The 135,516-nt window shown below is 32.4% G+C and overlaps 13 protein-coding genes, 1 long non-coding RNA gene and 1 pseudogene across 20 annotated transcripts; 6 read left to right on the top strand and 9 right to left on the bottom strand.

Moving 5' to 3' along the window:
• Positions 1 to 6,292: 6,292 nt before the first annotated feature.
• Positions 6,293 to 8,486, bottom strand: LOC100797493 (uncharacterized). Its single transcript, XM_041016592.1, is given in 9 exon segments — positions 6,293 to 6,328; positions 6,330 to 6,446; positions 6,541 to 6,677; positions 7,438 to 7,490; positions 7,580 to 7,624; positions 7,718 to 7,737; positions 7,854 to 7,916; positions 7,986 to 8,155; positions 8,264 to 8,486. Coding segments are annotated over 9 exon segments (726 nt in total). The 5' UTR covers positions 8,349 to 8,486.
• Positions 8,487 to 26,129: 17,643 nt separating this feature from the next.
• On the top strand, positions 26,130 to 31,261 carry LOC100778890 (HIPL1 protein). Of its 2 annotated transcripts, none has more exons than XM_003527001.5 (7): positions 26,130 to 26,746; positions 26,835 to 26,992; positions 27,573 to 28,373; positions 28,467 to 28,683; positions 29,041 to 29,219; positions 29,779 to 30,020; positions 30,739 to 31,261. In XM_003527001.5, the coding sequence occupies exons 1-7, from the start codon at positions 26,656 to 26,658 to the stop codon at positions 31,133 to 31,135; spliced, it is 2,085 nt and encodes a 694-aa protein (XP_003527049.1). In that variant the 5' UTR covers positions 26,130 to 26,655; the 3' UTR covers positions 31,136 to 31,261. The 2 variants fall into 2 exon arrangements, with proteins under 2 accessions (XP_003527049.1, XP_014632042.1); XM_014776556.3 differs by having other exon boundaries at positions 26,142 to 26,746; positions 27,573 to 28,391.
• A 588-nt stretch (positions 31,262 to 31,849) lies between these two features.
• Positions 31,850 to 35,633, bottom strand: LOC100796958 (mediator of RNA polymerase II transcription subunit 4). 3 transcript variants are annotated; one of them, XM_003528125.5, is made up of 3 exons: positions 35,351 to 35,633; positions 33,121 to 34,453; positions 31,850 to 32,068 (listed from the first exon to the last, which is right to left on the bottom strand). In XM_003528125.5, exon 2 carries the CDS (start codon positions 34,329 to 34,331, stop codon positions 33,165 to 33,167), a length of 1,167 nt encoding a protein of 388 aa, XP_003528173.1. In that variant the 5' UTR covers positions 34,332 to 34,453; positions 35,351 to 35,633; the 3' UTR covers positions 31,850 to 32,068; positions 33,121 to 33,164. The 3 variants fall into 3 exon arrangements, with proteins under 3 accessions (XP_003528173.1, XP_006581948.1, XP_040872525.1); XM_006581885.4 differs by having other exon boundaries at positions 31,850 to 32,065; positions 33,121 to 34,487; positions 35,351 to 35,631; XM_041016591.1 differs by having other exon boundaries at positions 31,850 to 32,065; positions 35,351 to 35,631.
• Positions 35,634 to 38,490: 2,857 nt separating this feature from the next.
• LOC100778351 (uncharacterized) lies at positions 38,491 to 39,256 on the bottom strand (annotated as a pseudogene).
• Positions 39,257 to 43,272: 4,016 nt separating this feature from the next.
• Positions 43,273 to 52,844, top strand: LOC100796430 (DDT domain-containing protein DDR4). The gene is made up of 12 exons (XM_003528124.5): positions 43,273 to 44,072; positions 44,171 to 44,281; positions 46,368 to 46,454; positions 46,563 to 46,600; positions 46,680 to 46,761; positions 47,372 to 47,478; positions 47,583 to 47,748; positions 50,147 to 50,239; positions 50,438 to 50,561; positions 51,245 to 51,287; positions 51,436 to 51,630; positions 51,714 to 52,844. Exons 1-12 carry the CDS (start codon positions 43,680 to 43,682, stop codon positions 52,486 to 52,488), a joined length of 2,214 nt encoding a protein of 737 aa, XP_003528172.1. The 5' UTR covers positions 43,273 to 43,679; the 3' UTR covers positions 52,489 to 52,844.
• A 6,039-nt stretch (positions 52,845 to 58,883) lies between these two features.
• On the bottom strand, positions 58,884 to 62,796 carry LOC100795908 (hydroxyproline O-galactosyltransferase GALT6). The gene is made up of 7 exons (XM_003528123.5): positions 61,826 to 62,796; positions 60,968 to 61,200; positions 60,581 to 60,871; positions 60,353 to 60,481; positions 60,092 to 60,265; positions 59,599 to 59,706; positions 58,884 to 59,492 (listed from the first exon to the last, which is right to left on the bottom strand). The coding sequence occupies exons 1-7, from the start codon at positions 62,640 to 62,642 to the stop codon at positions 59,283 to 59,285; spliced, it is 1,962 nt and encodes a 653-aa protein (XP_003528171.1). The 5' UTR covers positions 62,643 to 62,796; the 3' UTR covers positions 58,884 to 59,282.
• A 6,962-nt stretch (positions 62,797 to 69,758) lies between these two features.
• On the top strand, positions 69,759 to 71,835 carry LOC100795381 (transcription factor MYB35). Its single transcript, XM_041016590.1, has 3 exons — positions 69,759 to 70,135; positions 70,234 to 70,366; positions 71,010 to 71,835. The coding sequence occupies exons 1-3, from the start codon at positions 70,006 to 70,008 to the stop codon at positions 71,767 to 71,769; spliced, it is 1,023 nt and encodes a 340-aa protein (XP_040872524.1). The 5' UTR covers positions 69,759 to 70,005; the 3' UTR covers positions 71,770 to 71,835.
• Positions 71,836 to 72,446: 611 nt separating this feature from the next.
• Positions 72,447 to 75,160, top strand: LOC100794844 (uncharacterized). Its single transcript, XM_003528121.5, has 4 exons — positions 72,447 to 72,991; positions 73,107 to 73,220; positions 73,471 to 73,773; positions 74,645 to 75,160. The coding sequence occupies exons 1-4, from the start codon at positions 72,551 to 72,553 to the stop codon at positions 74,843 to 74,845; spliced, it is 1,059 nt and encodes a 352-aa protein (XP_003528169.2). The 5' UTR covers positions 72,447 to 72,550; the 3' UTR covers positions 74,846 to 75,160.
• A 10,843-nt stretch (positions 75,161 to 86,003) lies between these two features.
• LOC100777819 (transcription factor bHLH79) lies at positions 86,004 to 90,172 on the top strand. 3 transcript variants are annotated; one of them, XR_005892045.1, is made up of 7 exons: positions 86,009 to 86,441; positions 87,206 to 87,412; positions 87,594 to 87,659; positions 87,744 to 87,812; positions 87,918 to 87,995; positions 88,228 to 88,488; positions 88,615 to 89,192. XR_005892045.1 is itself a non-coding variant. In XM_003527000.5 (6 exons), exons 1-6 carry the CDS (start codon positions 86,184 to 86,186, stop codon positions 89,832 to 89,834), a joined length of 810 nt encoding a protein of 269 aa, XP_003527048.1. In that variant the 5' UTR covers positions 86,004 to 86,183; the 3' UTR covers positions 89,835 to 90,172. The 3 variants fall into 3 exon arrangements, 2 of the variants coding, with proteins under 2 accessions (XP_003527048.1, XP_040872523.1); XM_003527000.5 differs by lacking the exons at positions 88,228 to 88,488; positions 88,615 to 89,192 and adding an exon at positions 89,703 to 90,172 and having other exon boundaries at positions 86,004 to 86,441; XM_041016589.1 differs by having other exon boundaries at positions 88,228 to 89,192.
• A 1,699-nt stretch (positions 90,173 to 91,871) lies between these two features.
• Positions 91,872 to 95,689, bottom strand: LOC100527426 (putative 5-formyltetrahydrofolate cycloligase). Of its 2 annotated transcripts, none has more exons than XM_041015980.1 (8): positions 95,424 to 95,684; positions 95,149 to 95,292; positions 94,889 to 95,038; positions 93,818 to 93,859; positions 93,692 to 93,737; positions 93,325 to 93,395; positions 93,105 to 93,231; positions 91,872 to 92,281 (listed from the first exon to the last, which is right to left on the bottom strand). In XM_041015980.1, exons 1-8 carry the CDS (start codon positions 95,611 to 95,613, stop codon positions 92,254 to 92,256), a joined length of 798 nt encoding a protein of 265 aa, XP_040871914.1. In that variant the 5' UTR covers positions 95,614 to 95,684; the 3' UTR covers positions 91,872 to 92,253. The 2 variants fall into 2 exon arrangements, with proteins under 2 accessions (XP_040871914.1, NP_001235912.2); NM_001248983.2 differs by having other exon boundaries at positions 91,876 to 92,639; positions 95,424 to 95,689.
• Positions 95,690 to 97,179: 1,490 nt separating this feature from the next.
• Positions 97,180 to 101,038, bottom strand: LOC100793806 (probable myosin-binding protein 5). The gene is made up of 3 exons (XM_041016588.1): positions 99,559 to 101,038; positions 98,373 to 99,230; positions 97,180 to 97,977 (listed from the first exon to the last, which is right to left on the bottom strand). The coding sequence occupies exons 1-3, from the start codon at positions 100,298 to 100,300 to the stop codon at positions 97,769 to 97,771; spliced, it is 1,809 nt and encodes a 602-aa protein (XP_040872522.1). The 5' UTR covers positions 100,301 to 101,038; the 3' UTR covers positions 97,180 to 97,768.
• Positions 101,039 to 101,945: 907 nt separating this feature from the next.
• LOC100793271 (polynucleotide 5'-hydroxyl-kinase NOL9) lies at positions 101,946 to 105,369 on the bottom strand. Its single transcript, XM_003528119.1, has 8 exons — positions 105,108 to 105,369; positions 104,980 to 105,013; positions 104,208 to 104,380; positions 103,875 to 104,055; positions 103,584 to 103,764; positions 103,139 to 103,238; positions 102,156 to 102,283; positions 101,946 to 101,951 (listed from the first exon to the last, which is right to left on the bottom strand). Exons 1-8 carry the CDS (start codon positions 105,367 to 105,369, stop codon positions 101,946 to 101,948), a joined length of 1,065 nt encoding a protein of 354 aa, XP_003528167.1.
• Positions 105,370 to 111,020: 5,651 nt separating this feature from the next.
• On the top strand, positions 111,021 to 113,208 carry LOC102666553 (uncharacterized). Its single transcript, XR_414757.4, has 3 exons — positions 111,021 to 112,289; positions 112,380 to 112,637; positions 112,978 to 113,208. It is a non-coding gene; the product is annotated as an uncharacterized lncRNA (long non-coding RNA).
• A 1,640-nt stretch (positions 113,209 to 114,848) lies between these two features.
• On the bottom strand, positions 114,849 to 117,545 carry LOC106799015 (uncharacterized). Its single transcript, XM_014776960.1, has 3 exons — positions 117,130 to 117,545; positions 116,655 to 116,814; positions 114,849 to 115,385 (listed from the first exon to the last, which is right to left on the bottom strand). Exons 1-3 carry the CDS (start codon positions 117,543 to 117,545, stop codon positions 114,849 to 114,851), a joined length of 1,113 nt encoding a protein of 370 aa, XP_014632446.1.
• Positions 117,546 to 121,531: 3,986 nt separating this feature from the next.
• On the bottom strand, positions 121,532 to 124,269 carry MYB183 (MYB transcription factor MYB183). Its single transcript, NM_001249070.1, is given in 3 exon segments — positions 121,532 to 122,294; positions 123,108 to 123,316; positions 123,971 to 124,269. Coding segments are annotated over 3 exon segments (885 nt in total). The 5' UTR covers positions 124,206 to 124,269; the 3' UTR covers positions 121,532 to 121,853.
• Positions 124,270 to 135,516: the final 11,247 nt, after the last annotated feature.

The following is a 135,516-nucleotide window of genomic DNA, read 5'->3' as shown; positions in this document are numbered from 1 at the left end:
TTTATATATTTATCTATTACTTGATAAATACTCATTTTTATTTTTAAGCATTTTGTTTTCATTCTTTACATTTTATTATTATTTCATTTTGGTATATTAAATTTTAAACGTTCTATTATGATATTTTAAATTTTCAGAAGTTTTATTTTAATATTTTTTATTTTCCATTTAAATGGAACGGCTCCGACGATGACAAACAGCTCCTTGTTTTGGTCCAGTGGGCAGGCCTCTTACCGGAAGACACCACTTGGGAACCATGGACACTTTTGCAGACCACTTACAACCTTGAGGACAAGGTTGTTTTGCATGCGCAGGGGAATGATACAGCTGAGAATGTAATTAAGAAACAAAAAGCTGAATTAGCAGAAGCAGAACCAAAGGAAGCAGAATCACCAAACTCAGGGGCAAAGATGGAAGAACCAAGACCAAAAAGGACCATTACCAAACCTCCTTACCTGCAGGATTTCGTGGAATGAATGAACGGAATGAGGCACCTAGCAGAGGAACCACGCACCCTCAAATTCACCTTGTCGACTGAGGTGTCATAATTTCGTTAGGATTAGGATCCATTTACTTTGTCTTTTTCCTCCAAGGCTACACGCCAGCAAGAATGAATCATTAGAACTTGTATGAGCAAAATGCTATATAAACAGAACAGGATGTATCTAAGGATTCAAGGAAATAATACTCAATTTTCTCTTGTCTTTTACTTTCTGGAGACACCTAGGTCTCGAAAGCTAGGCTTCTTCCCCCTTGGTTCATAACAAGGTCACATAACTTGTTTTGCTGGAGGAAGACAACGTGATTTGGTTGGGGGTTGCAATCTAAGTCGAGGAAAATTTAATGTATTAAAATAAAATAATATTAAAATTTAATGGATAAAAAATAACGTTAACTCATATTTTTATAAGAAAAAAATAAAAAACTAAAAAATAACATGAAATAAGTTTCTCCCACAAGTTAAAATAAATTAATTTAAAGAAGTTGTCTCATTTAATTTTTTTCAAAAATTGTGTTAACTTGTATTTAAACTAATTAACGTGTTAATATTATAATAATGAGCTTTAATTTATATTGTCAAATTAAATAAATTTATCAAAGTACTAATGGATATATAGATTTAAATGAGATGTATGTTAGTATTCATCCATTAGAGAGAGAAAACCCTTTTAGTATAACACAATATAAACAGATTATTATGATTCTTATGTCTAAGTCCAAGTTACACATTAAGGATTAAAAATACTTCTGTTGAAGGGAAGAACATAAAGTCATTGGCAAGGGGAAAATGATTATTAAAAACTAAGACCAAAATTAATGGATCGGAGCGTTTATTTCAATCTTTAATAATTAAGCATGGTGTTATCTTAAGACTATTGGTGAATTAATTGGTCAGGAATATATAGACCTGCAATTTATTTGGTTTTCGCATAAAATATAAAGAATGTTAAAATAAAGATTAAACCTTAAAATTCTATCATAAAATATATGTATCGTTGCTCTGTATATCTTGTTCAAATTTCTTAATCCTTGATTTCTTCGACTCTTTAATTTTCTTATTTAAACAATTTGCCTCTCATATCCTATTTCATGGAGAGTTTATCTGATTTCTAATTGGAAATAAATTATCCTTATCTATTTCAACTTGTTTATTAATTTAAAGTCCTTTATCTAAATTACTATCTTTTACCTGATATAAACCAGCTTGCCTCTCTAATCTTCAATTGATGAATTATTTCTGAATTCTTGGGAATAATGATATATCAAATTCTTTCTCCTATCATAAAGATAACAAATTATTTACTAATGATTGTAGAAGACATTGTACATGTGAATGAGATCAGATGAGATCGACGGAGTCAAAACAAAAAACAAATTAATTAGAGAGACATAAAGTAAATTTAGAAGTATGAGAGACACAGAAAAAATAAAATAGGATTAGAATTAAATAAGAAGAGAATAAAAGAATAGAAATAAAAAATATATATATTTTTTTAGTTATTAACTATTAAATTTCTTTTTTTTAAACAAAAGTATAATATTAATAGAGAATTATTGTTCATTAATTATTACTTATAATATTTTAATTAAAATTTATTTTTAAATATAATTTTATAATAATTTTTTTAAAAGTATATTAGTACTAAAAAAAGTTTGGAGTTTTTTTTTGGACTGCTTGAGCCTTAAGTTGGCCTGCCCCCAACCCACACTTACATTAATTAAACTTCCGGATGATTAAGACACAAAGTTAGCCTGATTCCATCATTTGACCAAGTTACTATTTATAAAATTCACTCGACTTTTTTATTTGAATATAAAAAAAAATTCCAATGTATACCATTATCTGTCTATCTCCAATATTTTCCAAAGTGACACTTGTTTTTCTGGCCCATTGAGAGATAATCTGACTTCTCAATGGGTTTTCCTTTTAGGAAAAAAAATCATGTAGAGAAGTTGAATTCTACAAACTTGACGTGTTTTTTCTATTTTAAAACTATTTTAAGCGTTTTATTGATTTAAATCATTATTAAATTTAATTATTTTGTTAATTTTGTGTGTGTGATGTAGAAGAACTACTAACTTCCTGATGAGCTGTGCATTCATGTGAGGCAGATGATTACTGTATCAAGGAAGAGAGCAAAAGTAGAACAATGATGATGAGTTTTATACATTGTGAGGAAGCTGCCCCTCCCCTTCGTCTAGTTTATCATTTCCCGCCCTCAACAACAACAACGATATTTTTTTAAAGGTAAATAGTCCATTAATTCATTCCCGAATGATGCGATCATAAATTCACTCTTGAAAAATAAAAAATATAAATTAAGCCGTTAAATGTGTAAGGCTTTTAAAATTTAAGGAGCTTATAAGCTACTTTAATTAAAATAAGTTTATGTAGTACACAAACATATTTTAGTAGTGAAAAAATGAGCTAACTTATATAAGTTATTAGCTTTTTCCCACTCAATTTTATTCTCATTAATTTTAAATTCTTTTTATTCTTTTATTCAATTTAAAAATTATTTTACCTGTTTTAACATTCTTATAGACACTAGATGACATATTTATTTATTTATTTTAGTTATTATGAAATTTGGAATTCTTCTTTTTTATTATTTTTTAATGTTAAACTATATATTTTAATTAATTAATACATTGCTTATTTTTTTATTAAAAATATTTAGTCACCAAAAAAAATTGATAAAAATCAAAATTATAAAGAAAACACAATTTTTTTCTTTTAAAATAATTATTAATAAAAATTGACTTTAAACTATATAAGTTTATTTAATTTAATTCTAATTTTTTATAATAAAAAAAGGATATTTTGATTAAAACACTATCAGTTTATTAAAATTCAATTTTAAGTAATATGAGTAAAATAGCCAAATGCTTACTATTGCTTTATAGTAAAAAATTATCATCATACTTATTAAGATGATAAATTATTAGAAATAAATTCAAATATTAAAAATATTAAATATTGTTTTAGTCATTTGAAATTTATCAATTAATTTTATCCAAAAATTTTAAGTAAATTAATTAATTTAAAAGAATACAACTTTTCAGTTCCTAATTTATATAGCTTATACACTTTATTGTTATTTACACTTTAGTTTTACTTTTACGAAACGTTGCTGCGCATAGAGGGTAAAAGGTAGAAGGATCTGGATCATTGGGCTTGACCCAATAATAACTAAAGGGTACACAACCAAAAGGGTGTTGCTAGGTGCACCCAGAATTATTAATGGTGCACCTAGCATTTTTAAAAAATACCAAAACTGCCCCTGTACTTTTTTCGCATTTGTGATGAGTGTGTGTGAGGGTGGTCTATAAATCGTACAGATCAAGTTAATTCGTAAGGTTGATACGGATCAAGTTGATCCGTATTGTTCTGTATTGTTCCGTAAAAGGCTTACGGATCAAGTTGATCCATAGAAGCCTTACGGATCAACTTGATCCATAAAACACTTACGGATCAACTTAAATGACTTACAGATCAAGGATATTTTCGTCATTTCACCTTAAGTGTTGGATACACCAGCAATAATGTTGGGTGCACCTAACAACACCCCAACCAAAAACACCATTACGATGGATTATTTGGGCTGACATCTGTGGATGAAATGTGGTTTTAAAATAAGGGACATGCTAGCTGCACCCAGCAACATTGCTGGTGCACCCAGCAATTAAGTGAATGGACAAAATTGCCCTTGCGTTAAAAAAAATAATTCCTTCTTCCGGAAGAAAGTTCTTCCGGAAGAACAATTTGTGTTCTACCAGAAGAACCTTCTTCCGGAAGAACAATTTGTGTTACCGGAAGAACCTTCTTCCGGAAAGCTTTCCAGAAGAAGGTTCTTCCGGTAAAACAATTTGTTTATCCGGAAGAACCTTCTTCCGGAGAATCTACCAGAAGAACAATTTGTGTTACCGAAAGAACCTTCTTCCGGAAGAACAATTTATGTTACTAGAAGAACCTTCTTCCGGAAAGCTTTCCGGAAGAAGGTTCTTCCGGTAGAACAATTTGTTCATCCGGAAGAATCTTCTTCCGGAGAAGTTACCAAAAGAACTTCTTCGATAGCTTCTCCAAAAGAAGGTTCTTCTGGTAGAATAAATTGTTCTATCGGAAGAACCTTCTTCCAAAAGAAGGAATTATTTTTTTAACACAAGGGCAATTTTGTCCATTCACCTAATTACTGGGTGCACCAGCAATGTTATTGGGTGCACCTAGCATATCCCTTAAAATAATGGCAAGAAATTTTGTACATGTGAAGCTTCTCGCAAAGGGATCTATTTTCTACCCCATTTAAAATCTATTGATAGTGTATGATTATAACTCTATTACATTGAATATTAGGCTAAAATACAATTATAATTTTTTATTTTTCTACAATTTTAGTCCCTCAATTAAAAAATAGAGATATTTAATCTCTCAATTCTAAAAAACATAAATAAATAAAAAAATCAATCTTATCATCTAAATTAGTATATGACCGTTAAGTTTCTAACAATGATTGTGTCTTAAGTGATATGTCAATAGAATAATTTTATTTTTTGAAATTATTTATTGATGACTAGATAATTCAATTTAATAAATAATTATTTAAAAATATAAAATTTTTATTTTAAAAAAAAATATGGCCACCTAAATATAAACTAATAAAATCATAACCATTGGAAAAAATATGAATAAATAGATGGTTAGCTACCGACCAATAATATCGGTTAAATACTAATAAACAAATTGATAGTTTTTTTATCTTTCAATATGTAAATTGATGATAATTTAACCCTAAAGAACCAAAAATCTGATTTAGTCACGTTGAAGTTGGATTACTAGTTCAAAGTTCTTGATTCCCATTAATTACGGCAGGGGTAAAACCAAGAAGAAGAGGGAAACTTGACCTTATTGCCATTGTTATGGGAGAATTTAAGAGGACTCGGCAGGCAGCAGCACAACTATGGTTAAATGGATGATACAGGACGACGTCATGTAGGCTAGGTGTATCTGAAATGGTGAATAATTCCTTTTATAAATTTCTACAAATACATCATGAATCAAGAGGTATCTAAGCTCTACCTTGGAGTAGTCTGGCCAACACAAAATATTACAACATAGAAATTGCAAATTTTACCAATATTATTGGTCAGTAGCTAACACAATCTACGAGAAGCAAACATAAGAATCAGTACAATGCATTACCAAGTTGTTCTGTTTTCTATTTTCATACAAACAAGTCTTCATTTGTCTGAACTAGAATGAAAGCTCTATTCAAACTTAAACCACACAATATGAGCAAAGTTCAGTACTTCAGTATCATTACAATGAGATGATATCAACATTTTAAACGTTTGGTCGAGAAGTTGACTACTTACACAATGTAATTTCTTCAGATTTGCCAAAAGTTCACTGAAAGAATCCAAATTGTCCAGATGACAACTAGGACACACACATCTCCTTTGAAGCTCCTCACCAAGTGAACTGTATGCCGCTTCCAATTTAGATGACTGCTTGTTTCCGGTTAAGTACATAACTCAGATGCTCCAATTATGCTAATCAATTAAAATCCGTTGAGTTATTAATGATACTAAGATCACATAAACTAGAGTATCTAGTACTAAAATTTGGGAGAGGAGGGATAGAACAGTGTCTTTGGTAATAAAATTTATAAAATTAATTTTTATCTTTTTTTATTATGTTTTATGAATATAGTATATCACCTCTATATTGATGAAATCGGGACTCTTCTTTTCTCTGTTAGTGAAATAATTTTAAGATTTTTGGTTGTGTAACCTATGAAGCAGAGACTATCAAAACTATTAAAACAATTGGCACTAGTTAAATATTTGTAAGGAAATAAGATCAGATCCTGCACTTGTTTTGTTTCCATGACTATCATGCTCATTAAAGACACCTTTCTTTCACAATCAATCAATTGCTGCTGAACCTGCAGGTTCTCCTTAACTTGAGAAAGAGTAAAATATAAGAAAATAAAGAGAATGAAGGAACCTTGACATTCTAGGATTTGATTCTCAACTTACATTCTCATAAATTTTTTGTTCTGCTTGGTATTCCTGGTCCTCTTTAGCAGTTTGAGATATTACCTCTAAAAGTGTACTTTCAAGAGCCCTTAATGCAACTTCAGCATCATTCTCTTTCATTATTACTTGAGATGCATCTAAAATCAATATCAAAGTGAATCCTCAGCTTAATTGTATAAGAATACAATACGTAAAATTTTCAAGATAAAGAGAAAAGAAAGAACATTTGAATGAGGGATGTCTAACTACTACAGCAGATCCAGGAGGTGTGCATGGGGTGAACAGGATCATCTATAATAAGCAATTTTTATTATCTACACACTGTGAATATAGGTAAATAAAACAAATCAAATCCTACTTATTACTGACAAATATACAGCAACTAAATAGGGGATAGTAACTCTAAACAACAAATAATTTTCAATAGGTTCTTTATCTGCTGTTAAATTGAATCAATCCCGTTTTTCATTCTCTAATAACAATATTACCTATAAAACAACATATGTGCATAAAATTTTCAGAGTGGAATAAAAACTTATTTGATGTCTATTATATCCATATCTTGTGTAGTTGTGTATTGAGATAGTAATACAAACATGTACCAAAAGATCAGCTGAATATTTGGGCGAGCCAAGTTTTCTGAATGAAAATTATTAATAAATGAGACTAATGGTAGGAGGCCACTCAATTGAGTAGCAGAAAATACAATCTGCTTCTTGTTGTTCAAGCAAAGTGAATGCACTATGAGAAGGAACCGAATCAAAGCAAAAACTAATCACCTGAAACAAGGCTACAACACAAGAATCCTATAGTTCTGCACTTCTCATGTCCTCATATTTTTATTTTATTTTTTTACATATAAAGCAAAGACTATGACTGTGAAAAGAATAACAGAACCTATAGAAGCTGTTGAACCAATGTCGCAAGTAATAATGCTCTCTTGAAATTTCCTGCATTTATTGAGGGATCAGTAACTATAATGTACCAACTATAGTACATTTCATTAATGCATAACAATATTTTGATAAATGCGACGAACCTTATCTTGCCATTCATATGAAGAATGTTGTGGAAGAATTGCTCCCTGCAAAGTGCAAACACACATGGAAGTCTATTGAAGCAAACAAACAATTTAACTTGGGAAAATGGTGGAAACGAGTAACGAATGATGTGTTACCGCAAAGCTGCTTCTTCACTCTTTGGTCATGATAGCACAACACACAATCACAAACAAGTCTGATGATGACAAGTTATAAACAAGAGAAAAACATTTGAAATCCAACGGCGAGAGTGAGTGAGAGAGTGAGACTCACCCTGAGAGTTTCGAAATCAGATTCGACGGCAGAGATGTGGCCTTGAATTAGAGATACTCTCGCCTGTGTCGGTGTGTGTTCAATTGAATTGAATTCTATCAAAAGAAATCGATTGACTGAGTATTAAGTAACCGCTAGCGTTTGAACGGAAGATTCAGTCAACATCAATTGAACTTCGAAGCCTCTAAGATCCTGTTCGACTAGTTCTTTGTAGCGCTTCGCATTTTCGAGCTCCGCATTGGCCTCGCTCAGCTCCGATGTAAGCTTCTCGATTTGCTTTCTCAGATTCACCACTCTTCGTTCTTCAAATTTCAAATTTTTAAACAAAATAAACATCACGAAGCATCGCTCTTCCTTCTAATGGAAAATTGGAAAGGATGAAATGACAGGATTGAATATTGAATACCTACCTCCTTGAGATTTCTCCGCCGCGAAATCGCGGATGAGGCTCAACAGTTGTTTCTGCGAATCGCTTCCTCTTCCCGTTCCCGCCATATTTTACGGCTTATTCCACAAACCAACCTTATTTATATTTCGTTCTTTGCACCCAAATTCAATTTGTATGCTTTTTTTTTTTTTTACTGTACTTACATTTTATTTTATTTTATTTTAGTATTTAAATAATTTATTCCTTATTTTGTCACTAAAACAATTTTAACTTTTAAGTGTTTTATTTCTTGTTAAATTAGTGTTTTAGTCCTTTAAATCATTTCTTTAATTTAATTTCATCTTTTAATTCTTTTTAAGTTTAATTTAATTTTTTAATTTCTTAAACGATTCAATTTCATTCTTCAAAAAATCATACTTTATAGTTTAAAATTATCCATAAGTGATTTTAAAACGTCACAAAATATATATTTTTTCTAAGAAAAATAAATCAATTTGATTTAATTGAACAAAAAAAAAAGTAAGAGGATTAAAATTGAATCGATTTAAAAAATTAAAAAAATCAAATTAAACTAAAAAAATAAAGTATCAAATTGAGTGAATAGACAATTTAGTCCCTGAGATTGTACCTATTTTACATATTAGTCCCTAACTTAATATTAAATTCAAAATAGTCTCTATCTTTGCATAAGTGTTGCAAAATAGTCCTTTCGTTAAATTTTAAAGTAACGCCGTTAGTGAAGTCAATTTTAGTGCCACGTGGACTATCCAACGTGGCACTAAAGGATGACGTGGCATGACACGTGGACATGTCTCTTAAAAGATGTCACGTCATTTGATGATAATAAAACGAGTAAATAGGCAATTTAGTCCCTAACTTTGTACCCTTGTTGCATATTAGTCCCTAACTTAATGAGAAATTCAAAATAGTCCCTATCTTTTGCATAAGTATTGCAAAATAGTCCTTCCGTTAAATTTTAAAGTAACGCTGTTAGTGAGGTCAATTTTAGTGTCACGTCATTTGATGATGATAGAATGAATGGCTTCTTCAAATTTGATGGTTCTGAATCAATTGAGGCATATATACGAAAAAGAACCCACACACACTTGCACAAATAAAAAGAACCAAAAATCCACAGCAACAACCTTATCTCTGTAGCCGTCAACACCAATGGGCGAGGTATGCATAACCATTCTCTTTTCCTCTTTTTTTTCTTCAACTACCAACAATGTATCATTCCGGGTTTTGATTTTTTTTTTTTTGTGTTTTGAATAGGAAGAGAAAAAACCAGAGGACAACAAAGTGGAGAAGAAAAAAGCAGAGGAAGAAGAAAAGAAAGAAGAGAAAAAACCAGAGGAATCAAAAGATGACAAGGAATCCAAGGAGGAATTTGTGCTGCCAGAAATCATGCAAGGCACAACCTTTGCAATGCATGGACACTTTAAGCACGATTTCTAGCATCTTTTAAGTTAAGGACTATTTTGCAACACTTATGCAAAAGATAGGGACTACTTTGAATTTTTCATTAAGTTAGGGACTAATATGCAACATGGATACAAAGTCAGGGACTAAATTGCCTATTTACTCGTTTTGTTATTATCAAATGACGTGGCATCTTTTAGGAAGCACGTCCATGTGTCATGTCACGTCATCCTTTAGTGTCACGTTGGATAGTCCACGCGGCACTAAAATTGACCTCACTAACGGCGTTACTTTAAAATTTAACGGAATGACTATTTTGCAACACTTATGCAAAGATAGAGACTATTTTGAATTTAACATTAAGTTAGAGACTAATATACAAAATAGGTACAATCTCAAAGACTAAATTGTCTATTCACTCGTATAAAATTCATCTTAAATAATAAATAAAATACTAAAAAACTAGTTTAAGCTTTATTTTTTAGGAGCTGTCAAAACTAGTTTGTTTGAAATTGAATAGTGTATTTGGACACTTAAATGTTACATTTTATGAGTATTAGGTATCATAAACCTTCCTCTCTCTGTATATATTAAACCTTTTTCATTTCATTCGTTGTAGTCTTTATATATAAAATTCAAATAATTAAAGTAAGTTTTTGTAATTGTAAGATTAAAATGATTAATATCCATAATTTTAGGTTCTATTTGGTGGGTTCTAATGTGAAGCTATAAATTACTTCCTCACCGATGTGGAAGTGATTTTTACCTGTATTCATAAATAAAAATCTTAAATATAATAATTTTTTTTTTACTTCTTTTATCCTACATCTTTGATCACTCCTCTCCCATCAAGTCTTCCCTTTGTGGCTCTCTTTTCTTCCATTTTGACCTCCCCAGCAACTCCCATCACCTCAACGCATAACCTCCTTTATCCGTCGTTGATATCCAATATGAGAAGCAACTACACCACATTGGAGACCAACTTACTATCGTCGGTTTTCTTTCTCCCTTCCTTTTTCATTTTTTTCTTTGTTTTTTCCTCATATCTAAGATTTGGTCTTCCCTCCACGCCTCAACCTTGTCTGCAACTTCCGGATCCACTTCAAGATCCCTTTGTTGGAATTTTTTGGGATCCTTATAAAACACCAATAACCACCATGAACACATTACGTTAGATTATCAGGAAAAATTTTAGGAATACCTGAATCCATAATTATTGATTAAACAAATGCAGCAGAATATGAATATGCAAGTAACCAGTGACTTCATAGTTCTTCCTCAACTGGAACATCTCTTTATTCCTTAATAGGACCTTCGTAACTCTTAAGATGGGGAGAAGAGAAACTGCATATGACAGCTCGGTATATTGGGGATCATAGCTTTCTCATAGTGTGTTAACTTAATAGAGTTTCCATTATCCCCTAATGGATCAACACTGACATATGTTCATTTAAGTTCATATCATTTGTCTGATTTAGTTGTCTAACGAGCTCACTTAATTTGATCACATAAAATAAAATTCATTAATGATAAATAGCTAATATAATTGTCTTATAATATTAGCCTACATTAATTATTGGAATAGAAAATTCTAACAATCTCCCACTTAGGCTACATATTGTAACGATTATATCAAATCCTTAAGCACACATTTGTACACTATTTACCTTTAGACTTCTACCTTAACAACCTGGTCCATCTCATGTATCAATAATGAAATCACTGCGGCTCTCGTCACTACAACAAATGCAACTAGACCCCGATGACCACTACATCAATACACTAAATGACATAGGTCAATATGGATAAGCAGCATGGAAATTACATGCAATGTGATCTCAGTCATGTCTATTTTCAATTGGTCCAAACTTTATTCTTTATAGAGATCAATCAAAACACAACATAAATATTGCAAACAAAAGAAGCTCATAATGAAATGACAAACTTCAACTTTATTTCTCGAGAAAATCCAAACAAAATACTTGTAAACCATAAGATATAGAACATAAGCAAGACTCCCATTAAACTAAGGTACTGTCAAGAATTACACTCATATGAGCAGTATGCTTATGGAAAAACTTTAAGTGTCAGACCTTTAGTAAATGGATCAGCTAGCATGGAATGACTCCCTATATGTTCTATACAAATATGTATTTTTTTGAATTTTTTATTTAACAACCAAACATTTTATATCAACAAACTTTTACTTGGTTGAATCCTTAAAAAGATCACTAAGATATTATTCCAATAAACACCCGATGATTTCTTAATGTTGGCAACAACAAGCAAGCTAGTTAGAATAATTTAGCAGTCATAAATTCTAGTATGATGTCTCATAGCAAAAAAATATTAACTCCACTAATATTGTTAAATTAGGATCCTTATGTGAAGTGATTGCTATTAAGATATTCTTTTAAAATCAAAGTCAGAATACCCAATGATCTCTAAACTTTTAGACTTTCGATATGAAAACATGCAGTCTCATGTTTTCTTCAATTAACACATTATGCGCTTTCTAGTGTTGCATATCAAGATTACTCATATATCACCTTAAGACTCCCACTAAAAATTATTTCAGGACAATAAAAAATAAACTTAAGAATACATGATAAATTGCAATATAATTGGTTTGCAATAATAAACCGTATGATGCTAGTAGGATGTCACCAACATGTAATACCAAAATAATAAATTTACTCCCACTAAACTTTTAGTATATGCAATCATCAACCAAATTTACCTCAACACCATAAGAAATAATCTTGATGAATTTTGTAATACCATAGATGATAGACTTGTTTGAAAGCATAAATAGATTTCTTTAGTTTGCATACCATAGTCTTTATATCATCTTAAACAAGATTTTCTAGTTGCACTGTATAAATTTTTTCATCAATATTTCCATTTAGAAACGCAATCTTTACATCCATCTATGCAAAAAAAATTATCAAAATGATCAACGGTGTCATTATAGTCCTAAGAAAGTCTTTCTAAGAAATCAAAGACAAAGTCTCTTTGTAATCAATGCCTGTCTTCTTCTTGTAAAAATTTTGACCACAAGACAAACTTTATATATTTCAATATTACCCATTGAATCCCTTTCGACTATAGATATTTATCTATAACTTATGGGTTTCACACTTTCAAGCAATTTAACGATATCCCAAATATCATGTTCAACTATCGGTTTTATTACATCATTAATGACATCAATTCACTTAAGAGTTAGCACACAACATGACTTCACTAAAGTCAATTAGACCTTCTCAGTCAACCTAATGTCATATTCATGTTATTAAAGAAATATGACATAATCATATCAAATTACATTTTTTTTTCTCTAGTGGATCTTCTTAATGATACTTCTTAAGGTTATTGAGTTTGAACTTTAAGTGGTGCTTGAGAGAGAATCTCAGTGTTGTCTTATTTTTTAAAAATGTTAGGAGTAACATCATTATTTAATTACCATATTTGTTTCTTAAACAATGGTAAGTACAAAGACTTATTTATTGTCAATAACAGGCTATTCTTTAAAGACAACACTTTTTTTGTTTCCTTCCCCTCTTAACTCAATTTCCTCAAGGAGTTTTGCATTCTTGTCTCAAGCATGATCTTAGAGTGAGATGGTAAAACTTATAAATGTGAGAACTTTAAATGTAACAAAAAAAATTGTAACTAATTATCTTTAAGTCTAACTTATCTTCATGTAACCTATAAGGCATTGTTATGGCTGGACATCCCCAAATGTGCATATGCCTAATGTTGGGATTTCCTTGGCTCACACCTATAGGGGTTCTTAGTGACTACTTTAATTGGTACCCTAAAAAGATATAAATTGCATTCTTTAATGTATTTCCCCAAAGTGACTTTGGTATAGAAGAATCAAATTTCTTACCATATTTGTACAAGTCTAGTTTCATCATTCTGCAACTTTGTTCATCGTAGGTTTACCTAACATTATATGTTGTAGAACAATTTCACAATTATTGAAGAAAAACACATTGGAGACTCCAAACATTGCATCTTATGTCATATCTACTATAGTATTCCTCATGGTCACATTTGACAACCTTAATTTTCTTTCTTTTTCTTAGTTGAAGTTTAACTTCAACTTTGAAAAACTAAATGTCTAGAGGTCAAAACTTCTCATAATTTAAACAAAAAGGAATCATATATGAATATAATAAAATACTTTTGTTCATTCCATGAATCTATAAGGAATAGAATACAAATATATTTATGTATTAGTTCTAAAACATCCTTAGTTCTTTCATCACTTGAATTCCTTTTTGTTTGTTTATTTTTTCATTATATACTCAATATAGACTATAAGGTCCAACCAATATAAAGGATCCAAAATTACCTATAACATAAGCATCCAAATTATCTATTAAGAGATATGACTTAAGCGCTTATGTTCTAAAGTGACGAAATTCTCATTTAATTTTATGTTTTGTGCCACCCAAAATTGTTTGCAATAGGAACACTCAAATATCTATAAAAGAACTCATAACTTGCAACAGTTTAATCACACGGGATACTAACTTTATTATTTCTAATTTAAAAAAATAATTAAAATTGTCCAAATTAGAAATAAAATTTGGTTCAATAAACAACTCAATATATGTCTCAACCAAATTAAAATGAAATTGAGTCTTTTAAAACAACATAAAAGTTCTCAGAGCTTCAATTGCAACTTTATGTTATCGCCCACATAGATGAATTTTTCATTAACACTTGGTGGATGATTCCATAGGTAGCATCGCATAGACATGCTTATGTGAGTAGTAGAACCAAAATCTACTCACTAACATCTTTCAGTACAAAATTAAATTAACTTTAAAACAAACAAAAATAAGAAGTTTATCATTTTTCACACACTAAATAGTGTAAATGGGACTTCCCTTTTTTTTTATATGTCTCATCCTACAAAAGCAACAAAGAAATTCCTTATCTTGTTTTCTTGTTTCTTCTCTAGAAAAAAAAATTATGCAATATCCTCAACTGTCAATTAACTCCTTTCAAAATCTAAATTTTATGTTGAGACTCAAATAATATGAGTATTTTAAATCGTAGTAGTAGTAGCAACAACAACAATTGGATTAAAAAGACTAATTGCAAGTGATATTCTCAATGCATTGGTCAAACATTAGTGATAAGTCCTATCAAACAAAGGTTGTCTTTGGATACTCCATTACTCTCATGGAAAACTTATATGATGATTACTTCAGTTAAATAATGATTATCTTTAAACATTTCATTATTCACATGGAAAATCACACAATTTATAATCATCACATGTTTACCATCGCAAACATGTAATTATTCAACCAAATTGTGTCTTTTTTTGTACCAAGCACAATTCACATGAATAATTCCATGTAATATCTATATAAATTCAATCAAATCAACTTACGCAATAGAGATTACTTTGGCAACATGTTGTTTCAATCAATTTAACCAAAACATACAAAAAACTAAAATTTGATTTGGCAATATAATTTGGCAACATGTTGTTTCATGAAACAATTTCGCGAATCTTTAATTGTACTCAGAATGCGCGGCAAACAATTCAAGATCGTTGGGATACACCACAGGTACTTACAAACATAATTGGGAAATCCAGGCAAAGCAGGCTTTGGTTGAGTTGTTAGGGGCGTTCATGGCAGATGGATCATGGATTACACTGGTCATTGTGGGGTTACAACAATCACAAATGCTGAACTTCAAGCAATATTCAATGGGCTGAGTATCACGTGGCTAGAAGGGATCAAACATTTGAGGGACATGCTAGGTGCATCGAAGAAGGAATTATTTTTTAAAAAATTAGTTTTATTTTCAAACTTTGGCATAAGGGCAATTTTGCCCATTCACCTAATTGTTGGGTGCACCTAGCATGTCCCGATATGTGAAACTATTTCAAAAAGTGTCTTGAAGCTAATCCAAGAAGACAATAATCCATCTCATTTCTTCTACCCAATAGTGACAAAGATCATAAATTTTGTTAACCTTGATTGACAACTATGTTTTCAACATACTTCCATAGAGGACAACCAAGTGGCAGATTGGCTTGCAAAGAAAGGAGCAAGACAAAACATTCAAGTGCAAGTGTTGGATTTGTGTTCTCAGGTTCTTACTCACAAGCTTTTTGGAGATTCCTTAGGGACCTTGTTTGCTAGGCACGGGTAGTTTTTTTTTCTCATGTTTATATTCTAACTATTCGGTTGAGTTGCCTTGAGCTGATTCATAGACATCTATTATCTCAGTATATCCATTATGCTTTTTGAGCCTCCCCAGGGTATTAAGCATCTTTGAATAACTTCGACTCAAGATTTCTATAGACCATAGAGATAACCCCCATTTGATATCAATATTCGACGTTTTGATACATAAGATCCTCAAAAGAAGCGAGTGTAGAGCATACTAGCTGGTAAGAGTTTCAGATGATAAACATTATATAACTCAGAGTTTCAGATAAAAGGGAGTTTAGAGAAGAGACACTTTAATAAAAAAAGAGTGTTATTGAATTCAGTGTGCCTAAACATACAAACTAGTCCCCTTTATGTAGGAAGAGGACGTACACTAACACACAAAGTCTTATCACGAGAAGGATAAAATTATTACAAAATAAGATAACATAGAATCTACTTTTCTAAAAGCACGATAATGCTGAGTCATAAAGCAGACTCAAGATAAGATTGAGACATAAAGCAGATTCTAACAGTAGACATGTGGCACACGATGAGAAGGATAGGATTTCGTTCATCCTTATCCTAAAAGTCACTCTCTTACTACACACCTTTATTCAAGATTTCTTTAACAGACCATTAGTCTAATCTGGTAGATAATGACAAGTCGTAATGTTGCACTTCTAACTGAGTGAGACTTCTATACACTAGATGATAATAAGGATATCGTTTTTTGTGTAACAACTCCATCAATTGAGCATTGTAGTTCTCCAAGTCTTATTCTAGAGTATAATTGTCATTAGCTAAATCTTCTACCTTTTGAAACACAAGATCTGAAACATAAATCTCTGTGCGAATTTGACTATCACTAGCATTCTGAAGTATTATCCTATTAGTAGGATAACAATCCTTTGGCCTTTGGGATGAACTTGGTAGGTTTGGGTCCAAAGGTCTGCATGAATAATTGTTAATTTCACAGAGACATCTTGCCAGCCGGATCCGATAGCTTTCTTCTAAGGGATATGCTTCAAACGTTCCCCAAATTTGAGCTTCATTTCTAGACCAAAGTTGTCCTTGTTCCATAAAATAAGGACGGTGAATAATCACAATAGAAACCAGATTTCCTATGTGATCTTCTGGGATTCCTCTTTGTCTTTCAATGTCTAGAATCCGTTTCAACTTCATACGCCACCAAGCTAAAGGAGAAAACCATTCTAACATCGTTCATAAAAAATATTCATCTTTATATGGATCTGTCAAGATGTGGTATGTCATCAGAGGCTTTAGGGCGATGGGAATAGAGTATTGAACTGTATTACACCAAATAGCCCATATGGTTAGTTTACACAAATCCCATCCGATCTCACAAAAGAGTTCAAATATAACTCCAAAGGGTATCTTAGGGTCAAATATTTGAGCAGGAGTGTATTAAATCTCATGGTTTCGTGAAGGAAATGGAAGTAATGGGACTTAGCATATTGAAGAATTTCTACTGGCATATGGATAACCAACCGTAGAGGGAAATCCTTAATGGTTTTGGCTGTTTTAGCTAGGGAAAAAGTGAGTAGAAGTTATCACCTTAATAGTCTTGCTTAGTCTGGATAAAAAATCAGGAATCAAATTATTCTTTCCTTTTATCTGTTTAACAGAAAAATCATATATGGAGAACCAATCCTTGAGCCTTAAAATTTGAGGATCTAGAGGCATCTAGTTTTTGAATTCCAAAATTTTTGGAAATGAAGAATTATCCATGTGTACCTGAAACTGATGTCCTCTCAGATGAAAATCAAAGTTGTTGATTCCATTTTTTATCGTCAATGCCTCTTTAAATGTAGTATGATAATGCTTCTCAACTTCCTTGAATTGTCCACTAGCATGACCATAGTAATAATTCTTCTCCCTTTCTTGGTCCATCATAATAGCTCCCCAGTAATGGTCACTCTCATCAATCTGTAATATCCTCTAACCTGTCCTAGGAATCTTCAAGGCAAGGATTTTGAGCAATCTTCTTGAGCTCCTTAACTGTTATTGTCTGCTCTTCTGACCAAGGAGAAGAATTTTTCTTTAAGAGTTTTGACAATGAGCTAGTATATTGAGCTGCTATGGGATAAAATCTCTTATATAATTTACAATTCCCAAGAATTGTTGGATTTGTTTGACTATGAGGAATTCATCTGGAAAATTTAACAGCTCTTGAGCTATGTGAGGCTGAGGCTGATAGGTACCTCGGAAAAGATGCATCCCTAAGAAATCAATTTGGGATCGAGCTAGCTAGATCTTTTTTTTTTCTGAGAGCATGATCCTATACTGATTGGCTATCTCAAAAAATTGATTCAACAAGTTTTTATGAGAGACAATATCTTTTGAGAAGAGAAGGATATCATTTATGTATACAAGGGTGTTTTCCAAAATAGGCTAAAAAATCTTGGTCATGGCTTTTTGGAAAAGAGAGGGTGCTACTTTTAGACCAAACAAAAGGACTGTCCATTGGCACTGAGCATTTGGAATACAAAAGGCTGTCTTATACCGATCTTCTGGTTTTAGGCCAAGTTTCCATAAACCTGATTTTAAATCAAACTTTGAAAATAAGTTTGATTCTCTGATCAAGGTTGGGAGTGAAGAAGCCTTTGGGGTTGGAAACTTATCATCTTTGAGCAAATGATTGAGAGGCTTATAGTCAATAACTAACCTTTTCTTTCCTTTCAATTTTCAGCTCTTTTTTCTACATAAAAAGCTTAGCATGCCCAACTTGATTGGGTTGGCTCAATCAATCCTTATCTTAGCAAATCTTGACATTCTTGTCTGGCTGCTTGCCTGTAGATCTGAAGGTGACATCCCTAGATGGGTTGCCTTTTTTGGATTGATATCTTCATTTAATCTAAATGGCAGACCACCAAAGTATTCGTTATTTTTCCATAAAGGATATGGATGCTTGAAATTTTCATGACTGTCTGCACACAGGGAAGAAATCTTTCGTCTAAACTCTCCAACTTCTGGTGGAGCTTCTGCTAAAGAGAAAAGCCTCGTAATTTTTTAAAAAGGCTTGAAATCTCTTTTGAATTTGATCCCAGTAGAATGTATTTGGAGTTTACTGGAAGTAGTATAGACATCCATTCCTAGGAGCATATCTCTGTCAGGCAATTTACTACTAATGACTTTGGTCCAAATGATACAATCAGGGAAAAATTTGATGCCTATTGGAGCATAAGTTACTAGGTCGGTTCTAAAGATTTTCCCATCAGTTTCTACAAATTAAGCTACTTCTTTTTCCAATATTCTTTAGGAAGAATATCCAGATCCATCATCATTTTTTGAGCTTTAGTATCTATGAAAGCAATAACCTTGATAGGTTTTTCAAACTTTTTTTTTCTAGCACTTGAATTTTAACGCATGATTGAGGAATTACAGGTCTTATAAACTGTTCTTCTTGGATAGAGAAGATGGAGATCGGAGAGGTTGAAGACTCTTCAGTAGAAGAATCTGTCTTATTTAAGGCAAATTCAGTTTCTTCATCTAGATCGCTCTGGTCTGAATACAAAGATTCTATATCATCATATTCTCCAATCTGAAGATGAGAAATTAGTCTGATGGCCTTTTTCGATTTCTTGGGACAATTTTTTGCAAAATGCCCTGACTGATTGCAAACAAAACATCTTTGTTCCCTAGATTTTCCTTTCCTCTGACTTTTCCTAAAAAACTTCAATGGCCTCCTTTTCCACTTAGTGTCACTTGGCAGGACCTTTCTTTTTCTTTGGTGAGCAGTGGCAAGCCTTCTCTTTACATTTAATCTCCAAGAAAGGATTTTTGCATGCTTTGCTATACTTGATTTTTCTATTCATGATATCAGAGAAATATTGGTATTGTCTACATAGTTTGGTAACGACCTCCAGAGTGAATTGATGGATTTGTCCCATGGACATGGTAGAAAAATCCATTTGGGAAGTTGTTACCATCTTATTTAACTCTGGTAATGAAGCCATATAAGTATTCTTCAGACTAGGATCATTGAGTCCATTGAGAAGATAAAATCTTTGATTCATATCTTTTAGTCCATATAGTTTGAAAGTGGTTTTTTAGTTCTTATAGTCTACATTTTAATTCTCTTTTAGTCTCTAAAGTTTAAAAGTGATTTTTTTTAGTTCTTATAGTTTGTATTTTAATTCTCTTTTGGTTCTTATAGTTTGGAAATGATCTTTAGTTCCTATAATTTGTATTTTAATTACTTTTTAGTCCTTAGTACAAAAAAAATATAAAAAATAATTAGCTACAAATTAGTTATAAATTATCAACTATTTTTTATTACAAATTATTTTGCGATAAATTAATTACGAATTACTATCTAATATTTTTGTAGTTAATTGTAATTGATGATATTACTCATATGTTAATGGTAAAGACTAAAAGGAAATTAAAATATAAAGTATAGAGACTAAAAAGACCATTTTCAAACTATATGGACTAAAAGAAAGTTAAAATGAAAACTATAAAGACTAAAAACACTACTTTCAAACTACAATGACTAAAAGAGAATTAAAATATAAATTATAAAAACTAAAAAAATCACTTTAAAACTATAAGGATTAAAAAGTAAAAATGATCAAACCATATAGATCAAATGAGTAATTAAACCTATTTTTTTTATAACTATTTACATTCATCTTATTAATAAAATTATCTTAGAGACAAGATTTATATTTTTATGGAGAGAAAAAAAATTATTCAATATATTCAAGTAAAAAACTTTAGTTTGGGGATAATTACCCCCATACTCCAATGAGTGAATCCTTCACTGTCTATGTCTATGAGTATATATTAGGTATCATATACCTTTTGCATTTCATTCCTTATATTTTTGTGTATAATTTTTTGCATATAGTTTTTCATATACTAACAAAAATTAATAAAATAATAATTTAAAAATATATATAATTCAAAAATATAAGTAAATTTTTGTAATTTTAAGATTAAAATGATTGATATCCATAATTTTATATAGCAATTTGAGATATTATTCTTTGTTTAGGTTTTTTATTGGTTAATGTGTTTATTGTTATAAAATAGATTAAATAAATAACTTGCATTACTCTATCTTAAATTTTGAAAATAAAATAAAAATTTATCAGAGAAAAATTCATAAGAATATAGATCCACACACATCTAATATCATTTTTTTTTACATTTCAAGAGTATTTTTATAAAAAAAATGAATTGGTGAATTCTTAAAAAGAGAAAAAAGAATATACATTAACAATGTTATGATATATTTGTTAAATTTTACAAAATTATTTTATAAGTAATATTAATGGTAATCATTTGTGATTGATGATAATCAGACCGTGAAACTCTTTTAAAAATTACATAAATGGATAAGCCATGTTGTTCAAGTTCCAACTATGGCAATGAAAGTTGTTGTAGTGATTCTAGAAGAAAAAAAAGTAACATGAAAGTTGTTGCATTGATTCTAGAAAAAAAAAGTAGCATAATATTCACCTATCATTATGAAACAATAAAATAAAATAAAGCTTTTTATACTTTTGCCTTAGTTCTAATTAACTAAGCAAGGTAACAATAAGTTATTGATTTGAGAAGTATTGAAATTAATTTTCTTAAATAAGACATTATGTTCGAACCTTAAAAATAAAAAAATGAAAAAAATGATTAAAAATAGTCAATTAGATTTTTCAATAAAAATTAATAATGAGTAAAACTATTGAGTACTTTGCACCAATTTCATGGTAAAAAAAATAACTCCTCAAATTTAATGTTGTTTTTGTTCACTAAGATTTAAATATGTGTTTTTTAGTAATGTATTTTGAGAATTATTTAATCCTTTTCCATAGCTATAATTTTCCATATGGAATAAGAAGTATTGAATTCAATTTTTTTTCAGCTTTTGACCTATCCAATTGACAATAAGCAAATGGATGGGCTTTTTTTTTTAAGTTTGGATGTCTTACCTATTCAAACTTCAATTTCAATTTTTTTTTTTTGGTGAGAAAGAAGATAATTTCAATTTTGTTGAAAAAATAAAGGAAGGAGGAAATCTTTAATAATTAATAGATGTCTATTCCCTATATTAAAACGAAGAAATCTTTTTCTCAAATTGTCCGATTTGAAAAAATCAAGATTCAGTGAATGGTATCTTTTAACATTTTTTTTTACTGTGCTTCTTTCCTTAGTTTTGAATGCTTTTAAAAACATGTTTAAAGTGACTTTTTGAAGTTATTATGAACCAAGAAATACAAAACACGTAAAATGATGACTTTATTGCGTGAAATATAAACCCTATCTTTAAATTTGATAATACTTACCTTTTAAAATTATTTCTTTGAAATCTCAAGTCGTGTGGTTTAATAAAAAAAAAAGTAATCGTCACAGCTTTTGACTTATATATTTAATCGACGTGACATTCATAGTCATTCTTATTACATTTGACATTCGTAGTTTTATACCATATTATCAATTTATCATTAGAAAGTCAAGATTCTTCTGTCATAATGTATCTTTATAGTGATTTAATTTTTAAATTAAATATACAAGAATAAATTTATTATTAATTTAATTTAACATACATTGCATCTTTATTTAATTTATTGAAATTGAAGAAGGTAAATATATTTGTGTAATTTTAGTCTCATTAATTTAAAAAAAAATCAAAATTTTCTTCAAATCTTAAAATTTACAAATAATCATATATATATATATATATATATATATATATATATATATATATATATATATATATATATATATATATTAGTTAATTAAAAATTTAATTATTAAATATTAATTTTCACCTCATCACAATACAAACACATCTTAATCAATCATAAAACACTTTATGTAAAATTAAGGATTGAGCCAAAATTATAAATATTTTTAATATTTGAGAACTAAAATTGTTAAAAAAAATAGAAAGATCAAAATCATAATTTAAGAATTAAGTAGAGACCAAAATTGTAATTAAGACTATTTGTATTTTATGATTAAAAAATCAAATTTATTTGGTGGGATATTAAAATTCCTGTTTTTCTTATCAATAAGTCATTCATTTGAGTTATATTTGATTTAATTCTTTTAAGTAAAATTTTAAGTTTTATGAATGAAAAAAATGTGATTGATAAGGGAAATCCCATTATAAGTGGTTAGTCAAATTTTTCATTGGAAATTAATTATCACAAAGCTGGTGGATACTTTGCAATAATGTGAAAAAATTATTGTTTTGCATACATATTATCTAATAAGAAAAAAATAATGAAAGATTGAGTTCAAATTTTATAAATAAAAAAGAATAAATAGTCATTTTTGTTCCTGAATGTGTAAATCATTAACAAATTTGTCCATGAAAGATTAAAATTCAAAATTTAGTCCCCAGAAATATAAAAAAGTGCGATAAATTTATCCCGTCGTGAACTTTCGTCTCTTACCATTAATAAAATAGCCTAAATAGTATAAAGAGAAAAATTTATCACAAAATTGATTGTCAACAAGGTCATGCTGAACAGATTGGACAAAAATATCAATAAATTATCATTATTGGGAATAAATGTCAATAATTTTTTGTTGAAGAAAAATGTCAGTAATATTTTTTTTGGAGGAACATGTTAGTAATTTTTATTTTGGACCAAAATATTAGTACGTTTCCATTGGACAAAAATGTTAATAAATTATTATTATTGGACCAAAATATTAGTAATTTCATATTGTTTCAAAATGTTAATAATTTTTATTGGACGCAAATGTCAATATTTTTTTGTTGAACTTAAACATTAGTATGTTTATATTAGACTAATTTATTAGACTCCAAATACTTGTTAGTAAAACAAATATATTGATATAATTATATAAAACATTAAAAAAAATTAACCCAAAACTAAAAATATGATACAATATTAAACATTAAATAAAAGACTTCTTCTATTAAAATTCCAATTAACGTCAACGACCACTTTTCTTCAAGTATTTTATATTGATGTAAATTTTGAAACAAACTAAATAATATATAAGCAAATATTAAAAGTAAATATCTAAAAAAACACTATTTTTAATAAATCAATATATATATATATATATATATATATTATATTCCAAATGAAAGTATAACACACTTAAGATGAAATAAATTCATAAAGTAATTGTATATTAAATTCATCTTTAAATTTTATAATTTTTAACTATCATTTTAGTTTTTCTGAAATAAATGAGTACATTTATATTCTAAATGATAATAAATGTAAATTTGTTAAAATTATTTACTTTTTTCTATTTTGTGGACAATTTTTTTAAGCAAATGTATATTTTTTTTCCTTAAAAAATAACCTTACAATCTTGTTTAAAATATAGTCAAAAAAATTTCATTCCTTCCCAAGTTTGTTTAGTGTATATCATATTAGTTCCACAAATTCAAGCTGAATAAGTCACACCTTTTAAGTTATCATTAAAAAAAGATAAATGGTCATTTTCGTCCTTGAAAGATTAAAATTCAAAATTTGGAAAAAATTTATCCTAAAATTATATTTTACCCTTAAATGAAACAAAATTTAGGGTCTAACAAATTAGTTTAATAGAAACATACTCATATTTAGGTTCAACAAAAAATTATTGATATTTACGTCTAATAAAAAATTAGTGATATTTTGATGCAATGGAAAATTACAAACATTTTAGTCTAATAATAGTAACTTATTGACATTTTTGTCTAATGGAAACATACTGACATTTTGGTCTAATGGAAACATACTAATATTTTGGTCCAAAATAAAAATTACTGATATTTTTGTACAAAAAAAATTATTGACATTTTTGTACAAAAAAATACTAACATTTTCATTCAAAAAAATTATTAACATTTTCGTCTAACAAGAAATTATTGATATTTTCGTCTAATAATAATAACTTACTGACATTTTTGTCCAATCTATTCAGCATGAACATGTTGACAATTAATTTTGTGAAAAAATTCATCCTTTTATGCTAAGTAGGTTATTTTATTAATGATAACGGATAGAAGTTAGCGGTCAAATAAATTTGTTACACTTTTTATACTTTGAGGGACTAAATTTAAAATTTTAATCTTTCGAAAACAAATTTACTAGTAATTTACACATTCAGAGGGAAAGTAAATATTTATCCTAAAATTTTCTTATTAAAAATCAAGTTGGGAATTCAATGAAAATCACAGTAAATATATATTAGTAATATTTTAATAAAAAGATCAATTTATCTATTTAACCCATGTCAAAACAACAATGCTTAATGGTCCAGATTTAGTTAAATTAATCTGATCAGTATAATTTTTCAGTATGAAATGTCCAAAAAAAAAGAAGTTCTTACGGAACATGGAACACGATTAAGAGTGTGCTTAGTAACATTTTTTTTATTATCCTGATATAAAGACATATATCGGATTCAAACTCAGTCTCTTATAGTCATTGCCCATATGACAATTATTATAGAAACCGAAGACTTCAATTTTAGTAATGTGTTTAGTAACACGTTTTAATTAATTAGCTGAAAGCTTATTTTAGTAAGTGAAAAACATATCTAGTTAATTAACTTTTTACTACTAATTAATTTTTCAACTTTTAACCAATCGTATCCCTTAATCCTTAATTTTTCCAAGTAGGCAATTATATACTTTGTGGTCCTCTCCTGATACCGGCCACTACTTTCCAACTTTCTCTGCTGTTATTAATTTATTATCCCATAAATGAAAATTATTTGCTGATACTTCACCATGTACCACTCCCAAACGTGGCCACGCTTGATCAAACACTTTGCTATTATTATTCTTAAGAAAAAGCACATTGTATTGTGTCATGGGTAACATCAATAATGTCCATGTGCTATGACATATGGTCTTTATCCATATTTGGATTAAACCTTACTTCTCACTCTCCATCTTTGTTTTTTCCATTACCATACCATTATAGTGGGATGGCCACAGTTGAATGCCAACTCTTTCTCTCTCTCAGCTTTTTTTATTTTTTATGGATTATTTGGTGAGTGATAATTCCAAGTGGCTTCCATTTTTGTCTTTACTAAGATGTGAATATAAAATGTGAACATGAATAAAAGAGATGCTTTTTCCGCTTCTTTTTTTGGTTAGAACACTGCAATAAATAAATGCCCTGAAATTTTGACTTTGAACACGACAAAAGTGAATGAAGTAATCAACTAAGTCAGCATGATTTGCTAGGTGCTCTTCGTTTCTCCATAGGCTAAACCACATCAATACTTAATTTAAGAGAATTGCTGAAAAGTCAACTACGGCGAGAAGAAAACATGTACAACTTGATCTCCCTGTCCTTTTCCAACCGTGAAAAAATCATGGCTTGTGAACAAGGGCAAGAGAGAAACTAAAAGGGTCTTTTTTTACTCAGGTAGTTGAGGGAGTTTCTTTTCTTATATTGAGAGGTTTGAATGAAACAATGGGAGAGTTGACTATGTAGGAGTTGAAGACAATGGTTGAATATTAAAGGAAATGATGGAAAAGGATAGAAAGTGATTGTGTACTTTAAAAATGAAGGTGCGTGTGTGGGTGCGAGATAGATAGAGAGAGACAGACAGAGAGAGAGAGAGAGAGAAAGAGGGGGGCATGACACACAAAGCAGTTGGCACAAATTAGCAGAAAGTTCAACACCCCATAGAGCTGTTTTCAAATAAATTCTGTTCCTTTTTGTCCCATCAAGTCAACTTAAGACAAAAGTTTGCGTCTTTGGAATTGAGGTTCTGGGATTTTGCTATATATGAATTGAAGTGGAGATGATATTGGTGTAGTGGGCTTTTCAACTGGTTTGGTGAGATGAAGGGTGTTCTTTCCATCAGCTTCTTGTTTTGTTGCTTGCTGCTACTTTTGGATTCTTCAGTTTCACTTCCTCTATGCGTTGATTCAAGTGAGTTTCTCTCCCTCTCTCTCTCTCTCTCTCCTTGTTTTAGCCTTTGTTGTGATGTTTTATGCATAGTTTTTTGTCTATGGTGTAGGGGCACCCTTTACCTTGAACAAGACACTTGGGTTTTGTCCTTACAATGGAAGCACGTGTTGCAACTCCACACAAGATGCACAGATTGAGAAGCAATTCCGAGCAAGCAACGTTTCAGATCCTGGCTGTGCCTTGGTTTTGAAATCAATACTTTGTGCGGTAAGGTTTCTGTTTTTATTCTTCCCAAAAGCATGGATTTAGATCAGGACCACGAAAAATGTCTTTTTTCTCTGCCCCTTTAATTGGGGTATACTAACAAGTTCTTCATGTTTATGGCGTGGCATTAAGTAGCAATCAAGAATTAATGAATACATTATTGAGTCTTAATGGGTGGAAAATTTGGGTTCAAATAAATGATTTTGGCAGAATTTTTGGTTGGGTAGAAACAAAAATAAACCATCACAATTCATCCCAAAACACCCCTATTTAATGTTATGAATATCTGGTTTATATACTGATATTTGAGGGTCAAGACTCAAGAGCCTACTTATCAATTTCTCATGGATGGGTAGTGGCACTTAACAGGCTTCAAAATCTAAACTTCTTTGTAATAAAATTTTCATGTATGGAAAGGGGATAGTCATGGCTATAGTTTTCATGAAACTTTTCTTTTTTTAATAGGTTGACATAGGAACTACTGTTATACTTTCTCTATCCATAATAATTTCTAAAAGCAAGAATGAATCAAAGACAAAAATATCCATGATAACTTCTGCCTTGGATTAATTTCTTTTTGTAGAGGTGCGACCCATTTTCAGGGGAGCTATTTACTATTCAATCCTCGCCTAGATCAGTTCCTGTGCTTTGCAATTCCACCATACCAGCAAATTCTTCTCAATCAAAGACAGAAGTGGAAGATTTTTGCTCTCAAGTATGGGACACATGCAATGATGTATCTATAGTGAATTCTCCATTTGCCCCTTCATTACAAGGTCAAGCAGGAGCACCAGCTCACAGCAATGCTACCAAACTCTCTGATTTATGGCAGTCCAAAACAGACTTTTGCACTGCATTTGGTGGAGCATCTGATAATTCATCAGTGTGCTTTGAAGGGGAACCTGTTTCACTGAATAAAACTGGGACCTCTATTAGTCCTCCTCACGGCTTGTGCCTTGAGAGAATTGGTAATGGATCTTATCTCAACATGGTGGCTCATCCGGATGGCTCTAACCGTGCATTCTTCTCTAACCAAATGGGAAAGGTTTTTCTGGCAACACTTCCGGATGAGGGATCAGGAGGAACATTGAAGCTTGATGAATCAAGTCCTTTTGTTGATCTGACTGATCAAGTTTATTTTGATACTCAATTTGGAATGATGGGCATGGCATTTCATCCAGATTTTGCTAAAAATGGACGATTCTTTGCTTCATTTACATGTGATAAGTCCAAGTGGTCTGGATGTACTGGAAGATGTTCATGTAATTCAGATGTTAACTGTGATCCATCAAAGTTAGGTACTGATCATGGCGCCCAACCATGCCAATATCAAACTGTTATAGCAGAATATTCTGCTAATAGCTCTGGATCCCAGCCTTCCTCGGTACACACCTCTTCACATGTAAAAAAGTAGTTTGACTTGTTTGCATAATGCGTTTAAGTCAATGAATATACACTAAGTCATATATTTTTGCAGGTGGAAAGTGCTAAACCAACTGAAGTGAGAAGAATATTTACCATGGGGCTCCCATTTACATCTCAACATGGAGGTCAAATACTCTTTGGACCCGATGATGGGTATTTATACTTAATGATGGGATATGGAGGAGGTGCTGGTGATCCTTACAATTTTGCACAAAACAAGAAATCCTTGCTTGGAAAGATTATGAGACTTGATGTAGACAACATCCCAAGTGAGTAATGCACATACATATAAAAGATGTATTTAGTGACACAAGAAGATTTAATTTTAGCAATACCCCATTGCCCAGAGGGCGAGCCCTGGTGCAGCGGTAAAGTTGTGCCTTGGTGACTTGTTGGTCATGGGTTCGAATCCGGAAACAGTCTCTTTGCATATGCAAGGATAAGGCTGCGTACAATATCCCTCCCCCATACCTTCGCATAGCGAAGAGCCTCTGGGCAATGGGGTACGAAGTTTTTAATACAACCATGCATGAATGGTCAAGATAAACTCTTCACATCTCTTGTAATGTGTGTATTTTTATCTTACTCTCGGAATTGACATCTATACATCTATATTTAATCTTCAGGTGCAGCAGATATTAGTAAACTCAGCCTTTGGGGTAACTACTCCATTCCAAAGGACAATCCTTTTAGTGAAGATAAAGATCTGCAGCCTGAAATATGGGCATTGGGACTAAGGAATCCTTGGCGCTGCAGTTTTGATGCAGAAAGACCTTCCTACTTTTTGTGTGCAGATGTTGGACAGGTTTGTAAATATTTATCCGAAAACAATTTGGTGATGTATTCAATTCATACAACAACTTTCACAATCAACATTTGTGCATTATAACTTTCCAAAAGACCAAAATGTGCATTTCAAAGTGAAACATTACTGTCAGTTTCCTTAATAGAGAAACATTTCTTCTTTAAATTTTGACTCCTTATCATCTTGATTCTTGAAAACTGTAAAAATACAAGTAACAAGCACCCATTTGACTTATAGTATCCTTTAACCATCTAGCATAGCGCTATAAAACAGGTTCCTTATCAATAGACCTTTCTTTACTGCAATTGCAGAACTGTTACCATTCCAACATAGAGCTATTGACCCATTTGTATAGGATAATAACATTACTGTTAAATCCCGAGATAGGTTGGAGTTTGTTGTGCTTCAAGAGGAAGAACTTTTAAAAATACATGACTAAAAAAACATATAACTAAAGACTTTAACTTTTCTATTCTTAACATTCTATGCTTCCTATAAAGTGTTACCTAATTTTGTGAGAGTTTAGTGGAACATTCTCAGTTACTTAATTGATTTTCAGGATGTTTATGAGGAGGTGGATCTCATCACGAAGGGTGGAAACTATGGCTGGCGTGTTTACGAGGGCCCCTATCCATTCCAGCCGACACAATCACCTGGAGGAAATACTTCGGTAAATTCCATAAATCCAATTTTCCCAATAATGGGTTACAACCATTCTGAATTAAACAAGAACGAAGGATCAGCATCCATCACCGGAGGATATGTCTATCGATCTACCACTGATCCTTGCATGTATGGAAGGTAAATAATCTTCTTCCACACAATAAAGTTTGTCAAATTTAACAACAAATTCTAATTTTATTGGTGGTTTTAAAAGAAGGTGAGTGAAGGAGACTTCAGTTGCAACATCAAGGTTGTGAGATTTTCTACAACTGCATTGTGACCGTACTAGCTGCATTTATCTACAATTTCTTGCAATGTCATGGATTGCATTAAAACCATGACTGCGGCTGCAATTTAAAACTTTGATTTTGATATGCAAAATATTTCTTTTGCACTGAACATTCCCACCATGATGTGAATACACCTAGAGCCAATTCACATAAACCTCTTGACAAATATTTACATGAAAAGGAATCAAATATAAAATGAATCATATTTTTCTCATAAGTAAAATATCAACTCATGTACCTCAAATTATAAAGAAGTTAGATGAGAAGATTTTCTAAATAGTTAAAGGGCACAAGTCAACCTTAACTTTCCAGCAAAAAATAAATTATTTTTCTTTTTAATTCTTTAATTTATTTTCCATAAGTGTCTCTTTTGACAAGTTTATTGAAACTAGTTCCTAGACTATATTTGAACAAACTATGCCAAGTGGACAAGTACTAGGAGGAAGGGTGTTCCTCAGTGCGCCTCAATCTTTTGTACTGATATAATTTTATATGTTAAATTTGGTTTCTTTCCAATTTATGCAACATCACCATTGCTTATTGTTAAGAAAATCACTGAATTTCAGATACTTGTATGGAGATCTATACGCGGGTGCAATATGGGCAGCCACCGAGGACCCGCAAAACAGTGGAAATTTCAGCACCAGCAGAATTCCCTTCAGCTGTGCGCGTGATTCTCCTATACAGTGTGACTCTGCACCTGGAAACCTTCTTGCGTTAGGCTATATCTTCTCATTTGGCGAAGACAACAACAAAGACGTTTACATCCTTGCAAGCACCGGTGTTTATCGAGTTGTTCGTCCAAGTCGCTGCAGTTATGCTTGCTCTCAGGAAAAGGCAACTACTACTACAACTTCAGCTCCCTCTCCTTCTCCTTCTCATGCTACACGTTGGAGTGTCCTTTCTGGATATTTGTTTTTGCAGTGTTCATTTTTGTTGCTGCTTTTGTTGGGTTCTATGTAGAGTGATATGATCTTTGTACATTATGTAGAAGAGATCGTAAGAGGAGAATGCTTACCCTTTCTTCTGGGTTTTCTACATTTTGGTTTCCTTATGCTTGATTAATAAAAGATGAGTTGTGTTGCTGAATCAATGTGCTTTTGATTTTAAACCCAAATTAGTTCATGCGCACCAATTAAGCTAGCGTATGTTTTGTTTTTGTCAACAATAAGCAAGGCTAATGTATAAAGATTTGCATTGGTGAAGTGATTAAATGCACCAACATATATATGTTCTCATATATATGCACCAACATATAGATGCATCTTATTATATGACCAAACACATTCGAGATCACTGAAAAGATCCTCACCCTTAAGTCTAAGCCAACGATCACCGATGCAAACTCACCAACCAACTCTAAGGGTTGTTTGGCTTAGAGGATGGAAATAAAAGATAATTTTCTGAATTAAAGTATAAACGGTGTGGATCTCACAAAAAAAAATACAAAATTTCTCTCTAATATTATTTTTCTCCTTTCTACCAAACACACCATAAAATGAGGATCGTAATTACATATACATCATTATGCTGTAATTACAAATAATTTCAAAACTAACAGCATAAAATAGAAAAACCACGAACCTATTTTTCCTTTAATTCAGAGGTTTCAAATCAAAACATTGAACTCAATAGCTACCTCTACAAAATGCAGTAATAATAAGTGAGAACAATATATACACAAAAATATCAGAATCAAACTTGTTAAAAATTTAGCTTCTACAGGCTGAGTTTGGACAAAAAAGTAAATGACGAAAGAAATGAAATCTTGGGTGGGTTTCGATGGGCAATGGATTATTTTCTCAAATTGATTGTTGTAGCCAGATGTCTAGGGATGCTTCAATTCCAACCCCAACTGCTCATCCTTCTTAGTCCTTTTCTCTCTCTATAGCCCTACTGTGTGTAGTATCAAAGCATCAATGAGTAAAAAATCAGGTGAGTGCTCATGTGCTGCTGTGTATGAATATATGATCATGAGACTCTCATGATTTGTGCCACGTCCAAAATATGTATGTGTGATGAGAAAGTTAATGCGTATTTATAAATGAGCGAAGGTGGATGCTAAAGGGTGTGAAAAATGGATGAGTATGCAAAATTCATCATGTGCTGCATTGATGTACTGCAGTGCATTGGTTTCTTAGTGAATGAAGGTGAAACAGAATACAATGAGTGCAGCATTTTCAGAGGGTGAAAGAATGAAAAATGGTGGTTTAAAATGACTGATGAGAGTATCTATGAGAATGAAAGTATCCACGTGAGAGAAATGGTTACTATTTACCACTTCATGTAAATTTATGACGTGTGGATGAGGGAGGAATGATTAAGTGAGGAATGAGCATATAGGAGGAGGCAAACTCTAGAGAATGACACTTTATTTTATTTATCAAAAAAGTGAAACTTTTTTTAAAAAAAAAAATATTTTTATGGCATACAAAAAAAGATGTAAACAGGGTGCCTCATCACAATTTGGTACAAACCTGTCTTGCAGAGCATATTTCATTTGTTGTAAAAAATGCATTTATTAGAACCAGAGCAAATTAGGCCGATAAGATGTATATTCTTTTTCATAGTAATATATTAGCAGCTTACATTATTGTCTATATCAGAACCAGATACATTTTAGCTTGGAAAACACAACCCTCCACTAGTATAGGCGCAAAGCTTATTGATATTTTCAGTGTTATAAAAGCACAGATATGCTTTGTGCTTTCTAGGGCCTATAGCAGAAACACTAAGCCCCCAGCAGAGACAGAGGATATGTCCCCATTACACAAAAAATACTAAAAAGGCCAACAAGGTGATGAAATGCTATGTCATTACTTCAATCAACTCAGCCTATCGATGCTGAAAACATCATATTAAAGCTCAATGCTTAGTAAACAATGGACAGAAGTATATATAACATGACACTTGACAGTGACATAACAATCAAGTGCAAAATCCCTCACCCTGTAGAGTTATTAATTTGAGATTGATCAGTTTCACAAACTTGTCAATCTTCATCATCAGAGCTGGCATCATCACTACTATAATCACTAGTATCACTTCCTCCAAGGTCCAAATTAACTGGCTGCACTTGAATAACTTCTGGTTGCTTGGGCTGAGGAATGTGAGGTTGCATTTGTTGCTCTGCAAATCTCGGTATTTGAAGCGAGTCCATGGGAGGCAACGGCACAGGATCCCCTGGTTTCCACCCAGGCGGGGGAAGAGGCAAATCAATAGGCAATTGCACAGGCATTCCCGGCTTCCAGCCAGGTGGCATCGGAGGTAACATCCCTTGAAATGCAGACAAATTCGGAACTGTATTAGTATCCACCTGTGGTGGAGGCTCAACAATAGCTTCAACAATTTTCTCCTTGGTTTCAACTTCTTTAGGCAATCCAACATCAAGGTCAGCAAAATTATACAACTGTGAAGCTCTCATTTGCTCTTCTTGTGGTGCAGGTGGCAGTGCGCCACGGAGAGGAGCTTGGCCAGCTCCGAATTCTGGTGGTGCAAAGGTGGTGTAACTTATCCGGTGGGCATATGATAACATATCCGACAGCTTCAGCTGAGACGAGATGGTTGATGAAGTCATTGAATCATCATCTCCAGATTTTGATCGCTTGGAGCGGTGGTAATCGGAGTAATCATCAACAAGGATGTCGAGGCAACTCTCGGCTTCTTTGAGTTTGTTGGCAAATGCAAGTAGTGTTGAATCTTGGGAGTGAATTTCGCAGTCAATCTTTTGCTTGGCATCTTGAAGGTCCAGAATCTCTTGGAGTTCAGCAATAGCTTCAAAGATTTGGGTTTGGAGAACAGTAAAAAGGGAGATGATTTCTTTGCCATCAGAAGGAGAAGTGTCAAGTGGGGTAGACGAATGGGAAGAGAGGAAAGTTGGAAGGGATCCACGAAAGGCAGTGACCCAAAGGGACCGATTGGGGGAAACTTCAAAGAGCTTGGAGGCTAAGGAAGCCATTTGGGCAAGAAGTGCTTGGGCTCTGAGGTGAGGTGGGAGGAGAGACAAGAGAGCTGAAGAAGGGGTTGAAGAGTTGCGGTCTTGGGGGTGATGGGTCTGTGTTGGAGGGAGCTTTGGAGGGGTAGGGTTCGGAATTGATGGGGAGTTAGGATTTGCAAGGCCTAGCATAGCAGGGGACTGAACAATTTGGTGTTGAAGCATTTTGTGGTTCTAGAAAACACTATGGGTAACAGATTGGAATGAAGGGAAGAAGAAAGGAAAATTAAGTCCAGAGGTTGAAGGGTAATTGAACTTCAAGGCACACAAAGCACTATCTCCTTTCACTGAATCATTGTGGTATAAAAGTAAAAGACATCACTAAGAATGAAGCACAAAGCAGAAAAGCATCAGAAAAACAATATGAGTTTCTCAGGAGCTAAGATAATAAATCCAACACACTAAGAATCACAAAGTAATGAACCAAAGGGGAAACACAAAGATGGATAAAAAAGAGTCCAAAAACTAACAAGCAAAAGAATCAAACACTTGCTGCCCAACAGTTGTATTGTACTTTAAACTAAACCGGGCAAATAGTACATCCATTGTAACTTTCAGAAATATTAAAATAAAATATAATAACAAGCTAACAACAGCCACCCAATTCACTAATAGGTTCTTGGCGCAGGTTCTTATGTGCAAGAACCGTCCTTCAAAGAGACCAGCCAATTGCAATAAAAAAAATGATTTTTAAGGTCTCTTTTTAACAGATTTTAAGAGGAAAAGACTAACTAACCATTATAGGGCTGTACAAGGGTTGAGTTGGGTCAGGTTTGAGAAAACTCATCACCCAACCCAATTAAAAAACCTCGGGTTGGGTTGAATCGGGTTCCAGTGATTTTTCATCCAAACCCAACTCATCTTGGTCATGAACAGGTTGGGTCAATCGGATCATGAAATTTAAAAACTAAAAATTTCATGGACAGCGAAGGATACTGCTTGCTGTACCATACAAACACCTAAGCAGAGAAAGAAAACTTGTAGGGGGTGCCCCCTTGCATAAACAAAAGTTATATAAAAATGAAGACATGATTCATAAATGCATTATCACATGAATTGATCAAAGTTATAGAAATACACTAATGTAGGCATACAATTCATCTCAAATCTGTAAAACACTGAGAAGCAAAAAATAATAATCAAAACACTGTATCAAAAGATCAGAGCTCAAGAAACAAAAAAACCTTTTAATTTGGTGTTGAAGGAACCTCCGACGTCAACGGAGGCGGCGACGGCAGCGACTGACGAGAGCGCCGCCGCGACGAGAACTGGTTTTCGTGTGAGAGTGAGACGAAGGGAAAACGAGAAGAGAATGGAACTGTGAGGGGGGGTGGCGGCGGCGGCGGCGACAGTGGGGGGGCGGTGACGCGGTGTGAGAGGAGAGAGAGAGACCTGAGGGAAGAAATTTGTGGAGTATCAGAGATTGAAAAGTCACTAGTTAAATTGCTAGATGATGGAGTATGAGAAATTCCACAAACATTTTAGGGTGTATTTGTTTTGAAGAAAAAATATAAAAAAGAAAAAGAAATTTTATATTTTTATTTTATAGGATCTACGTACGGTGTTAGATCTCCTACAGGAAAATAGAAGAATATTTAGAGGAGAAAACCATTGATTAAAACCAAAAAGAATAATATAATTCTAAAATCCCTTCCAATTACTTGACTAAAATTGTAAAGGAATCAAGTGTGTTTGAAACAAATGTTATCCTTCCAATTGCAACATGAACTGGTAAAAGGATAGAGTTATTTGATTCACAAAGAAGAATGTCAATAATTTAAAAAACAAAACCATAGCAGGTTTTTATATATTTTATTTAATTTTTTACAACCTTTAAACTTCATACTTCATCCCATTTTGAAACATAAGATGGGTTTGTTTGGATGTACTATTATAAAAGATCTTATAGAGAAAGACTTTATTTAAGAAGCTCTTATCTGAAAAGTTACTTTTACATAAGTTAATTTAATGTTTGGATGATAAACTCTTAAGTGCTTATTTAAATTAATATGGTGTTTGGATGAAATTATAGAAGATCTTTTGCATAATTAAAATTACCAAAAAAGATATTATATGGTTTAACATTATTAAAACTAATAATTAAATACTTAAACATTATTATATAATTATTAAATGCCTTAAATAATTAAATATTATTAAAAATAATAAAAATAATTTTCTTCTTCTATTTCATTTATAAAAATATTTTAACTTTATCATTATATTTAAGATATTGTTATATATTTTCTAGAAATTTTGATTAAAAAAGTGTAGCATATATATATATAACAAACATAACTTGCAAGGTTTGAATTTTGGACCAAAAAGGCAGCAAAGTAAAAGCAAGGTAGTCTCATATATATATATATATATATATATATATATATATATATATATATATATATATATATATATAAGTCTTAGGATTTCTGCATCCAAGATTTTCTTGTAGTGGTATTCAATCACTGTGTTTGGAAATGAATATTTATCACGGTTTCTTTGGAAAATATCAACATATAATATGCATGATTCTCCTTCCTTCTTGTGGAATATTATAATATGCTGTTTGTTTGCTTGGGGTGGTGTGGAATGCAGTGGCATGGAGTGATATGACATGAAATGAAATAAAAGTACCATAACATTGTTTGGATGTTTTATGATAGAATGTAATATAGATTCCATTCTATTGCTGAGAAATGTTAGAATGATAAATAATAAATCAATTGCATCTCATTCCATCTCATACCCCTTAAATTGGAAGAAAAATAGAAGTATCAGTTCAGAATTGAGATTTTTCTGGCTGTCATAATATTAAATGTCTCGGCAGTTTCTAATTTCCTGTAAAGTTGGTTAAGAGCTGCTTTTGTTTCATAATAGCTAATTGGACACAATGATCCAAACACTTTCCAATAGTATGAAGTTTAAATATTAGTCGGATAGACTATGTTTGGTCTTTTAACAGAATCATAGGGAAAGTAGTGTCGATTTGAAACAAGCAATTGGGCACACTTCTCATTCACAGAATGCCTTTTCCTTTCTGTGCTTCTTTTGTATATACTAGAGACTAACTCAAATACTTGATTGGTGCATTTTGAAAAAATTGTAAGGCAATCCTGTATTTAAGTTAGTTCTTTCTAATAAATAAGAGTTTTAACTGTCATGCAGGATTGAACATCAAAGGAGAATGTAGGCTCATTACTTCTCAGATTGACCAAAAGCAAAACCAAAGTGGCTTTGCCAAAACATTCAGATGCACCACTTCTTTGTACTGGCTGTGGGACAAGAACTGAGTTGTCTATCAAGGAGTCAATGAAGTTCAGCTACTCTGACATAAAAATGCAACAAATGATTTTTCAAAGGATAACTTATTAGGTGAAGGTGGATATGGTCACGTATATAAGGGTGTGCTTAAAGATGGATATGCAGAAATAAGACAAGGTAATTGGATACTCTAATTGGTCCATAAAGGTTATTAAGCCCACCAATCTCCTTAATATATTCTTATACATGTACCTGTAAAAATTGGATAAAGATAATTATGGTTCCCACTTAAACAACCTAGCTTAAAAATTGGATAAAGAAACTCAGGATACCATAACAATTTGAGATGAGATCCTAAACAATACAATATATGGCTGGAATTAGATCATCTAGCCAAACAATTTGAATACAAGAAAGGTTCATAACAAGACAACCGAAACAATGAAAGTCCAAATTGTAGTGACTGCACAAATGATTCAAAATAGCTAAGAAAATAAAAGGAAGCATAATTGAAACCAAATATACAGAGCAACATTAGCTTCAAACCCAAGAATGTAAGCAATATACATAAGCCGAATGATGATAAAAAATTCAACTACAAAGCTTATATCTGCTTGTAATAGTGTAAGCCGATATAATATAATTCTTTTAATTGAAAATCTAATTTAGTTGAACCAAGCTACACAGCAAACAGCTTAACAATAAGACCTTACCACCTCTCCCGCTCCTTCAGAAAACAAAAAAATCCATTGAGAGAGGGTGTCCAATGCCCCCGAATATACCAATCAGAAAATTTTTCTTGGCACCAATGTAAGTAACAGTTGGATAAATGGAAGCATAGCAAATGCTAATAATGAGACACACATGCCTAGCATTAAGAATCCAAATCGATTCGAAATGGGTTTAAGTGGGATAGTATGCAAGCAATCCAATGAATTAATAAGAGAGAAAGAAAAAGAACTGAAGAAGAACCAGAAAGTTGACTCAACAACCTCTTTCATTCTCTCTTTGAAGAATAACAGAACTCATATAATGGTTCTCCATTTATGTCAATAATCTGAGCATTCACAAGGCCAATTTGGGCCATGTTGTTTCTACAACCACAAGCACAAAAAACTTACAAAATTATAAAATAAATTAACTAATCATATTTCTCTCTCCATGTGTACACAAGAAAAAAGACCCATGAAATTGCCAATGCTATGTCCCCAACAACATGCCTAGGCCATTCATGTGCAAGATCCCCAAGCTTCCTCTCAAAGAAGAATCTCCACACTGCAATGGAAATGTGAAGCATCACACATCCTTAGGCAAAGAAACTCTGAAAGTCTATGTCCTTAACAAAAGCAACCATCAAGAGAAGGAATCCTATTATGAACAACAACAAGCCAGAGAAGGAATCAGAGGTGTCAATCAGAAGCTGATCATAGGGTGTTGTCCCTTGAAGCTTGCTTGCGGTCTCGGATCTGTGGCCAAGCACAAAGATCTCTTTGGAGTAGAATATCATCAAAGCTCCACAAGTAAGAGCTATTGTGGAATGAAGAACACACATAAGGGTATATATAGAAGAAACCATTTATCCGAATTCACTTCAAAGGCCTTTAATTGCTTTCTTACTTTTAACTCAATGGAGCCTTTGCCCTCTAAACCAACAATGGTAGTTGAAATTCCAATCACTTCTTTCTAGTTTCTAGTATTGTATAAGAACTAAGAACATAAAAAACAAACACCCATAACCAATTCTAATGCTAGTTTGATACACATGGTAACTCTTCTATCAGTTCTAAACTCAATCTTTGTAGTTTCAACAAATTAGAAACTGCAATTTGCCTTTGACATATCTATCAAACAAAGCTCAAAGCCTCAGACTAAAACAGGAAAACTCACAGAACAACTTGAATCAGAGATATATTAGAGTAAGTAAGCCTTTGGAAGTTGAATCCTAGAACCAAGCCTCTGAAGTTGTGATGATATACAGAGATGAAGCAAAATAAAAACAAAAATGCATAACCATTCTGCTTTCTTTCTTTTCACAGGAACTTGATTGAGAGACATTTCACAAGCTTAATGAAACAAACAAAAACATAACCCTAATCCATAACAATATTGAGAAGAAAAAGAAATTAATGAAGAACCTGTGATGCTAACAAAGGAAGAAGAAAAAATGACGAAGGATGATCGGAAGAGATGACGAAGGAGATCGGAAGCATGGGAGAAAAATTTTGAGGAAGGCACAACACGACAAGTTCTCAGGAACGAGAGAAAATTTTAGGGTTCAGAAAAATGAGGAGGGTATGCTTGTCATTTTGAAATTTTCTTGAGGACATTATTGTCCAAGTCTTATTTTGGGATCAGATTCCCGAAAAGGAGATTTGAGAAGCTGGGAATCTAAGCTTGAGAGGAAGATCTGCTGAGAGCTTTTGCTTTTGTAAAAGTTTTAAAAAAATAACCAAACACTCTTAAAAAATAAAAAAGATCTTTTTTCAGTAGATAAGATAATAAAAGATCTTTTGGGCCACATCCAAACGGGCCCGATATATGATCAGATTGTATATATACATTAACGTTGTATTTCATCTCATTTTCATTTTATTTTATTGTTCGATTTTTTTTATTACATCACTTATTATATTTATAAACTTTTTAGTTTAAATATATTTTTTCCCTATATTATGATGATATTATTGTGTATCACATTAGCACAAAAGTCATATCATTGACCGACATATCATCATTACAAAAAAAAAATTAAAAAAATACTTGCACCAGAAGTTCACTAAAAAAATACTTAAATTTAAATATTTATTAACCCTTTTCTTCCTCCTTCAATACTACAAGTCCACTCACATATTACATAAATAGAGAATGCAACTAGGACGGATCTAGGAATCGACTAAAGGGGTCGAAAAAAATTAATATTAAATGTTAAATTTTAATATAAAAAATGGATAAACTAAAATTTGTTAATAAAAATAGGTTTAATTATTCATTTAGTTTTTAAACTTATCTATTTTAGTCTTTATAATTAATAAGTGAATTTTTTAGTCTCTGAAATTTACATTTTAATATTCAAAAGGTTTATACTCTTAAAATTCTTTAAAATTTAATGTGAAAGACCTTTTGAGAATTAAAATGTAAATTTTAGAGACTAAACAATCTACTTATTAATTATAAAGACTAAAAGGAATAAGTTTAGAAATTATAGAAACTGAATGTGTAATTAAACCTAAAAAATATTTAAGTTAAACATATGGTATGTTCAATTCAAGACTGTGTAAGTAATAGATAACAAATAATATGTTCTAATAAAATTAACTAATATAAATCACCTATAAACAAATAATATGAGAAAATGTATGCAATAATAGACAAGTCTTTATTTCTATTGTTAAATTGATATCTAAGCAATATGGACAATTTACACATTCTTGGTTTTCTACTTATGTGTCGCATCGTAGTTAAAGTAGTTTTATTTTTACAAGCAAAACAATATATTACTAAAAGGCACAAAGGAGTTCATAAGTACATAACAAACTTACAAAGAGAAAGAATGACATGCACACCCCAAATCCTATACGCTTACCACCCAATGCATACAACAGTTTGCTAATGCCCCACCTAAAAAGAGTATGAATTAGGAAGGGGTGTTAATAGAAGTTGACAAAGAGTGGTGGGTGGGGAGTTGCCCCCTACTGAATCCGTCTCTAAATGCAACACTATAAGATCACACAACATTACATAATATGCATAACCACATTACATAATATGCATAACCTTTAAGACATTCATCATGCTTAGAAATCAACCAAATGAAATATTCATAACATAATGACAATAAATTCCATAATATAATGACAACAACCATGTTTGTTGTTGTGTTGGTGCATGTTGGTTCTACAATTGGTACATCAAGGTAATATAAATGCAAATGGAGTACCGGTTGCATGTGTAAGCGTTACTAAGAGAAGAGAAAATGTTATGTGAATAAGAAAATATATGAGCCTATGCCATGCCTATAGGAGCTCTATTGTTAATGATGGATACATGTCAAACTTATGCTAGGTTAAGCTTTTACTAACAACAAAAAAAAAGGAATGATTGAATATGTAAGCGTGACCTTTTAACTTAAAGTGTCTTGTTAACTAGTGTCCTTAGGACATTTATTAAGAAACTAAAAAGAGAAAATATTTATTGTAGAGATCATAGGAGAGCGTAAAAAATGTCATAGATAACACAATTTTATGTATTTCAATAAAAATCTTTTTCTTTTAGTTCCTTGACTAATATCTTATTGGTACTGATTAACATTTGTTTTACTTAAAAATACTTTTTAAAAAGTCTAAGTCTAATTTAATAAACAAGTTAGGTTATGCCTTACATAGGTTATATTGTAGGTTCTTTTTTCTTATGTACTATGATAATTTGAACAAAGCATTGTTACTAAGGTGATGTCAATGATGTGACATTTTTTTGCTAAAATGATGCATGATAATGTTGTCATAATGTTAACAAGTCAACATTTTGTAATGGAGTTTGATGGTAGATATTCTAACATCAAATCCTCAAGTATTATTAGAATCATCTCATTCAAAGTATTATCTATTTTGGTGTTCGATGGTTCATCAGAATTTTGTTTTTACTAAAAGGTGTTTATAAACTATCATTATTCTTGACTCTTTGAGTGATGTGTAACTTTATTACATTTCAAAGCAAAGTTCCAAGCAAAGCTAACAGGAAAGAGTGACCTAACTCTTACTTTTGGAACCAATGAATTGACCTAAAATTCTCAATCATAGTTAAAAGTCATCTCAATTTAAGATATTATTCATTTTGGTGTAATAGTCTGTCATGATTTTTTCCTTATTAAAAGATGTCTTAACGAAATAAGAAATGATATTTATAAATTATGCTTAATTTTAACTTCTAAAAGATATTAGACTTTACATATCAAAATAATAAAAAAATTAAAATAAATTTTTTTGAACATACAAGAATAATTATAAAATAATTATAAAGTAAATAAATTCTGGACACCATAGACGAAAAAACACTAACTAATATATAAAAAAAGAAGTATTCAAGCACATTTTCTATCTCTATTTTTTCCCTCTTTCCCTGCCATTTAAATTCACCCCATTTCAAGATAGAAGTTGATTATTATCCTATAGGTGAAAAGGTGTTAGGGATCTGTCGATTTAAGTGTACCATATATGATATATTGTTGATATAATATACACTATGGGTCTACCATAAATCTCCACCCATACAAAGTTGTTATTTTAGACCTTGCCAGAATTATTGGCCGAAGATATATTCACTTATTTAGAATAGATATATTATTATCGTGTTTTCCCCCTTTTTTTATGGGATAAAAAGAAAAGGGAGTTTAATTTATGTTTTGTGAGTGTCAGATTTCCAGTTTTTATATACCGGTAAAGTAATGAATTTGCAAAATGCAATGTGGTTTCCGTAATCCTTTAGCCAAAGAGGGGAACATAATCCGCATTTGAAATTCATTCCTGGAGGATGCTTAAGGTCAAATTGGACATGGAGTTACCAATAGAAACAACAAACAAGTGACACACAATACTACTACTAATTTTCCTTTCGTTTAGAAAATTAGTGCTATTTAAATTAGAAAATAAAAAAAATTAAAATCAGATTACCTGCATAACTATCAGCAAGTCGTTAATCTCGGATTACAAAAATTAATCATTAATAAAATAAAACTAAAACTGGTGAATACGATATTCTATACTACTATTATGGTATAAAAAAAAATTACTTGCGTAACCCCGAAACAAAATCATAACAACCATACGATCAAAAATTAAAAACAGAAACAGTTTTACCAAATAAGTGTAAAAAAGAAAATCAAACCCAAATTCCTAGTACTGTGTTTCTGACCCTCTCCAAAATCCATCTCTCTCTCTGCTTCTTTTTCCTTGAGTTTCTTATATTTGCAGAACAACATAGGCACATGCACCTTTGCATTTGAGGGTTTGTGTCCCTAACTTCGGTCCGTTAAAACAAAAAACACTGCTCCAATTTTTTTTTCTTCCAACATTCATTGTTTCTCTCTCTAAAAAAAAAGAAGAAGAAAGAAGTGCCTCTGTCTCTTTCTCTCTCTACAACCCTTCTTCTTCTTCTTCACTTTGATTTTCCGTCTTCAATGCAAACCCAACCATGATCCTCTACACGTAATCCCACCTTACCTAAGCTAAAACCCTTTTGATCTCTCTGTTTCACACCATGTCCCAAGGATCTCCCCCTCAAGACACCACCGAACCCTCGCCGGAATCCGATTCGCGTAAGGAGCAAACAACCGCCACAACCACCACCACCGCCGTTACCGCTGCCGTAGATGCTGGTGCTCCTCCCGCCCCCACTCGGAGTCGCCCCTCCCGCGCCTGCACTATTCGCGCGGCGGCGCGCCTCCTCTCGGCGTCGCAGCCGGCGAGGCCGAAGGCCGCCAGGAGGGAGCCCCGCCGCGAGGGGTCGCCGTCATCGCCGCCGCCGCCGCCGCAGCTGCAGCAATGCAGCAAGATCGTGACGCCGCTGGTGGAACCGCCCCCGGCGGCGCAGTTGCCGCGCTACAACCTCCGGTCCATGTGGGAATTGGCTTCAATACTCAATTTTTTGAATGTGAGCTTCGAAAATGTTGTCTTTTTTGCTTTTCGTTGGGTTTGTTATGCATTCATATTCTTTGTGTCTCAAGGTTTGTGTGGCTGTTGTTGTTGCAGCTGTTTAGGCCTCTTTTGAATATTTCAGTAGAATTTTCGGCTGAAGAGTTTGAGACGGCTTTGCTCACCCCAAATGACACATTGGGCGATATACATGTGCCTTTGCTAAAGGTTGGTGCTTTTTGATTATTTTTCTTCCTTTGGTTTGTTCTTTTGTATAAACTGCATTTCTTCTTTCTTCTGTGAATGTGGGTGATAATTCATAAGTTCTAGTCTTTGTGGGCTGTGTTAGTTTTGTGCTTGTTGTTGCTATTGTTAAGAGTTTGTTGGATGTTGCATTGGTATGTTTTTGTTGAATTTGAGTCATTTTGCGGTGGTTGTGTTGTGGTTATGGCTGCATATCTCGAATTTGAAGCTGTAGTTTTGTGCTAGTTTTGTTGAGTGTGCCGTTGCCTGGGTGAGAGAAATTCAGAGCTATGAAGTGGAGTTCTTGTTAGTGTAGGGTATTATTAGGAGGTAGCTGTGGTTGAAAGAGAATAGATTGTCCAATGGGGCATGTGCTTTGGTTAGTGTAAGTTTTGGGAATGTAAATAAAATGACAAAGGTGAGAACTTGTCCAAATTTTCCTAGGGAATGGGTCGAATCTGAATGATAAACTTGAGTACAAGTCACTACTTGACTGTTGGAATGAGTCTTAATTCGATGGGGTGGTTGAAACTTTTGGAATCTGGAAATCGATGGAAGGAACTAAACACTCACAAATGTGGAGTTTGTAAGTACATTACTTGTTTGATGGCCTCATGGCCTCAATATGGTTGACCAATATAATATTGGAAGATTGACATGATTGTTTTGCTATCGAGTTCAATGTTTGACTGAAATTGGTAAGTACAAAGCAGGTACTTGATTGGAGGTTTTTGTTGCATGTATGAGAAATCCTTTCTTCACCTTTTGAAAAAGATAAATGTGTGTTGTTCCTTTCATGTGCATGAGTGTTAAACTGGGGACTTCTGCTGATTGTGTGTGCTCTCTGCTCTGATTTAGAGGCCAATTTCACTGTTGAAGGATAGTGTGCATGGGTGCAACCATAAGAATTGTTTAATTATTCCTGTTGTTTCTAAGTACAACGTAATATACTGTATCGAATGGCTACAACATCCAAATGCACCTGCGGAATTTTTTTAGCTGGGTTTTGGCCTTGTTGGCCCTATTCCTAATTTTCTGGGTTCAAATCAATCTCAAAGATAATCATGATCATCGTTGCAAGACTCTGATGTATAATTTGCTGGACAGTTTATAAAAGCGATTAGGTATCATCAAAGAAATTACTAAAGAAAAGGCCTACTGTGAAGAATTCTCAGAATTTGAGACAAAAGTCTTCATTGTACCTGATTCTTACTGCAAAGTTTCTTACATGAACTATAGCTTCCTAGCAGATTTTAATATTGTTGGAAAATTATTCAGTAAAATGTTTGAAGATTTAGCTCTGTATTGAAACTCCTGTACTACAATGAGAAAGTGTTTGTATTAGAGGTGGAGCATATTCTACACTTCCCTGATGTAATGAGTTTGTCGATGGAGATGCATTGATCAAAACAGTGGTAGTTGAACTGTTTTGAAATTTAGCTTTTTGGTTGACTATTATAATGACATCAATCTGCATGAGTCTTTTACTAGTATCTTAGTTCTTAGGTACATAGGTTGATGAGTGATAAAAAGATAGTGGGGACTGGGGTGTGAGAAAGTTTAGGCTGTTAATGTTATTGGTCAAACACTTCCAGATCTTGCAGAGGTGCTTGAAGTTTTGTATTTTAAGCTGCAGTAACCCAGTCTCTGTTTCTCAATGTCTATGCTGCTATAAAGTCTATACTTACACTGGTCATTCATCTATTGAGTTATGAGCAGTGTGGCTAAGCAAAACTTTGGTGATACTTGAACTCATTTAAGTTTTTAAAATCGGATTAAACATTATAATGATATTAATCTTGCTTAGTCTCTTTTGTGAGTGGAGAGGTAGATATTGTCAAATGAGCGAGAGAAAGTCAAGGCTTTTTAATATAAGTGGTCTTGCTGTTTCAGGGCTTGTAAGAGTTGTTTGTCATTGTCTTTTAAGCCAGAGTTACAGCCTTACAGGGCACTGATCTCCCTCAAAATCTATTCCTCTGCAAGATCAATACATATTTTTTTTGTATACCATGTCACAAGCTTGCAAAATTGCTGCTGGTCTGATAACAACATCAATTCTATGTTTTTATAGGCAATTCCTCCCATTACGCGAATGGCACTCTCACGTGATACTTGGATAACCGTATTATGCAGAAAATTGAGAGATTGGTGGCAATGGGTAATTAAACATTTTTTTAAAAGCAAAGCAAGCTGATAATTCAGAATTCAGAATAATATAACATTTTGCAGTTTCAAGAGCTAATATGAAAATGGAATTCAAATGCAGGTTGCTGATGGGGATCTTCCTATTGTTGCTTCACATGGGTAAGTAATCAGTTAGTCTTGCAATATCTAAAATCCACTTTATGTGTTTACCAAGTCTCATGTTATGCTGATATGGCAGAATGGAGGTTGAAGTATATAAATCACTTGATCCAGGGGTTCGTGTGGTCATCTTAAAAGCATTATGTGACATTCGTGTTGAGGTACTTTTACTATTAATGTTTTTGTATCTATATTTCTTATATTCCTTTTCCTTGAATGAGTGAATGCTAGTATGGTGGGATGAGGCCGCTTTCCTTGATTTTAGCTTGAATTTTTGAAATTATGCAATCTATTCATGATGAATTAACTTCCATTATGATCCATACATGAGATTTATCCTATTCACTATTTTTGTTTGCTTGGTTTTGTGTTCAAGTTGCAACCACCCTTCCTAGGTTTATTTTATCCTGTCTCTCATGTTGAGTGGTTCTTTGGGCTTTTGTAGTTAGATAATCAGCCTCAATAGTTTGTCTTGTAATACAATATGCATGGCTATGCACTATTTTAGTGCGCCAATGGCTATTGTGTCTAACTAATCAACCCTATTCTACAATAACTTTCTTTGTGGGGTTTGAAAAAGGGTTTTTTTTTTGGGGTGGGGGGAGGAGGAACAGCAGAGTACAGCAAGTATTCAAATTCCCAAGATCAAAACTACTAAGTGTGTCCATGAAGGCAGATTGAGGGGCAAATCATTCATTGCCTGACTGACATATCCTACCTTTAATCATCCCTCTTGGTAATGTACATGATTAAACTTGGCTTTTTTTGCAGCAAGAAGATATCAGAGGTTACATTGACAGATCAATCAAACATGGCATTCCACTTTCAACATTCCGTAAGGAGCGTATTGGCGGTGATTCACATGGAATTTCTTATTGGTAATATACATGTGCTTTCACTTGAAACTGTTCAAAATTTGAAGTGTCATACTGGAAAGTTAATGTACATTTGTCTTTTTTGTTTTTTATTCACATGAGTGCAGGTATGAAGATGACCAAATTATTGGTCATAGGTTGTATCGGGAAATAAGGAAAACTGAGGTGGTTCAAATGAAGAAAGGGAAACCAAGAGGTTCCCAGGTTTTTTCTAATACAACCTACCAGTGGGAAACAGTTGCTACCAATTTTGATGAATTCCAGGATGTTTCTGTAAGTTACTGAAGCTCATCTATCTATGTTCAGTGGGCATGTTTTAACAGTTGATCAGTGTTTTGCTGGGAATTGGGACTTGAGTTATAAGTTTTGAACTAGATAATGAATCACTTGATAGATTAATAAGTAAATTAATGTGATGTATTATCTGGAATCACAAATTGATACTACTTTTATTACGATTTAGAAGCCCTAACTTAAAAAGTTATAAGTGAACTTATTGAATAGGTAACTGTTATTTAGTAGAAATTCAAAGTTAATTATTGTCCTTGAATGAATCCCATTAGATTCACAAATTATTTATCAAACCTAATAACAACAAAAATCAAAACCTTGATTGTTAAAATCGTATAATATTCTTACATACATTATCTATGTTCTTCACATTTCATTCTTTTTTGTCATTTCTCATGACTGCTAAAAATGAAAAATCTTTTTTGAAATATCAATAAGTAAATTGAAAAAACCTTTACATACTATATCTATATGCTAAAGAAAAAATTATTTTTCTCAAAAGCAAAATTTATCGAAGTAGAGTAAGTGCCAGAAGTAGAACACATTCTGTAATCTGTAGGACACACATATAAATAACGAGAGACAAAAGAGAGAAAAAAAAGATGAGAAGGTTATTCTGTTTGGGATATGTGAGAGAGAACCTTGAGAATAATACCTCGGATGCAAGAAGCACAATTTGCTCTCTAAAAAAACGAGGTGATAAAGCTTGATTTCTGAAGCTGCAGGCATTTCTGAGGAAAAAAACCAAGTGAAAGTGTCTCACATTATTGCAAAAGATTTTGCCTGTCATTGAGTTATGAGAACATTTAGTCATAGTTGTCTATCCTGCTGTTCCCAAAAATACTATAATGGAATGGTGAATAGTGGGATGGTCGCTATACCAAGGATTATGGATACACCATGAATAATTCATACTACAAATTTAAATGCTCCAAAACTAAATCAACCAAAATCAAAGATGTATTGATAATTAATAATTAGAACTTAGAAGTGAAGTATAGCCATACAATCACCTTCAATCTAAAGCATAAGTTATCAAGTCAATAATCAAACAGCAAAATTAGAGCAGAGAAGTGGGTATAGCCAGAAATAGAACAAGCATGGTTGGCAACTAGCCAAAACTGAGCAAATGGCAAATAAAAAGAGGGTAACAAGTAACTAATAACAATTGTCTAACAAGTTTGTGTGCTGGCACAATTATGTACTCAAACAAAAACAATTGTTAAATAAGTAACAAGTATAATCAAATAGAACAGAAAGACTAAAAAATAAATGACCTATGCAAAGCAGAGATGGGCAGAGATATGCAAAAGAGGAAGAACATGAGGAAAATGAAGAAGTCATACCAAACATAGATGATGGATCAAAGACCTGAGAACAGAGGTTGGAGCCACCCAAAAAGGACATGTTTGGCCTTAAAATGCTTGGCAGCTGCTGAGAGGTAGTCTGAAAATGTGTTGGAAGAGAAGAACGCCAAGGTGTGAACAGAGTGTGGCTGCTGGGTTTTTTTTATGGATGAAGAAATTCTAACCCTTGAGTTGTACTGATTCCAAAAAAATCAGAAATAATTCCCTAAAAAAATGAGCAGACAATGGCAAAAAGTTGGACAAACAAAACAGGAATTTTGCCCAGTTCAGAGTCACAGCTTCTATAGGCAGAGTTTGTCCATGAAAGGCTGCAATCTCGGCCACAATATGCATGAAGCAAAGAACACATTCCGACAGAGAACTTAAAGCAGTCAGAGGGTGTAATTTGGCACTATTAGTATTAAGTACTTTCTATTTATAATACAAATTAGTATGTTAAAAAAACCTGTAATTACTTAATTGCACTTTATTACATGAAAGAAAACTCTCCCATTAGAAAGAAGTGTATGGCATATTTATTACTGTACCTTAAGCTTCCTTTTTGCAAAGGTGGGGGTTTAGTTTAACATTGTTGGTCAGACTGAAGTCTTCATCAGTGTTGGGAACCTGAGAGATCGGCAGCAATTGTTTAATGGGATAAGATGATTGTTCAATCCCATCAAATGATCTACCCTTTGACCAATATTACTTCATAGTTTCATTGTAAACTTTAAGAATGCTGATACAACAACTAAGCCTTTTCGCACTAAGTGGGATTGATTACCCTACTTGAATCCTATGGTTTACAACTCTATTTCTATGTTTTGTTTTCTGACAGACTCAAGAATGTTGATATATTTTTTTTATAGATGGTAGCATTGACCATTATTTATTTTTTTCATTTTCAAAGTAAGGGAAATAATACAAGAATGAACTAACTTTGCCATTTTTCATAAAGATTGCAACTTTTTATTTTCTTGTAATTTTTTCGGTTGAGCTTCATCTTATTTGCTTTTATTCATCTGATTGCACAGGAGAAGCTTTTCACAAGTAAAAACAGAACGGAGGCATCTGTTGGGAAGAAGGTGAAAATAGACATGCTCCCTGAAATCGAGAAAGTTCACAAGGTACTTTATTTTTTGTTTGTTTACTTTCCCATCCCCTTTTTTAGGTTATGGGTGGCATGGGTTGAGAAAATTGAGAAGATGGGGCATTCTGATAATTGAACTTGAATTCATGTTTGCTCTTCTTTTTATTTTGATAAATGATCCATGAAGAATCCTATTGTGCTTTTTTAACTGACAAAATTGATCTGTCTTGTGCAGAGAAAGGAGAAGTTGCTGAAAAAACAACACAGACAAGCTCTTCTTCTTGATAATTTCTTGGGTGTTGATGGGATTGCCCCTGGGCGTTCACTTCGTGATAGAAAACCTGTTACCTACACTTTTGGTAAGAAGTTTTATCATCGTTTGCATTTTGTTTCACAGCTGGAGTTGGCCTCTTCATTTTCCTCATTTTTTTTCTTTTCTTTGCATGGACTACTGGAGTATATTAGACAGGTCACTATTTTTGCAGTTGATTGTTGTGGGTATGTTAGGGCCCTAGGTACCTTCTGGGGCAAGTAGCGTGAATAACCAATATCTATTTCATTCTTAGGAAATGTCTGGTTTTAGCAGAACTAAAAAGTTTTCCCCATGGACCTGGGGGGCTTCTGATTCACAAGTACAGGGATAATTTAGTGGGACTTTCTGATGGCTGACTACTTTGACTTTGGGTTTTTGGATCATTCATTGAGTCATTGGATCTAATAAATGTTTCATTGGATTTTGCATAGCTACCATGCCCCCCCCCCCCCACCCCCCCCACACACACACAACCATATTTGTAACTGTGCTGTGCATCGATAGTGATGAACGGTGGTAACAAAATCTGGACATGGGCAAGTTGACAGTTTCATTGTGCATCCAGGATGCAACTTTATACTTCAACTTCCTGTTTTGCTATTATTATTATGATAAAAAGTTTCTTGAACTACCTAATTCTTTGGTTGGACAAAAGTAAACTTTATTTCTTTAGTATCAGTATTTGCTGATTTTACATTGAGCTAACTTTTGACGTCGCTGTCATTGCAGATGATTACGATCGATCCATCAATGAAGCAATTAAGATAACCAAGTATGGAATTCATCTTTTGATCTTACATTCTTGTTCCTCTTTTTGGCTGTTCTTGATGTGTTTTCATCTTTCAATATTACATATGGCCAATCATGTGCATCTATTTGCTTTGTACTCACAGCATAGTATACGTTTTTCTCTTTATCAGACGGAAACCACCATCCCCAGAACTTATACCCAGGAGAGAAGCAGGAGCAAAACCTGAAGCTTTAACCAATGGTAAATGGAGTGGTCCTTCACATGACCCTCAAGACCTGAATTTTGGCATGCCATCTCCAAAATCACCTGACTCCGATGATATGGAGGAAGAGAATCAAACTGACATGTTGGACTTGGATCGAAGGTTTGTAGTTTTGTTTTTTCTCCCTTCAAATCTGTTCCAATGATTTGGATCTTATTTCACTGATAATTGTTATTTCACATTAGCAATCGGCGAAGACAGAAGCCTAAACGGTATTCAGAGAAAGACTTTGTTGAAGCACTGTCGGATAATGAGGCTGACTATGACAGCGATGATGATATTGTTGGAGAAGCCGTGTATGATGAAGAGTATCTCCAGAAACGTAAGCAGAGAAGGAAGGCTTCTAGTAGCTCTGGCTCTGAAGGAGATGAAGAATATCATTGGGATGAAGATAATGTTGAAGACGAAGAAGAAGATTCCTTGAGTGTCAGTGAGGATAGTGACAAGCCCCGTAAATTCAAGCGACTGGCAGGCCGTACTAGGAGGGAAACTAAAGTCAGGTCTGTGGGTGAGATTCAATCAGGTCTAAGACGTAGTAAGAGGGCAAAAACTAAAAGCCGTATAAATTACCGAAGGTACGAGATATCTGATTCAGAGACAGAGTTCATTAAATCTGACAAGTCCAATGCATCAGACGATCACTCAGATCCTACTGAGAATGGGGAGTATATGATGGAAAGTGAAGACTCCGACGGCAATGACGAGGAAGAACAAGAAACCAAAGCAGTTGAGCCCGTTACTTACCCTGCAGAAGAAAATAACCAATCTCCTGCTGTAGAGGAGAATGAACAAAACCAAAACCTGCCTCCTGAAAAATCTAGTAGTCCAGGTCAGGAGGAAGTTGAGGGCACCGCAAAGCGACGTTTCCTTGATTTGAATGAGCTTGCCCCTAGCTCAGGTTTTGATGATGGTCCAAATACAACAACACTGAAAGATGAAGGCGGCAATGATGATAATTGAAGCTACCCTTTTGCTTAAAAGCAATCAAGGAAGCCAAAAGACATGTATGATAATAGAACTATAAATTTTGTTATGTGCCTAGAGGAAGTTTCGGCTACATCTCTTCCTATGGCAATATCTAAGCAGCAGCAATTGGTGCATGAGTTTGCCACCAGAAGCAGCAGCAGCATGATACTGAGTTATGTAGATTAGGTAGTCATTTTTTAGTATTTAGTGTTTCTACATCAAAAGAAGGGTCTAAGGAAAATGAATGAGAATTTGTTGGGCGTTATTTGGCCCATGCAATCGGTGTACAATAACTGTTAACAAGTACTGTAACTTTAAATAGATATTAAGATATGGCTTTTGATTATCAAGCCCTGTAGTTTTTTTCTCTCTCTCTTCATGGACTCTTGATAGTGATCAGTTTTTGAGCTATAGGGTTGTTGGTCTTCGTTCTTCTGATCAGATAAAAAAAAATGGTCTCACTTTTGATTTCTCTACAGAAATTGCTAGTTTCCCGGTTGTTTGGGATTGCATGCTTAAACTATCTTCTTAATGTCGTTGGTTTTCATGGTGATTTTGCTAATATGAAATAATCTTTATTTTTTTCTATACAAAATAAAACTTTTATTTGAATGTTTGGCATATAATATGTAATTCTTAAAAGCATTGCAGCAATTTTAAACTATTAAAAATGATATAGCATGGAAATGTCTTTAGGGTAAGTTACATTTTTACCCTTATTTTTTTTTAAATTTCACATGATATTCCTATTCGGTAACGTTTATAATATATTTTTTAAAAAAATTATTTGAATGTACTCTGTAAGGGGTCATTGTAGGTGTTAGTATAATTTGTATAATATCAAGTGAAATTTCAAGAAATGACCAGCATTAGTATAATTTGTTTAAGTTTTTACTCTTCTAATGTGTGTGAAGTTTTGCTAATAAAAAAAATGTGTGAAGTTTGATGAGACATGTAAAGTGATAATGTATATTTGTATATATATATATTTTTTATCACTAAATGATAATGTATATGATAAAAAAAAGTCAGAATGTAAAACATTCTATGAAAGGACATTCTTAGAAATATTTCTAACAAAGAATATTATTTTTGTAAATCTAAAATTGTGTTTGGTTAAATTTAAATATTTTTAACAATATCTTATTTTAAATTCTAATGACAAAAAAAGATGGAGTGAAAATGAAAGTTGATAATTAAATTAGATAATGTTCTCCCTATTCCCATCCTTTATTATTAGAACATAAATATATTCAAAACAAAATTATTAGAACATAAATCGAACAAAACATATAATATTTTATTCCTGCGAATCAATGATATCTAGGAATATCTTTTTTTTTTAAGGAAAGAAATGCCAAGGTGTTCATAGAGTCTCATAGGAACATCTTAAAGTTTATAACAACCACGAAAATCTTACATTGCTAAGTTTACATTGTTATGAATGATTTTACAAACCCTAAAACAAATACACTCTAAGAATGAATATATCGTTGATAAAGCGGGTTAAGTTTGTAAAGCACTTTAATTTTTGGGGTGTAAAGAAAGTACTTTAATTCAAGTAATAATGGATATATTGATCATAATTTAAACCCCGAAACCACTTTTTCACTTAAGATGTCTCTCTAGTTGATATAGACAAAAGAATATTGATTTTAGTTTAAAACAATTTAACCCAATTTAGAACTTCAATATCTTTTAAAACTCGAGAAGGTTTTCCTCCGGCAAATAATAGACCAATAGGGCCATCTGTTGCACCTACAGAAGCACCACAGAGATTAGAAATTCAATCAATGCATCATACTGATGACTATGTAATCGTATCAAGAGGCAAACAGGAGAATGATGGATGTAGCTGACCCAGAAAATTTATAGCACTTTTAGTGGACCAATAGTAAATATTTTATGTATTTTTTCCTTGAAGTTATTGGACAAAGAAGAAAAAGCAAATCAAACTCACTACAGTCTCACATTTGACATACTAGAAATGCAATGCACCATTGCCAGAATCAAATCAAAAGACCCTTCAGAAGCAAACTTGCAAACCCGTTTGCAATCTACAGCTTACCAGACCCATAGGAAATGGATTTTTATTGCGCTAAATAAAAATGGACTTCCACCAAAATCTAAACTACATCATTATTATGCACACCAAACTAAACTGGTAACAAACCACCAACTAGAAATGCACACTAAATAGACGAGAGTTTTCAAAGTCAAACATGTACTAAATCGGATCTGGTGAGCACACTCAAACCACACCTGCGCATAAACCAAATCATACCCTACATTGCACCAAATATACCTATATAAGAACCAAACCATGTACCGTGATAGACATGAGAAGAAAACTAAAATAAAAATAAAAATAAAAATAAATATTGATAGAGAAAATAATTAAAAAAATAGAGTATTAGTTAATATATTTGTTTAACTTTCTTCTAGTAGATTTTATTTCTAGTTTTACACATAAATTTAATAATAAATATTTTTGTAGAACTTTTTATTTATTAAACAATTATTCATTAGAAGTTAAATAATAATTGTGTAAAAAAGTATTTCAACCCCCATTTGGTGCATTTCCCGATCCGTCCCTGATACCAACACAGAAAGCATTTATCGAAATAGAGTAGTATGTACTTTTTAATTTTAGATCAGCAAACAAAAGGATTTTATTTATAAGATATAGCACAAGTAGTATAATTACAAGTGAAAAGCAGAAAGTCCCTACCAATAATGGTTGGGTCAATAGAGCTGAATCTTTATTTATAGACCAAAGAAATGCATAAATATGAAGATACAGTCGCAAAAAACAGACAAGGTACATAATAACTCAGCCATGCATGTCCACGCTTGATATTTAATATTATCCATAAGCTTTTCCACAAGTCCACTTGAGCATTCTCGAAGATGACCTTGTTCATGTACTTCCAGATACTGTGAATAGCAGAATACAAATTATCTTCACTATTTCTCCTTCTTTCATATGGAACACCAAATTAATAAGGGAGGAAAAGGAAACAATAGATATTAAACCTTGGTTTGTTTGTGGGAAGGAAGTATTATTCATGAGGAATTTTTCAAAAAATATTGTGGGTCTCACATTTTTTCTCTATTTTAATTCAAATATTTTTTCTTCCACACCCTAAATGTTACGAGATTAATATTGACTTGATAGGGTGCCATGTATTATAATGAGATGATATGATAACATGTTTTACTAGTATACACAAGTTTTTAAATTACAGTGAATTTCAAAGTTTTATCATGATTCTTGATATTGTGAGAAGTTATAAATGAATGCGACTATGTAATTACAATTATGGAAACAAAACCTTAAATTGTGGCCAAAATTGTAATTGCGAACCATTTATTAAAACCTCGATTATACATATGTTTGATATATACATGAGGCATAATTTCCTTTAACACCTTAACTAATGATTCAATGAAACACACCATTTTACTAAAGTAAAAATAAAATAAAATAAAAACTAGCCCTTCCCTCCCGTTTTCTTCAAACACCCGAGACCTCACTATGCTGCAACGTTTGTTTTTAACAGCACCCTCCCTCAACCTTTCATGTAATTCTCTCTTCTCCATGCCATCTCCATATTCTTCTTCCTCTCATTCTTTCCATGCTTTTCTCCCATTGTTTCAAAATTCACAAACTAATTAGAACATGCTTGGATAATAATAGTTTACTTTTTCATTCTAAAGCAACAAAAGACTTCTTCCTCTCATTCTTATACTTTCTTGTCTTGAAAAATAGAAAACCCCCACTGAACGCGGTTTCAAGAGGGAACCAAACACACTCTTACACCCATGAGGCGCACAAGCATGACAAAAGTGATTTGAGTTGAAAGAAACAATACTCATCTCTTAAAAATTTCTATTAGAAACTCTTTGAGGTAAACCCAAAAAGCCAGATGATTATTTGTATAGCATAGTCGGCTTTGTATGTGGGGTGTTAAAATTTTGTTGGCAATTGAGACTTTTCTTGTTGTCGTATTATATGTCCTTGCAATCCCTCAAGATACAACATGAACTTTTCAGTCAATCGCTAAGACAATACAACTTGTAAGTCAACGAACCTAGGAGCCAAAAATTCAGAGAGAAAAGGCCCATGAGGCCCAAGCTCATCCACGCAAGTCCCTCACGTACAACTACTAATCACAAGTTGATAAATAAACAAGAGAAACAAAACATGTCTAGGCAAAATGAGGATTCTTGCCTTTTAAAATACAACATTATGGTGTGTTAGAGAAGTATTAATTTTCCATCGATCGACATCTGTTCTTCTTACAAACAGTAGCAACTTTACTTTCGTTAATTTGAATTTTCTTGGTATCATTACTGCTCTTGGTGATCCATTATAAGAGCCCATATTCATCCGATCTTTAAATTAAACACAACCCATTATAGACACACAGATTCCATCTTCAAGGTTTCCCCAATATGTATTTTAATGTCAACGTGATAAGACATTGCAAATAAATCATCAAGAACAATATTTATATACAAGTCAAATAAGGTCTAGTCATAATAAATAATCCTAATTTCCAACTTAACACGCTAATTTCCAAGTAAAAGTATTTTCAAAATTAAATTCTAACTCCCAACTTCTATGACCAACTGAATTACAATGAACCATAATCATTGCACAAACAATGAAAGAGAAAGATTGACTGACGACTAAGACCAGAGTGCCCACCACGCTGTGTCACCAATTACCATCATTCATTTCCGCAAATTTTACTAGTAAATATCCAGGTTAAACTCGATGAAATTCCTTTTAAATATAAATAATTTATGTAAGTACTCATTAATTATTGAGTTTAATTATAATTGGTTGAGTCTGCTATCGGAGGACTAACTTTTCTCCTCAACGCTTTCAAAATGGTGACCAAGTCTGTTTGAAAGAGTGAATGCAACCTTGGATCATGAATTTGGTGAAAGATGAAAGATGAAAGATCGAGTCGTGTCATGCGTACGTATTCCGACTTGATTTTTTGTTTTCATTTAAGAAATTTAAATGATTAGGGAAAATAAAGTTACTATAATATAGTATTAATCACAAGATAACAGGGATGGACAGCTTCGATGATAGAGTAATTGAGACGAAATTAACGTCTCCAATGCAAAAATATAATAATAAAAACTAAACCTTGTAGGTAATGCAAATAGGTGTGTAAACCAGTCGAGTTTAGTCAGAATTAGAAATTTAAGCTTAACTTGTAAATAAATTCTGCGGTTTTTTGCTTAAAAAAATAATTGGATGGCTCAAGCTCTTTTCTAGAGGAGTAAATGAATTAAGCTATTTATAAACTATTGAAAGCTGGCTCATTAAATACTTAACCCAACTTGTTTATTTAATTAATAAATAAATTTTAATTTGAGATTTCACTTGATTTTTTAAAACTATTCCAAACTTTATTCTAAATTTTACAAACTTGACATTAAAAATTGGTACACACACAAATATTATAAGAAAATTAAAATTACATAAATTTTATAATATCATACCACATCTTTAATACTATTTATATTTGTAGATTATTATCATCTAGTATAAAAATTATTAAATGCTAAATTAATAAAATTAAAAAATAAGAAAAAAATCACAATAAAAAATAAATAAGATAAACAAGTCAAACTTAAGCGTTATTATAAGTCCAAACTTTTAATTAGACTTATTTAAAAAAATGAATCAAGCTTAAGTCACTCACTTTTATTTCATATATCAAACTTAAATTTCTAGAATTCTAGTATTATGATTAACTCAACTCTAATATTATGTCTATTTACACACCTAATTATCTCATTTATTTAAACGAGTCTAATGTTTGAAGTAACATAACTTGTTTAACTAATTTATAAATTTTTATTATTTTGAGAAAATTTTCCTTTGAATTATTTTTAACTTTATCAATACATCTAATAAAACATTTTAATACTAGATAATAACCTATAAATATAAATATATGCCAAACAAAAATCTAGGTAGTTGTTGTAATTTATGTTTGACTTGTTTAAATAATAATGAAGCCTAATCCCAATCTTAAACTTATTTATTTTATTAAACAAACGAGATTTATAGCTTAGCTCATTTACAACCGTAATTGCAATCTAATCTCCAAACAAGCCTTTTTTAATTTCTGAGTATGAACCCGTCTCTCATCGTGGTCAGAGTTAACTAATCAATAGCTGCTATCATTACGCTGCTATCATTACCCCCAAAGGGGAAGGCCATACTTCCTAATTGTAATTTGACCAACTCATCGTCCAGCCAAACCTTGGTGGGAGATTACTAATAAATTAAAAAAAAAAAAAAAAAGCAGAACCAGGTCAAAATGATGGTGAAATAGAAAAAAGTTGGAAACATGGAATTAGGGAAAAAGCAAAAAGCACCAGCATGGTGTAATAATAATAAATAATCCATATTTTCTATGGATATCGAATGCTATCCCTCAAATTTTTATACAGAACTTGCATCTGCATCAATATATTCCCATCCCACCTTCCCCTTCCTTGTCATCTTCCAATCCCCGATCAAAAGAATTGAGAACCCCAAAAAGGGGTACCAAAAAAGAACCAGAAAAACACTAATAAATAGAGTTTTTTTTTTTTTTTTTAAAAAGGCCATTTTATACAGGGCGTTGTTTAACTAACCATGCTCCACAGCTATTTACACAATACGAAGGGTATGGCTTCACTGCAAAACTTGTTTTCTCTGTGTCCCTCTTCACTGGAATCAAAGATCACACAACCTACGTTTTTTCTCTCTGTCATCTCATGTTGCAGCATTGAGGCCTTGAATTCCTTTGCAGTTTATCCCACAGGCACATCATCTGCCTAGGCGATTGGTAATGGGCGGTGTAATAATCTTCTATGCAACCAAACTGGCAGAACTTCAAGCTATGCGAGTAGTGTACTGGTTTTGAGCTGTTGAATTGCTCCACCCACATTCCCATACTCACATCTTCCATCTTGAACAACTGCATAAAGATGAAATCACAGAAACATTCAGCCAAATGGAAGGAACTCAGGTTCTGCCACTATGAAAGAACAGAGAAAAAAGGGCAATGAAAAATGTTTACTAACCCTTAATTTACGCATATCGAATTCAGATACGATATAGCGTGCAATATCTGATGACAAAATATAACCCGGGCCATTAGCATAGGGTGGGTAATCCTCTTCTGGCCACTCCTGGAGAAAAAGAAGGTAACAACAACAACAACAAATTAATACAAGAAGTTTAATGTGGTCACAGTAGGAAAGTATGGGACCTAGGTTGTTAAATCAATCACAATATGACAAAACACACTTAAGAACCATGGTATACAGTTCATAAATTCAGACAGCTGACTAAGGTTGCAACTGCAACTTGTTGCTAACCATAATTAGAGAGGACAGGATGGTTGAATGCATGACAAAATGGGAAGTGGAAGCTAAGAAGAAAGCAGGCATGTTTTGGATCAAAATATAGCCATTTTGTTAATTCACATTAACATAAACAAAATTACAATGTTTTCGAAAGTACTCTCACTCCTTAATTCTAAACAGAAGCACTGCAATGGTTGTGGTTACTTACTGCATATGTCACTGCCCATTTCCCATAGCGCAAGGGTTTGTGGTAGTAATTTATGTTCCCAATATAAAAGCTTGAACCATCTGGAACCTTCCTTGCTTCATCGATAACAGCATCCACTCTAACAAAAGTGTCATCATCACCTTTCATGACATACTTAGCAGAAACTGTATGTACCTATGAACAATAAGAAGCAAATCTTATACATCACTGAAGAATTTGTATTTTCACAATTCAATTTTTTTTAATTAACCTATATCTCACCCCATATTCACATATGGCTACTGTTTTCAACACAACAAGGTCATAGTTATCCAAATAAGGCACAATAACAATATCACCAAAAAATTCGGCTTCCTTCTTCAACTCTGCATTAATTTCTTGTCTTGCATGCTGCCAAGATTTCAATCAAATAGTAAGAAACCCCAACTGAATATCAGAAATAAGATCTTAACTCTAAATACTGAAAGCCTGTGAATTAGTAACCGTTACCAGTGCCACAAAGAAACGAGCAACCACTGCTCCAGATTTGACGAGCCTATGTTGCATCCATGACTTCCTCACAGCCATACGCTCAGCAAAATGGTTTCCAGCCGAGAGGACACCAATGAACAATTCGACGCCAGACTCAGGAAGTGGCTGAGTACGCCACCTAGTGGAAAATTCAAGATGCCGCTGTGGGGCAAAACTGGGATGCGATGAAGGCAAAGATGCCGCAAATACAGAGTGGACATCAATGTCTCCAGTCAACGAAAGCCCGGTGGCATCCTCAAGAGTAAAACCCTGCCAAAACATCAAAAACGCAAAATCAAGTGATCATGCAAATCAATCTACAAGTCCAGGTTAGCAACTTCGAGGAGAAAGATATATATCACTTACAGTGCCATAAGGAAAAGAGGTCACATGCCTCCCATCAACAGAAACACGATACCCCTCCAGCCCAGCACTAACAGTAAGAACAAAAAGCTTCCCCTCAGAAAACGGGAATGGCCAGTCAACAGTTACTTTCTTCGTGCGCCCTATCAGTCTATTCAACCACCACGTCGCCTTAGACCCCTCCAAGTGATCTTCATCATCCCGAATCCACTTCTCACACTTCACCATCCTATCAACTGCATCCAATGCAAGCAACAACTCAATTCAACACAATCAAACACAAGCAACCTCACACATACAAATTGGAATATCACAAATTGGAATTTGAAAAGCAAATTAAAAAAATTAAAAATCCACCAAAGTTAAAAAGATATTGGAATATCAAACATTTCTTTAAATAATTTTCATCGTCAGTCAAAATTCATCATTGAGATGTCTTGTGACTAATTTATGAGTTTAATGATCATGCAATAACAAGTATTTTTACAATCATAATTTGCTGTTAATATAATACGACTTTTAAAGTAATTATCATAAAAATCAATAAATTTGACTATATATGGTATGGTGGGTTGAGATTAGATGACCTTATAAAACTTTTTACACTTTAAGTGGATAATCTTTTTTCTCCAAATTTATTATAAAAATCAACAACCCTTACTATGATCGGATGAGCTTGTAAAGTAAGTGAGCTATTCTAAGCAAATTCATCAATCCAAAGAAGGAAAGAAAATTAAAAATTAAAAACAAAATCAAGACAAACCATAATGGAACTCATCATAAAACATTTCCTAATTTAAGAATTTCCAAATTTAATCACGAAAAAAAAAAAACTTTTAAAATTTCAGTTCCGAAACTCACCGGTATCATCATCGGCCTTAGATTTCCAACCGTCACATCTAAGAGCAGAACCCCACTGCATGCGGTAACACGTGTTGAGTTCAATCACAGGTTTACCACTCCAATCCCCCTTCAACCTCGGGTTGAAATGAAAAACCCTAGGAGGCTCTTCACCGTCAACGGTCTTCAGCCCCTGCAACTCCACCACGAATTGCGACACCATCACGGGCTCGTTCTCCGTCACCACCGTTATCTTCGGCTCGAAATCGGGCTTCGCCGCCAACGGCTTCCCAACGACCGTTATGTGGGACCCCAATGTGAGCCCACACGGTAACGGCACGACGCCCGAGACGTCAACAACATCCGAACCGGAAAGCGAAACCGAACCGGGACACGAACCGGGCCGGTTCTCGGCAACGGTTCGTGTTAGCGGCTTTCCAGATTCGAGGTGTTCCCATAGACTCCGTCCAACCTCGCGCGCGTGCTTCACTTGCTTGTAGAGTTCAGACGACCCGTCGTTTACGTGGGAGTCGAACGCGGCGTCGTTTAGCACCAGCGCGGAAATGACACTGCTGTTGGGGCGGTGAGCGAGTTGACTCGGCGAGTCGGCGTTGGAAACCGTTTTGAAAGGACGCGCAGGGGACTCTTTACGTAGCGAATCCTCCTCGCTTCGGAGCCTCGGGGGGCGCGTGGTGGTCACGCTTGCGAAGTCGGTTTTGAAAACAAACGGGATTTCGAGTGTAACGAGTACGAGGTACAGGAAAAAAACACCGATTAGAAACTGAATCGATCGTTTTCGTGTTAGCCACACCAAGGTTTCTAGCTTTCGTTTCATCATCGCTGATGTTTTTTTTTTTTTTTTTCTTTTGGTGAAGAATGAAGATTCTCTCTCTCGCCTCAGTTATGAAGAAGAGAACAAGCACCGAGTGAGAGAAGGAGGAGGAGGTGACCGACTTTGTGGCGTAATAAAAAAAAAAAAAAAAAAAAATATATATATATATATATATATATATATATATATATATATATACATATATATAAAATAAATAATGAAGAAAAACGGCAATGGGTTGTTTGAAAATTTGAAAATGAAAATAATAGGGAAAAATGATAATAAAAAATTAATAATGGAAATGAAATTTCGTTAAGTGGCCGAGGGTAGGTGGGACCATTCAGCGTTAAACTTTGCTACAACGGATTCTTTTGCTTTAACGAGTTATGCCGGAGTGGCATCTCAGACGAAATCTTCTGTACTATATTGGTTTTTTTATGATTAGTTGATGAAATAAATAAGATCATTTTTGTTATGGTTCTGTTAATAAAAATTGAAATGTGTTTTTCTTGTAAGAAGCTGTTTATTGTGTTTGAAATAGTTTAAAATATTTAATTGAATTTATCTAGTATTTTTAGAATGTGTTTATAGAATGTGCTAAATCATTAAAAAAAATTGATGGCTGACAAAACTAAATAATTTTTTATTTTCTAAATTATCTCAAGAAAATATGTTAATGTGCTTTATAATTTTTTTTCCTTTAATAATTACTGTAAAGATGATGAAGTACGAGGGATTATGACCTAATTCTCGAGGCTCATGGTCTGGTTTATATTAGTGAGGTGAAGCCAATGAATTATTATTTATCAATTATCTATTATATTAGTATTAAACAGAATTTATTATGTAAATAAATATTTCTAGTATTGTATCTTGTATATTACACAAAATAAGTATTTATTTTCAGAATTCCTATATGAACTCCTAGAAAGAAAATAATGTAGATAATGAGTGAACTGTGGGGTGTTTTGTCTGCCTTATCTAGGGCATCAAAAGTTGTTGGTGGAGTGTGATTCCAAGCTAGGTTGTTGATGTGAGTAAGACCATCCTTATAGAGCTATGATAAATAGTATTGGTTCTTGGTTGGGAGGTTAAGGTCTGTCATGTGTAGTAGCTGATTTTTGGCTAGTTTAGCTCATAAGTATGAGGTGGGTTTGCATGTCTTGCAACAACACCCAGCAGCGTCAAGTCTCTTTCTGTTTGAGGGATATGGCTGCTGCTGTTTCTCTGCCCCGTATTATCCGGTTGTAGTTTTGTCTGTTTCAGGGCCTTACCCCTTCTCAGTATAAAAAATAAAACAACTTATTGTACCATATAAAGCTTAATTATATATATGAGATAGATTAGAAATATACCATTGGAGTTAAAATACCTAGGCAGTTTAAATAAATGTTGTGATCAAAATTTTGAGTCTGAGTAGGAACAAGCATAAACTGGTCCCAACTCATCCTTACTCACTCCTAGTTACAAAATTAATTTTTTATTAAAATGTTTTAAAAATATTTTTTAGTTTTATTATATTGTTTACTTTTTTATTTAAAATTTTATATTTTAACAAATATTCACCAATACTTGTGAATACCTACAAATACATGCAAAATTTAAGGATATCCACTTAAAAGATACTCATATAAGTATCGATTGTTAATAAATAACTATTACTCATATTTGTCTTACTCAATTGTCATTCTTAGTTTGATTAATGTTTTGGATTATTATCATAGTAGTGTGAAATATATGCGTTGAAAATTTTGACTAATCATTTTTAACGATTCACTTTTTTTCATCTTCGTTAAGGCTTAATTTTAAGGGACTCCAACAAACCTTACTTAAAGGTGACAATATCAGTTTCAAGTTTTTTTTTTTTTAATTTAAAAAAGTGTAAAAATTAAGGGACAACCCATTATAATTTGAAGTAGTAGAAAGACAATATACTCTTTTTAATATCAATACTTCTAATATTTTATGTTTTAATTTTTATAATTGCTTGTATTTTTTATTTTTGTCCTTTTTATTATTACATAAATTTCATATTTGTTATTTTTTATTGCTTCATTTTTCTTATTTCTCTTTTGATGTATACATTTTCAAAGTCGTCAAAGGTCCATTTATCTTGCGTTAATGACTCAAACTTTTAGTGTTTGACATACTTGTCATCCTATACTCATTAGTTTACATTTTTCATAGTTTGTAAGCTATACAGCAATGTATACACCATTTTTTTGCCTTTCTTTTCTTTGATGGAAAAGTGATGACTTTTGTCGATGTAAACCACGTGTGCGGTTGTTGAACCATCAAAGTGTCCAACAATATATAGACGTGTATATTTCATGCTAATTGTATTTTGCCTTGCTAGAAGAAATCACCCTATTAGTCTATTTTATCTTATTCTGTTATTCTTGTAGTGCACTGTTTTGTATTTCTAACCGTCCCATAATTTGAAAAAACTACTTTTATAAATATATTTTATCTAGTTAATACAAACACGAATCTAGCTAGATGTATATCACGGGTCAAGATTCTCTTCATTTCTTTTATTATTATGGTTTTGGAGAAATAAATAAAATGAAGATGATACACATGTAATAAAAAATATCATTTTTTTTAGAAAATTATAGTAATATAGGAAATAGAGAGGATCTTTTCCTCTATATCACATCACAATTTAGCAGTGATAAATATTATTTATTTCCATTTATAATTTATAGAAACTTAAATTTTAAAATTAAATTTATTTTTACTCACAAAAGCTAACAATATATTTAAATATTTTTTGCTTATGTAAAGGATAATTCATTTTCATCTGTGTACATTATATTCAGTCAAAAAATCCGTGTACATTATATATAAGAATGAAGTTTAATTTGGATTATTTTTTTGACAAGCATATACAACAAATAAAAAAGAGTTAATTAAAATAAATTAAAATTAAGTTGTGCATCTCAATTTTTTTAAAAATTAAGTGGAAGTTTTTTTTTTTATAAAGTTAAGATGCATAAGAAGATTTCAATTTATGGAAGAAAAACAAATCATTTGACCTTATTTAGTTGAAAATTCTTACGGGGAAAATTGTCCAAATTGTACTTATGGGAATAATAAAAATAAATAGAAAATGGACTATGGAGTAAGTTTCAATGATCGACCTTAATCTGGGTAATCAGACAACAAAACCAACAATAAGGTTGTTAACAAAAGAACAAGTTGCAAGAAGCATCATTGTGTCATCCGAAGTGCACTGGGTCGCGTTTGGTTAGTTATTTGTACCTGTCTCTTGCGCTGCTGGAAATATATTTTATACTTGGATAGAGCTTGGATTGGCTGTGTGCCAGATGTTAATTATAAACAGAACGAAAGAAGCATGTATCATTCATATATTAATATAATATATTATGCTCATACACAGAACATAACATAAAATTATGTGAATTCCCACACTTCCAAATTATGCTGCAATGCAGATTGATGTTAAAAATTAGTTGGCTTATAAATAAATTATAATGTGAACATTACATTCTTGACCTGTCTCGCATCACCGCTTCTCTCTGTTTTCATTTTTTTATCCTGTATTGAAGTATTGTTTGAATAAATATATTCTCAAACGCTCAAGTCCTGTAATGTAAAACTAATTTATGAATAAGATAATTTGTAGAAATTATTTTTCATAAACTTAACTAAAGGTTAATTTTGATAATACATAAATAAAGTTTAATTTATGCTCTTATAACTGCATCATACATAGGTTTAGCAAACCTAACCCAAAAACATTTAAGCAAAGCAAGTCTAACATGTCATTTTAGACTTGTTTTTGGAGTTCTTATTCTTCCTCCCTCTTGTAATGATAACCTAAGTCTTTAATTTTTCTATTAAAAAAAATTCAAGTTTCATCAACTAAAAATAAAATCAAGATAGAATATATAAGCGAGAGACAATCTTCACCTTATGAGCTAACTTTTGGAGTTGAGTTAAGTTTAAATTCTCATTCTAAAAATGTATAAGATGTTGATTAATCATTATCATGGTATCTTATAATAGTATTTCTTGGGCGACCATTATAGTTTCGGAGGAGATTACAAGAGTGATTATCGTTACTAGTGTGAGACTTATCGGTAACTGACAGACGAAAATTACCTGGAGGAAGTCATGAGTTGATCGTCAGATGACCGGTGAGATACTCATTAATCAAGTGATGAAGATTACGTGGGAAAAGTTATGAGTCGATCGATAACCAATGGGTGAAAAAAAATATTATTTTTCTTCTACTCCTATACAAATCAAACAAAACTTAAACAATTACTACTTGCACCCTCCGGTAATCTTATCGCGTCCTTTTTTTCGTTGGCTGGTTAATCTTTTAATTCGATAAAAAAAAAATCCTTTAAAAAAACCTTAAGCAATTCAACAAATGACTTTCCTTAGTCATGAAGAGATATCCTACCTAGGCGCGTAGCATGGACAGTTAACAATATGAAAAAAAAACGTGTTTTTTTTCACGTTTTGAAAAGTATCAAGAGTCTTAACTTTTAAGTCGCGCCGTGGCTGACATTTGGCTTGATAATTAAGAAGAATTTGAACATCTCCAATACATAATTATTTAGATGAGTTATGTTTATCATAATTTTATGATCTTAGAATTTCTCATAAATTTAAATACTTTATAAGAAAATTCACTCTAATGCTAAGGTTATGAAATAATTGATTAACTTAATTTTACAAGAGTTGTGTAATGTTTAAAAAATATTCTATTTAAGGTATTAATTTGTTAAGCAATGGTGTACTTATAAGTAACGTCATGTCATCTATTTTATTAGGAAAAAAAAAAAAAAGTTAAGCAATGATGTTTAAAATTAAAGAACTCATGGTATTTAAAGTTAAACAATTCATATATGTACTTCCATTGAAGATGTTCTTTTACTATTATATTTGTAAATGTTGTGGGAGTAATTATTTTTTATGAATAAATATTCAATTATACAAATTAGAATTATTTTATTATATTTTGTAATAAATTGAATTAATACAAAAATAATATTTAATTTATTTTAATTTAAAGACGATAGTACAGTAATAATTCTTGAAATTAAAGACTTCGTAAACAAAATTCTTCTAAGACAATAAAATTTGTTAATTTTAAAATAAAATAGAATTTGATTTAATTTTGAAGAAAATAACATATTCATAATCATATTTGTTATTATATTTTAATTTCAATAATAATATTGTTACAATTTAAAATAAAATATAATTTATTTTAGATTTAAATATATTAACGTATTTGTTCTCATCAAATTTGGTAGAACAATCTTATATTATTTGTTCTCAGCCAAAATAAGAAACATGTATTGAAAAGTAGGTTAAAGATAGATAAGATCATCTAATGGTGCTGGTACCAAGGAGATCATATGTATAAAATTTTCTAGGTTTATTGACCTAGTTACCTCATAAAGATAGTGGTGGCTTCCTTATTTATGTTGGTTTATTATTATTTTGACCGGCTAGGTGCCTATTCGACCATATGTCGTGTGGTCGGTCAGCCAAAATTGAGTAGTACAATATTCATAATAACAAATTTAAATTTGAAAAAATATAAAATCTTAAAAAGTCAATATCACTCACATAAATTGTGTGAAGAATCACTATGAAATAAGAGGAGGGAATATACAAAATAAAGTAATTAAGAGAGTTAAGAGATTAAGTCATTGAAAGTTCTAATATCCAAAATAGATACTCAAATCCCCCTTTCTATATATACAAAAATTGGTACAAATTTCTCAGGTCTTCACCCTCCTTGATATTCACTTTCCTTAACATTCACTTTCATAATACTCTTCTCATTAAACATCGGACTTCACTTTCCTATATCATGTATATGATATATCTTTTATGGTTTTAAGAATTGAACGATTTAATAAATTATAACTGAAAATTTTACCTTGGCCAGAAAAGGTTAAAAAAATCTAATAAATATAAAAAACTAAAAGTTAGAAACTATCAATTTAAAAAATTTCACTTAAAGTGATATCTAAGAAAATGTTTAAAATTATTAAATAAATATTTTTATTAAACCGTCAAACAAACTTTTTAACTAATAAAAAAAATAAAAAAAACTAATTAAAATACCTTATCAAACAATGTCAAAGAATACAACAATCCCATCACAATCATAATATTTGACTAGTTGAAGAATCTGAACAATCATGAAAATTGAAAGAATTTCATTGAGAGATAGATGAGTAATGAAAGTGGAACATGATTTATAAAGTTTGAATTTCAATATAATATTAAAATTTGAAAATTAAAATCTAGTTTTAATTTATAACAATTTCAAAACCTAACATTAACAATCAAACCAGGCAATAAAGGGGTGGTCGACAAATTGAAGAGGAATGATGTTGACTACACTGAGCTGGGAGCTATTTTGCCTGACAGTTTTATCTCACAATCCAACTTTTAGTTTTGGTTTTGTTAAGAAAGTCAATGAAGTTATTCATGAGTTAGTCAGGATTGCCTCATTTTTTCCTAGTCTCTACTAGTTATCAAGCTATTCCATGTATTCAACAATTAAATAATTAAATTATAAGTGAAATGATATAAGTATCTTTCAGTAAAAAACAACCAAACCAGACAAGGCCTTATCTAAGTATCAATGAATTAATGCTGAAATTATTTCAACTAATAATATGAAAATATAATAACTTTTATTCTTATAAAGTTCTCATGTTTGCAATCATTTAAAGGTTTTGTAATGTTACATATCACGCAGAACTGACGGTTTAAAGTTTCAAAGAGAACAATTGGAAGGTTCTTTAGTACTATCAATATAATTAGTTGAATGTTTAGTTTAAATTAATACTCATCAAACTTGTGAGGGCATATCAAAATCCAGAGTTAGTCGTTTACTTTTAGAAAATAGACCAATCAATTTTTTTCAATCATAATTTAATCCATTTAAATTTAATCTAAGTTTAACCAAATAATTCACCGAATTCAAACCTGATCTTAAAATGCATATGGTACAAGCATGTCAATTGTCATCATGAGAGTATTGCTGTGTTATAGAGTTGGTCTTCTTTATTCCATCTCTCTTCTGAAGTTTGTTGTGAATGTTGACAATCATCATGCAAATTAAGTTTAATTCATAACAAAGTCTCATGCATTCCTTGCCTCCATCCATACTTGTGTTACCTTTAAACCCATCTCCTCCATTCTCTCTTTCCTCACAAAGAGTGTTTGCAGAACAAAGTTGTTTGAAGCTGCATGAGACGCCTCTCTCTGTCCTTGTCTTAAACTTGACATTTTCTTTTTGATTTCATATGCTTTTTTTTTTAAAAAAATCCTTTGAATCCTTTGTGATCTTGGATTAAAAAATAAGATGGCGAGGTCTCCTTCTTGTGAAAAAATCAATGTCAAAAGGGGTTTGTGGACTACAGAAGAAGATACAAAGAAGCTTGCATTTGGCTCCAAGCATGGATCTGGTAACTGGACTTCTGTCCCCAAAAAATCAAATTAGACATTTTTTTTTAAAACTTCCAAGTTAATTGGAATTTCTATATCTCAATTTTCAACTTAACTAAAAGTTTTGCACTTGGGGCTATTAACACAGGGCTCAAGAGGTGTGGAAGGAGTTGTAGGATTAGGTGGACTAACTATCCCAGGCCTGATCTTAAAGACGACAACTTCACAACCCAAGAAGAAGATCTAATCATTAAGCTTCATGCAGCCATAGGTAGCAGGTGATTATTGTGGCCTAATTCTTCAACTTGGTCTTGTACTTTTGGATTATTTTGTGTCTAAATCATGAATTCAAGCTTTAATGCTTGCAAAAGGTTAAAATTCAAGAATTGAAGGAGTTTTAGAAAGATGACAAAATGAAGTTATCCCAAGAAGGAATTGATATTTTTTTCCTCCTCACATTATAGTTGTCAGGATTTTTTTGGGTTCCTTTCGGGTCATGGGCCCTGGGCAATCACACCGCAAAACAACCCCAGGATCTGTCCTGCATATGCAAATAAATAGATCATATGATGTTCCATTAAGTTTCATTGTCATTGTTCCAACTCTAGCCATATAATGTCTTGTAGTTATTGCTCTCTCATTTCTCTCTTGGTTGCTATTTGAATGTTGTACATATTCTAGAGTTTTATACCCATACTACAGAGATAATTCTTGGCAATAGAAAGAGGCACAAATGTTAAAACACTATTTATTACCAAGGGTGTATTTGTTCTATGAGCACCCCTTAGTTTACACACTTCTAAGCAAAATATACCATCTATTATCTATTATTTTATATCCCATGTTCATGACAAATATAATTGCTGACGTTTTCATGTTTAGGGAATTAGAATGGTGGTAGTCTTAATATCTATGTCGCAGGTGGTCTATAATAGCCCAACAACTTCCTGGGAGAACAGACACTGATGTAAAGAACTATTGGAACTCAAAGCTGAAAAAGAAGCTCTCTCAATTGGGGATTGACCCTGTCACCCACAAGCCCTTCTCTAAACTCATTGCTGACTATGGAAACATTGGGGGTTGCCAGAAACCAAGTACTCGAATTGCTTCAATCAATAAGGACTTCAAGAATGCAATGATGCTAAAATCAGAATCCCATCAAACCCTGCCAGAGGGATTTATTACAAACATCAATGACCAACCAAAGCCACCACCCAAAATGGAAACCACTGGAAACAACTTTTTGTTCAATAGAACTCATGGTGATGACCTCTCAATGAATCTTGACCAGTTCCAAGCCATATCAATGAAATCGGGTGCCTCGAATTGCATAGACTTCGAGAATGAGATCATGCCAGTGTCTATGTTCGGGGAAGATTGCTTTTCAAAAACTTCATCACCATCTACTCCTTCTACTTGTTCCACTACAGCTTTTAGTTGGAACGACTTCCTTTTGGAAGATGCTTTTACACCACTTGCTAACCAAGAACAAGACTTGGTGAGTCAAATAGAGGATCTGACTTGGAATAAGATAGAGGTCAAGTCACTGCAAGCCTCAGGTAGTGACTTACAATTTTCCTCAGCATCTGACATTTCATTCATGGAAGCCATGCTTGATCAAGAAAATGAGATGTTCCTAAGTTTTCCTCACCTTATGGAGGAACCATCCAAGTTGAATTAAATTTGGTGTTTTAACTACCTTATTGTATTGTGTATTCTAATTGAGGAATTATCAATGAAGTTTACATTGCTGGCTCAGTGTTTAAACTTGTGTCTATCATGCAATTTAACTAATAAATGTACAGTTGGAATTTTCTCTCTCTTTCCAATGTAATGTACTATGCAATTTTTAAGGATTTAAATTTTATTTTAATTTTAATGGTAGTTTGTTAAATTATTTTGTAAAACACGTGGAGTTTTTTTAATAATTGAAAATGAAGTTTAAAAAACTTTCGACCTGTTGTTTTAATTAATAGTGGGTTAAAATGTTGAGCTTAATTAAAAAAAAATCTGTATACAAAAAACTTAACATTATAACCTATTAGAAATTACCTTAAATATTAATTTTACTGCACAAAAAAAAATCTATTTTCAGTTAAAATTCGTTTCCTATAATTCATAGAATTCTCATACTATAAACACTAATATGAATATAAAAAAAAATCCTATTAGCAATTAAACACTAATTCTATTTTTTTTTTATATTTTTCCAATGTTACACCATTAAGAAAAAAAGACGAAATAATTTGAAAACAATCACACATATAAAATTTACGTATAACATTACTGCCTATATAATTTTTTTTGGTGAAATTTTTTTTCTGCATATATATAGTATAAAGATGAGATTGAAGATGAGCGTTATTAATGCTTAAAGGCTTGAGCAAAATATATTTGAAAATTTTTAATTCTGTGTCTGTGATAGGAAACCTATATAACAACCCAATTATCTGTTACGAAAGATGAATGAAAACAAAGAAGAGACAAGAAGCATGGTAGCAATTTCGCTTTACAGAGGGAACCTTCACCGAGTACCGGACGTGCCTCGTCGATGGCCAATGCCAGCCCCCAAAATCACTCTCAAAGACTTCAAATCCCTTCTCGCTCGTCGCTCCAAGGCACTCTCGCGCCTTCAAAACCCTAACTCTACCCCTCTCCCCAACGGTTCCCAACCCGAACCACCTCCCACCGTTACCGTTAATCACGGCGAAGGCCCCTCCATCACCGTCGCCCGAGAAGACGGAGATCGCAACGAAACGCCGCTCGTCGCCGTTAGTTCCGCCAAGAAACCGCTCGCTGGATCTGATTCGGAGAAACCTCAGCTCGATTCCAAGATTGATGAGGCTTCGGAGAAAAAAACATCTGACGGTGTCGCCGCTCCGGAGGAAGAACAGACTGAGCCGGTAACCGGTTTTTAAATAATCGTTTTTTCTTCTTCTTCTTCTTCTTTAAATCGCTTAATTTAAGTGATTCTTGCGTTGTGTGCTTATAGATTGCGTTGCTTGTTTTTTTGGCTAGGTCGCTGAGAATGAGGATCTGCTTAACGAAAAGAAGAAAAGGAAAAAAGAAATTGAGGAGAAGTTGCATGGGTTGAATGATAATAAACATAACCTGGTGTTGGTTTTGAAGCAGGTGAATGATGGTTTGCCGTTGAGAAATTCTGAATAGTATGAAACTAAGAAAAGTTTTATATCAATGTGTTGATCCATTGTGATTTCCTTCGGATATCGATTTTTGTTTTTTTTTTTCATTTTTAACTTATGTTCAATGATTAAAAAGCCACGTGTAGTTCGTGCCTTTTTGTGCAGAGGATTTGGTATTAATTAGCAATGTTGTTCCCTTGCATTAAGCAAATGATAGGTTTGGTTGTGTAAATTGGCAGATATTGAATGCGGAGGAGGAGTTGAAGAGACGAAATAGTATGCAAGTAGTTGCGATGCGTGGTCCCTCGGTTCCACTTCAAGGGGATGGAACAAATGATACTGGTTCAATGATTAGGCATATGCCCCCAAGGTTGGGATCCGAGGGAAATCTTGTTGCTGCTGATGTGGATGGTGGTGGTGAAGGGGATGATTTTGCTAACCATACAATGCATTCTCGCCATGTGCTTCGGACAAGTAGCATGTCTCCTTCTTCAGAGTCCACTCTTCGGAGAACCCCTAGCATTAGCATTCAACAGAATGTGGTAAGTGTGTTGGTTATTACTGTTAGTTCATGTTGTTGATGTGTTTCGGCTTCTCCTTTGGTTTCTAGCAAAGTTTAGGTTGTTTGATGAAGTTATTGTTATGAATGTGTGATTATATATGTAAGTTATAGGGTGAATGTAGGAGTGTGAACTGGTGAACTATGGAAAGCTAGTTATTATGTGTGTTTAGATATATAATGATGAGCTAAATAAAGTGAAGTTACTATTCTTGTTTGGTTATTTTATTATAAAGTGGTGGAAAAAGAAGTGGTTTTGTGCATATCCCTAAATTGGAGGGCAAGAATTGGGTGGTGGAATGCATTCTATCTGGTTTCATTCTATTCAATTTTAAACAATCCAAACAATAGAACCTAATATCATCCCATCAATCTAACTTAGGCTAACTAAACCCAAATTACTCACTGAACATTGAATGCTTGGCATCTGATTTAGTCCCACTAGGTGCAGACTCAGTTCTGGAAAGGGTTGAATAAAGTACCAAAATATGTTGAATTTGCATGAATTGGAATTTTCAGAGGCTAAATTGAATTTATGGTCTTGTTTCATGTGCTTTGCTGTCTGTTACTTTTGATTGTTATGATTCTAAGAACTAGCTTGTATTTGTATAGAGTATGAACATACTTTGCTGTTTTGTGACATTGTCTAGGCTACTTTCATGTCACTCAGCTTTACTTTAACTGTTCAATATATTCTTTCTCTTTTTTTAGCTGGTTACTTGATAACTGTTCAACTGAATATACAAGTAAAGGTCAAGCTGGAACCGATAAATAGAATGTTATCTTGAGTTGCCCTGTTTTCTATCATATACGTGATTACATATTGATGCTTAGCTGTTACATTCTCTATGAAGATTTCACATCCTTCTCGAGCAAATATGGGGGCTGCTGGTAGTCCATCACGCTTTGCTCTCTCAGGTCATCAGGGAAATCCCATGAACCTACCTTCAGTGTCTGTGTCAGGAACTAGTTACATTGCATCATCCCCTTCCCCAGCAGCATCTGGTGGCACTTCTGTTTTCAGAGACGCCCGGCAGCCAAGTCCATGGAAGTAGAAGCTTTATTCTCCCTTTTGACAATATCGGTGTTCTGAATCTGTTATCATTCTCAATTTCTAAACTCTGGTTTGATGTACATAATTTTATCAATGAGAAATGCTAGGAAGACCTCTACCTCTGTACTAAGAATTCTATCTATTTTTTATTTTTTTTGTTTCTTCCACTTGAGGTGAAAAAAGCTCGAAGGACTGCCTAGCATGAGCTATAGTGCCAAATTCTTTGTCTTGCTGTTTTCTTTAGCAGGATTTCCAATTACAATACACGTATCCTTTAAAAACATTGAAACATGAATGTACCTTTTAATTTTATATACTTCTTAATTCAGAAATTGTTCTTAGCATCTGAGCTACTAAGTGTTCGCTTTTATCTTTTGGGCCGCTTTCTGTCAATGCTCGGGGTTAATGATTATTTTGGACCTGTCCAGCCCGTTTATGATTTCATGAAATGTGCAGCTAAATGAGTTACTCTTGTTTTGTCTAATGGATACATGTTATATAATTGAATCGTTGGTCAATTTCTTTTATTAAAATAAAACCCTCAAATGGTAATGCATTTCTGTCCTCATTAATTGTGAAAACATTCCTATACAAGGGTGATTCAGTACTCTTTCTTGGTTTATTTACATTTTTTTCTTTTTAGATTGTGTTTTTTTATTTTAATTTTTTGAGTTTTTTTTTCTGATTAAATCAACTATTGAAAGATTAAACCCACTCAATTAATTGAAAGTCAAAATTGTACATAAATTTATAACAAAAGGACTAGTAGAAGTGGGGAATCTGAGGTGTTATGTAGGGATAAAAGGTGATATAAAGTTTGTGTTGTAGTTGCACTCTAAAAAGAAAGTTATCATACATCTTCGATTCACAATGAAATGGACTGCTTAGTGCAAAACCTCAAAGTCTATGTAATGGTATAATTTATCAAAATTCTTTAATGTTAAGTGAAAAATTATGGTAAGTAATATCTAGCTAAAGCTCCAATATCCCACAAAAATATTGATTGTTACTTTCGTACCCTTTAATGTTGTTCTGGATCAGAATTTAGATATGCGTCCCTTCTACATGAGGCCCAAATCCATACTTACATGCACCGAGAGTATGTTCATGTTGGGTTCTTAACCCACCCTCCTGCAAAACCACAGGACTTTTCACATAGGCTATTGCTATTTATAGCTTTTATTTGATAAATACACCTTCCTTTCCTTTTTTTTTTAATCTAAAATATCCTTTTACTAAAAATAATATTTTTCTAGTATAAAGGATTCCATGTTAGAGTATTTTACAATCAACAACTAGACAAGAGAGTACACAACCTTCCAGCCTTAAGCTCTACAAAGTGAAAAAGGCTAAGTATTATTCGATCTCAACAACCATATTACTTGCTGAAGCAAAAGGGTGCACACCCTATCATGCTTGGCATTGAGCTATCATCCTCTACTTTTATGTAGGAAGCTTAACAATCTCGTTGAAATCACATCTCACAAGATTTGTCTTGTAGACGTATTAAGAGGCGTAAGATCCTTGACAAATACATATATTTTTCTCACATCCTTCTAGGCTTATACGCTTTTTGTCTCTTACTCTAGCTCAACTTTGGCTTAAGAAATTCTATGGGTGAATATGATGTCACGCTCGAGACGGCTTCCTTCTTCTCCAACTCCCTTTTCCTCACAATAACCTCCTTAGCCTCAATGTAACATGTTGCCCTCAAACATATCTTCCCCATTAACTCTAGTCAGTGATGCACCAATGATTCACCAAATTGGTTGACGCATAACCCCTTGACGAATGTAGCCATAGATAATCTTTAATCCATTTGGCATACATGAATTGTAAATTATGTAAATCTGGCTAAGTAATCCTTTAAGACTTTCCCCCCTACTAGCGAACGTCAATGAGTTTTGACATTGTCAATGGTTTCTCCTTATTTTTCACAAAATAGACGACAAACAATATCAAAAACTCATCAATTGAGGTGATAGAAAGATAGACAAGACCATTTAAAGTCATTCCAACCAAAGTGTCATCAAACACCAAACATTTAAGGGCATGCTTCCACCACTAATTAACATTTGCACCCAAAAGGTGGCTAAGTGTCAGTAAAGATCTATCATCTCGTGAAAAGGTTCCATCTACGGTACCAAAAAATAGGGAGGGATTGAATACGCCTAGATCACCCATGAAAACAATTGAAAGTCACACAATGGTTTAGTTGGAGCTTCGCCCTCCAAATGCCTTGGATTCTTGATATGAGCCATTGAGCCCTCAATGCCTCTTAGAACTAGTGTGATCTTCGTTTTCACAACTTATGATTTTGAGTGTTTCCTAGGCTTTCTCTTTTCTCCGCCTAACATTATGGTTGTGAACACGTGATTTGTTGTAGGGTTTGAGAATAAATAGCTTGGTTCTCTAAAGTAGTCTCATTTCGTGATGATTTTATGGTCACCTAGTGTGTGTCACTACAAAGCTACAAGGGTGTGGAAAATAGTTTCACCATAGTTGCATGGTGGGTGCTATAATGTTTTGGTATAATTTTCCTTAGGGCCTGAGGTCACATATTAAAAAGCATAGGGTTTGTGCTTTAGAAGTGAACTCCCAAAGGTTATATGTGCATAAAATATAAAAAATTATAAGCTGGAAGTTAATATTTTAAAAATCTTTACTTGAACTAAAGTCTTAAAAAATACTAGAAATTACTGGAAAAAAGTTTGATTAGCAAACAATTTAAACTAAATTAAACAAGTTAGTATTTAATTAGTGAAGAATGTTAAAAATTGACTGAAATAATATGTCAAATATAACTTTTAAATGCTCACATAAAATTAAATCTTGATTATCCATGCATAGTATGATTCAAATTTACTTTTATTACTCTTGTTTAGAAATGACTCGATGTAATACTTTAGCATGTATCCTATTAATAATCCAACCATTCAATTATAATTATTAATTTCCAATAATACTATATACTCAAATAGTTCTTTTTGTATATATTTAAAAAATATGCATAATATTCTTTTTTTGACTATTACATAATATTCTTCTTAATACATATCAATAATGTATTAAATAGTAACTTCAACAAATTGATATTTTTTTTGGAAGGTTCAACAAATTGATGTAAAATCTATGTATAAACTATACCATAATAATCTCCAATCTAATTATAAATTTCAAAATAAATTTATCGGATAAAAATTATTAAATATGATAAAAAAAAATACTTCATTAACTTATCCCATTATAACCACCAAAAGAACCTACATCCTTACACCGATATAAATCAATGCCTTCTTTTCAATGAAATTATGCATACCAAACTTTGACTTTACATGGAAATTAGTTTCCATTTAGCAAGGCATACGCGAAATACGAATATCAAGAAAGCATGTGATGCTAGAATGAGCTGGCAGAAAAGGTTGTCATAGTGACAATTCAATGGAAACGGTTTAATTCCAAAATTCGAATTGATTTTAGGCACGTTTATAAACCCAATTAAGATCAAAGAACTATCCAGAAAAATGAAACTCACACTAGGTCCATCTCATGATCCCATCAATGACACACCCCATATTGTCTACATGTATTAATTTGGGAGACAAAAATTAACTTGCAATTGCATCACGTGAAACTAACTAGTAATCCGTATTTGAGCATTTATTGCATGCCGAAACTTTCTCGGCTTTGGTTAGTTTTCTTGGCTGATTATCACTTTTTGATCAAACAAGTTAGGCAATGACGAGTGTTAGTTTTGCGAGTGAAAACTTTGGTAATTGAGGCTTAGTGAGTGGGCAATGGTGTACCTACTATATTATTGTGACTGGAAACTAATCCTCTTGTGTGAACTAGCCAATGCTTTTTGAAAATGAGAGGGGTAGTCTTTGTCACTGCTAACAACACATGAATTGTGCTTTGGTAACTTTTGACGCATCAAACTAAATACAATACACACACATAAAGAAGGGACTAAATGGTATACTAGTTTAGGGACAAATGTTTGTCACCGTACCTGTAATGTAGGTCATACAACTTTTACCTCTTGTTTGATGAAAAACGTGTTACTCGTCGTAGTATGAGAGGATTATAGACTATAGAGTAAACTCTAATTTTCGTTCTTGAAAGATATTGGTGCCATAATTTAGTCCCTTAAAAGATTTTTAAAGACAATAATATCACAATAAAAATTATTTTTATTTGATATGTTGTCATTTATCACATACGGATGAAAATCAAGTTATTCGAGACTAATTCCTATAGAATTACTCTACTCAATAATTATTTTTATATATTAAATTTAAATGATTCAACTAATGAATATTTTGATGTTATCTCAATTTTCAATGATCATATGCACACCAAATTTTAGATAAATCAAACATATGTAGTTAAGTAATTTTATATACAACATTTACAATTATATTTTAGAAAAGCACATCAATTATCAAATGTTAATTTAAATTTATTTAATAAAGTACCAAATGAATTTTAAACTTTATAAAAATTTATATACTTGATTTATTCAATAAGATTTTTTTAATTCAATAGTTAGATAATTTAAATTAAATATATACAAAAACTTATGGAATAAAATAACTCAATCAAAAGTTATTACTTTTTGACTAACTTGATCTCCATCCCTTCTCTTTGTATTTGTATTCATGCTAATTAATTTCTATATATTGATGTATTTTAACATATTTTTCATTTTTCTTTTGAAGAAACCATGTTTCTTCAAGCATACCTCAATTCTGTAACCAATTTTCTCACAAAATGTGAAATTTTTTCGTATCACAACAAAGACCTCCTTCTTGTTTTTCAGAAAATCATCAACTGCTTCAAGATTGGAGGTCCCGGTAATGTATTGTGGGATAGTCGATGGTTTCTTGCCAAAGGTCAGCTCGTATGGCAATATTCCTGACCCCGAATGTATCGAGGTATTATAAGACCATTCCACCCAGTTCAAGAATTTCTCCCAGGAAGAAGGTTTCTTATGAATGAAGACTCGAAGATATTGCTTAATGACACGATTGAGCACCTCTGTTTGTCTATCTGTCTGCGGATGGTACGCAAAGCTCATTTTAAAGGTAGTTCCACTGAGCCGAAACAACTCTTGCCAGAAACGACTAATGAACAGGGGATCTTGGTCCGAGTCTAAGCTACGGGGCTTTCCGTGAATCTTGCCCATGATATCCATGAATAGGATGGCGACAGAATGAGAGGTATGGTGGGTTGGTAGCATGCCCAGGTGAATTCCTTTCGAAAACCGATCTACTACTACCAAGATTGCGGTATAACCACAAAAAGGTGACAAGCCTACAATGAAATCAAGGGAGAGGTCCTCCCATGGCCGAAATGGAACCAGTAAATGACATAGTAACCCTGCCATCTTCTTAGTCTCATACTTCGTATGTTGACAATCCAAACACTTAGCCATAAAACTTTTTACATCCTTGCGCATTCCTGGCCAGGTGAAATTCTCACTAAGGCGAGCCAGAGTCTTAGTTGTACCTATGTGGCCCCCTATGGGGGATGAGTGATACTCTGTGAGCAAGGTAGGAATAAACGAAGACTCCGTGAGTAACCAAATGCGACCACCTTTCAGGATTAAGTCCTGGGCGATACTGTACTCTGGGTATTATTCAGGTTGGTTCATAATCTCCTGTTGCAACTGGAGAAAATGCGTATTCTGCAAGAGTTGGTGTTTCAATTCGTTGAGGAAAGTCAAGCAGGCAACCGAGAGAAGTAACAGTTTATTGGAAATGAATTCAAGGACCCTGGATAAGGCATCTGCGGTGCCATTCAATTTGCCTGAGCAGTATTGAATATAGTAGTCATACCCTATAAGCCTAGCCAGATAGGTTTGTTGTTCCAACGTTTGGATCACTTGTGTCATTATTTCTTTCAGACTACGATGGTTTGTAAGAATGGTAAAGTGGTGACCCAGAAGATATTGTTGCCATTTCTTGATTGCAGCAGTAATGGCAAAGAGTTCTCGCACATAAGTGGAAGCTTGAAGGAGTTCGGGGGTAAATGGCTTACTAAAGAAGGTAATCAGATGACCCTTTTGAGATAACACGGTGCCCATGCCGACACCGAATGCATCAGTCTCTAATGTAAAATGGTAGATGAAATCCGATAAATGTAGGACATGAGCAGTGGTCAACGCCTTCTTTAATTCATTGAAAGCAAGTTTTGTCACGGGGGTCCATTCGAATGCATTTGGATTGATCAATTTTGTTAATGGGGTTGCAATGGAAGCATAGCCGTGAATAAACTGACAATAAAACCCGGCGAGGTCGAGGAAACTATGTAAAGTCCTTGCTGACTGTGGTTTTAGCCACTATTGAATAGTGAGAATCTTAGCAGGAATGGGTTCCACCCCCTGAGCTAAGACCATGTGGCCCAAGTACTCGATTTTTTTCTGAGCGAATGAACATTTGCACAGTTTTAGGAAAAATTGTCCATCTAAAAGAATTTGGAAAGCTTTCTCCAGGTAAGTTACGTGATCCTTGAATTTCTTGCTAAATATTAGTATATCATCGAAAAAATGATAATGAAATGGCGGAGATATAGCCGGAAAATGGCATTCATTGTTGCTTGAAAAGAAGATGAAGCATTGCACAACCCGAATGGCATGACTCTGAATTAAAAGTGACCATTGTGAGTGCGGAAAGCGGTTTTGGAGACATATTCTTTGTGCATCAATAGTTGATGGTACCCTTGGAGAAGGTCCAATTTAAAGAAACACGTTGCGCTGCCAAGTTCATCTAAAAGCTCATGAATGGTCGGAATCAAAAAACAATCCTTGATCGTGATGGCACTTAGTGTGCGATAATCGACACAAATCCACCAAGAGCCATTATGTTTTCGAACCAAGATTACCGATGACGAGAAGAAACTGGTGCTAGGACGAATAAGTCCCTTTTGTAACATTGAATTGACTTGTGCCTCAATTTCCTGTTTCTGAAAATGAGGATAGCGATATGGCCTTACATTCACTGGCTCAACATTTGGGATAAGGTGAGCATGATGATTGGTGGGCCTCGATGGAGGTAAGGAAAATGGCAATTGGAAACGGGAAGCAAACTGGGTAATGAGATTTTGGATGGGTGATGGTAGGTGGTTAGTAGTGGTTTATGGTGGACGAAGGTCTGTTGGGGTAATGTGAATATGGAAATATGCACTGGCTCCATATTTTCGAAACAACCAGCGAAGTTGAGGTGGGGTGATGAGATGGAGAGAAGAGTCTGTGTCTCCTTGATAAAGTATTGTAGTCCATCAACACTGGGCCAAGTGATTTAAACCATTATACACCGAGAACAAGGTTTGCACCACTCAATGGCAAAACATGAAGATCAACAATGAAGGTGATGTCTTGGACTTGTATCGGAGTGGCTTCACAAAGCAAATGGCAGTCAAGTTGATGCCCATTTCCTACCATCACACGAAGAGGAGCAGTGGGGCGTGGTGACAGACCCAATTGATGCATTAGGTGTTCTTGGATGAAGTTATGGGTACTCCCCTCATCCACTAAGATCACCACTGGTTGCAAGGCAATGTGACCCATGAGGCGTAAAGTTTTAGAAGCTAGGTGGCTCGAAAGTGTGTGTAAGCTAATTTGGGCCTGAAGCGGGTCTCCGGTATCAGGCGGGTCGGGTGAGGGCTCCAACGAAGGAGGGTCGTCTTCAAAAGGCTTCTCATCATCCACAATGAGTAAGAAGGCCTTGGAGGCGCACTTGTGGCCGCGATGAAATTTTTCATCGCAATTGAAATAAAGGCCATGTTCACATCTCAAGGTCAGCTCCTCAGGCGAAAGACACTTAATGGGCAAGGAAGCACACAGTTTCACTGGTGGTGGAAACAATGACACAATAGAAAGAGTGGTCAAGGGAGAAGGAGACATGAGCATTGGAGAGGAAGGAAATGGAAGTGGTCTGCTACAGAAGGAACGACGACCATCCACCATTTTCTCCTCTTGCAAACACACCAAGCCCGCCGCCTGAACCAGGGTCAGGGGTTGTAGAGCTTATACCTCGCGGCAGATATCGGGTTGTAAGCCCGAGATGAAGCAACTCAGAAGAAATTGCGACAGAAAACCGGTGATCCTGTTCGCCAAATCCTCGAACTCAGTCAGGTATGACTGAACATCATTACGCTGCGTTAACTTGAATAAAGCCCTAGTAGGGTCTTTATACTGAGAGGAGGCAAACCTGGTCTGAAGTGCTTGAAGGAACACGGGCCACGAAGTGAGTTGACCATTACGGCTCATCCACTAAAACCATGTCAAAGCCCTACCTTCCATGTAGAAAGAGGCTATAGTAAGGTGCTCATGGTCCGGGGTTGAATGATATTCAAAGAATTGATTAATCTTGAATATCCACCCCAAAGGTTCAGTACCATCAAACCTCGGTACTTCAAGCTTCATTTGGTGCGTAGAAGAGGAAGAGACAAAGGTTAGAATAGTAATGGATGATGAAGGTGAATGGTGAGGGGAATCTGGGGTATGGGGTTTGTGTATGAGCTCATCGAGCTTAAAGGTCATGGAATGCAAGGTTTCACTGAGGGATAATTGGTGGGTGGTGAGTTTAGTGATGGCATCCTCCAAGCAGTTGGAGTTCACTTTTGAGCGAGTGGATTTCACCATGGAGGCAGCTCAACGAGAGCACCAAAATGTTAAAACACAGAGGATTGAAGTTGGACTTTGAGGGCTAGTAACCTCCACAACCAAAATAAGGAAAATACTAAATAGTTTTCATTACATTGCCTTATTACATAAGTTCTATATTTAGCAAATTACAAATAACAAATTTTGGAATTTTGCAGAACATGATAATAACAAAATAGTAAAAATGGATTCGGCAATTGGAATTGGCATGCAAGTAGGGGACAAGGTTGTCAAGTCAGCGTCAAGGCCGTTAGAGGTAGTCTTTGAGGTACCCAGATTTAATACTCTTTCTGTTGGGCCTCTCCTTTAGTGCTCCCTTTTGTTCTTTCTTCGTAACAGTAAAGATTTCTTGTTGTAATTCTAACACTTTGCCTAAATCTCCTCGTAATAACCTTCTCTTGAGAATACCCCAAACTTGCATGCGCAGCATTATCTATGTAGACGATGCCATGTGCAAATCAATGGTAGAACTGAGTTGAGAATCCAAGAATGCACAAGATTATTGCATTATTGCCATACCTTAAAAGCAGGGTCAAATTAAAATTGTTAATAGGTTGGGGCAAGCTCCCATCAATATATAAATTCGATGTTTATTCTTTGAGATTAATACTCTTCAGATCGCTTTAGCCCAGGAGTGGTAATTTTTTCAAGAAATGATTGAATTTACCACTGCAAGTGATGTGGTTTATCCAAGAGATATAATAAGGGTTATGTGTAATCCATATCTCGCACTATCAAACTTGAGGAAAAACTGGTTGGTCTAGAATTATATGAAAAACCTCTTCTAGCCATGATTGAATAAGAAGTACCATATGCATCTAAGAAGATAGAGCAAATGAGAAAGAAAAGTAAAGACCATAGTATAATAGAAATATAAATATATACACATGGATTTCTTTAAACCGTCAAACAGAATAAACTATTTAAGCTAATTGTAACAAACTAATTACTAGATAGAGATATTAGACTTAACTTACTCCTTTATTACTATTAAAGAGATTGACTTTTTTCTACTAAATATTCTTCCATATATACGTAAAAATGAGAAGTAAACTTCTAATCACAATTTTAAAAAATATAATTATCTACCAAGTATCCTACATTATACTAATGCATGTTTGGTTTCACGTGGCATGCACGCTTTTTCTCCGTGAGTTACAGTAAAAACTCCAAATTTTGTACTTCAAAGTTAATTCTCCAAATTAACGTGATTTTATTATCAGCGGAGGATACGAACACTCTATATGCTGGTTACATTAAAATATATCACAGTATATATATATATATATATATATATATATATATATATATATATATATATATTGATTTTAGAGCGCAGTGAAGCAAGCACGATATATTTATGTGAGTAAAGAAGGCAACGTGTCAAAGGGTTCACATGTTTGAGATTTACGACAAAGCCAATTAAAAATAGCACAGATACTATTCGGGATCCGAAGATTAGGAAAAGCGTACAGTCATCGTTGTCAAGTTAAAGGTCAAAGAGTTCATATGGTATTGTAATTGTGCATTTGACTACTCTAAAGTCTAAACTTAGGGGTCTAGTAGACTCTAAAGAAGTAGTAGCTATAGTAATTAACGTTGAGATTTAAATAACAGTTTTGCTAATCTTTATTTTTTTAGTAATAATTAATAAATATATTTTTATAAAAATATGTTAAAAATATAGTCATTATCTTTTGTAGTTAAATATTTTACTTCTAAATTTTTAGCCATAATCTTCAAAATAATAATTTATAAAATTATTTTTGGAAATTCATACTTTAGCATATATTTATACATATTTATTATAATTTTAAGAGTTAAATATTTGATTTTTCAATTGCTATTGATATACTGCAACTATAGTACTATGCACTCTCAAATTATAATTAATTCTTTTTTTTATATTAATACTTGGTTTTCTTCTTTTTCATCTTCCTAAAATAATAAAAAATTATAATAATCATGAAAATTTATGTCATCTTGCTAGGTCTCATATAAAATTTAAATGATATATACAATAACTAGTGTATCATTTAAGTCTGATGTCAGATCTAATATATCTTAAACACTCTAACTCGTTTGACAACCATAAATTTTATCTCGTTAGTATCACGTTTGAAAAGATCATTATACATAATTAAAAATATGTACCACTACTTTAACTAATTCATGATGAGAAAATCACTATAAGAAGTTTAAAAATAAATTTGAACACAAACACAAGTTATAAAATCCTAAGATTAACCTAGAAAAGATAAATTAAACAATTATTTTTTAAGTGCTTTGAATAGATAATCTCAAACCGTAACATAGGAATTTTATATCAAAATATTTTCTAATCATATATGTCTTTCGAGATGAAACCTATTTCACTACGTAGATATGTAATTAAATATAACAGTAAAAGACTTTTACACCGAGTACATGCATTATTACTACTACTAGATATTATTACATATTTAAGGTGATGACACTTGATGATCCTAATGAATGTAGGAAAGTTAGTAGTAGTAATTGTGTAGTTGGGATTTGGCGAAGTCGGTTTAGGGTGGAAAAGGATAAGAATGACGGTGTGCGCAGTGCGCCTTTCCCTCACACACACTCCCTCCTAATTGCAATTTAATAAATCCACCTCACTCCTTCATCCATTGAATGATTCTATCTTCCAATGGATCCTCCTCTCATCACTGACTCCACATTCTCCCCCGCTTACTCTCTCGCCGAGATTTGGCCCGGAATGCCCCATTTCCCCCCTCCCTTCCCCCACCCCTCCTCCGCCGATCACTCCACCCTCACCGACCTCACCGCCACCCCCCGCAAGAGAAAGGACTGCTCCTCCTCCTCCTCCTCCGCCTCCGCCGCCGACGAGGACGACTGCTCCAAGGTCCTCTCCTCCACCACCACCGCCACTGCCAACCTCTCCAATGTAATCAAATTCATTTCATTTAATCAAAATCAAATTAGTGCTCAACTTACTATTATTTTAATATTACTATTCCAAGAGTTCTAAGTCAATTGGTTGAACAAAGTGCGCTGTAATCCCTGCTAGTGTCTTCCATTCCTACGGATGTATATTTTTTTTTTTAATATTGCTATTGTTTTAGACTTTTATTAGGTGAGGGTATTGGTTGGTACTGTCTTGTGCTCATGCTTTGGATTCTTTGATTGCATACGTCAATTACAGTCTTTTTTTTTATTAGAGTCTAATTCGTCAAGTGAAGTCCAATACTTTGAGTTTTTTTTTCTTCTTTTTTTTGCAATTCCCGAATGTTTGGAATTTCTTCAATTATACCTGACTTATGTTGTCTTCCCACCAAACAGTCACAATTCCAACTTGTATTATCAACTGTTTGAGTCTGTGGTGTTCGGCAATTATATACACTGTAGGGTTTACTTTCAATGTGTTTGGTTTTTTTAGTGAATTTCATTTGTTTTAATTTGTCTCCGTTTGATTTAAAGGAAAGAAAACTAGAGAGATTGAAAAAATTTGAAATTTGAATTGAAGACAAAATTGGAAGGAAAGGAAAGTTTGAATTTTTATTTTTAAAAGTTAATTTTTCCTTTTTTTTTCGCTTGTCTTCACTTTGACCGAATAAAAGGAAATTGTATTATTATCCTTTTTTTTTTGTTTGTATTTTTGTTTCTTAGTGTGAAGCTGAGTACTGATGGCATGTGTGGAAATTTGAACAGAATGATTCTGGTAGCAATAAACAGATGAAGTTAGGAGGGTCCAGTGTTGAAAACGATGGTTTCAAAGCTGAGGCAGAAGCGAGTTCTGCGGGTGGTAACAAGTCAAGTGAGCAAAGCAATAAACCTTGTGAGGCACCTAAGCAAGACTATATTCATGTGAGAGCAAGAAGGGGCCAAGCAACCGATAGCCACAGTCTGGCAGAGAGAGTAACTCGCTTCTCCTCTCTCTTTATTTCTTGTCTCTTGCAAGTTTTGCTTGCTGTTGGGCATTTTTTTTTTACCCAGAAGCAAATGAAAAGTATTGGAACTTTTAGACTTTCTCTTTTTGGTTCTTTTTATTTACTATTTTATTCACGGGCATGTCACTTTATCGCGCCTGTTTTGGCAGGCAAGAAGAGAAAAGATCAGTGAGAGGATGAAAATTCTTCAGGATTTGGTGCCAGGGTGTAACAAGGTAAACAATAATATTCAGTTGGACCATCACAAGGTTATTGCTTCTGTTTTTCCTTTATCATTGTTTTTATTTTTTAATGTTCAGGTAATTGGTAAAGCACTTGTTCTAGATGAGATAATCAATTACATCCAGTCACTGCAGCGTCAGGTTGAGGTGGATATCTTCATCTTTCTATCTCCGTTTAGTATTTTTAACTCTGATGTTTTTTTTTAACCCACTATATCTAATTCTGTATGCCAAACAAATTGAGTTTTGTAGTTCCTTTCAATGAAGCTTGAAGCAGTTAATTCAAGAATGAACATGAACCCTACTATTGATGGGTTTCCTTCAAAAGATGTAAGCCTATCAATTTTGATGTTGATCATATTGACTTTTAATATTCAATTCATTTCCATTTAATATTATGTGAAATTGTATTCTGTCAGCTATGGAGTACTGCAGAAGAAAGTTACCCTAGTGCTTTGTCTGGACAATTGCTAACTAAGATGATTTATTTTATAGTAAATTATTCTTCTCGACTACTTTAATTTGAAAAATGTCAAACTAATAGGACAAAATGATTTGTTAGCATATGGATCCATTTGTGACATCATTCTCACTGATCGGTTGAGAAAGCTAAATAGAAGTCAAGTTAGTATGGGACAAGAGAGGAAGTGAAGAAAAGAAAGGAATCGAGAGAGAAAGGCAGAATCAGTGTTGAACAGGAAAAAAAAAGATCAGAATGGGAAAGCAGAAGAATGATGTCTGTTGCATTCTCAAATTCAAGTCTTGGTATCCAGAACTTGGTGCACAACAATCCATAAATTGGCAAAACCGGCTTGATTATCAAGTAATCCAAATGGCTCGAGTATCATCATATCTTCCTCAAAATATCTGAAGGCTTATCAGTAGAATGAAAGGATTGAATTAGCATATAATTTCTCTGATCTTGTCTCCAATTTAACATCCATTTTAGATGGAGCAAACATTCTGCAGGTCTTCCTTCATGTAGAGGAGAAAATGTTGAAGCTTTCAACTACATCATTTAGAAGTGTTCAAGATTTTTAGAGGCTCCAAACTGGAGTGGATAAATTTTTTCCTTTGGGTAGAGGTGCATTTGGAATGTGCAAAAGAGCATTGGGACTAGAAAATATGATGTATGGCAAGATCTATCTCAAAGTACAATAGGCTAACCCATCTGAAATTCACTTCGGCAAATCCTAAATTAGCTCTATTACAAATTTGATTTGAACATCTTTGGAGGGAATATGTCCATAAATTCCATCAGATTTAGAGTTCAATCCTACTTGTCATTGTGATCACTGATCATATGAATCATAATTGTAGTTATCAGTGATGCAGGCGTGATCATGAGTTGGGAACTAGAGATGTTTGACTACCATAGTTTTGGTGGAACGGCTGGTAGCTTGATTTCAACTTCTTGTTCTCATTGTGGTTGTTATGTCTTGAAACTTTACCGTAATGTTAGTTATGTCTGGCACTTTAATATCGATAGGTCATGAGATGATGAATTCAAAATAGGTGATGATTCAATTTAATGTTCATAACATTGAAAATGCTTCCAGCATCCTGAAGCTTCAAGCAGTAAAATTAACACCATATTTTGTGGAGGTCCAAAAGCTTGGAAAATGGTACCTAGACTGCTGAAAGGTGTGGTCACTTAAATCCACCAAATGGATGTGGGGAGTGTGCCCTTGAGATTGCCTAGGATGGGTGTTGGTTGATGTGAAAGATAGCATGAGGATACTATTACCATATTAACCAAATTACACACAATAGTCCAAACACAATCCTCCATCGAAAATGACTTGATAGTTGGTAGCGAACAAGACTGTTCTAGGCAGGGCGGGCCACCCACCTTTGAATGGTTGGTCCTATGGACCATGAATGGATTCACCTCTGGCCTCATGTAAATTGTAACCTATTACTATTGCCCACGATGGGTTCCAAGTACTACCCTAATGAACCTTGCAGTTTACACCCTAACCAAAAACATTTTTCCTAATGAATGTATGGTTTTGATCAGTTCATTAATTGTTTCAGGTTGGTACTCAGCCATTTGACATTGCTGGAATGGTATTTGGATCACAGGCAGCAAGGGGGTATGCTCAGGGATCATCACCTCCTGGATGGCTGCATATGCAGATAGGAGGTGGTTTCGAGAGAACAACATAATTCAGAGAAGCCTCATTGGGAATGACAGATGAATCGATAGGATTGATTTTCTATTAAAAAAAACAAAAAAATAGTGGGTTGATTACAGTGTGCTTTTTTAACAACCTAGTCAACTGTTGTCGAATGTTGTAGGTTTGCATTTCCCATTGTTATAGTATGAAATTATTTATAGAAAGTGCATCTTAATCGCATGTGCTTCATTGTATTAGCAATTAGCAAGTAGAAAACAATCTTAGTGTGGTTTTCGTTTTTAATCCTGTTGTGATAGGACTCCTGCATCCTGATTTGATTTGTATAACAATATATATTGCAGCTATGCAATTGTGTATTCTGAGTGATGACAGTTTGAAAATTATTGAGTTTGACAATTTGAGTCGTTACTGCAGTAAAAAAAAGAAAGGACAATTTGAGTCATTAACAGGAACTGATTAAGAGAACGCTAGTGCGTTTGAAATCATGTATTGTCTGTCAATCTAAGGATGCCTGAACCTTATGCTGTCATTGCTGATAAAAAACAAGGTACAAACTCAATATTGTTTATAATAATTATTCACATTCAATAATTTTATATCTGCCCCCTTGCACCCCAGGAATTTTGTAGTAGGCCCTGCTCCTGATACCTGACCCTCAATATGGTATGGCTGAGTTTATTAATATCTCCGGTTTATTCTTTTTTTTTTTTTTGACAAAAAGCATAGTTTAAAATTGTAGTGCAGGAAATAATCGATTTTTTTTAATTAAGTTGTTATTCATCAATTTTCTTGAATGCAATCTTTTTCATTTAAATTGTTATTTGATTACTTTGTATATCTCACTATTTTTGTCATTTATTATTTTTCATTTCTCTCTTTAATTTCATGACTAATGTGAAAAATAATTAAAAATTAGTTAAAGATATAGAGATGTTAGCAAAAGTAATAATAAATATTGTATTAAGTTTTTAAAATGATAGATAAAAGGAACAATTTTTTCTTCTAACAAAATCCACACTTTTTAGAATAAAAAATCTACACCTAAACCGAAATGGTAGTAGTTGAAAAGCAATAATGTAATGGCAAGTGAAATGCATTTTTAGAGGCGTGTCAAAAACTTGAACAACATTAATTACTACCAGGATGCTGAGTTTTTCACAAATTCAATCCTTAATAAGATGAAATATAATTGGCCGCAATGAAACACGTCATTTTATCAGATTTCTATGTACATGCGTTGATGCCCTTTACTACAAAAATAGTAAATATTTGTTTGTTTTTTAAGTTAATTTTCTCTCTTCAATCATATAATAACATCTACGATACGTAATTATTTAGATGATAAGTTATTTATCATAATTTTATGAAACTTATAATTTCACATAAATTTAAATACTCTATATGGAATTCATTCTAATGCTAATGTTATTGAAATAAGTGATTAATTTAATTTTACAGATTTTATAATCTAATGAAAAAAGAGATTAAACATTATTATTTAAAATTAAACAACTCATGTAAGTACTTTCACTGGAGTTGTTATAAGAAAATTTTAAAATTCATCCAGTTTTTTCTTTTCCCTTTTCTATCTATCCAAACAAAGGGTTGGAATCTCCTCCCACTTTGCTTCTTCTACATTGTAATTGTCATTATGAATCACCAGTAAAATCCCGATTTTAAGACTCACTCGAGCATCATAAGCGTTCTTTATAGCACTTAAATGGAGCTGCTGAGATTTTTTTCAACTCTCAATTCATATTTTACTCATACATATATGCTAATTATATTTTACGATTCTGGTAACAATACATACCAAGTGGAGTGGTTTACGTGAACTCTTAATTAAACCAAAAACCATTTCTGTGATTCTTCAAGTCCATTGTGTAATTTGTTGGTAGTTATACGAGAAGAAGGATCACGCAATCATATTACTCCTCTTGCGGTTCAATTTGAAACTAAATGAGGTTACGTAGCTCATGGCTTTTTTATTCTATTTGGATTCAATAAGTTGAGGTCGTAGTCGTGAGCAAGAGTAGAGAAAATTAAAATATCTAGCTCACAAATATTAAGAAAAAATGATCCATAGAATAGCGTGGATAAAAGTTTCTCACCACAGTACCTATAACTAATCCCCAGTCCGTAAGATAATTATCGTACAATTAGAGCACACTGACTAAAAATTCAACTAACACACCTTTCCCAAATATAAACGGCGTATGGGTAAGGTAATTCTCAACTCATTTGCTGGTGAATCGTTGGTCAACTCCAATAAAGTTCAATTTCCACACATTACAAATTATACATCACACCTATTAAATGTCCAAATTTTTCCACACACACCTAGCTCTGAAATGGCATTTAACTCCCCCTGCCCTTTCATTATGGGATGATGGGACTCTTCAGGCAAACAAGATATATTCGAGGTTTTGAACCAAGAAACGTGACATTCAGGAAATCTCGCTAGCCCAATAAACACTAAAAAGTATAACCGTACAAGAAGTTAAAGCATAGTCATTCTTGCTGAAACACATGTGCTTTAGGAAAGTTTAACTTCAAACTTCACACAGTTCAAACATTACAGAAAGCATACTGTACTTAAGATGAATGATTTGAGTATCAAAACATCCAATCGGTCAAGGATGGTGGACGCAATCATTCAAGGCAGTCCAGTGTCACTTGATTAATTGGTTAACCTTTACTTGTTACACAAAACCCCAGATCCAAATCCTTTAGTGCTGTACACTAATGGAAACCACAAAATTTTATTGAAGATACACTATTGTAAGTGTTCAGGATCAGCTGTGAAGTCCACTGCCAGTGTCAGAGATCCATGCTGGAATTGTTCACTAGGTTAAAATGACTAAAATTGACTAAATTCTTATTCAACATAGCAAAAACTGAAAGGTTCTGTTAACTAATGCTCTTAGGGCATTTTTGAAGAAGCATTTAATACTCTCCATCAACAAAATTATTTAATAAACAAATCCTCCTGATAGCTTAAAGAGGAAAACATTGAAGGCTTTATAGATTTACAAGGTATTAAATGCCTCTACTTTTTTCATTCAATACTTTTTAAAAATTAGAGGGTGAGACTAGGTATAACAGTAAGGTTGATGCCTTTGTGACTTGCAGGTCGCAAGTTCTCTACACATGCCTGTTAAGGCTTCATACATCTACCCTCCCTAGATCCCATTTGTGCATTCGATCGCTCTTTTACCTTTTATTATAATTTCTTAACTAGAATTGTAAGGCCACTCATTAACAAATTCCAAAAGTAGATGAGTTTGTTCAGTGATACCTGTTTAAGGCAGTTGTACTGATGGGAATCACACCTTCTGGAGATACCAGAGCATCAACTGGAAGATCAGATGAAGTCATTGGTATTACTCCTTCATCCAGTATTTGTTCAGAATATGACAGTGCAACTGCAAATCCAATGCCAAATTGCTTGATCATGGCACATTTTTGTAGGTTTGGTTCAAACAAAATTAAGTATCCTAGAAGGAATAAATGCATACCAAGCAAGGGTTGCTTCCAATTACGCGTCTTTGCAAGGTCTTGGTAATTCTTCAGGAAGGTATCATAGTAACTGGAGAACAAGGATATTAACTATAAAAAACTTGGTCTATGATTTTGTAGGATTTGTGACAAAATAATAATAATGATAATAATAATTCAGGATATAATAAGTGAAATGTCAAAAGTGAAGCATAAGAGTTAGTGAAGTAGTCCGTGTTCTAACAAAAAACAGTTTTTGAATGGTTGGTTTAGTAATATAAGACAGGCCAGAATTGTTAATTCAACTCATAAATTTCGCTACAACTGAGAACTTACAGAACATGAGACAGATTTCAACTGTAAGAAGAAACAAATATAAAAGCATACCCTCCACCACGACCTAAACGTCTTCCAGATCTGTCAAATGCCAGTCCTGGGAAGAAACATAATAGAAAAAGATTAGCTACATTCAAGCTAAGACACTAATAATTAAATAAGAAATGAGAAGCTCACCAGGTAAAAGGAACAAATCAACTGGATCATTTGCCTGCATAACTGTACCAAAGAGATCTTTCAAATGGTTGTTGATATAAGCCAATCAGGATTATTAGAAAATACATTAAATGAAGTCAACCCGACAAGAATCAGAAAAATAAAATTAAATGCACAAAAGTAGCCGAGATAGGGAGAAGAAGGGTGCACATAACTTTTATCCGGTCCTTTGGAAGCGGCTTTGTAAAAGTTATGCTGTAGCGAAGCTTTACTTTGTTGTTTTTTCTTTAGGAAAACAAAGGAACTCATATCTTTTACTGAAGAAACCTCAATTAGAATATGCAAAGTACTTATAAATTTATGTCATCAAGAAACTGTTCACATTGACCCAAAGAAAAACCATAAATTTGACAAAATTTTACATAAAAAGGAGGAGAGCCAGATAAGTTTCCAAATATTAGTCTCACGTGCTGTTACAGAGTATGACCTGATAATAGATTTTGCAAAACTTCCAAACTTAAATCAGAAAGTTAGGCACATTATTTTTGCAAGTAGGCTACACCTATGAAAGCTAAATCGCAGGGTTTTAAAAAATTGTATGCAGCCCCAATTTCGGTTGTAACGTCAAGGATTTGGGATCTCAGTTGCAGATTCATTAGCCACATTTGATTGCAATTTTCCACAACATTAAAAATCACAACAAAGTCATAACCACAACTACAATTTAAAAAATGTTGAAGCAGGAAGAAGAGCAAGAAGATCAAAACCACGAATGCATTCACACATTCAGACAATCAAAAAGGTTGGATGAAGATCAACCGACACATATTTTATATCAACAAATCTGACTTAAAATATGCATATGAAATACACACGGTATGATCTTCATCAACGGTTCCAATTGATGACTGCGTGTATGCAGCAATCCATTTCTATGTCAAGAACAAGAGTTTAATTTCTAAGATACTTATTATAAAAGTCAACAAAGTTACCTACACGATTACTAGTGATTGAATTTCAGCATAAAAATCTTTTGCTCAATTTACTAAAAGAACCAAACCTAAAAAGAAAAGAGGGGCAAGGCAAGTGTACCATCTTCACGCGCATTTCCATCAGCATCAACCGGAGTAGGCTCTAGTATGTCCATTGAGTTTGCAATGAGATCATCAATTCGCGATATGTGAAGCATACGCATGTGACTATTCTTATCCTCCACGCGTGGCACATAAAGTTTTTTTCCATCTGCATGATATTCAAAAATGTTTAACAGGTTTCTAAGAAAAAGCAAATAATATGAAAAAAAAAAGCAAAAAAAAAATCTAATTTGAGAATCAGAAAATGCGAGGCCGCACCAGTAGTACTATTATGTTGCAAAATCTGTGACAAGATTTTTGAAGTGTCGACTTCGCGAAGAGCAGCGCAGCTTATGTACGCGCACAACCTGCGACTGGATCTGAACCACGGAGCTCCCAAAACTATGTCTTGAACGGTGTTATCTTGAAAATAATGAAACAAGAGAATAATAGGTGCGAATTTGAATCCGCTAAGAAGAATTAACAATACTAATAATTAACATTTGTCGATAAAAAAAATAGAAATAGACATAGATATAGATAGTGAGTGATACCTTGGTGGGATTTGAGGGAGGGATCGATGGACTTGAGGGTTTTTCTGACCTGCGTTCGAAGAAAGCGCTTTTGTTTGAAAATGGCGTCGATATCGTCGTGTTTGGGAGTGTTAGTGTTAGTGCTCATCCTCAATTGCCCACACGCTGCTGCTCTTGTGCACCACTGTGTCATCACCGTCTGTGCTCGCATCTTTTTATTTTTCAACTTTTATTCTTTCTTCGTTATAAAATATATTATTATTTCACCATCTGTTCCTCCTCCTTTCATTTTTTTTTTATGCAACTGGTTAAAGTTAAAAAGAAAAATTGTTTTTTAAGATCATTTACATAGATTTTAGAATGTTTTTTCTTCTTCTTCGTTTGACTAAAATGTTCTATTTTTAGGCTTCATTGTACCTTAGGTGTTGTAAGTATCTGAGAACAGAAAAGGAGGGAATAGAATGAAATAAAGTGGAATATGAGGAAATATTTAAATTAAAATAATTTGATATGAGACCTATATTAAATTCAAAAATTTCTGCATAATTATTTCTCATCAAACATATTTTTACATTAGATAAATAATCATATTTATTCCCTGAATGTGTAGAACGTTAATTAATTTATTCTTAAAAGATGAAAATTTTTAATCCCCAAAAATAAAAAAAGTGATCTAAAATATAATTTAATCTTTATTTTTTTTAATAGTTACAAACATAACATTATAATAAAAACTTAAAAAAATAGAAAAACAAACATAAATTAAAACAAATATAATAATAAAATAAATTTTCGGATAAACATTTAAAACAAAAATAACTATTTATCCTTATATTTTTATTCAATTCTTTTTTTTTCTTTTCTTTTTTCATGATAACCAAACAAAGAATCAGAGTGTTTTTAGAAACACATTCTAGAATTAGTATCATTCATTTTGATGTAAAAAATCACGTTCCAGATGCTGTGAGCCTTCATAGTTTTTTCCTTAAAAAACATCTTAGCAAGTTAAGAGAGGAAGATATTTATAATTAGTCATGGTATCAATTCTAAATTGATTGAGATTTTTTCATGGGATAGAACAGTAGCTTAAGAGTCCAACAGACCAATAACCTGCTGAATTCACCAAAAATAAAACAAAAGCAAAATTGGTCTGTTGGAAACTCTTTTCTCCCCTATTTCTCAGCAGTCAGCATAAGAAAACTTCATTTCAATATTATGTCCAAATTGCAGTAGCATACAGGTTTCAATCCTGAGCGATTTTCAACAATAGCTCATCATTCTTTCTAATACTTGCAGATTTATTATTCTTGCAACTGCTCTGAACTTTATTGCTCAGGTTTGTAAGTTGCAGCCTTGCCAATTATCAAGAAAGGGTACGGTATTCACTCTGAAAATGATTAAGAATTTTACAGAGTAGGATCCTCTTATCTTCATTGGATTGAGTGACTATTTAATGATAGATTGGATATCACCATTCTTTATCTTCAGAAATACATTGGATTTGCTCCTTTGTCCCAAGTAACCACTATTCTTTCTTTATCTTCAGAAATACATTGGATTTGCTCTTTTGTCCTAAGTAGCAAGTATCAGGGAAACCAAGTTTTGTACCAACTTTCTAATTTTTTTTCATCTTCGTAATTACACCTAGTAATTTGTGAGCTAAATTCCTAGTTTCTCACAAACATCACTACAGCAATATAAGAAAAGATTAACCGCTTATGAACCTACTTACCACATCTCTGTAAACTGGAAATATATCAAGTTTCATAAACAAAAAATAGGTTTAATGGTATTTGACAAAATGAAACAGTGTAGACTGGAGATGGCAGGAAAAGTAAATTAGTTAAGGTTTTCTATACCATGCAAGACTTGAATTATTTAGGAAATTGCATTTGGTTAGTAAAGCTGAATTTTTATGAATGAGCTAATATTTGGATGGAATATAGAATTTGCATTTCTTCCATGAGAGAAAGTACATACTAACAAGAGAAAAAAATGAACTGTTGACAATAGTAGTCATATAAACAAGCAAACCCTAGACAAGTTTGTCCAAATGATCCTAGTAAAGCTATCCAATCCTAGAAATGGGGATTAAAATCCTATTACAAGACATGCTTTGAGTGTTCAAGTCCTTGACCTCTTTAGATATTTTACAGACACATTCTTGAGGCAGAAGAAAGTCATCCATGCTTCCGACACTCGAGATCTTAGTGTCAGAATAACTCACAATCTTCACAAGCTAGACTTTTTTTTTTTTGTGATTCTTTAGGTTCAGCCTCATGAAATTCAATTATCTTCATTCTAAGCATGATCATTTGGCTCCAGTACACTTAAAAGAGCCAATTACTATAAAAGAAAAATAGGCATCATGCATTCTCTATCTCAAAGGAGGTCATAACAAGGTGACTGAGTTTCTCTAGATTCTGTGATATCTCTGTCAAAATTTTGGTTCCTTCACTATCTTTCTCGTCGTTATTGGAAACAAGCTCTAAGAACCCACTGTTGCCTTCCAGAGCCTTCACCCTTTCAGCAAGGAAAGACAGTTCTTTTGGTAGAAAGGTTTCACCTCCTTTTCCTGTTACAACACAATCATTATGAGGAATGGTAATAAGCATAATAAATTAGAGAAAACCCAAAATATGCCGTCCAAAGTTATATGTATTACCATCTTATTTTTTTTAAAAACAATGTGATTAAATCAGTCCATTAATGATCTAAAATGTCAAAATATTAGCCTTCTACAAATTTTCATCAAACTAGTTTTTCTCTAAAATGTCATCATATTCATCTTTATACAAGACCAAAGTGGTGACCAAAGGAAATTTAGTGACAAAGTAACTTAGTGACCAAAATTTTTAAAGGACTAATGTGGTGATGCATGTAACTTTGGAGGACTAAATTGAATGTTTCCTCTAATAATCATTAGAATTATAATGCTACCTATACATGAAGGCATGTCTGCTATGTTACCTGTCTCACTGTCTAAATTATTAACACTGTCAGAGCTAGACAGTAAGGAATAAATTCCACTTTCTGCTAAGGGTGTTCTATTTTCTTTTTTCTTCATCCGGCCAAGAAGATATGTTTTCTCTGCTTTAAAATCTCTGACTGATTCATTGTGTCTTACCCCTTCATTTTCTTCCTGAGGTGATTCAACTTGAGTAGAATTGAGGCCTTTTTCTCCATTACCTTCACCTTCATTGAGCTTGAATGAAGAGCTATTGTAACCAAGAGATGAGTTAGATTCCCTACTAAAAGTGTTTTCTTCTGCTAAGCTTCCATATTGTTTTCTAAAAATCTCCAATTCAGCTTCTAAAGCTCTGAGATCTTCCTCTCGTTTGATAAGCATATCATTAGATGCTTGGAGGGCTTCTTCATCATACTCAGCCTGTTCCTCCATCATTCTCTGATACTGCAAAGCCTCCATTTGCACCGCTGCCTTCTCGGCCTGTAACCGGGTGATCATGGCCATTGCATTGTTGGCAGCAACAGCTGAAGCACTTCTTTCTTCATCCAGCTCCATGTACAAAGCCATGAGTGATTTGCGATCCAAACGAACTTGCCTCTTCAAATTGTTTAAGATGGCATCATCAAAATCAGTTTGGGGATTTACATCATTAGAGTCAGAGGCAAATTCTGTCTTTTCCAGTGGTGATTTCTTGTTAATCCTGTAGGTCCATCTGGGACTGTTGTTTGCAGAATCGGTGAGCGGGATTCCAAAGAACTTATTTCCCCTTGTAAAAGTTGGGGTGAATTTGCTGGACTCATCATTCAAGTCTTCTACTTCTCCCAATAGAGGCAAAGAGGTAGATTTGGTGTCTCCGCTTGCTGTATAGAACAAAAATATTGTTTTGTAAAAGATGCCATAATCACATTTTCAGTCATGAGTAAATCTAGTACAAGTTCAGTGTCTATAGGCACAACTAGTCAAAAGTAGGATTTATTGAAATAATAACAATAAAGTTTGTGTTGACAACAATGCTGAAGTGATTATAATATTATTCAGACAATGTGTTCACGTAGTCCTCTATTTGATTCCAATTAAAGCATATATAGTACAATAAAAACTCAAATACAGCTAGAAAGATATAATTTTTAATCTGCATAAACTAGGATATGCATAGTATCAGGAAATTCTAGTTTTGCAAATACTCACATTTAACATTCGGGCTATTAACATTGAAGCCAAACTCATCCTCTTGAAGCTCCGGATCTGCCATAAACTTGAGTTCTTTGTACCTGATGTGAGGCAACTCTGGACCATTAGGTTCCAAACTTATTGGTGTTGAAAATGGAAAAGCTCTCGGTGAAGGAGTTGGGGCTCGCACAAATGATGACGAGTGCTTCACTTTCACATTAGAATTAGAAGACTTCATTTTCAATGGCTCTCCACAGCATGAACACTTTTGGTTGTTGCTTCTATCAACCTGCATGAACCCATCATCCTTCAAACTCAACTGAATTGGTTGGTCATCCTGAACAAAGCACTCCAAGTCCTTATGCAAAATCCCCACAAGGGACTTGTAGGTGTCGCAATCCGATTCCTTCTCGGTTGCAAATGAAAGCAGGCACCCCTCACACATCTTCCTTATGTCAGAGAGCTTCTTGTGGTTATGACAAAATGCCAAAGACGACATGTCCTTCTTGTGAGCCTCGCACACAGACTCGTTGTAATAGAAATCAGGATTTCTGTGAACCATAACATGATCAAACCTGGTGCACAGCCAGCAAGGGATGTGCAATTCAAAGAACCTGGCAAACTCATTGGCCAAAAATGCAAGAAAACCATCAAGGAAGAGTATGAATATCAGCACCCATTCAAGCAACACATAGATCACAAAGTGTGTGAACTTCCCCATTTCTTGCTCAACAAAATGAGAAAATGATCGAGTAGCCATGTTGGAAGTTTTCTTTCCCTTTTGTTTTTGTCCTTATTAACAACCCAACATCATGTAGAATGTAACAGATTGGAATAAAAAAAACAACCAAGTTTCTGGAATCTGTAGTGCTGTTGAAGATTAAACAAAAAATAAAAAAAAGTGGGTGTGGATTAAGAGAGAGAAAAAAAGGAACTTAGAATGTGGGAAGATGGAGGAAGATCATGACCTTGGTTGGGGACGAGGATCAAGATCTTTCTCTCAGCGTGTGTCTCTCTCAGTGGCACGTTTGCAAAGGAAGGAAAAGAGAGAATGTGAAAGGTGGAACTCAATTAAGCCATAAAAATTGAAGAAACAAAAACCAATGGAAGCTGTTAGGCAGACAATTACCTGAAATAACGGTCCATCATGCCTCTCTTCCAATTTTTGTTTCCCAATTACAACAACAAATATCTCATGCATTTCCTATGGCAAAGCCTATACAAGATTTTTCATACGCCACACTGATGTTGGTATCTGAGTATATTTATCAACACCTTCTCATCCTAGGTGGATTTTTTATTTATTTACGAGAACCATTTCTTTTAGGTCCTCGGTTAGGAACCACGTCAAATATCATGTGTATCATCCAATTCATTGGACAAGAGACTAATCCTACTTGTAATGTGTAATTATCATTGGTCTAAGAGAATTTGACTCACTCAGAATTGAACACAGATTTTTTTTCTAATTAAATAGATTGTTTTCACTCATGTGAATACAAGAGAATCTTATACCATTACATCTTTTAGATTATCTACGAGAACCATTAAATAACACTATTTTTGTTTTGGGAAGAATTAATAGAGTCTAGTTTTAATACACAGTAAAGAATTTTACATTAACTAATTAAAAATCACATAAATACAATAGTCATTACAAAGTGAATCTTATATACATACCAATCTATAATTAGATAGCAATATAAAATAGAGTGCATTCTAATTAAATTGATTAATATAGAACTTTACCTACACTTTTTACATTGTTATTAAACTCAGCAAAAAAAAAAAATCAAAGTGGTTGAAATATAATTTATCTATCAAATCTATGAAATATTTACAAAGCATCATTAAACTTATATTCCATTTTGAATTATTCTTTGAAGACATTTTCAATTAAAGTTTCAGACGGTTGTATTATTTTTATTTATATTTTGACTATATTTTATAAAATAATATATGTAAAAACATTTTAACATTATTATTCAATCACAAATCAATCGATCATTAATAATGACCGGTTAATCATGAGTATGTTAGTTTTTTTAATTCATATATGATAAAGCACATTAACTTTTAGAATAATTATTTTAAAAGATATAGTAATAATAATTTTGAATTGGTTCATTATATAATTTTTTTATACCAACAATATATGAAAACTAAACTCATGTTATTATTATTATTATTATTATTATTATTATTATTATTATTATTATTATTATTATTATTATAAGAAATATGTATTAATAATAAAAGAAGTCATATTTTATAAGAAATATGTATTAATTAATCATGACATCGAGAAATATTATTGATATATGTAATTTGTTACAATATTTTAACCCTATTACTCATTTTACTCATTTATACTAACTGGTTAAGTTCTTGTGGCCCAACAGAACCTAATACTAAAACAAATAAACAGATCAAGAAAGATGTTCCAAGTTCTAACTAAGATAATTTAAATAAATCTTAAATATTTTCAAACAGTTCACCTCATGTAAGGCAACAAAACAAACCAATTTCTGATTTGGTTAAACATTAATACATTATCTTCAGTTTCTATAAGATTATGTTAATGAGAAAGTAAAAGAATGTAAAAAATTTCTTGCCTGCAATAAACAAGAGGGAATTTGGATATAACCCTGTAGCAAGAGGTTGACTCTTTCCAGAGAACTATGTGGCACAGGAGTAATGACATAGAGCACACCTTTTACTGTGTCAATGCCCCTCACAATCCCTGAAACATTAGAAATCAAGATATGTTCAAACAATGAATATGCTTAAAATTATGGAAATGCCAAACAACAACAGTAGAAGGATGTATGATTTGTGTCCATTAGGAATAATACACTTTAACTCTTTATCTTCTACATTTGTGGAAGTACGATGACCTAAATAGGTAGAGATCCCTTAAAATATATTACACTTGAGAATTGAGATGTCATTGCATAGCTAAGACGTACATGAGTTCTAATGAAGCTAACCCAGAAATGCACATTACTTCACATTATTTTGTGTTCCCCATTGCTACCAAAAGTTTGAAACTGATTGTCAAGCTCAATAATTAAGTTACTCCCTTTGGATTTGAATATAAGCAAAAAAAAATGTTTTGGTCTTGCATTTAAATATAAGCAAATCTCAACTAATTTTACTTCATTTAATGAGTCTATCTCTAAAATACCCTTCATTTAATAGGGGTTTTAATTCCAATGACTCATTCTTTTTTTTTATATCAAATTTTAATGAAGGACATTTTAGGAATATAACCTATTTTCTAATTGAGCCTGGTGCAATTAATTGTTGTTAACCAACTTTCTTAATTAGCATGAAACAATTTTACTTTATTTTGCTTATATTTGAATCTGGAGGGAGTATCTTTTAAACAGAATTACAATTCCCATTTGTTTGAGACATATGAAGTTTTCCAAACTTGAAAATACCGAATGGAACACTTTCAGCAAGTTTGCAATACTACTGCTACCTAAATTACTTTTTAAATCTGAAATTTCAAAAAGTATTTCAGTAAAATGATCCTCCATTTCAGAGCAAGACAGAATGAGACATTTCAGAATTAAGAAGTCAAATTACATACCAAGCCCAAGACACCAAGGTAAATTTTCAGGTCCATGAGAATCAACAGCTAAGCCAACAACGGTAGCATTCAAACTGTAGAATATCTCAGAACTTGGGACCTACAAAGATATAGATAGACCATAAAAAATGTTCTGCTCACCTTTATAAAAATAAAATAGATGTATGAAATATTGTTGCAATTCCTAAGAAGAAAACAACATATTTATTTATATTAAAAAGATTTAAAAATCAAATGGGATTAGAACCAAAATGAACCAAATGCATGAAATCTGTATAAAGGGCAGCTCAACTCAATCACAAGGATCTACTCTTGTGGTGCTTGGGAAGGGTTAGATGCATGCAACTTTAAGTTCTAAACCATCAAGTCACAAGGTAGAAACCTTACTGTTGCACTGAGGTGTGACTCAAAATCAGAACAGGTAACAAGTAAAATTTGAACAAACCTCACAATGAAGGTGTTGAATCTTTATGCTTGCAATGGGAACCTCATAAGGACAATGAGAGGCTAAGGCATGTGCAAGTTCCTTGATTGTAGAAATATTTGAATCACTAGAAAAGCACTGTTTGAAATAAGTCAATATTCGTAAATCACGCAGTAGGCGTGCATCTATCTGAACAAGCACCCTAGGGAAACAAATAGGGATATCCAATGATACTTGATGCATAAAAAATGAAAAGAAAAGGACCAAACCAGCAGCTGCAATTGATAACTTTCTAATCAGATTAGAGCTTACGATCTAGTTAACGAGTCCTGATGAGCTGAATTTATCTCAATTAAGTTAATTGTTTCATCATGTTCCCCATCTGACCAAAATTCTCCAGCAGGTAAATTCTTTTTTTCACTGGATATGCTTATCTTAACTACATGTGTAGGACAAATATATTTCAACATGTCCACTAATACATCATAACCAACACGTGAAATACAAGAGAAAAGAAATCGTTGAACAGTTACCATAATAGATGACATATTTCTATCATTTTAGAAAAGAAATAGTTTACGTGCAGTAAAAGTACAAACACAGGATTAAAAAGAATCAGACTAACCACTGAAAAGGAATTGAGCTTACCTTTCACCCAACCAGGAGTATTCACGATAAGAGGAACTTCGATCTTATGAGGATATTCTCCCTTATCTGAGATGCAATACTCCTTTCGGTAATAATTATATATGGCAAATACATAACTTAAGTATGTTGATGGATCTCTCTTACAAGAAACATCACCAAAGAAAAGGCACCTGTCACAGAATAAATGACAGATAGTAAGACAAGCAAGTCCATTACATGTTCAATCAAATAATACCTGAATTGGCTCACACTTGCACAATTGAATACAAAGATCCAACACAGATGATATATATCATCCAAGTCACTGTACATAAAAAAATTTCACAATAATAAAATCCCCCCAACACCCCCCCACTCCATTCCCCCTCCCTGAATGAAAAAAAGAAAGAGAGAAGAATGCATGTGATGCTTGGCTCTTACAGCATCTTCAGAAAAAAGGAACAACCATGTACAGAAGAAAATCATATGAAAAATGTTATAATATATAATATTTGTAATTTGTTGATATAATTGGTAATCAGATCAGATGTCAAGACAGTTCTACTGAATCTGGAAAGCATGAAATACATCTCAACAGTAATCATCTTAACCTAACTTACAAACGAAGAAACAACTAAAACTTTATGTAGTTCAATATATGTGACTACAGAATAGATGTTCACTGTCATCAAAAGGCAGCAGCCTAGTCAAATATTTCAAATTCAAACTTTAAAGCAACATTTCAAAAATACAAGCTCCCAAATTATCAAGATGAGATAGCACTTCATACCTCTCCGGTGTTTTCAGGCATGGAACTGTCAAATCTAAAATAATTATATTAAATAAATTACTAACTTTGAAATAAATCATAAAGTATTTTCTGGACAAAAAAAATAAGACAGAGATTCACCAACATACCTGAAGTTACTTTATGAACAATGGTTAGTGACAGAAAAGCAGGAGGAGTAAACTCGGGTTGGCCAACATCAGTATCCAGATAAGCTACTTTGGTGTATTTGTTCAAGAGGACATTTAGGAGATAGCGGGAGAAGGTTGTCTTCGCACAATTCTTGGCACCACATATAAGAGTAATAGGAGGCATTGAACTGTTTGCAATGGACTCTGTGGCCTCTAACCACTGCTCTGGGATGTTTATGTCTGGTGAAGGAGAAGAATCCATCCCTTTCTCTCTGTCAAAGTGCAAGACAACTTTTCTTGATTAAGCATATTTTTGTCAGTGAGTCATGCAAATTTCCAAATGGTGCAGTGCATTGCAAGCAATCAACAAGACAACAACTGATTTGAAAGCAAGCCAATCCACCTGATTCAGTCTGTCAAATGATTTAGACTTAAACATTTGGACTGAATTGGATTGGGTTGATACTTAGTAAACTTGTGATTTTTTTTTCCTTTTATTTGGGGTACATTTCAAATTATACAAGAAATTGCTCATGCAATTGCAATTATTTCAGTAGTTGGGAACCCAGCTTATCGATGGACTAGGAAATCTCAATCAATTTTCACCGAGTGAATCAGACATGAGAGTAACAGGAGGCCCTTTTCTTTCTCTACTTTTTGTTGTGCTCTTCTAGTTTGAAATATGACAGCATTGAAGTTTTGAAAAAAAAGTATATAATTGAAGTTTTTATATACACGTCATACTTCCTTTATATTTCCATTAATTATTAGAGTGAAATGTGAAATAAAGAACTTGATTTTAACAATTTAAAGATTATAAAGACTAAATATAAACAATTAAAACTAGAAAAACTAACCAAACATGGACTATATTAAGAGGATGAAAAATACTATATAATGTATTTGCAGAAGGGATACCTATTTAATATATGTGTATCATCTTAATGTTTATTTGCATGCATGTAGTTTGCACATTTAGTTACTCTTGTGTGAATTAAGGGAAGAATTATTTCTTGACAAGATCCACTAGTTTGAAGCAGCTTACTTTTGACATAACCGCTGCTCTCAGCTGTCTCTTTCGCTGGAGCATTACAGAATCATATATAAATGTTCAGTCTCAGAATAAATCCCTCCTTAGACCAGAAACAGGATACCTCAAATGAAAACTATTCCTGACTCAAGTTTGTGTTGACAGAGCCTGCTTTCATTTTGCAAATTCTCAGCAAGGATTGATCTTCTAAGTTAATTTTTGGACTTTTGATTATGACAAACAGTGCACCTTGGACTCACACCTTTCTGGAGTTGCCTCCTTTAAAGTGGCTAAAGGCGAAGTAATCTCGATTATTAATGAGAAAATTAACTGTTCATTTTTCAAACACATTCACAATTTTGTTATGCCTGTGAGCCGTAATATGGATAGTTGATTTTCTCATAAAAAATCAAGATTACTTTTACTTTAACCCTCACTATAGAGGAGCTGGAGTCCACCTTTCATACCAGCAAATTACACTGATAACTAGCTTGTTTAATCAGAACCTACTTACTATTGATACATGGTAGTTAATTACTAATCATAGCCATAACCTATGTTATCTAGTATCTTTGCCTGAAGCTATGTCTAATTCATAATATTTAGAGCAGTTTCCTTGTTAATGAAGCATGTTGCAAATGCAACATATATTTTGTTCTCATCAAAGTGGAGCACTACTGTTGGGAGAAGGTGCTATACTAGTAATTTCTTATACTCAAAAGAGTTCATTGTATACAAGTATTCGTAGATAGAGAAATTCAAATGATGTTTAAGGCATACTATAAGTTGTTTCAAAATCCCACTTGTTACTTACACGAGACTTTACTGTTATGGCATGCTAAATACATAAATGCAAAGTTTCAATTTTCAAAGAATTGATGAAAAAAGAAGACTAAAGCGACGGTTCTTCCTGGCAAGGAACGCCACTAAGGCGTCAATTCAAAACGGGTTTTGATTTTTGAAACCCTTTTGGTTTTTTTCTTCTGAAATTCAATTCCAACATCGGTCTTATACGACCAGACTTCAATTCCAACATCGTTTATTTTAATTAGTCAACAAATTTCACTTTTAACTAATTTATTTTATCTTTATCTATATATATTTTTTATCATTTAATTGTCTTTCTCCCTCAATTATCCTTTTTTTATCATTATCTCAAAATTTAATTTCAATAATTTTTAAAGGAATTATAAATCTAAAATATAATTTATATATTCATAGATTTTTTATATTAAATTTAATTATAAACAATATAATTTATTTATTAAAAATAATTATTTGCTTTAATTTTTAAATATATAAAAATAAAAATCTAATTATGCAATACATAAATTAAAATGCTAGTATACCAATAAATCAAATTCAACATAATACACTTTTAACGGGTTATAAGATTAATTTAATGTCTATAAAGAAAATAAATATGTTTTAGGTTTAATTTCTCACTCATAAAAACTACGAAATATGAATAACATCGGTATTCAACGCTTTCTCACAGGATTGTTAGTGCTTGTGGTGTTTTTTCCCACTATTCCACCAAAAAAAAGCATTGATCTTTAAAATATTGTTAATTTAATTATATAAATACTGCTTATATGATTGATCGTAACTACCATATAAATTAACAACTAATTTAATTATATTATTCACTTTGGAGTATGATTTCCTTCTATGGATAGGGGCGGACCCATAATTTAATGATTAGGGTGTCAAATACAAAAATTAAAATTCATCTAATAAATATATTAACTAGCATGAAATAACGAAATTCATAAAAGTATTTTTCAAAATAATCTAAAAACTATAATAGATAATATATTTACAAAATAGATAAATTCAATAGTTTTTGAAAGTCCCAAAATTATAAATGATAATCACCAATTTTACATGTCATCAAGAATCCTATGAATTTCTAATAAAAATTAGTATTTACGTTGAATATTTTGTTTGTGAAAAATCTTATGTTAAACGAAAATTACTAACTTAGAATAAATTATGTTACTGACATTCTTGCATTCGTGAAAATATGTTAAAACCTTCCAAATAATAATAAGAACAAAGGTAAAAAAAACAAAAAATATATATATAGAAAGAATGATAATTGAAAAATAAAATATTTGTAGGTATGTTTTGAAATTTATCTTATCAATAACATATTAACTATTAAAGAAAATGATAGTCAAATATTTTTTCTATAAAAAAGAAAGAAAAAAATTTATCTCGACAATATATACTACAATGAAATATAATATTTTGTTAAAAATTAGAAAAATAAATAACGCTTAAATGGATTTTTTATGTTACACTTAAATTATATTATTTACATAATTAAACCCCTATTATTTACATAATTAAACCCTTAGGTAAAAATAATTATTTTTAATTATTCATCTAATCTTTATAGTTTTCAAACTTATCAATTTTACTTTCTATTTCTATAATTAATAAGTGAATTTTTTAGTCCTTCAAATTTATATTTTAATTTCTAAACAATTTTACTTACATTTTTTTAACTTAATTAAAGAATTTTAATTGTAAGAATCTTTTAAAAATTAAAATGTAAACTTTAGGGTTAAAAATTCACTTATTAAAAAAATAAATTTAAAAATTATAAGAATTAAATGAATAATTAAATCTTATTTAAAATATATATTAAAAAAATTTGATAAAAAGTCAGGGGGACAAGACCCCAAAAGCACACTGTCAATGGGGATTAATGTAGAGTTTTCCTCACACGGCATGCACACTTAAAAAGAGTATTTCAGGATATACATTCCAAATATTTGTACGAGATTACTATACTCAAACACTCTTAAAATAAAATTCTATATTTATTTAAAAAATTATTTTATTTAATTATCATTATAATTTTTAACTATTAATTAATTAGAAATTATTTTAAATGTAGTTTCTAAAATAATTATTATAAAAATGAATAAATTTATCGAAATAACAAACTGTGATAAAATGTCATAAAAGTAGATTTCAATTTATAGTATTATATATATATATATATATATATATATATATATATATATATATATATATATTTATCTATTTTATATATACCATCTAAAAAGTATATTAAAAAATCTAATTTAATTAGTTGAATAGAATAAAATATGCGTTTGTTATAAACTTGTAGTATTATTCTATTCAATTTAGACAGATAAAGAGGCAATTTTTTTTTGTCTAATTTTTGTGTTTAAAAGATATTTGTTTTTAAAATATATAAAGTAAGATAGAAGATTCCACGTAAACGTGATACACACTGAATATAAACAAATGGTTTATAGTCATTAGTTGAAGGTACATATAGCCATTAAGAAAGCGATACCGAGAGAAGCATTCTGAAAACACAAAAATAGATACTAAGCATTATTATCGAATCTTGTTCTTCCTCCACTTTAGACTTTTTGAAACATGCCTGATGAAATATCGAACCTCTCACCAACATGTGGCTTAAAGGATTTATCATTAACTATTACGTATTAATTCATGAGGGGAGTTTGATTTAACATGAGAGGATTGAGGTAATATATATATAAAATTCTAATGAAATCGTTTGTGTCATATTTTATTAAAATTAAATAAAATAAAAATATAATTAAATGATTCATGATTTAATATATTTTAAAAATTTTATATTATGTTAATTTTAATTTATATGAATGAAATAATAAATAATTTTGGATTAATATAAAATTTTGCATATATAATAATATATGTGAAATAAAATTTTAATCTAACAATAAATTTTAACAAAATAATATTTAAAATAATAATTGTTAAAGTTATACCAATATATTTTAGTATTTATTCTCTATGGATATATGATAATAAAATTACTATAAAACTTCTGAATATTTAATTCAATAACCCAATTAATATTTAAACTGGGTAATTTCTTGTTAATTGAATTACATGTCGGAATAATTGTTTGTCTCATAGTAGTATATATTTTCTCATAAATGAAAAATTACTACGTAGTCCCAAATAACTATTGTAAAGTTCTATTTAATAACAAAAAATATAAAAAGAAAAGATAAAAAATTATGCAATGACATGGTTATATGATGAAAGAAGATAAAAAAAACAATATTTAAATAATTCTTGGATACTCTTAAAATATCATTATTATAAAAAAAGTGTTTCAAAGACAGTTATTTAATACTTTTTACAATGAGGATTTAAAGATAATTTTTCAAAAAATCATTTTAAAATGTATTATTTCTAGGAATGTTTTATGAAAAAACCGTCTGAATGTACCATTTTTAAGATAATTTTTTTTAGAAACTAATGTTATTTAATTTTTTAATGTTTATTTTGTTTTACAACAAATCTAACTTATAATTTCAAAAAATCAGACCTAGACAAATTATAATAAACAAATATATATTTATGCTCAAATAATTGTCAATAAATTATTAATTGATTATAATATTTACAATAAACATTTATACAATATATAAATTCCTTCTATATCATCTAAACCTTTTTAAATCACTTGTTTTTAACTTCTAAAAAACTATGTTTACCATTTCTTTTTATATATAGACACTTTCCTAAAATAGGAAAACAAAGGAAATAAATAATTGATATAATTAGTAATTTGATATAAGAAGAACATAGAAATAAACATAAATATATAAAGATTGTCCGTTGAATATGTTTATAATCTTTAGGTGCATGTCCAAAAATCATTCTAAATAATACAACTCTAGTTGAAAATTTTCAAGTAGTAGTGATGTGAGTGTGATAGACACAAGGACAGTTCCAAAAAAAACCTTCAATACCCACTAAAAGAAATAGGTACATGTCTTTGGATTATTTAAGTAGAGTTTGGAAATCAAAAGAAACCCTAAAATTCGAAGATTCTTCCCTCTATCTAGCCACATAATCTCTCCTAGTCTCCTAGATCTTAATCATCTTATGCTTAATTATAAATAGGCACATAATTGGTGTTTTCTTGTAACCATATATGCATCATGGATAGAAGAGTGAAGCCCAAGAGCCATGACATGATGTCTGTTTGTGAGAAATCGATGCATGTAGTAGCAAATATCTTAACCCTACCCACTTTGTCTTTTGCACACAAGACACTACGAACTTCTACTACTGGAAAAGCTATGAAGAATCTTTCAAGGTGTAGTGAAGCCTATAAGAAGGGGCCACTACTCCTCCAAGTCCATGAAAGAAGGTCACAAGAGCCACCGAGGCAACCAAAATCCGTGGTCAAGCATGTTGTTGAGAGCAACAATCGTGGATCATCAACAACATCTAAGGTGATTCAGATAGAGAGATTAGAAGATGATGTTAATAAAAAGGCTGAAGTGTTCTGACGGTGGTCTGTGTCGGAGTTGAAAGTGTAAGTTGTTTCGAATCCATTCTCTCAAATTCTAATAAGAGACCCCAATCTAGCTACACCGACGCTTGGCTAGTAGAAAGGGATACAAGAAGTGCTGGATTATGATTTGGATGGTGATTATTTAGTCAATTTGGTTGAAAGAATGGGGTTGTATTCAAATATACAGAAAATGATAAGAAGAAAGAGAATTCACGTCTTATCAATACGTGTGATATAATTGATAGATAAATGTGATCAGGAATTCAATTTTAATTTGTACATACCAAAAAATTTCTATTAAAAGAAAAAAATCCTTTAAATCAATCTCAATATTCCCATGAATTAGTCATTGATTAAAAAAACATACCCAAGTTAAAAAAAAAATCATGTTTATTTAAAAAATATATTTTGGTTGTGAACTAGGGGGTGTGAACCAAAATAAGAACAATCACAATTATTGATTAGTAACAGTCATTATTAAGAGGCTGAAGTTGTGACCGACTGATTTTTGTCATTATTTATTTTATTTTTACTTAGTCCCTTGGCGATTAAATTGTGACTGATAACTCTAGTTTCTATTGTAAGTACTGAAATCTTCTTTTCATCACCGGTTGTATTCCAAGCAACATTATGGAAACAAGCCTTCACTGAAGGGGGAATCATCACAGGAATCTGATTTGTGATATTACTTGGAAGGTAATCCGAAAATATTTCCACCATCCATCTTCTGCTTGAGTCAACATAGTTTGCCACTGTAAGATTAAGTTCACTTTCTGACATTGAAGAAACAAAATATCTAAGCAAGGTTCCTCTCCCAAGCAACCAACTATCACTCCAAAATTTGACTCTAGTACCAACTCCAATTCTCCACATCTATATTTATTTCTTATGACAGATGACCAAAGGGGAGGTTTTTTTATCATAGAATCTCCAGCTAGCCCGAAGCATGAAGGCTTTATTAACGTCGTGCATTTTCCGAAGACCCAAACCTCCTTTTATCTTCGGAGAGCAAACAAAATCCCAGTCAATCAGATGCATCTTCCTACTAGTGGACTCATCCCCCCAAATGAAGTTCCGACAAGCCTTCTCAATATTGTCGCAAACCAATTTTGGAAGGAGAGTAGTATATTGCATTGTCAATTCTCCAAGCCTTGTAAGTACTTAAATTTATTGTCAATTCCTTTACTAATCGTGTAATCTTTTAAGATGGTGGCTAAAGTGATTGATTATTTAGTAACAAACAATAACTGGTCGCAAATGATTATTTGTTTTTATGGACATAAAATCTGATCGTCAAATTGATCTGGATGTGTATATTGTGCAACCAAATATATTAAAAAAGACTTGAACATGAAATTCAAAAAAGTAGCAACCGAATACACAATAATTGATGTTACTCAGTTGCCAATGGCCTTGAAGTGGGACCGTGGTAGGGACGAAGTAATGAACTGTGGATGATAGGTCATGCTATATTTAACTTTTGTGCCTTGTAGGTGAAACGGCTCCTACCAGGATTTACTGAGGAAAATTGAGTCACGATATGAGATGATGGACCTGGGTACTTCGTGCAACCTGCAAATTTCAATTGAAAATCGGTGAGCTAAATAGAAGAACGAAGTGTGTATGTAGTGTGTTACAATTAGAAATAATTTTTTAATGTAACTTCACTCACTCTTTATTCACACACTGAAAGAGGAAACAAATAAATAAATTTTATTTTATTTTCTGAATGTCTTTTATAATTACATACTGATATTTTTACTCTTACTTTCTAATTTTATCTAATTGTTTAAGATAAAATCCTAATTACAACTTCCTAATCTTATCTAATTGTCTTCTTAAAATAAAATACTAATCATAACTAATTACTAATCTTATCTAATTACTAACTAATTGATCCTTTATTTGTTATTTATTACAATTATCCCTCCCACTGAAATGGACTTGTCCTCAAGGCCGATTAGAATTCCAATCAAAATTTGGAAATTGTTGTTGTACTGCGTAAAGTTCCTTCCAAACAGCATCTTCAGGATTGGAATGTTGCCATTGGATAAGTACTTCAATGATAGCTCGATTTCCCTTCTTTTTCATTCTCCTATCCAAGACCGCTAATGGCTGCAATTGAACTTCCCCTTCCTCATTATACACAGGAAAATCAGTTGAAACTGTATGGGCACCATGATGTTTCTTTAACAAAGATACATGAAACATGTCATGTATTTCAAGTTTGTAAGCAACCTTTCCCTATTCGCTCCAACACCTTGAAAGGCCCATAGTACCTAGCTGCCAATTTGTGGAAAGCATGGTTTGCCAAAGTAAGTTGCTTGTACATACGGCTGAAATTTTAAATAGACTAGGTCTCCACATTTGAACTCCTTGTCCACTCGTTTGAGGTCAGCATAATGTTTCATTCTTTCCTGGGCGTGAAGCAAGTTGTGGTGAAGTAACTTTGTTATCTGCTCTCTTGTCTTGATGGTATAATCCACTGTTTCCACCAAAGAATCTCCTGTCAGAGTACTATTGGGCATTGGTGGAGGATAGTCGTATAAAGCTTCAAAGGGGGTCAACAGAGTTGCACTATGAAACTTTGTATTGTACCAAAGTTCTGCGGAAGAAATATACTCTGACCATTTCTTGGGCAGGTCATCAGTGACACATCTTAAATAAACTTCGAGTGCTTTGTTAAGGGCCTCCGTTTGCCCATCTGTCTTGGGATGAAATGCAATTGACCGCAGAAGTTTGACTGCGTGCTTCTTCATTAATTTCGTCCAAAATGCACTCATAAATATACTATCTCTATTTGATATTATTTCACTTGACCATCCATGTAACCTCACGATGTTATCCATGAACAACTGTGCCACCTTAGCAGCTCCAAAAGGGTGAGCTAATGGTAGGAAATGTGCATACTTTGTAAGTCTATCACAAACAACAAAGATAACAGTCATGCCATTCAACTTAGGAAGACTGACTATAAAGTCCATTGAAATAGACTTCCAAGCCCTATCAGGAATGGATAATGGTTGAAGTAATCCAGCTGGCATCCTTAATAAAGGCTTGTTTTGTTGACAAGTGATACACTCCTGCACCCATTTTTTTACCGCTTTCTGCAACCCTTTCCAATAGAATTGGTCTTTAAAGTTAGATAATCTCCAGAATGCCCTCCAATCACAGAATTATGAAAATGATGTAGTATTTTGGTTATGATTGCTGAGTTTGCTCCAATGACTATCTTACCTTTGCGTCTCAAGAATTGGCCATCAAATGTGTACTGCTTATAGGGTTGTTGACACAATCTTATTTTATCCACTATATTTTGTAACATATGATCTTGCTTCCATGAGTCTTTAGCCTCCATCATCAATTAGGATGTTACATGGAAGATTGTTGTTAAGCTTCCTACTGGTTGTTGTCGTGACAATGTATCAGCTACCACATTCTCTTTTCCTTGCTTGTACTTGATGCTAAAGTCCAATCCCATTAGCTTTTCAAGTCCCCAATTTTGCATTAAAGTTGTTGGAGGTTTTTCTAGCAAGTGTTTGAGTGCCTTTTGATCAATTTTGATGATAAAGTGTTGCCCAAGAAAGTAATGTTGCCATTTCTTGACTGCAAACAAAATGGCATAGAACTCCTTTTCATATGCAGACAAAAGCTGGTATTTTAGCCCCATTGCTTTGTTAATATAAGCTATTGGATGACCTCGCTGAATTAAGACAGCCCCAATGCCAATTCCAGAAGCATCTATCTCCACAGTAAAGGGTTGACCAAAATCAGGTAAGGCCAGTACAGGATCTGAGATCAAGGCCTCCTTTAATGTAGAAAATGCCTTTTCTATGTCCCCATTCCACTTGAAGTCAGTATCTTTCTGAAGCAACTGTGTCAAAGGTTGAGCTATCTTCCCCTAATTTCTGATAAATATCCTGTAATATCCTAATAACCCAAGGAAGCCCCTGAGTTCTTTAACTGCTGTTGGCCTAGGCCAGCGTTTTATTGCCACTATTTTATCTTCATCTGGCTGCACCCCATTAACCAAGATCAAATGGCCCAAATAATCTATTTTTGTCTTCCCAAAACTGCATATTTTGTGATTGAGAACTAGGCTGTTGTCTTGGAGGAGTTGTATTGTTGTACTCAAGCATTGAATGTGCTTTGACTAGGTTTTTGTATATACCAGAATATCATCAAAAAATACAAGGATAAACTTCTTGAGATATTCTTTAAAAATGTCATTCATCAAGTTGTGGAATGTAGTTGGTGCATTGGTCAGCCCAAAAGGCAAAACCACCTACTCATAGTGGCCGATATGCATTCGAAAGGCTGTCTTGTAAATGTCCTCATCTACCATTCGAACTTGGTTATAACCACTCCGGAGGTCCAACTTGGAAAAGTAACATGCATCATGAAGTTCATCTAATAAGTCTTCAATTAATGGCATGGGAAACTTATGTTTGACTGTTAGAGCATTCAATTTTCGAAAATCTGTGCAACACCTCCAAGAACCATCTTTCTTCTTAACTAGTACTAGTGGAGATGTATAGCAACTAGCACTTTCTCTAATAAATTCAGTGCTAAGTAATGATTTCACCTGCCTCTCAATTTCTTCTTTTTGTGCATGCGGGTACCAATAAGGTTTCAAGCAAAATGGTTTATCATTGAGCAATGAAATCTTATGATCATATCTTCTTTTGGGAGGTAGAGTGGTAGGTTCTTTGAACAATTATTGATAAGTTGATAATAAAGCATCCAACTCAGATTGTTGACTTTGAGTTAGGCATTGAAAATTAGCAGCTAAAGAATCACTATAGCAATATGGTCCTCTTATAGCAAGCAACATAGCTTGACATTGTGTTGTCTTCAGCTTGCCAGTAAGTTCACTCATATATATTGATGCTTGCTCACCCTGTAAGCAAACCATCTTCCCTTGATGTTCAAATTTCATGGTTAGCTGAGCACAATTCCAACTTCTTTCCCCTAGTGTCCTAAACCATTGCATTCCTAGGATCACACCAACAGTACTGCACGGCAAAACCAGGAAGTTAGCGACAAATACAAGATCATTAAATTTCCATTGCACTTGCCTACACTTCTTAGTTATCACAAGTTGCTTATCTGATGCAACCGTGACCGAAAAACCTTGAATATTTTGAGATTTCAGACCTAATGTTTTTACCCAATTTGCACTGATAAAATTGTGTGTGCTTTCGGTGTCCATCAAGAATGGCACAGCTTGTTTCTTAATCATGCCTTGCATTTGCAGTGTACTACCACCAGCCACACCTTGTAGGGCATTAAGGGAAATACAAACATCTGCATCCTTGACTATGTCTAAACTGCGCTTTATGAGATCATTGTCGTGATCCTCATCAGATTCGGATTGTATGTCAATAGTCTCTTGATCTTGCGAGGAAAAAATAACATTTAACTTACCCCACACCTTACATTTTTGCTTATGATCTGGATCCCATTTTTCACCACAGAATCAACACAACCCTCTAGCAATCTTGTCACTAACCTACTTCCTAGAATTATTGTTGGCAGTAGATACCTTAGAATCGATTGGATGTGTTGGCTGTGTTGGGTTTTGAGTCTTTTGCTGATGCAAAGTTGTAATTGGAATCGTTCTATGATGTTGTGATGGAACAAACCAGTTTCTTGAATACTTGGCTTGTGAATCTGCTTGAATCAGTTTTGTTGGAGAAAATTTCTTGGTCATCTCGTGAAGAACCTTATCTTGAAGTCTGGCTATTTTGACAGCTTCCTGAATTGAAGAAGGTCTATGAACCCTGACAGATTTCTCCAATTCAACAGTCAAACCAGAGAGAAAGAAGCTCAATGCCAACTCTTCTGATATAGCAATACGAGCCAAAAGTGTGTCAAACCTCTCAAGATACTCAATCAAGGAATCTTCTTGCTTCAGTCTCACAAGTTTTGCCACCGGGTCATCGAATGCACCAATGTCAAATCGACTGCCTGCATCTTGCAAAATCTGTTGCCACGTCTTGTGTTTGCTATTCACATTCTGCATGTAATGCCTTTGCCAAGCAAAAGCCTTACCATCCATGGACAATAGCAACAAACGACTTCGTTGCTCTTCCGGTGTTCCTTCCAATTCAAAAAATTGTTCGAATTTTGCCTTTCATTCTCAATAATTAGAACCATCAAAAGAGGGAAAAGGGATTTGTGCCCTATCCACCACCAAGACAAAGGGTTCATGAGTCCCACTATGATTTTCATCCTCAGTTGTAATTTTAGGTCCCTTATGTTGGGTTGCAATCAAAACCATCAGTCCCTCGATAGATTTCTGCATCATCTCGAAAGAATTTTGCATTGATTCTTGAAGATCAGAGACGATCTTCTCATAAGAATTCATGCGTGTCTCAAGCTCTTTTGTTGTCACCATCGTCACCTAGCAAACTGATACCAATTGTTACAATTAGAAATAAATTTCTAATGTAACTTCACTCACTCTTTACTCACACAGTGAAAGAAGAAACAAACTAAATAAATTTTATTTTCTGAATGTCTTCTATGAGTACATATTGATATTTATACTCTCACTTCCTAATCTTATCTAATTGTTGTTTAAGATAAAATCCTAATCATAACTTCCTAATCTTATTTGATTGTTTTTTTAAAATAAAATACTAATCATAACTAACTACTAATCTTATCTAATTACTAACCAATTGACCCTTTATTTTTTACTTATTACATAGTGCGATGAAATGGGCATATTTGGTGAGGCGGTCATAAACCACACATATGACAATGTGGTTGAAAAAGGATGGTAAGTGGGTTGTGAAATCTGTAGTTAGTTTGTCCCAAACTTTCTGGGGGTGGGAAGGGGTTGGAGTAAATCAAATTTCTTGAGATTGAAAACTTATTTTGTTGGCATCTAAGACACTGTTTGAGAAACAATTTGGTATCATTGTAAATACCAGGCCAATAGAAAGATGATGCCAATCGAGCCAAGGTGGTCTTGAGGCCGAAATGGCCAATCGAAGGAGTAGAATGGTATTTGTGCAGCAAATTCTGGTGGAAATTGTCAAAATCAAGGATAAAGAGGCAAGTACCATAAATAAAGCAAGTTTTGTTTGAATGAGAACTTAGTCTGATTGGGTTGGGATGTTTTTGTGTGAATGAGGCTTTTTCCTTGTGGTTCAATGGGGTAGTAATGTTGGAGTTTGCAGACTAACATAGTGATACATGAGGAGATGCCGATGAGCTATTCTGAAATTGGAGGTGGTCGTGAAATGGTGTCAACAACCTAGCTGTATTTTTTAGGCCTATAGATGATATCAAAGCTAAACCCAAGAAGCTTAGAAGCTCGTTGTTGTAGCTCTGGTGTGTGGAAAGCCTAGGTGAATAAGTTTTTCAAGGCCATAACCTTTAGTATGCAAAAGCCACAATGGCCGTATCCTAAAATCTAGTCCAAATACCTAACTACATCAAAGCAATACTAGGGATGATAGCATGGCGGGTTGGGAACAAGTCAGGCTCTCCCCGTCCCTCAAAAAACATTAATTTACATACTTATACTCTTTCTTATTTCTATTTGAAATTATTTCGTAATATCTCCGGATTCGTTCTCTAAAACAACTAAAATACTTATACTTGTTCTTTTTTCTATTCGATTTTAGAATAAAATAATTTTGTAAAATATTTTAAATTATATATATATATATATATATATATATATATATATATATATATATATATATATATATATATATATATACTTTTAAGATTAAGAAAGTAAACTTTCCACAAAAGTAAGATTGATACGAGTTTGCCTATAAAAGAGATGATTTTAAAATTTTAATATCAATCATCATTCCCATCAGGTTTTATAATTTTGATTGACTTATATGTTTGTAAATAAATGACATATTAATTTTTTAATTCAAACAGTGTATAAATATAATAAATAATAAAGAAATTAACGATAAAATATTATTCATTCAATTATATTTTTAGTTAAATATATATTTTTAAGTTTTTTATTTAACTATTAAACTAATTGACTTATATTTTCAAAAATTATAACAATAAAATATTTAACATATATTATGTATATATATATTGTGAAAAAAAAATATAATGATGGTGTATACGAGTAAACGTATAATTTGATACTTATTATCATTCTCATTCTCATTTAAAAAGTTTAAGTAATACTAGTACCTGTATTAATATCCAGTTAAAAAATAAATATTTCTTATCAAAATTGGGACAAATTCAAGCAGTACGGATACATGTTATTTGTCATGCCTAAGCGATACAACTTCCAAAAGGAAAATATTTAAAAGGAGCTAAAGTGATTAGGCATTATTGATGGATCATTGGACAAAGCCTCTCAGCCAGGTGGGCCTGATGATATTCCAAGTGGGCCTCTTGGTAATGTGGGTAGAGGTTACACTAACAGATTATTTGTAAAGGAAAAAGTTGATGCAGCCTTTGTTGTTCTGAGTCGATGGTGATTGGTGACTAGAATACGCAAAGGTTGATGAGGAAGAGAAATTACACACATTTAGCAATAGTTGCTCGACGTTCAATTGAATGGGAAGACAGCTATTGAAAAGTAATAGGAATCTATCCCTAGTATATACAACATAATGGACTAAAACCTACCTATCAATGATAATTTGATAAACCTATATGTAAGGTCCGATTCAACATTCACCTATATGTGAACATTATTCAAATAGCAACATGCCAACAAGCACTGGACCACAAATCACAGTAACGAACTATAATTTATTTTCAACCATAAGCAAATATGATCAAATAAAAACTGTAGAATATAGTCCAAGCGGACAAGATTCTGTGGCAGAAACGAGATATGCCACGCAATCTTTTTCTAGGTACGTACAAAAAGAGATGGAAAGATTTTGCTTAGCAATTATTGTTCCTTCGTTAACCGTTTATGTAGAAACTTCTCACACGAGACTATGGGATGTATGTACACTCCTTTCCTTAGTTCTGAAACTAAGTTAAGATTACCACCAACCGTGTGGTTCAACTGGCCTAAAGTTGTTTCAGTTTAACAAAAATCTTTGATTTGAGTTCTAAGTACAACTACATTAAATACTTGAAAGAAACATTTCATCATTCATAATGATCATATCCTACTTTAATAGAATTGCTTCTAGCAAATGATACATATGATTTAGATAAAAATAAAATTAGGATAAAGTTTGAATTAATGTCCTGAAAACTGAGACTGAAGTTCATGATCCAATAGTAGAATTTAGTGAACTGCTTTCTTAAGAAATAAATTAATCATGTAATAACTCATATTTAAGGACAAGTTGACGTTGTCATGCAGTTTTAACATTAACTAGCTGCGTTTGTAATAAATAGGTTGATTAAGTTCATCTACTAGGTACATAGCATGGTATGAACACATAAACATTTATCAGTCAACGTGTCTATGGGTGTCTTCCTTCTAAAGATAGCCGTACCTTAAGACAAACAAAAAAATTAACATTGGATCTAACATCGAAACACAACATTTGTTTTCACCGGCCACTTTTTTAAAACCAAAAAGAAAGAAAAATCTCAAAGCATTATGATACAAAAACGTCCACTTGATCTTAACTAAAAAATTTAATTATTTATTATTATAGGTGCTTAGCATGTTGTAGGACACTTCTTTTGTCCAATAACTGAATTGACAACCCTGGCCCCGCAAGGTGCTCGCAACTGTGACTATAGCCACAAAAATAGATCATCAGATCCCACTATCACTAGAAATAAACATAGGAACTGTAGGACAAGTAGCGTGGGGCAACAAGAATTTCATGTTTTCCTAATCAATCTTTAACTCGCCCCACAGGAACGATGGAAACTGTATGGGGATTGTCGTGGACAAACAAGGATAATGCAATTGCAAGACGCGTAAACCAGAAAATTCTGATACTACTACAAGTCTACAACAGTAATTGCATGAGTAAATTAGGTTATGTAATCACCAAGAAAAAAAAAAAATTGTGTCAATCTACTAAGATGACATACAGTGCATAAAAGGGCTAGAAATCATGCTTTGATATAGTCCAGATTTATATTCATTAAAAATTAACAGGAAGTACTTGGTTATTTTCAGTTATAGTAACTACAAACATAAAAGTGGCCAATAAACAATAAACAAAAACATGACAGGACCTTTCCATGGTCTGTACAAGGAACAGAAGGATCAAATTGGTCTCATGACTTATTACCTTGCCTTCAGAAGGATCTAATTCATCATCTTTTCCTTTAACATGTTTTATATTTCTCCCGCCAAAAAGAGAAAGTAGATTAGTGATAAACATCTCTGTGAATCCAAAGTAGCTATAGATAATGGGCCACAGATATATGTTTATCTTTTTCAAGCAGCACTTATGATGCTATCTTGATTGTTGAAGTATGGCAGTGCATGTAAAGCTGCATGTATTGATGATGATGTTTGTCTTGGACTGGATGACAAAGATAACCCCAGAGACAGTGTTGGTGGATCAATGGAACTCAAACTTGCAGTGATATCAGACACTGTGGAGCCTCTATGATCTGGAACAATAGGGGTTGTACAAACTAGCTTAGTACTTGGCCCATTCTGTTCCACATTTCCTTGTCCCAAAGTGAGTGTTTCCATTGGATTCCCAGCTTGAACTGACATGACTCCAGAACCAACATCCTTTGGATACATGGACATCTTTGGAAATCCATTCATGTTGCTTCCTTCAGGGGTTACAGGGTACACTGGATGAAAGAGAGACACATTATCTTGATGCTGGATCTGTACTCCTTCCTCCATAGGGGTTGTAGAGACCTGACACAGAAAATTGAACAAGATCATTAAAAATGACTGAGGTTGCTATCATACCCTAAAGGCTAATTGATTATTGATCTCACAGTAAATGTTGAAAAAATCTTTAAATATAGGTAGCTGTCAATATAATACTGGATAAGTCTTCCCCCGGGTACCAAACATGGAAACAAAAAGATTAATTGGTACTAAATTAATACCAATGTTTCTCCAATCCTCCCAAGTTTAAAATAGTTAACTTGTTTACCTATAAAGCCTGAAATCATGTGATTCTGTCTGTTGAATTTCTCTTCAAAAACCAAAGGACTTTAATTAAAAAAACTCAAGACAAGATAAATAACCAAATGGCACGAGTTTCTTTTGGTTTCACGAAACACTTTTTATTCCCTTTCCCGTTTTTACAAACAATTACCAATAAAAGCTACCACCCTCTTTTCACCGGATTTCAAAGTTTTGAACCAAAACAAAGTGAGAATACGTTCAAATTTGCAATTGCTGGTAAAATTAAAACAGAAAACACGGGACTGTTTACTTTAAGAAACACTTACAAATATGCTATACAAATTTTAAAAAAAATAAAACCCAACTTAAACTGAACAGTGTGGTAATTTTTTTTTCTTTCACCTTTTTCCTTTGGTTTCTATTCTATACTTGGTTTTCCTAACACGGCAAATGAAACCATGCCTCAAATTTCAATATCCCATCAATAACAACTATTAATAATCCTTTGACTCAGAAATACATAATTCATGCCACAAAAGTAACAGCAAAGTTTAGCATAACATGACAACATGAAAAACAAGATGGAGAGGTTACCGAGTCGGTGGTGATGTCAAAGAGGCTGGATCTCCGGCGACGGCGATTGAGGTTGGTGCGGCGGAGAAAGTACTTCTGAGCATGGCTAGCAACCTGTGTTGGCGTCCTCGTTTTGACATAGTTCCTTGAGATCCCTCTCCAATCACCTTTCCCCACTTTCTGCAACCCCACCAAGAATAGCTTGTGCTCTTCCTCAGTCCATGGAATCCCTGATTATACATCAAACATCAACAACACCCTCTTAACATAACAAATAAATAATCACATTCATATTCATATCCTGTAACAAACCCACAAACCTCACATTAAAAATATAATAAAATAAATACAAAACTTAGATACATTAACATATATAAGCTAACAAGATATGATCAACTCTGATCAAAATTAATATTTCGTATCAATAATAGCTACTTAGGTCTGAATAATTAAAATCGACACTAGTTACGGATAATAAACATTCATATTCCATATCAAAACCCACAAACCTTACATTAAAAAAAATATAAAAAAAATACAAAACTTAGATTAACTAACATAGCCAATATGATCTTTCAAAAAAAAAAAATAGCCAATATGATATGATCCTCTCTCTGATCAAAATTAAAATCCATATCAATAATAGCTACTTAGTTTTTAGTAATTAAAATCGGCACTAATTACAGACATAAATAATGTATTTAAGTATAGCCTAATAAAAACATCAAAATGATTTATCAAAAAAAATTATTATAAAAATAAAAGCATCTAATTTTTGACGGAGTGACCAATCAATTATATGTAAAAAAACCAAAAAAAAAGTAATTATTTGTTAAAATAACAAAGCGTGGCAGAGAGAGAGAGAGAGAAGGTGTTGGTCGGACCTCGCTTGCGGTCGCGGTTCTTGTCGGAGTTGATCGGAGCTGCATCATCGGCGGAGGCGTATCCTGCGGCGTCGTCTTTGGCGTTGGCAGCGTCGCGAGGAAGCTCGTACTGCGAGAGGTTGTTCATACTCACACTCTTCCGCATGGAGTCCACCACGACTCTAACGCCAAAGAGCATGATCTCGCCGGAGACGGCGGAGTCTACGGCGGAGGAGGAAGAGGAGGATAGAGGCATTTTCCGGCGAACCTTTAGTCGGAAAAAGAAAGGTGGTGTTTTTTTCTGTGGGAAAAAAGGAAAGGTGATCTATGCTGTGTGGAAGTGGCGAATGTGTGAGTGAGTGATTAATATAAGAGAGAGAAGGGAGACACAGCTTGGATGAGGGGACACATATGTTTTAAATATAAGAGGTAACATGTGATGTACTTGATAAATAAATAATTGAAAATTCTACTACCTATTGATTGTGAACGGGGATAATGAGATTAAGGGAAATATTCTTTTTAAGACATCTATCTATCTTTTATTGTTATTATTTGTTAGGATAAATAGTTATTTTTATTTTAAATGTATAAAATATAAATTTATTTTCGAAAGATAAAAATTCAAATTTTAGTATCTCAAAGTAGAAAAGAAGTGTGACAAATTTATTTTTATAACTTTTGTATGTTATCATTAATGAAAGAGTTCACGTGACACATAAGAATGAAAATGTCACAAAAATTATTGTCAACATGACTGTTAAATAGATTAGACCAAAATGTCAATAAGTTTACATTAAACTAATTTGTCATATCCCAACTTTCATTTCATTTAAGGGTAAAATATAATTTAACCTTCATTTTTTTTTCTTTTTTATCATTGCAAACACAACATTACAATAAGTATTTAAAAAAGTATAGAAGCAAGCATAAGTTAGGATAAACATAATATTGATCAATAAGTATAATTTTTTTGTTACTCTGAAATTTATAATGTGACAATACTTCATCCAAAATATGAAACCGAAACAAAAATACATTTTCATTAAGTTAATCCTTACAAAAAATGAGATCCAACTTGATTTTGTTGCTACCTAATGTTATCACAATAGAAATTTCAAAACAACAAATAGATTATACTTATTCATCAATATCATACTTGTTATTATGTTTATTTTAACTTATGTTTACTTTCTTATTTTTTTTAAGTGTTAATTGTAATGTTATGCTTGCAATGATAAAAAAAAGGAGAAAATATGAAGATTAAATTATATCCTATCCTTAAATGAAACGAAATTTTGGGTTTAACAAATTAGTACAATAAAAACTTACTGCTATTTTGATCCAATCTATCCAGCTATTAGGTTGGCTATCATTTTTGTGACATTTTTATTCATTTGTGTCACATAGACTCTTTTATTATTAACAGTAACAGACGAAAGTTAACAGATGAATAAATTTGTTATACTTTTTACACTTTCAGGAACTACAGTTTGAATTTTCATCTTTCGGAAATAAATTTATCAACGCTTTACACATTTAAAAATAATTATTTATCCTATTTGTTAATCGGATTAACAAAATAGATTAGTTTTTTCTTTTTCTTTTTCTAAAAAAGAAGTGAAAGAGATATACTATTTGTTAAAGTCAAGCTAGGTGGCGTAGCCATATAGATAAAATGGATGGTTTTTAGTATAAAAATTTCACTCTTTCAATTTCAGCTTATTAAACATAATCTTAGGTGGTATGATATTAAATTAATTATTATAAAAATTAATAAATCTATTACTAATATGCATGATATAATATAATTGATAGATTTGCAATAAAAAAATATAGTTGGAAGATAATCATATTTTTAATTTAAACATGTGACCAAAAAATCTATTTATAGGTTTACGTGTATAGAAAAATATATGTTAATAGATATTAATCCTTTAAATTAATTATAATATTTAAAGAAGTTAAAAAACATTCGGATTAAAAATAGAAAAAGAAAAAAAAAACTTATTATGCATGCTGATTTGCAGCCGAATAATAATGTAAAACAACTTTATACAAATCATATATGTTATTTATTATATTTATTTATATTATTAAGTAAACTCTTATTTAAATAAATTAAAAATATACTATAAATTAAAATTCATAACTTGGATGGTGAAGTTGTTGATCACTCTCTTTACTCTCACAGTTAAGAATTCTCAAACTGTGTTTCTTCTTGAGATATTTATTTCACACTATTTCCTCCGGTTAGCCTAAAGATATATCTCTCAATCATTTTAAGCTATATTTTTGTTGTCTTTATCCTATATTTAATTTTTTAACTGTCTATCCATTTCAATTTCAAATAACTTTATATCATAATTTAAATTATATTTTTTTAAAAAATATTTATATGTTATGAAATATAATTATAATTATACAAATAAATATCATCCCATGCAATAGATATGCTAAAATACTAATTTAATTAAAATACACTGATAGTGTAAAGAATTTTTACATAATCATCTAATCACATATATGTATAATAAATTTATTGACTTTTATAATAATTACTAAGATGATTTGTGATCAATTGAATCATATATAAAATCATTTATTATTTAGAAACACTTTTTAAGAAATAATTTCATTTTAAAATTTCTATTGTTTTTTTAAAAGAATAATTACTTTTAAGTACATTATGCATGTCATACATTCACTTGATATTAAAGTACATGTTTTAATATGGAAGGTTAGATAATGTGTTGTAAACTCTTCAATTACACTATACAAAATATTCAAAATAAATGAGAATTTAAAGTATACAATATTAACAATGTGCACCTTAGTAATTTTTTTTAGTTGTAAAAACAAAAGTAATACTTTTTTATGGAATTAATACTTATTTTAAGTATATGCCTTTTTTTGCAGTAATTGATGAGATGATAATTTTTTGGTGAATATGATAAGATGATATATATATATATATATATATATATATATATATATATATATATATATATATATATATATATATAAAGTAATTGATAAGATGCGTATTTAATTTAATCTAATACTATACAATTTTTTAAGGTATTTAATAGTATAAAATTGAGACTTGAGAGTGGGATTCCTTTTTTCCAATCTTAGACCAGCTAACATTTTATTTTTTTTTTTAAAGTTTGTTCTGACAAAAAAAAAGTTTCTGTGTGCTGTTTAATACGTGGCAAATGGTGGTCCGTTTTATTGATGCTATCCTGTGTTTTATCTTGTCTCTTTATGGTATCCTTGCTGCTCAATATTTCATGGATATATTTCTTTTTTTTTTTCGTGAAAAAAATATTAACAGTGTATTTGGATGAGAGAATTTAAAATTCTGAGAAATTTTAAATTTAAAGAATTTTAAATAATTGAAATTCTTTTATTTTCAAAATTTTGTGTTTAGATAAAAAAAATGTGAGGGTGAAAGAAAATGAATATAGAGAAAAAATAAGATATGGTTAGTATGCTTCAACGAGAAGGAAGAATAATGATGCGGCATGAAAGTCACATGGGAACCGGGACACGGGAGCGTACACCACCATACCTAACTAGCGTAATTCTATGTGTTCCCATACGTCCACACCCGATTGATTGATGTTCCACGAACTTAGATGATGTTTCTTGAAAAAGATGATCATCGGCGTGAGGAAAGGGTCACGGGTTCTGGAACGAGATTTCGTAAAACTTTCAGGTGGAAGAAAGAATGAAGGTTATAAAGAAAATATTCGAATATTTTGGAAAATTATTCTATCAAAAAAAGAATTTTAATTTCTTACCTTGTAGAAGGAAATTGAAATTCTATATTTTTAGTTATTTAAAATTCTGTTTTAAAATTCTAAAAATTTAAATATTTTATAAAAAAACATCTAAACAATAAATTTTAAATTACAGAAATTTAAATTCTGATAAATTATTTTTCTCAGTTAAAATTTTCTATCCAAACGCACTCTAAATGTTTTTGGCCTAATCTCACTTTTATATAAATAATTTATAAAACATAATGCATTATGATGAATCTTTTTTCTTATTTTATCTTTTTTATAGGTGGCAATTCAGTATCTTTTGAACTAAGTTCGTTAATTTATCTTAATAAAATAACTTAATTTATGACACATACTAATTTGATGAAATTACTTCCGTAAAAATTTCACGAAGTTGAGTGTGTGAGATAACTATATATATATATATATATTTATATATATTTTATATTATTATATATATATATATATATATATATATATATATATATATATATAAAGAGATGACTTTTTAAATTACTTTATTTTCTTGGACGTTCATCTTTTATAAGTAAATAAATACGTCGTTGGAAACACATCCAAAGCTGCTAACATAATTTTAATTTTATTCAGCAAAAAAAAAAAAAAAAGGAAACACATTCAAAGAGCATAGAAGTGCATAAAATCAACCTTTAATGTAAAAGCAATAATGCGGAATATTAACTAGCACGCGGTTGTAAACAACCTATAAATGTTCTTTATTTAGTAGTAGTACATAACTGTTTTCGGGACAAATAGAAGCGTTTTTAAATTATATATTATTACTAATATTAACAATTAAAGGACATTAACATTTATGGAGGTAATTGTTATTAAAAAATGTAACTAGTACTAGTATAAGAATATAATTGGAATTGACTTTTTATATATATATATATATATATATATATATATATATATATATATATATATATATATATATATATATATATATTAGATCTACATTAGATTCCCATGATTGTTATTTAAAATTAATTTAACTTTAATGAATGCATTAAAAACATTTAAGTGTTTAATCTATACCGATAAACTTATGTTTAATAAATATAATTGATTATTGATGATTTTTAAGCAATTCTTCATATCACCTATTAAAAAAATAATTTTACGAATCTCTTGTATGGTACGTTTTAATCAATCATAAGCTTATGCATTCTCTACCCATCCTAAATATTTTGACAAGAGGTGAACAATACTACAATAGGAAAGAAATATAATAAAAAATGAATATTTTATTAGTTGAGAGGTAAAAGTTTGGTACGAAAAAGTTTGAAATATTAAAATGGAAAAATAATATATATACAAATATATATATATATATATATATATATATATATATAAAAGTTGAAAGAGAGTCATTTTGTGCCTCTATCTTTATTTTAAAAAATAATGATAATAGTTTTTTTTAGGGGAGTTGACCGCAGTTATATTTTAAAATTTTACCAATATTGAAGGATAATTTAAAAATAATATATATATACCAAATGGAGTAATTACCTTTATTAATAATTATACATAGAGAGGTAAATAAATATACTATATAGAGAGAGAAAGATAAATAGACTATATTTTAATAAAAATTCGCTTACCAAAATATGGATATTTTTTAGTTTATTCTATATATATATGGAGATGTAACAAATTGTGTTTTGTTTTTTTTTTTTTTTGTTCTAAAAAAATAATACAAATTACTGAGTTAGAACATATCTTATCATTCAATCTTTGCGTTAAATTAAGTATATTTATGATTATTTTATCATAAAATAATTAACGATTATATGTGATTAACTGGATATGTAAATATGGTTAATTTTATCTCACATGCAAGTTGGTCCATTCGGTTCTAAAAATTATGATATATGTTTTGCTAACAAATTTCCTATTAGGAAATTAATAAATAATCTTTTTTATATTGAAAATCACATTGGCAATAGAAAGTATATATGATAGGAGAGTGAATTTAATAAAAAAAAAAAGTATTTACCTTTGATTTCTTAATCAATTTTCTTATTAGTGACTTAATAACACTAGTTAATTAATTAATGTATATCTTTTTAATGTATGTTTGATTTAGTTTATTTTAAAGAAATAATTTTCTAGAGAATAATGATGATGTCCTGTGATTAAATTATAAATTATTATTGATATAATTTTTAAAGTAATTATCATAAAAAGTAATAAATTTATTATATCATATATAATGAACTGTGATGAAAAAAATACTACAAAATCATTTTATATTTTCATTACATATTTTTTACTATTTATTTTTATGAAAAACTACAACTATTTTCTATAAATAATCGTTTTCAAGACATACGCCCATTTGGTCCACAACTCATAATGTGTTGGATTGGATTATGATTTTCCTAACTCTTGGATTAATATATAAATGGTTTGCAATATTATTATATCTTCCCAAGTTGTCTCCCGATAAGGTGGGCCATCCTGTCCTTACAATTTATCGATGGCATAATGCAAGATGAACATTTTCTTGGATTATTTTCAATAAGTTTATGCTAATTTTAACCTAAATGACCCGTGAGGTCCCATTGACAACTTTGACAAAAACCTCAACTGTATACTAGACAGACGATGCCTGAAATTTTTATAGATATTATGGTAATGTAGATCCAACAGTAGCACCTCAAAGAGGGCAGAAATTTGTGGTTGTAATTGTACAAAACCAATAAACCATGTGTGTTTCACCATTTTCAAATTTTGACCAAGCACATAACACATTACACTTGCAACAAAATAAATTCTCTGGTGGTGGGCCTCGACTGAGTACACAAATAAGGGAAATAGAAACTAGAAAAGGAAGTAGCTTCAATGGTCAATTGTGGAGATCTGCATGTTTTGAGTGAACACAAGTTGTTGTCCCTTTGTTTTCCATGTTCCTCCTGGCGGTGTACTTCTTCAATTTGGATTGGTTGTCAACATATAGAATAAAAAGTAAATTTAAATGATGTCATTGGATCTTAATTTCATTTTAAGGTCAAATGATTAACATATACATGATTAAATTATTTACTAAACTTTTTTTAAAAAATAATTTCCTACTCACTAATAGCCATTAACTTGTGATAAATTGTAAGAACTTATAGTAAATAAATCTCTATCTCTTCCCTTATTTTATTAATACATCCACTCAATATAATATCAATATATTCTGATATACCGAAAACAGGTGCTCCCGAATTCTAACCTTTTTCTTAAAAAATAAGATCAGTTTATGGACCAAAAGAAATAAGATCAGTTTCAGGGGGCCACATCCCACATGCATTGGTGGAAACAAAAGATCAAATATTTTTCTAAAGATCAATGCAACTAGGCCTTAAACTAATATATTTTACACTAGCTCCACACACTAACTGGATATTAAATTTAATCCATCTGATCAAGCATTCAGCACCCTATATTTTTTGGAGGAGCACTATCACTCACAATTACACATATATAAAGTGATAAATAAATTATGTTATCTTATTTCGATTAAATACTCTTTTTAATCTTTTAAAAGCACATGGCGTAAATTGGTTTTTCTAAAGAAAAATCATATCAATTCTATATATATCTTTAAGTAATATTAATATGGTAATTGAAAAATTAACATTGAGTTACGTTTCTCAAATATAAAAAAGTAACACTAATTTCATTTCTTATTTTATAGAAAATAACATAAAATTTAAGTTTTTTTTATCAAAAAATTTAGTTAATAGTACGTACTCTCACTGTTCATGCTTCATAACAAATATAATTAAGTGCTTATCGTCACTTTTCATGAAAAAGGAAGTAATTGCTTTCAACTTAATTTTTAAAAATTGAATTCATACCACATGTATTTATAACACTAAAACAAGTAATTTCATTTTCAAAATTGTTATTTATAAAACATATTTTATTATAGAATATGCAAAGAAAAATATTTATAAAAATTCCACGTGAAAGGAAATAGCCAAATAAAAAGGAAGAGAAATATTAATAACATGATATTTAAAAAATTTTAAAAATATTTTTTGTTATTGAATAAAATCTATGTAAGCTTTATAAATAGTTAGTATATCTAATTTACTTAATAAAATTTATATTAATTTTCATTAATAATGCCAATGACATATTATCTAGACATCGATTTCTCAAGGATAGTTATTTTTTTTCTAAGAAAATAAAGAATTAGAATCCTTGAATTGACCGAACTCTCTACACCGTTGCGTGGTTGAATTGAACTTTACAAACATTCTTTTAAAGAGATTGCGACATTTGCTTTCAAAGTAGTTATTGTTCTTGTGATTTTTCATGCCCGTGCCTTATTGTTATTGATTAATTTTGACCTAATTACCTTCCTTCTGATTTGTTTTTCTCTCAGTAATATTGATTGAATTATGGAAATACATAAAATATGTGATCGCTCCTCCATTCCAAGTTTGAAGGTGGGTGTCATCTCCTATGGAAATTTTTTTATGCGAACCTTCAACTTAGATAGCGTCATTTTTTCTTTTTTCAATTAGACTCATTGATCACCTTATTCAATGGCAATTAATTCCATAGTACTTCCACGCTTCAAACAAAAGAACTGATAGAACCTTCTCGTTTGAAGGGAAATTACCATTTTCTTCATGAACCAGGCAACAATGGCTTCAGCATACTTGTTGCAATACTCAGCAAGAAGAGATCTATTGGTATTTCTGGATTTTGGCACATTTTAAAATCATTATTATTAATACTATTAGATTCACACAGGAAAGTTTCCTACAAAATTTTCTATAGATTTTTTCAGTTTCATTCGTTGAAAACTTCCTAAAAATACTCCCTCCCCTACGAAAATTTTCTACGTATAATAATTTTTTTATGGAATAAAATTCACCAAAAATATTGTGTGGATTTCAAAATTCATAAGAAACTTTTCATCCACCAAAGTAGACAATGTTACGGTGAACCACTGCGTCATGTAATCTACGGTGCACCGTAGTTTCTAACTTTTAGATTAATTTTATCTTAAATAAAGAGTGTCGATGATGGATGGCCAAGGATGGTCCTCGTGGTTGGGGTACCTGTGCTCAAGGATGGATCCAAAAATCTAATGAAGAGGGACTACAAATGTTTTTTTAACCATTTAATCAAATTTCTTGTTATATAAATCATTATCCATGTTAACAGAATTACTCTTAAGATTAAACCTCTGAATATATCATCAAATCACATGATTTTAACCGAAGCAGTACTAATCAAATGCACAATTGTAAAAATCACAAACGTGATATAAGGACGACAGAATTGATTAGCCAACTGTGTTGAATATAAAACTATAATAATGTTAAAAGTTATATGCCTCTGTACATAGGCTTAATTGATTAGATATACTTAATCCACACAAATCAAGTCACGTGTACATAACAGGCGGAGATGATCAATGACGACCGAGGATGATTACTTTACATAAAAATAAAAAAAAAAGATAGATCTAATAAGACACAAGGGGTAAAGAAATTGGTCTAAAGGAAGGTCCCTGCCTGCCCCTATGAATTCGTCTCTCCTTATGCTGCCCTTTGCGGTCCAGGGCGGACACACATTGAGGTCTAGGGACCTTGGTCCCCTGAATTTTTCAATTGTTTTTATTTAGAGATTTAATTATGTAAATAATATTATTTAAGCCCAATGTAAAAAAGTTATTTAAGCCCACTAAAAAAAACATATTTTTGACAACCGAAATCCATCGAAAACCTCAAAAATCTTTCGGTAATTCAAAATTTTCGACAAGACAAAATTCATCAAAAAAATGATTATAGAAAATTTTAACCTACGAATTTTTGTATTTATATTATTTAACGTCAAAATTTTAATTAACACATGCATGTAATTAACAAAATATTCAAATTCATAAATCCAAAACAAATAGTAAAATATATCATTAAGTTAAATTAAAAATAAATATAAAGAAAAGTACAATGTAATATGTCAATAGTAATTACATATTGTTAAGTCAATAATCAAAATATTCATTGGAAGAGTATCTCTACTAGTTATCATCTTGTTATTGGTCATCTACTTGCTGGTTTATCTACTTGGTCATTGTCTTCTTGCTGTTGCTGGTCCTGATGCTGCTGGTGAGGTTGTTGATGTTGATGTACTATGATAAGAAATAAGAATGATATCATACACAATATACATAGAATGACAAAAGAAGTACTAATGTAGACCAAGGGATGCCAAAAACAACTTTTTACCAAAGAAACATCAGCCTCATAAACAATTACTTCAGGCATTGCATGCTCATTCAATCGTTTAAGCATTGAAAGTGATCAACTAACAAAACACATAACAAAAAAAAATAGGAATATAAAACTCACTTGACCCTTCGGTAGCTAGAATATAGCTGTGGCACTTGTGCACTTGCTTTCCTTTATACAAAAATTCAAAGGTTAGATCCTCAACAATTGACATAACACTATCAAAGTTAAATAAGCCGTGAAATGCAATCTCACTTCTCTTTTGCAACAACCAAGCAGAACCAGATTGGAACCAATCTTAGATTGCTTAGAGGTCTTTGGTGTTAGGCTGAATTTGAGTTTCAGTGTGGTAGGTGTAACGACCCGTCTCGTTGCTACGGTATCATCACTCTAAACAACAAAAATTTCAATTTTTAAATGAAAACTCTGTTAATTTACTTATGAAAAATGAAATTAGATTTTTCATGATACACATTCACCAAACAACGCACAATTACTTAAATGAATATATATATATATATATATATATATATATATATATATATATATATATATATATATATAGTAAGTCGATACACATCATTCACAAGACACAAGAGACACTAAGAGAAGCTCAAAATAACTAGGAGAAAGGCTTATAAGTTAAGATTATCTCAGAGAAGCTACGAAATAAAGGATTGAGGGATTTTTCTTCACTAAATCCTTGAGGTAGATTCTGGGGATTCCGCTCCGATTAAAATGTTCCTTTTAGTGGTGGTTCAGTGGCAAGCAACAACGACTCGTGGTGACCACCGCTGGTTGTGGGTGGTGGAGGAGGAGGTGTTAGGGCTTGGGTGAGCATTTGGAGAGAAAAAGAATAAAAAATCATGTTTTTCACACTGAACAACATATTTATAATCTGCAAATCTCGCTTAGCAAGCTCGTTTCGCTAAGCGGGAGTTTACTTTTGGCGCTAAGTGCAACTTTTCATGCTTAGCGCAATTCCCTCTCGGGTTGGACTGTGCTTGGCGCGCTGCTCATGCTAAGAGAGAGGTCCAAAATTGTTATTTTGAAAATCCCAACGGTTATAATGTGGGAATATTTGTTAGGAACCTACAGTCAAAATTTGAAGACGATCCAACGGTTAACAAATCTAGGATTGCAATTTTACTGGAATAGGTTTAGGCAAAATTTGAAATCTCATAATTTTAACTTAGGTCAATAAAACTCCACACAACTCAACATTCATATCAAGTAAATCACACATGACCAATTCACACCATTCCTCAAGTCATTCAAGTCAATCATATAATAAAATAACATGATAAATACATTTAAACATCAATTTATAGTTAGCAAAATTATAGGGAGTTACAGTGGGCAACTTAACATGGATACGACATACGTAACCACAAAAAAGAGCACATGAATTAGTACCCACCTAGAGTTGAGAAATGGAAGCAGGAAAACCACAAAAAAGAAAATTAAAACTCACGATTTGAAATGAAATGGAAAATGGAAGCAGGACGCA

The sequence above is a fragment of the Glycine max genome, chromosome 6, assembly GCF_000004515.6.
Source record: "Glycine max cultivar Williams 82 chromosome 6, Glycine_max_v4.0, whole genome shotgun sequence".
NCBI classification, from domain to species: Eukaryota; Viridiplantae; Streptophyta; class Magnoliopsida; order Fabales; family Fabaceae; genus Glycine; species Glycine max.
The sequence above is the reverse complement of the archived record's forward strand: the minus strand, read 5'-3'. Positions and strand labels throughout refer to the sequence as shown.

What these genes read in the sequence shown, in the direction of transcription:
- LOC100796958 (XM_003528125.5), bottom strand. Translation starts at nt 34,331, where the DNA reads ATGCTTCAACACCAAATTGTTCAGTCCCCTGCTATGCTAGGCCTTGCA.
- LOC106799015 (XM_014776960.1), bottom strand. Translation starts at nt 117,545, where the DNA reads ATGGATGGTAAGGCTTTTGCTTGGCAAAGGCATTACATGCAGAATGTG. An exon ending in GCCAAGTATTCAAGAAACTG is followed by an intron (nt 116,815 to 117,129) that starts GTTTGTTCCATC and finishes CATAAAGCGCAG; the next exon opens with TTTAGACATAGTCAAGGATG. An exon ending in ATTTTATCAGTGCAAATTGG is followed by an intron (nt 115,386 to 116,654) that starts GTAAAAACATTA and finishes ATCAGAAATTAG; the next exon opens with GGGAAGATAGCTCAACCTTT.
- LOC100793806 (XM_041016588.1), bottom strand. Translation starts at nt 100,300, where the DNA reads ATGGCTACTCGATCATTTTCTCATTTTGTTGAGCAAGAAATGGGGAAG. An exon ending in TAATAGCCCGAATGTTAAAT is followed by an intron (nt 99,231 to 99,558) that starts GTGAGTATTTGC and finishes TGTTCTATACAG; the next exon opens with CAAGCGGAGACACCAAATCT. An exon ending in TAATTTAGACAGTGAGACAG is followed by an intron (nt 97,978 to 98,372) that starts GTAACATAGCAG and finishes GTGTTGTAACAG; the next exon opens with GAAAAGGAGGTGAAACCTTT.
- LOC100795908 (XM_003528123.5), bottom strand. Translation starts at nt 62,642, where the DNA reads ATGATGAAACGAAAGCTAGAAACCTTGGTGTGGCTAACACGAAAACGA. An exon ending in TAGCCATATGTGAATATGGG is followed by an intron (nt 60,266 to 60,352) that starts GTGAGATATAGG and finishes TATTGTTCATAG; the next exon opens with GTACATACAGTTTCTGCTAA. An exon ending in TCGATATGCGTAAATTAAGG is followed by an intron (nt 59,493 to 59,598) that starts GTTAGTAAACAT and finishes ATCTTTATGCAG; the next exon opens with TTGTTCAAGATGGAAGATGT.
- LOC100794844 (XM_003528121.5), top strand. Translation starts at nt 72,551, where the DNA reads ATGAATGAAAACAAAGAAGAGACAAGAAGCATGGTAGCAATTTCGCTT. An exon ending in TGGTGTTGGTTTTGAAGCAG is followed by an intron (nt 73,221 to 73,470) that starts GTGAATGATGGT and finishes GTAAATTGGCAG; the next exon opens with ATATTGAATGCGGAGGAGGA. An exon ending in TTAGCATTCAACAGAATGTG is followed by an intron (nt 73,774 to 74,644) that starts GTAAGTGTGTTG and finishes TTCTCTATGAAG; the next exon opens with ATTTCACATCCTTCTCGAGC.
- LOC100796430 (XM_003528124.5), top strand. Translation starts at nt 43,680, where the DNA reads ATGTCCCAAGGATCTCCCCCTCAAGACACCACCGAACCCTCGCCGGAA. An exon ending in TGAGAGATTGGTGGCAATGG is followed by an intron (nt 46,455 to 46,562) that starts GTAATTAAACAT and finishes ATTCAAATGCAG; the next exon opens with GTTGCTGATGGGGATCTTCC. An exon ending in GAAGCAATTAAGATAACCAA is followed by an intron (nt 51,288 to 51,435) that starts GTATGGAATTCA and finishes TCTCTTTATCAG; the next exon opens with ACGGAAACCACCATCCCCAG.
- LOC100527426 (XM_041015980.1), bottom strand. Translation starts at nt 95,613, where the DNA reads ATGCGAGCACAGACGGTGATGACACAGTGGTGCACAAGAGCAGCAGCG. An exon ending in TGGAAATGCGCGTGAAGATG is followed by an intron (nt 93,860 to 94,888) that starts GTACACTTGCCT and finishes TCTTTGGTACAG; the next exon opens with TTATGCAGGCAAATGATCCA. An exon ending in CGTTTAGGTCGTGGTGGAGG is followed by an intron (nt 93,396 to 93,691) that starts GTATGCTTTTAT and finishes CTTGTTCTCCAG; the next exon opens with TTACTATGATACCTTCCTGA.
- LOC100777819 (XM_003527000.5), top strand. Translation starts at nt 86,184, where the DNA reads ATGGATCCTCCTCTCATCACTGACTCCACATTCTCCCCCGCTTACTCT. An exon ending in CCACTGCCAACCTCTCCAAT is followed by an intron (nt 86,442 to 87,205) that starts GTAATCAAATTC and finishes AAATTTGAACAG; the next exon opens with AATGATTCTGGTAGCAATAA. An exon ending in GCCACAGTCTGGCAGAGAGA is followed by an intron (nt 87,413 to 87,593) that starts GTAACTCGCTTC and finishes CTGTTTTGGCAG; the next exon opens with GCAAGAAGAGAAAAGATCAG.
- LOC100778890 (XM_014776556.3), top strand. Translation starts at nt 26,656, where the DNA reads ATGAAGGGTGTTCTTTCCATCAGCTTCTTGTTTTGTTGCTTGCTGCTA. An exon ending in CGGTACACACCTCTTCACAT is followed by an intron (nt 28,392 to 28,466) that starts GTAAAAAAGTAG and finishes ATATTTTTGCAG; the next exon opens with GTGGAAAGTGCTAAACCAAC. An exon ending in GATCCTTGCATGTATGGAAG is followed by an intron (nt 30,021 to 30,738) that starts GTAAATAATCTT and finishes ACTGAATTTCAG; the next exon opens with ATACTTGTATGGAGATCTAT.
- LOC100795381 (XM_041016590.1), top strand. Translation starts at nt 70,006, where the DNA reads ATGGCGAGGTCTCCTTCTTGTGAAAAAATCAATGTCAAAAGGGGTTTG. An exon ending in GACTTCTGTCCCCAAAAAAT is followed by an intron (nt 70,136 to 70,233) that starts CAAATTAGACAT and finishes GGGCTATTAACA; the next exon opens with CAGGGCTCAAGAGGTGTGGA. An exon ending in CATGCAGCCATAGGTAGCAG is followed by an intron (nt 70,367 to 71,009) that starts GTGATTATTGTG and finishes TCTATGTCGCAG; the next exon opens with GTGGTCTATAATAGCCCAAC.
- LOC100793271 (XM_003528119.1), bottom strand. Translation starts at nt 105,369, where the DNA reads ATGGATTCTTCTCCTTCACCAGACATAAACATCCCAGAGCAGTGGTTA. An exon ending in TGTTCATAAAGTAACTTCAG is followed by an intron (nt 105,014 to 105,107) that starts GTATGTTGGTGA and finishes TAATTATTTTAG; the next exon opens with ATTTGACAGTTCCATGCCTG. An exon ending in ACCTTGGTGTCTTGGGCTTG is followed by an intron (nt 102,284 to 103,138) that starts GTATGTAATTTG and finishes CTAATGTTTCAG; the next exon opens with GGATTGTGAGGGGCATTGAC.